The sequence below is a fragment of the Oncorhynchus tshawytscha genome, linkage group LG13, assembly GCF_018296145.1.
Source record: "Oncorhynchus tshawytscha isolate Ot180627B linkage group LG13, Otsh_v2.0, whole genome shotgun sequence".
NCBI lineage: Eukaryota > Metazoa > Chordata > Actinopteri > Salmoniformes > Salmonidae > Oncorhynchus > Oncorhynchus tshawytscha.
In genome coordinates this window covers 65,159,518-65,290,434 of record NC_056441.1, presented here as the reverse complement: position 1 = coordinate 65,290,434, position 130,917 = coordinate 65,159,518, and the positions used below count along the sequence as shown (strand labels likewise).

General features: G+C 41.7%; 8 protein-coding genes across 12 annotated transcripts in view; 5 read left to right on the top strand and 3 right to left on the bottom strand.

Annotated features, from left to right (window-relative positions):
• Nucleotides 1–4,330: 4,330 nt before the first annotated feature.
• LOC112265510 (TLC domain-containing protein 1) lies at nt 4,331–13,459 on the top strand. 2 transcript variants are annotated; one of them, XM_024442871.2, is made up of 6 exons: nt 4,331–4,435; nt 5,682–6,018; nt 8,874–8,956; nt 10,267–10,349; nt 12,428–12,869; nt 12,987–13,459. In XM_024442871.2, the coding sequence occupies exons 2-5, from the start codon at nt 5,813–5,815 to the stop codon at nt 12,827–12,829; spliced, it is 774 nt and encodes a 257-aa protein (XP_024298639.1). In that variant the 5' UTR covers nt 4,331–4,435; nt 5,682–5,812; the 3' UTR covers nt 12,830–12,869; nt 12,987–13,459. The 2 variants fall into 2 exon arrangements, with proteins under 2 accessions (XP_024298639.1, XP_024298638.1); XM_024442870.2 differs by lacking the exon at nt 4,331–4,435 and having other exon boundaries at nt 5,390–6,018.
• A 5,912-nt stretch (nt 13,460–19,371) lies between these two features.
• On the top strand, nt 19,372–30,551 carry LOC112265508 (ras-related protein Rab-34). Of its 4 annotated transcripts, XM_042296188.1 has the most exons (13): nt 19,378–19,733; nt 19,828–19,874; nt 22,781–22,854; nt 24,115–24,218; nt 24,363–24,454; nt 24,597–24,662; nt 24,854–24,955; nt 25,043–25,107; nt 25,238–25,289; nt 25,399–25,480; nt 25,677–25,767; nt 25,932–26,039; nt 26,206–30,551. In XM_042296188.1, exons 4-13 carry the CDS (start codon nt 24,144–24,146, stop codon nt 26,271–26,273), a joined length of 801 nt encoding a protein of 266 aa, XP_042152122.1. In that variant the 5' UTR covers nt 19,378–19,733; nt 19,828–19,874; nt 22,781–22,854; nt 24,115–24,143; the 3' UTR covers nt 26,274–30,551. The 4 variants fall into 4 exon arrangements, with proteins under 4 accessions (XP_042152123.1, XP_024298634.1, XP_024298636.1 ...); XM_042296189.1 differs by lacking the exon at nt 24,854–24,955 and having other exon boundaries at nt 19,372–19,733; XM_024442866.2 differs by lacking the exon at nt 22,781–22,854 and having other exon boundaries at nt 19,377–19,733.
• A 20,648-nt stretch (nt 30,552–51,199) lies between these two features.
• Nucleotides 51,200–55,329, top strand: proca1 (protein interacting with cyclin A1). Its single transcript, XM_024442865.2, has 4 exons — nt 51,200–52,264; nt 52,416–52,548; nt 52,814–52,948; nt 53,168–55,329. Exons 1-4 carry the CDS (start codon nt 51,694–51,696, stop codon nt 55,053–55,055), a joined length of 2,727 nt encoding a protein of 908 aa, XP_024298633.1. The 5' UTR covers nt 51,200–51,693; the 3' UTR covers nt 55,056–55,329.
• Nucleotides 55,330–57,155: 1,826 nt separating this feature from the next.
• On the bottom strand, nt 57,156–90,625 carry LOC112265506 (transcription elongation factor SPT6). Its single transcript, XM_024442864.2, has 37 exons — nt 90,444–90,625; nt 89,772–89,880; nt 89,453–89,632; nt 89,131–89,201; nt 88,764–88,953; nt 88,578–88,662; nt 88,063–88,318; nt 86,908–87,009; nt 86,663–86,776; nt 86,478–86,567; nt 86,238–86,380; nt 85,908–86,050; nt 85,710–85,826; nt 85,321–85,450; nt 84,968–85,118; nt 80,675–80,829; nt 76,145–76,340; nt 75,736–75,878; nt 74,299–74,416; nt 73,932–74,008; nt 73,610–73,745; nt 72,675–72,812; nt 64,318–64,485; nt 63,411–63,538; nt 63,042–63,249; nt 62,722–62,869; nt 62,380–62,522; nt 62,048–62,188; nt 61,679–61,874; nt 61,131–61,369; nt 60,833–60,946; nt 60,502–60,626; nt 59,884–59,996; nt 59,702–59,776; nt 59,027–59,205; nt 58,679–58,893; nt 57,156–58,448 (listed from the first exon to the last, which is right to left on the bottom strand). Exons 2-37 carry the CDS (start codon nt 89,869–89,871, stop codon nt 58,262–58,264), a joined length of 5,214 nt encoding a protein of 1,737 aa, XP_024298632.1. The 5' UTR covers nt 89,872–89,880; nt 90,444–90,625; the 3' UTR covers nt 57,156–58,261.
• A 224-nt stretch (nt 90,626–90,849) lies between these two features.
• LOC112265505 (dehydrogenase/reductase SDR family member 11) lies at nt 90,850–93,730 on the bottom strand. The gene is made up of 7 exons (XM_024442863.1): nt 93,319–93,730; nt 92,513–92,722; nt 92,112–92,206; nt 91,866–91,995; nt 91,468–91,560; nt 91,311–91,376; nt 90,850–91,175 (listed from the first exon to the last, which is right to left on the bottom strand). The coding sequence occupies exons 1-7, from the start codon at nt 93,448–93,450 to the stop codon at nt 91,134–91,136; spliced, it is 768 nt and encodes a 255-aa protein (XP_024298631.1). The 5' UTR covers nt 93,451–93,730; the 3' UTR covers nt 90,850–91,133.
• Nucleotides 93,731–100,087: 6,357 nt separating this feature from the next.
• Nucleotides 100,088–109,784, top strand: LOC112265504 (carbonic anhydrase 4). Its single transcript, XM_024442862.2, has 8 exons — nt 100,088–100,239; nt 100,871–100,915; nt 102,881–103,045; nt 103,311–103,456; nt 103,620–103,712; nt 103,808–103,874; nt 108,682–108,845; nt 109,112–109,784. Exons 1-8 carry the CDS (start codon nt 100,185–100,187, stop codon nt 109,289–109,291), a joined length of 915 nt encoding a protein of 304 aa, XP_024298630.1. The 5' UTR covers nt 100,088–100,184; the 3' UTR covers nt 109,292–109,784.
• Nucleotides 109,785–121,497: 11,713 nt separating this feature from the next.
• si:ch211-105f12.2 (RIMS-binding protein 2-like) lies at nt 121,498–124,045 on the bottom strand. The gene is made up of 5 exons (XM_024442861.2): nt 123,569–124,045; nt 122,939–123,095; nt 122,590–122,693; nt 122,345–122,416; nt 121,498–122,244 (listed from the first exon to the last, which is right to left on the bottom strand). Exons 1-5 carry the CDS (start codon nt 123,803–123,805, stop codon nt 122,179–122,181), a joined length of 636 nt encoding a protein of 211 aa, XP_024298629.1. The 5' UTR covers nt 123,806–124,045; the 3' UTR covers nt 121,498–122,178.
• Nucleotides 124,046–128,443: 4,398 nt separating this feature from the next.
• Nucleotides 128,444–130,917, top strand: part of LOC112265502 (14-3-3 protein gamma-2) — an 8,304-nt gene continuing 5,830 nt past the window's right edge. Inside the window, exon 1 of the mRNA XM_024442860.2 lies at nt 128,444–128,707. Within this exon, the coding sequence (XP_024298628.1) occupies nt 128,621–128,707 (87 nt within the window). The 5' untranslated portion in view covers nt 128,444–128,620. The remainder of the gene's footprint in view (nt 128,708–130,917) is intronic.

Sequence of the window (130,917 nt, the reverse complement as noted above, 5' to 3'; positions counted from 1 at the left end):
CCTGACGCACACACAGAGTAAGACTTTGATGTTTGTAAATGTGTTCCTCCAGGACTGGCCTATCTCAGAGGATGCTAATGTTCTTCCTCCTATCTTGCGCTCTAGTGACATGAGGATGTTGAACATTTGGGAAGAATCAGCATTTTATTAATCTCTCACCAGGCAGCAGGCTTGTACACTGAGCATACAAATCATTAAGAATACCTGCTCTTTCCATGACATAGACAGACCAGGTGAATCCAGGTAAAAGCTATGATCCCTTATCAGTGGTGTAAAGTACTTAAGTACTACTTAAGTCGTTTTTTTGGGTATCTGTACTTTACTATTAATATTTTTGTCAACTTTTATTTCACTACATTCTTTTTAAGACAATTATGCACTTTTTACTCCATACATTTTCCCTGACACCCAAAAGTACTAGTTAGATTTTGAATGCTTAGCAAGACAGGAAAATGGTCTAATTCCCACACTTATCTAGAGAACATTCCTGTTCATCCCTACTGCCTCTGATCTGGCAGACTCACTAAACACATGCTTCATTTGTAAATGATGCAGAGTTGGAGTGTGCCCCTTGCTCTCCGTAAATACATTAAAAAAACTAGAAAATGTTGCCAGCTGCTTTGCTTAATATAAGGAGTTTTTAATGATTTATATTTTTACTTTTGATACTTAAGTACACTTAAGCAATTACATTTACTTTTGATACTGAAGTATATTTAAAACCAAATATTTTTTTACTTTTACTCAAGTAGTATTTTACTGGGTGACTTTCACTTTTATTTGAGTAATTTTCTATTAAGGTATCTTTACTTTTACTCAGTATGACAATTGAGTACTTTTTCCACCACTGTCCCTTATGGATGTCACTTGTTAAATACACTGCAATCAGTGTAGATGAAGGGGGGGGGGGGCAGGTTAAAGAAGGATTTTTAAACCTTCATGCTCAACAGTTTCCTGTGTGTATCAACAAGTGTCCACCACCCAAAGGACATCCATCAATATTGGGAAGGTGTGTGCTGTGCAGTTAGGATAGTCTACATCAGGTGTTCCCAAACTGGGGAATGCGTACCCCCAGGGGTACACGCAATGCCTTTGGGGGTAGACCAAATAAACATGTGATTCACATTTTTTTAAAGTATAAATAACTGCTTTAAAAAATATATATATATATAACAATTTTCGAACAGTCCATTTATATTTTCCAACAGGGCTATAAATTTGGGTGATTTTTTTTAAATTTCCCAGAGTAGCCTCGTTTCAATGTCAAAAATTAAATTAAACCATCTAGTGTTCAGTGAAATAACAACACAATGTCAAATACAGGTAGCCTAGTCAAATAATTAACATCGAATCACATTAACGGTTACTCTCTCGCGGGAATTCCACTAATGGTCCGTATGCAGCCAAACATAGCTGCTGCTCATTCCGTTTGCGTGAAAATTGATAAAATGGTTTAAAAAGTCAGGTCCGTGTTCATAGAGACAGATACCAGCTCTACTACCAGCAGTACTACACCTGCACCTGTCGACGACACAAGTTGTTCTGCTTCCACGAGCACATCCAATGGTAGCATCAGTAATTCTACATTTGCTGTTAGCCCAGCTAGCATGGATACTGGCAGTTGTGAATCTGATGTGGCCGAAGAGCTACTGCCCGCTTACCTGGGAAAGCACCGAACAACAGACAGGGACGTTGCACCATCGAAGAGGACAATGAAATATGATGAGAACTACATTGATTTGGGGTTCACTTATATTGGGAGTAGTGCCTTTCCTCAGCCACGGTGTGTTATATGTGCAAAAGTAATATCTCACAACTCGATGAAACCTTGACTCTTGTGCAGATATTTAGAAACAAAACATACCAATTAGAAAAATAAGCCACAGGAGTTTTTGAGCCAGAATTAAGACGACCTTCGAGTAGTAAGACATGTTTAAAAGCAACAGATACCATTTGTCACGCCTGATACCCCCCCCCCGGTGCTCGAAGGCGCCAGGCTCCACTGCATTTGAGCCAATCAGTTGTGTTGTGACAAGGTAGGGTTGGTATACAGAAGGTAGCCCTATTTGATAAAAAGACCAAAGTCCATATTATGGCAAGAACACCTCAAATAAGCAAAGAGAAACAACAGTGCATCATTACTTTAAGACATGAAGGTCAGTCATTTCAAGAACTTTGAACATTTCTTCAAGTGCTTTCGCAAACTTCTTCCATTTAAGAATGGTGGAGGCCACTGTGTTCTTGGGGACCTTCAATGCTACAGACATTTTTTTGGTACCCTTCCCCAGATCTGTGCCTCGACACAATAATGTCTCGGCGCTCTACAAAACAATTATTTCGACCTCATGGCTTGGTGTTTTCTCTGACAAACACTGTTAACTGTGGGACCTTATATAGACAGGTGTGTGCCTTTCCAAATCATGTCCAATCAATTGAATTTACCACAGGTGGACTCCAATCAATTTGTAGAAACATCTCAAGGATGATCAATGGAAACGGGATGCACCTGAGCTCAATTTCGAGTTTCATAGCACAGGGTCTGAATACTTACGTAAATAAGGTATTTCTAAAAACCTGTTTTCACTGTCATAATGGGGTATTGTGTGTAGATTGAATGAGGATTTGTATTTATTTAATCAATTTTAGAATAATGCTGTAACGTCACATAATGTGGAAAAAGTAAAGGGGTCTGAATACTTTCCGAATGTACTGTATCTACTTTCTGAATGCACTGTATATAATTTATGCAGCAGCATACAAGACATTTTTGGACTCACTTTGTTGTGTTGTGCTGTGCTCACTTGAACAGGAAGGTGGCGCCTCAGTCCTTCGTGGGCAAATTTTGTCATCTAACTTTGTCATCAAAGTCTAGCATTCTCTGGATTTATGGTGCTTTCAAGGCAACTGGGAACTTGAGAAAAAAAAACAATGTTGAATCATGATGTCAGTGATCTCCAGGTAGGAGCTCTAGAAAGAGGCCAGAGTTCCCGACTTGGAATTCTGAGTTTGATGACCGTTCAAAACGTATTTTCCCAGTTGGAGCTCGTTTTTTCCTGAGTTCCCAGTTGTCTTGAACTCACTGAAGTCTGAGATTTCCCAGTTGTTTTGAACATGGCAGAAGTCATGCTGGATTGACAACATGGCCAATGATTTCAACCTTTTCTGGCCCATTGTGTTGAATGTTTATCCTTTTAAGCTTGAAAAAGAGACCCTTAAACCCAGACTTGGACCACACACCAAATCCATTGATTAGCAGGCTAATGATTGCTTTGCAACGCTTGCAGTTAGCCGCTGATTCCTTCCAAACCACTCATAGTTGAATTTGAGATTTCCAAGTTGTTGTGTAATGTTTATGTCCAATGGCCGATGAGCAGCGATACATTTTTTATTTAATTTCCCTTCATATTGAAAAAGCTTAAAGGATTTGCAAGTAGATTGTCAACTTGATTCATGATAATGATTGCTAGCTTGCTAGCTAAGATTTTGAAAGTATGATGAGCATGATCAGTTCAATCAAAGCTACAGTATATATAACGGGATTTGACATCATTTTATCTGTGGCCAATGACCTTGAGCCTTCTTGGATGGGCGCTTCTAATGTAACTCTATGGCAGCCCCCAAGGGGCTTGAATTTTCAAGCTTTACCTATAGATTTTGCAGTGACGTAGTGTCCTCGTGAATGACAGAACACTGACCCAATCACGGCACAACTAGAAAACATTACCAACCCCTACGCTTCGTATTTTCCGCTGGCTGCCCCACCACCACAAACAAGCACTGAGCTAGGTTGAAACACCTGCATTTTGGAGCTGCCTTACTCAAGAAAGCAAAAATAAACCATGATTGTATGCAGCTTTATTAACTTATTTTTTTTAAATTCATTGTTTGCAAACTGATATGTGGCAGATTTATTTCTGTCAATATTCTACCCTAGTTTCAACCCTAGTTTAAGGGACTCATTGTCCCATTCTCTCCACTTAACCCTAGACTTAGTTTTCATGTGTCCATGTTGAACTTTGAATCTCTGGGAATGAGCAACATACCAAAATAACATGGAGACTAGACACAACCACATTTTGGCTTAATTAGGGTGCCAGTGCACTAAGGTCTTGAATACCAAGATTGTAAGGGCTAATGATAACATAATGGGTCTAAGAGAGAATGGCAATGAGCGAATGGCTGTTTTAACTACAATAGCATTATCAATACAAGTGCAACAGGTTAGTTCTTGAACGCACCCCTGTTGCCCTGTCAGCAGCAGGTGTGTGCAATTGTAATTAAGGTTGGGGCTTCCAAGTAGGCCTGCCTTGTGTATACAATCTTGGGATTTTGTACCATTCAGGAATTTCCCCTTGACCTTGTGAAGGTTATTGTATGAAAGGAGGACGAGAGTGGGGGTGTTGTGCTTTAGTTCAAATTCTATGGATCAAGAGCTGTAAGTATGTTTCAGGTTTGAGTGCCCATACCCTTGAACTATTTATCTATCAAATCCCCACATTACACAGGGTCTGCAACAACATCATGCTTTATATCCTGCATATGCATCTTCATAACTTTTATGCATTCCTCCAAATCCCTAATTACATATAGTCTTCATAAAACAACAGGGAATGCCACTGTTGTTTTGAAGGCATGTTGAGACATTGAACTAATAAATTGAACCACTTAGTATTCGCTTTGTACTGTATGTGGGGGCTTGTAATTGACACATGTGTGACATGTTGTACACACAGGGCTGAATGTAAAAGGCATGTGGACATGGGTTCACTGGGAACCGAATAGGCAAAAAGGAGGGACTAACCTGAACTTGTCCAATAACAGATGCAGAATCCCCCCCCCCCCTTACATGTTTTGCTACGGTTTGCCCTAATGAATACACCCCATGTAGTAGTGTTCAGGCCCTGGTATGTTGCCACTGTTCCCCCCTCACTTCCCCAACTGGGCCAGAGAGGCCAGCTGTGGGGAGTGTGTGCTCTGTTTATGGAAAAAGTGTAGGGTGGAGCAAGGGGGAGACAGTGGTTTATGGAGCAGCACTGTTTCTCATTAAGTGAGGGAGTGTTAGTTGGCTGTTAGGCTAAATTAATTAGTTGATTTGCTTTTCCATTTTAGTGAGTTTCAGAGCTGTGGTCTCTGTGGCTACCACCAAACTCAGTCAAAGTTGACAAATGTTTGTGTATCAAACCTCAAATTCACATTTTATACAGCCTGCTCTGAGACGGTGACTATTTATCCAGAGAAACAACAAAGAACATTGTTTCCTAGTAATGATTTAAGTTACAACGTTACACTCTATACCCTAATAATGTTTTTAGCCCTGTCATATAGTTCAACTTTCTTGTTTGTGTTAAGTAAGATGTGGCCCCTCCTTGATTCTCTGGTTTTCTGGAAGCTGGCCACCCACACCACTCCCTCTCCACCACTCCCCCTTCTCTCTAGTCATAGTCAGACACAAGCAGACTGGTTGAGTGGCAACACACTACGAGAGGGGGGAAAGATCTGTAGAATTGAATGAGCTGTTTTAAGGGAGCCCTAGCTAGTCTCCCCCTCTGAGCCCGGGAAGTAGTGGAAAATGTGAGAAACGCTGCGCCTATTCTCCGAGTAGTTCTGAAACGAGCACGAGGGGTAAAGACCGCATCTCTAAAAACGACTTCCTTCAAACCCCTGGAACTGTGACTGTCCAGAGGAGAACACTCCCCTCACACACTCCCCAACTGACCGTGGAGGCGTGAGAAGAGCCGTGGAGAGGAGCAGCTGACGCGAAACAGACGAAGCACAACTAGAAAGAGAGTAAAAAGGAGAGGGGGAGGAGAAGATGGAGGCCTTGCTTCCTGTGTTGCAGCGACACCCTGGAATGTCTGTGTTGGTGTGGGCTCTGATGTTCCGGGTGGCCCACCGACTACTACAGAATCTGCCTGTGCCCAAAGCGGTAGCGGTGGATGACTTCCGCTCCTGGAAGTGGAGGAACCTCTCGGTCTCTATGGTCCACTCCCTCCTGACAGGGACTTGGGCTGTGACCTGGTGAGTCACTCTGCACTGGGACACCATTGTTCATTCACAGTGGATCCACATGATGTGTTATGTAGGGGTGTGTGGAGCTGTAACAGTCACTGACAGGGGAGAGGAGGAGAGTGATGAGCATGTTCAGACGGGAAGATGTGAGGAGACTAAGGAATTCTCAAGTTGGGAGGGAAATGCCACAGTACAGCCTACCCAATGGCCTTCTCAGGAAACAAATACTTATTGAGCTCTGTGACACTAGGCAGCGAGATGTTCATTTTATGCTTGTAGTTTAGAGTAGCTGATTAGGGCAGTAAATGTTCCCCTGTCTAGTTAATAACTATTTTTTTTATTTTTTTATTTCACCTTTATTTAACCAGGTAGGCTAGTTGAGAACAAGTTCTCATTTGCAACTGCGACCTGGCCAAGATAAAGCATAGCAGTGTGAGCAGACAACACAGAGTTACACATGGAATAAACAATTAACAAGTCAATAACACAGTAGAAAACAAAGGGGGGAGTCTATATACAATGTGTGCAAAAGGCATGAGGAGGTAGGCGAATAATTACAATTTTGCAGATTAACACTGGAGTGATAAATAATCAGATGGTCATGTACAGGTAGAGATATTGGTGTGCAAAAGAGCAGAAAAGTAAATAAATAAAAACAGTATGGGGATGAGGTAGGTGAAAATGGGTGGGCTATTTACCAATAGGCTATGTCAGATTATTGCAAATGAGGCAGATATTGAGTCCGCAAAGACAGAGCCTTAATCAGATTGTGGAAGTTTAGAAAGCACATCTGTTTTGACATATGAAAAGTTACAAATTCTTGAATCCACTCAATGCCATGCCAAAGATTTTTTTTTAAATATCCACTCATGAGAATGGTGATGTAGCCCATTTTCGAAGAGAGCAAGTAGGTAAACTGGAAAAACCTGCTGGCTAGATGACTGTTGGAAAAGCTGTTATGTGAGGTGGGGACTTCTGAAGGATTACAAATCGATCCTCCATTTAGTGCCAGATCAGAGCCATAACACATGATGTTACACACACTGTTTTTGTAGTACAAATAGATATACAGTACCAGTCAAAAGTTAGGACACACCTACTCATTCAAGGGTTCTTCTTAATGTTGACTATTTTCTACATTGTAGAATAATAGTGAAGACAAACTATGAAATAACATGTCATGTAGTAAAAAAGTGGTGAACAAATCAAAATATATTTTACATTTGTGATTCTTCAAATTAGCCACCCTTTGCTGATCTAAATAAATCCGACAGTGTCACCAGCAAAGCACCATCACACCACCACCTCCATGCTTCATGGTGGGAACCACACATGCGGCAATCATCTGTTCACCTACTCTGTGTTTCACAAAGACACAGCAGTTGCAACCAAAAATCTCAAATTTGGACTAACCAGACCAAATGACAGATTTCCACTGGTCTAATGTCCATTGCTCGTGTTTCTTGGCCCAAGCAAGTCTCTTATTCTTATTGGTGTCATTTAGTAGTGGTTTCTTTGCAGCAATTCGACCATGAAGGCCTGATTCATGCAGTCTCCTCCGAACAGTTGATGTTGAGATGTCTGTTACTTGAACTCTGTGAAGCATTAATTTGGGCTGCAATCTGAGGTGCAGTTAATTCCAATGAACTTATCCTCTGCAGCAGATGTAACTCTGCGTGTTCGTTTCCTGTGGCGGTCCTCATGAGTGCCAGTTTCATCATAGCGACTGAACTTGAACAAACATTCAAAGTTCTTGATTTTCGGTATTGACTGACCTTCATGTCTTAAAGTAATGATGCATTGTTGTTTCTCTTTGCTTATTTGAGCTGTTCTTGCCATAATATATTGTGTACCACCCCTACCTTGTCACAACACAACTGATTGGCTCAAATGCATTGAGAAGGAAAGAAATTCCACAAATGAACTTAAGAAGGCGCACCTATTAATTGAAATGCATTCCAGGTGACTACCTCATGAAGCTGGTTGAGCAAATGCCAAGAGTGTGCAAAGCTGTCACCAAGGCAAAGGGTGGCCACTTTGAAAAATCTCAAATATAAAATATTGATTTAACACTCTTTTTTTTTGTTTGTTTTTTGGTTACGATTCCATACGTTATTTCATAGTTTTGATGTCTTCGCTATTATTCTACAATGTAGAAAATAGTTTAAAAAAATAAAGGACCCTTGAATGAGTAGGTGTCCAGACTTTTGACTAGTAGTGTGTGTGTGTGTGTGTGTGTGTGTGTGTGTGTGTGTGTGTGTATATATATATATTACACAGTACCTACACTACTTGGATAGCTGACAACACATGCGTACATGGGCAGGCTATGCAATTTAGGCAGGTAATAGATGTTTTATAAAGTTAAAGCAGTTATATTCGACAAGCTGCTGTTCATGTAGTTCACTGATTATTGCCATACGTGTTCACCCTGACCTGCTAGAAATCATCAGGTCATGCATTATCAAGGGAATGTACTGTCTCACCGTAGACTTTGCTATTGACCTTGTGAAGGCACAAAGCATCTTGTAAAGAAGCAGGAGAATCGCTGTTACCAGATCATTATGTTAAGTCTGTGCTTAGTCAGGCTATTCTCTACAGCAGGGTTTACCAAACTTGCTCCTGTGGCCCCCCCCTGGTTGCACGCTTTAGTTTTTTGCCCTAGCACTACACAGCTGATTTTCAAATAATCAAAGCTTGATGATGATTTGGTCATTTGAATCAGCTGTGTAGTGCTAGGGTGAAAACCAAAACGGGCCAACAGGACCACGTTTGGGGAAACCCTGCTCCACATTGAGCCCTGTGTCTGAATGAGAGGAACTCTGACTTCACTGTCCATAACCATGTATCCCTGTCCTCTCCAGTGTGATCATTTCGCCTGAGTTGGCAACCAACATTCACTCCTTCTACACGGCCCCGGCCTACATGCTCATTTGCATCTCATCAGGTCAGTCACTACCCCTTTAAGATGGCTGCTAAAAGACCTGTGTGTGAAAGGGTTAATTAAAGGTAAACTGGGAATTCATTAACATTGACCACAAATGGTGTGGGAGAGTGGGGTTCATTGTGGGGAGTCTGTAAACACTTCAACTTTTTGTTGTAATGGCTTCAGTCTGGCTTGATCCATTTTTATTTTTTTAAGTTAAAAGGCATGGAGTGGATCCTGAGCTTGACAGTTACTTTTCTTTCTAATAATAGCTGGGATATCCTGGGGAAATAAATACTCTCCCACCTTTCAGTGGCAGCCAGATTGAAAGAATGAGCAATGCAGATCCGCCCATCTCACCGGGCTCAAATAAGGGATGGCCACACCTTCGGATTGCTATGGGCACCAAAACGAATCCCCTAAAGACCCAGCAGTCAACAGCCCTGCTGAAAGATGTGATGACGAGATGTGACTAGTGTTGATGATGTTATTTTGTGTGTCTCGCATGCATGTAACTGAAGCTGCAGGTCTGAGGAGAGCCAGCCTGACAGCCGCAAACCTTCCATTCCATTGAGACAGATTGCCATTTATAGAGGTTCACGCAACACTCATTTTTGAAATGCAGTCCAAAGCGGTTTCCCTGTGTTTTCCTTTCAAGTGTAACACATGTCCATGGTGCTGATAATTAGGATGGACTATGCCAGTACGGTCCAATATATTTCTCTCCGCTGATATATGTAGGACAGGGAAGTCCTGACTATCTTGTTTATGGTACTACTGTTATCAACCATTTAGATGGCTTCCTCTGTTGTTTGGACCTTGATAAGTAATCCACAGAAATAGAATCTCCATAGAAATAGAATCTCTGTTCCAATATCCACACTAGCATAGAATTTGAATGAAGCAATGTATTGGGCATGCATTCAAAGGGGTATGCTGGAATGCACGTTGGAACGTGGCCTAAGATTAGATGGCTCTTAGATCAACTCTGTACTGGTATCCCGTGTATATAGCGAAGTTATCATTACTCATTGTGTATTTATTATTACGCGTTTTACTTTTCAAATCACATTTTATTGGTCACATACACACATTTAGCAGATGTTTGTGGGTGTAGCGAAATGCTTGTGTTCCTAGCTCCAACAGTGCAGTAGTGTCTAACAATACACACATCTAAAAGTAAAACAATGGCATTTTTTTCTTGGCATTGTTGAGAAGGGCCCATAAGTAAGCATTTCACTAAGTCTACACCTGTTTGTGATAAATACCATTTTATTTAGAATGCTCAAAAGGCCTCGACTGAGGCATTGCTCTTTACTCTCCTTTGACAGGATACTTTGTACAAGATGCAGGTGACATCATTCTAACTGGACATGCAAGAGGATCCTGGGAGTTCTTAATTCATCATGTTCTGGTAAGATAATTTACCTTTTTGTTTCAGTTTGTACCTGGTAAGAATTTAAATATGGCCTTTTTAAAAATTATATATTTTTGGTTTTGTTTGTTACAGCAGCTACTGCTAGATTGTCTGAAGATTAGATGCAGTATTTTAATTCACTGGTTTTGTTAGCTAAGCAAAAGTGGTTTTGTTAGCTAAGCTAAGTGAAGTGAATTGAAACAATGTGAGCTGTGAAGGAATTTTGCAGATGACATCTTAATATTGTATGGTGCTAAGAGGAATCACACTCCTCCTAGGGGGATTTTACTGTGTCAGTAGTGACATTTTAAAGGTGCCACAGTGCGGGCCTATTCTGTAATCTAAATGAACGCTCCTGTGTGCCTATCCCTGACTGCAGGCGAACAACAACACCACCATTGTGTGGGGGGATGTGTGTTGTGTTGAACACAGGGCATCTTGCCACTGATCTGAGGCACACATTGAGCTGAGCTTCCCTGTGTCTCCGATTAGTCAGTGTACACTATATATACAAATGTATGTGGACACCCCTTCAAATGAGTGGATTCTGCTATGTAAGCCACACATTGCTGACAGGTGTATAAAATCGAGCACACAGCCATGCACTCTCCATAAACAAACATTGACAGTAGAATAGTCTTACTGAAGAGCTCAGTGACTTTCAACGTGGCACCGTACTAGGATGCCACCTTTCCATCAAGTCAGTTCGTCAAATGTCTGCCCTGCTAGAGCTGCCCCAGTCAGCTGTAAGTACTGTTATTGTGAAGTGGAAACGTCTAGGAGCAAAAACGGCTCACAGAACGGGACCGCCAAGTGCTGAAGCTCGTAGCGTGCAAAAATCGTCTGTCCTCGGTTGCAACACTCCCTACTGAGTTCCAAACTACCTCTGTAAGCAACGTCAGCACACAAACTGTTCATCGGGAGCTTCATTAAATGGGATTTCATGGCCTAAGATCACCATGCGCAATGCTAGGCGTTGGCTGGAGTGGTGTAAAGCTCGCCACCATTGGACTCTGGAGCAGTGGAAGCACGTTCTCTGGAGTGATGAATCACGCTTCATCGTCTGGCAGTCCGACAGATAAATCTGGGTTTGGTGGATGCCAGGAGAAGGCTACCTGCCCAAATGCATAGTGCCAACTGTAAAGTTTGGTGGAGGAGGAATAATGGTCTGGGTGGTTTTTCATGGTTCGGGCTTGCCCCTGATTTCCAGTGAAGGGAAACCTTAATGCTACAGCATACAAAGATTTTCAGGGGATGGCAACTCCAGTCCTCAGGGGCCTGATTGTCACACTTTTTTTCTCCATTCCTAGCAAACACAGCTGATTTAATCAAATTGCATTCTAAACTGAAGGTCGTGATTAGGTGATTATTGGAGTCTGGTGTATTAGCTGGGGCAAAACTGTGACCCCAATCAGGCCCCAGAGGACTGGAATTGCCCACCCCTGCCAGATGATTCTGTGCTTCAAACTTTGTGGCAACCGTTTGTGGAAGGCCCTTTCCTGTTTCAGCATGACAATGCTCCCGTGCACATAGCGAGGTCCATACAGAATGGTTTGTCGATCGGTGTGGAAGAACTTGACTGGCCTGCAGAGCCCTGACCTCAACCCCTATCAAACACCTTTGGGATAAATTCGAATGCCGACTGCGAGCCAGGCCTAATCGCCCAACATCAGTACCGGACTTCACTAATGCTCTTGTGACTGAATGGAAGCAAGTCCCTGCAGCAATGTTCCAACATCTAATGGAAAGCCTTCCCAGAAGAGTGTAGGCTGTTATAGCAGCAAATGGATCAACTCCATATTAATGATCATGATTTTGGAATGAGATGTTGGACAAGCAGTTGTCCACATACTTTTGGTCATGTAGTATTTGTCCCAATATTCTGATCACTAGTTGGTTGATTAGTGTTTTTTTGGTGAGCCATTAATCGTACAGTATATTCAATATAAATTGTCAATTTTTCCCCAGTTTTACTATTGCAAAGATTACAGTATCCCAATTGCCTTACAGCAGTAAGGCGGCAGAGTGCCATTGGTATATATTAACTACTTTCTCTCTGTCCTTCCCTTCCTCAGGTGCTCTGGTGCTTCCTGTATTCTCTGTACTCACACCTCTACGTGGCCGGTGCTGTGGTGGCTCTCTTTGTGGAGGTTAACAGTGTCACCCTGCATTTGAGGCTAATGCTGAAGCTAGCATCACAGCAGTCGTCCCCTCTGTACCAAATCAATAAGTTCCTCAACCTCTTCACCTACATCGTCTTCCGCCTCAGCGCACAGTTCTACCTCACATATTACATCGTCCAGAACTACTCCTGGATGGACAAAGGAGGCTACTTCCTGGTTACCATGACTCTCATGAACACCATGATCCTGATCTACTTTTATCGTCTTCTCCGCGCCGACTTCTTCCCCCGGAGCAGGGCTCACATGGAGCAAAATGGCACCCACAACAACGTCAAAAAGTTCCTCACTGAATGACACCGATAGTGACAGGACCGTATACCAGATGTTGTGTTTGGTGTGTTTGTTCGGTTACACATCTCATCGCATTGTGTCAAGCTGTGACTTTATTATTATTATTATATTATTATTATTATTATTATTATTAACAACAAAAAATCTCTCTCTCTCAAAGGCTCGTGTTGTCGTGAGAGGCGGCCAGGAAAGGATGTGGACAGTGGTACATGCCCTATAGTGATTATTATGCCCACTGTGGCTGAAGATCCCTCACTCACACTAACTGGGCAGCATACAGTGAGAGACTGGTCTGTTCACACTAACTGGGAGAATCCTACTAAATTACTTCCAGGATACTATGACACTTTTGCTTCTGATCATAGCTAATACAATTGTTAATAATATAGGAATTTACATGATTCATGTGGATTGCTCTTTTACAGAAAAAAATGCTAACAATCATACATGCATACAGTAGAGAAACAAACTGCCAAGGATAACAGGGACCACCTTGATTGCTGTACATCCCACCCCACAAATTCTGTCAGGTGTGGCTTAGCAACATAGTTTTATTGAAATTTCCACTAATAGGATTTTGTAAATGTACTGTAATACAATCAATATCTGACACTAACAAACTGTCAGACAATACATCTGTTTCACTTTCATTCTTCCCAGTTTGGTCTCAAAAGGTCAACACCAATACATGGGTGACTGGCATTCTTACAACAGCGACTATTCTTTTCATTCATAAATCTAACGTAGTGAAATGCATGTATCCCCTGGAAAGTAGCTGAATGTACAGCCAGGTCAATTTTAATTTATTTATTGAGGTTACAAGAATTGCTTCTCTTCAAGTTATTTATCAAAGTGAACCAAACCGAAACGGACAGGTCCAGAGGATGGGTTAGCCTTGAGTCTTGGTAAGCCATAGTAGTGCCTATACCGCAGTTCCTTCGCAACAATTTTCCCTGGATAGCCCCCATAGTATGTCTATAGATGGTGTTGGGGAAGCTACTCAGCAACAACAACAAAAAAGCTTCTTTTCCCTGTCGACTGCGTTTATTTTCAGGAAACTTAACGTGTAAATATTTGTACGGATATAAGATTCAACAACTGAGACATAAACTGAACAAGTTCCACAGACATGTGACTAACAGAAATGGAATAATGTGTCCCTGAACAAAGGGGGTGTTAAAAGTAACAGTCAGTTTCTGGTGTGGCCACCAGCTGCATTAAGAACTGAAGTGCATCTCCTCATGGACTTTGCCAGATTTGCCAGATCTTGCTGTTTTTTAAAAATATTTTATTTCACATTTTTATTTAACCAGGAAGGCCAGTTAAGAACAAGTTCTCACTTACAACTTCGACCTGGCCAAGATAAGGCAAAGCAGTGCGAACAAAAACAACACAGTTACACATGGGATAAAGAAATGTGCAGTCAATAACGCAATAGAAAAATATACAGTGTGTGCAAATGTAGTCAAATTAGGGAGGTAAAGCAATAAATAGGTCATAGTGGTGAAATAATTACAATTTAGCATGAACACTGGAGTGAGAGATGTGCAGGTAGAAATACTGGAGTGCAAAAGAGCTCAAAATAAAACAATATGGGGATGAGGTAGTTGGGTGTGCTATTTACAGATGAGCTGTGTACAGTGATTGCTAAGCTGCTGAGGTGTTGGCTTTGGGGATGACCAGTGAAATATACCTGCTGGAGTGTGTGCTACAGGTGGGTGTTGCTATGGTGACCAGTGAGCTAAGGCGGGGCTTTACCTAGCAAAGACTTATAGATGACCTGGAGCCAGTGGGTTTGGAAACGAATATGAAGCGAGGGCCAGCCAACGAGAGCATACAGGTCGCAGTGGTGGGTAGTATATGGGGCTTTGGTGACAAAACGGATGGCACTGTGATAGACTGCATCCAATTTGCTGAGTAGAGTGTTGGAGGCTATTTTGTAAATGACCGCTGAAGTCGAGGATTGGTAGGATAGTCAGTTTAACGAGGGTATGTTTGTTTGGCAGCATGAGTGAAGGATGATTCATTGCGAAATATGAAGCCAATTCTAGATTTCATTTTGGATTGGAGATGCTTATTGTTAGTCTGGAAGGAGAGTTTTCAGTCTAACCAGACACATAGGTATTTGTAGTTGTCCACATATTCTAAGTCAGAGGTGTCCAGAGTAGTGATGCTGGACGGGTGGGCAGTTGTGGGCAGCGATCGGTTGAAGAGCATGCATTTAGATTTACTTGCATTTAAGAGCAGTTGGAGGCCATGGAAATAGTTGTATGGCATTGAAGCTCATCTGGAGTTTAGTTAACACAGTGTCCAAAGAAGGGCCAGAAGTATACAGAATGGTGTCATCTGCGTAGAGGTGGATGAGAGAATCATCAGCAGCAAGAGCGACATCATTGATGTATACAGAGAATAGTCGGCCCAAGAATTGAACCCTGTGGCACCCCCATAGAGACTGCCGGAGGTCCGGACAACAGGCTCTCAGAATTCCGTGTGTCAAATCGATCTGAGAAGTAGTTGTGAACCAGGCGAGGCAGTCATTTGAGAAACCAAGGCTGTTGAGTCTGCTGACAAGAATGTGGTGATTGACAGAGTCGAAAGCATTGGCCAGGTCGATGAATACAGCTGCACAGTATTGTCTCTTATCGATGGCTGTTATATCGTTTAGGACCTTGAGCGTGGCTGAGGTGCACCCATGACCCGCTCGGAAACCAGATTGCATAGTGAAGAAGGTACGGTGGGATTCGAAATGGTCGGTGATCTGTTTGTTAACTTGGCTTTCGAAGACCTTAGAAAGGCAGGGTAGGATAGATATAGGTCTGTAGCAGTTTAGGTCTAGAGTGTCTACCCCTTTGAAGAGGGGGATGACCGCGGCAGCTTTCCAACCTTTGGGGATCTCAGATGATGCGAGAGGTTAAACAGGCTAGTAATAGGGGTTGCAACAATTTCAGGGGATATTTTTAGAAAGAGAGGGTCCAGATTGTCTCGCCCTGCTGATTTGTAGGGGTCCAGATTTAGCAGCTCATTCAGAACATCAGCAATCTGAATTTGGGTGAAGGAGAAATGGGAGAGGCTTGGGCAAGTTGCTGTGGGGGGTGCAGGGCTGTTGACCGGGGTAGGGGTAGCCGGGTGGAAAGCATGGCCAGCTGTAGAAAAAAATGCTTATTGAAATTCTCAATTATTGCCTCCCGGGTGGCGCAGTGGTTAAGGGCGCTGTACTGCAGCGCCAGCAGTGCCATCAGAGTCCCTGGGTTCGCGCCCAGGCTCTGTCGTAACCAGCCGCGACCGGGAGGTCCGTGGGGCGACGCACAATTGGCCTAGCGATGCACAATTGGCCTAGCGTCGTCTGGGTTAGGCGCATGCTTATTTAATATGGTGAGGAAAGCACTTTTAAAGAATAACCAGGCATCCTCTACTGACGGAATGAGGTCAATATCCTTCCAGTATACCCGGGCAGGTATCCTTCGACGATAAATGCGATTCCGGCCATCACCCCTGGTGAGACAAAACCGTGACTCGTCAGTGAAGACCAGACAAAACTGGCAAAAAGTGCTCTAGCGACGGTGGGTTTGTGCCCATAGGCAACGTTGTTGCCGGTGATGTCTGGTGAGGACCTGCCTTACAACAGGCCTACAAGCCCTCAGTCCAGCCTCTCTCAGCCTATTGCGGACAGTCTGAGCACTGATTGTGCTTTCCTAGTGTAACTCGGGCAGTTGTTGCCATCCTGTACTTGTCCCGCAGGTGTGATGCATTGTCCTGTGCAGGTGTTGTTACACGTGGTCTGCCACTGCGAGGACGATCAGCTGTCCGTCCTGTAACGCTGTTTTAGGCGTCTCACAGTAAGGACATTGCAATTTATTGCCCTGGCTACATCTGCAGTCCTCATGCCTCCTTGCAGCATGCCTAAGGCACGTTCACGCAGATGAGCAGGGACCCTGGGCATTTTTCTTTTGGTGTTTTTCAGAGTCAGTAGAAAGGCCTCTTTAGTGTCCTAGGTTTTCATAACTGTGACCTTAATTGCCTACTGTCTGTAAGCTGTTAGTGTCTTAACGACCGTTCCACAGGTGCATGTTCATTAATTGTTTATGATTCATTGAACAAGCATGGAAAACCGTGTTTAAACCCTTTACAATGAAGATCTGTGAAGTTATTTGGATTTTTACGAATTATCTTTGAAAGACAGGGTCCTGAAAAAGGGACATTTCTTTTTTTGCTGAGTTTAGTTTACCAAGCGAACTTCTTCCAGTGTGAAGAAATTGGTAAGGTGCACTAAAGCCACCCTTAAACTAACTAAAGTTACTTTTTCAAAGTTAACACAAATTTAATCTAAACTACTTTGTAGAAACATTGTAAATCTGATATGACGTAGACTACAAATTGCAAGAACCAATCACTTTGGGGTTATATGGTAACGATGTGTAATTTAGCTTATTAAACACGTTTCAAGTGTGAATGGCCGTGCTGCTACTCCAGTTTCAACTGTTCTGCCTGCAGCTATGGAACCCTGACCTGTTCACCGGACGTGCTACCTGTCCCAGACCTGCTGTGTCAACTCTCTAGAGACAGCAGGAGCGGTAGAGGTGCTGACCTGTTGCACCCTCGACAACTACTGTGATGATTATTATTATTTGACCATGCTGGTCATTTATGAACATTTGAACATCTTGCTCATGTTCTGTTATAATCTCCACCTGGTAAGCCGTCAGAAGAGGACTGGCCACCCCTCACAGCCTGGTTCCTCTAGGTTTCTTCCTAGGTTTTGGCCTTTTCTATGGAGTTACTCCTAGCCACTGTGCTTCTACACCTGCATTGCTCGCTGTTTGGGGTTTTAGGCTGGGTTCTGTACAGCACTTTGAGATATCAGCTGATGTAAGAAGGGCTATATAAATCAATTTGATTTGAATGAGGCAGGTCTGATGCCAAAAAAGACGGGAAATTATTGCCTACTTCACCCATCTTTTATTTTTTCAAATAAAAGTGGTGTGCAGTTCCAGGAGTTAGCTACACCACTACATGGCAAAAAAAAGTAACAAACTACTGAAAACACTACAAAGATTTGAATTTAGTTCAACTACCACCAAGCTACTGCAAAATATAGTAAAATTACTAGTTGAACTACATACTACATAGATAGTTCACTACTCCCCAACACTGTATAAATGTGACGCTGGACTGAATGATGTGGACAGAAATCTCTGTAGAACAACTGTGTACAATAAACGGTGAGTTTTGAAGAGCTATATGGGCTCTTGCCAAATATACTTTACATTTTGCATTTATTTTTTTGTTAAGTTTTGGTTCCATGAGCTGAAATAAGAGATCCCAGAAATGGTCCATAAGCACAAAAAGCTTACTTCTCTCCAATTTTGTGTGCACATTTGTTTACTTTCCTGTTAGTTGGCATTTCTCCTTTTGCCAAAATATGCCACACGTGTCAGGTGGATGGATTGTCAAGAAGCAGATTAAACAGCATGATCATTACAAAGGTGCACCTTGTGCTGGCAATAAAAGGCCACTAAAATGTGCAGTTTTGTATCACAGTACTGCCACAGATGTCTCAAGTTTTGATGGAGTTTTTCCTAGCCACCGTGCTTCTACGCCTGCATTGCTTTGGCAGTACGTCCAATTGGCATGCTGACTGCAGGAATGTCCCCCAGAGCTATTGCCAGAGGTTTGAATGTCAATTTCGCCTCCAACATATTTTTTGAGAATTTGGCAGTACGTCCAACTGCCTTCACAACCACAAACCATGTGTAACCACGCCAGCCCAGGACCTTCACATCCAGCTTCTTCACTTGCTGGATCATCTGAGAGCAGCCAGACAGCTGATGAAACAGGAGTATTTTTGTCTGTAATAAAGCCCTTTTGTGGGGAAAAACTCATTCTGATTGGCTGGACCTGGCTCCAGCCAAGGTCAGGCCCACCCATGGCTGTGCCCCTGCCCAGTCATGTGAAATCCATAGATTAGGGCCAAATTAATTTCAATTGACTGATTTCCTTATTAACTGTAACTCAGTAAAATCATTGAAATTGTTGCATGTTGCATTTTATATTTTTATTCTGTATAGTAAAAAAATACATATTACTGTAAAAAGTAAAATATACCTTAACATATAATACATTATAAAGCAATTGCTTGACTCGAAGATGACATCTCTGATTTTAATAATTTGATTTGATGTGCCTCATTAAAGCTCTTTAAAAGCCTTTTGTTTGTTGAACGCATCTTCATGATCTGTTGAACAAACAAAGACCCTTAGTTAAGGAAGGAAAACATTGTTAAACTGTTTTGAATTATCGCCCAATTGCGTAAAGATAAAATATTTAATGGATCTATGCCGCCCTCTAGAGCTGTTTTGTGTAAACTAAAGAGATTATTGATGCTGGTGCATATGCAAAACGATTATACCACCTCCAGGAAAGAAGCAACAAAACATTGTGTATTTTGCCAGATGTGGAGTTAAAACCATGCCTAATTGTAATTTTCCATTGGCTACTACTGGTAAGACACCCGACACCATGTATCCATGAGTCAGGAAGTGTCGATGAGCAAAGAAATAGAAAAAGTGGCAAGGCAACATGGGACTGTAGTAAATATCAAAGGACAGAAAACCCAGCGTTCTATCACCGGAATATGACGCCAATGACTATAATGTTGCATTGTAGCCTACAATATTTTGTATAATGAACCATGTTGCAACAAATTTGAAATTAAATGTGTGTTTGGGCTACTTTGTGTCCAATGATATCTGCCGCCAGGGGGAGTCGACTCGCAAAGACTTTATTTCCCAAATTCCAATGGGAACCTGGAGCTGAGTCAGAGGTCCGCCTAAACACCTAAATCATTTGCAGACTACGTTATTTCCCACTCACTTCCGAAGGTCTGGTTTATTTGGTGTGAACGAATACGGTGAGCTTTTTTTGGAAAGATTCGGATTCATTTATGTAAAACCTCAAATCTTGAAACCAAACTAAAAGTCTAAGCTTTTCTTTATTGACTGAAGGTTTAACGTTACGAGTGACGAAAAACGCCATCCTGTCCCGTTCCAAGGTATGTAGCTCCAGTGACATCCCAGCATGGACTCCGTTCGTTAGTAGCTTTTATTTTTCCTTTGTAGACAACTTCGGTTTTTATTCAACCATTTTGGGAGATCATGTTTCAATGTGTCCACATGTTTTGGTTCTTGAAGAGACTAGAGTTGCTTCTTATCATGTGAATTATGATTAAGCATGATTACAATTATAAGAGCAACAATACTTTTTACAATCTATTATCGGTTCAGTATGAATTAGCTATATTATTGTAAACAGTTTACAGTAATTCATTTTCTTTGTGCACAGAACAATAGGATTAAAATAGAGATTAGTGGATCATCTCCAGAACAGACGAGTTACTGGCTACTGACTCATAGGCTAATCAAATCAATGTTTATTTGTCACGTGCGCCGAATACAACAGGTGTAGGTAGACTTTACAGTGAAATGCTTACTTACAGGCTCTAACCCATAGTGCAAAAAAGGTATTAGGTGAACAATAGGTAAGTTAAAAAAAAAAAATAACAGTAGCGAGGCTATATACAGACACCGGTTAGTCAGGCTGATTGAGGTAGTATGTACATGTAGATATGGTTAAAGTGACTATGCATATATAATGAAAAGAGAGTAGCAGTAGCGTAAAATTGTAATCAGTCAATTGTAATCGTGTAGTGGTGCGTCATCCCACAGGTTGCATAGGCTACTCTTGCTCATAATTGTCATGTTAACAAAACCCAGTGGTTAATTTGAGCCGAATCCTGCCGTAGTAACATGAGCCGGAACCTCTCAGTTTTGGACTGTTTCGTTCCGGAACCTAGTTGCCATGATCCGGTAATCTCGTGGCATGAAACGTAATTTTCACTGTTTGCAATGTTTAAATTCGAATAAAGCGATCAGAGTTCATTCGTGTTGCCGCCTCTGTAATTGTCATAGCGTCCTAAAAAACGTAGCCTAATGTGAAAACGTAGGTTTTCACCCCGCGCCTGATATTCTAAGAATTTATTTGGGTTGGGCCATTCCGGGTTTATGATTTGCTCAACATTGTAGCCTAGAGACCAACTCTTTGCAGTTGCTGGGTTGTGAGAGAGGCTACAGGCACTCTGATAGACATGAGCCTGCAACTACCATCTCTCCAGAGTTGTACTTCATCATTTATTTCCTTGTAGAATCATATCTATGGGAAGGAAGGGCGCTGGTGGTGCTGCAGCACACCAGATAAATTGAAATACATTTGCCAACGTTCTAGAATTACTGCCGTATGTTGAGAAATAAATGAAATAATTCAGAATACTACACCAGGAGTAGGTCTATAATTTAGCCAAGAGGATCAATAGCTTTTTTATTTTTTATAGCCTAGCTGTGGATTGTGTGTAGTCCAATCACAAGGCATTGCCTACAGTCGGGAATGAGTGGCAAATCTGTCAGTGAACAGCATGCATTTGCAATATTTAAAATGTCCAGGAATGTCCACCAGAGCTGTTACCAGAGAATTGAATGTTAACTTCTCTACCATAATGTCATTATAGAGAATTTTGCAGTACATCCAACTGGCCTCACAACCGCAGACCGCGTATACTCAGGGCTCCCGAGTGGCGCAGCGGTCTAAGGCACTGCATCTCAGTGCTAGAGGCGTCACTACAGACCCTGGTTCAATTCCAGGATTTATCACAACCGGCCGTGATTGGGAGTCCCATAGGGCGGCGCACAATTGGCCCAGTGTCTTCTGGGTTAGGGTTTGACCGGGATAGGCCATCATTGTAAATAAGAATTTGTTCTTATTAATTGATTTGCCTAGTTAAATAAAGGTAAAATACAATTAAAATAACCACATCAGCCCAGGACCTCCACATCTGGCTTCTCCACCTGCGGGATCGTCTGAGACCAGCCACCCAGACAGCTGAGGAAACGGATTAGTATTTATGTCTGTAATAAATCCTGTTTGTTGGGGAAAACTAATTCTGATAGGCCGGGCCTGGCTCCCAAGTGGATGGACCTATGTCCATCCACGGCTGAACCCCTGCCCAGTCATATAAAATCCATAGATTAGGGCCTAATGATTATATTTCAATTTACTAATTTCCTTATGACCTGTAATTCAGTAAAATCAGTGAAATTGTTGCATGTTGCATTTATATTTCTGTTCAGTATAGAATTGTGGGATAGCGCAGTGTCATGACGTTGGCCTGGGGGTAGGTTTATGACAGTCATAAATACCTCTCCCCCTCTTTTTCCTCGATCTACCCTACTGATGTGACATTTGAAAATCCTTTGGTTAACATAGAGATTCTGGGAACATTAGAAGGTGGGGGGGGAATGAACCATATTCTGGTAATCCGACCAGTTGAACATATGCAATGGTACTTATTAATGAATATGATGTCAGTTCAGTTGTCATCTGAGACATTCTCATCAATGATAGGATGACATAAACTCTACAGTGGAAAGTCTGCATATTGTAGTTATCGGATTCACATGGAATTGTTGTTCAATTTAAATGTTTGAATATAAAATTATTGGTGAAAAGATTAAATGTAATTTTAGCTTCCAAATGAGAGATTTGGGTTTTCATAAGGTTAGGGCCCTGCTCAATCAGTGGCCCGCCCCTGTGAAGAGACAGGGGTTATAAAACTTTTCAAACACACCCTTCTCCCTCCACTATATAAAGCCTTGACGAAAATGTAACCTCCTGTTCCGAGAATGTGAGGAGGACGGTCCGATGACAGAATGGTTCAGAACGAACCCAACCTCAGCGTGAGCTTTTGTTTGCAAATGGTATGAACGTTGAACTCTTATTCACTACAGAAGTGATACCTCTTAGCCGTTGAGTTAGCAACAGCAGCTGCAAACGTGGGCTAGGAAAGAACAGACAGTATCCCGTCTACCACACAACGACATTACTACAACATATCCAATTTACCAGCAGAGATATTCTTCAAAGGACTCTGTTGGGCAACACGGCCTTCCATCTACTACCAACCTACCGAAGCGCAGCTCAGAGTAAGTATTTATTGTATTTTCCTTTCCAAATGGGAGGTAATTTAGAATGCATAAGATACTGTATTTACGATAGAGACATCGCTTCTCCCGTTGTTCCTCAGTTTTCCCGCTCTTTCACTCAAATCCAGCCCCCTTTTCTTTGTGTAACCAGCTGTCATATCTGTTCCGCCCGCTAGGGACGTTTTCCTTTATGACGTAATTTGTAATTAAGGTATGATTCATTCTGTGTATATGTAATTCTGTGTGATTAGTTAGGTATTTAGTAAATAAATAATTAAACCCAATTTTGTATTGCTGATTCAACTTGTTAGCCAGGGTTTGTGAAGATAACCAATAATTTACAACTTTCAGATGAGACTGAAATAAGGTGAAGATTAATATTGACTGCTATTGATGTAAAATATTACTAGGTTTTACTAGGATTACTAGGAGTTTATTCGGAAGATAACTGCTCTATAAATATTATTTCGTGGTGCCCCAACTTTCTAGTTACTTCCATTGACATGATTAGCTCAATCAGGTAATATTAATTACAGAGAGAGGATTTTATAGAATAGCATGTCATATCACTTAATCCGGCATAGCCAAAGACACGAGAACAGGTTGGAAAGCAAATGGCTCCTGCTGAAACAAAATTACTTATCTGTAGGCTAAGAAAATATTTGATCAACTTCTAAATAGGCCTAACAGCAAACAGCATTGTTTTTCCAAACTAAAACGAGAGAGATAGGCTTTTGGCATGAGCGCATCGGCCATCGCCGGTGAGTGAGCTGCGCATTGTTGGGTGAGTCAGTGAAACTGGAAAGCTTTTTTAGGACTATAATTTCCCCCTCATTTTGTACAATATGTGTGTCTCCTCCACACACCTAGGCCTAGTCTATTGGTGGATTCAAGACAAGGTCATGTTTAAGTATCTTACATTCTCAGTTTGTCAGTCTGAAATAGCCTGACATTTCAATCATTTGTGTGGTATTAAAAAAGATTCAGCTCCTGTCACGTAAAATTGCATGAAATGCGTTTATAAAAGGCCACATTTTTTACGGACACAAATCTGCAAACACCTCTGCTCTAGTCTAGACCACTATGCAAATGCGATGATATGCATGCAATGCTTTATTATGAAGATGATTTTCTGGAGCTCCCGAAGTCACCCCGCTCTCGCTTTTTGTTCCGGCACCTCCCGATTGACAAATTAAGTACTGACAAAACCAAAGTCTCTCTCTCTCTCCCCCCTCCACTTATTCATTCTGTACCCTGTAGGTCCCTCTGATGATTGTTATCTTGGCCTAATGTCTGTCCGAGTGCCATCCATGAGTGTGCTGCCTCCAGTTCGAAGGGACCGCGTCATTGCCCAGCTTCCTCAGGTAAGCATCATACAGTACATGCTAGCAGTCAAACAGTCATTTGAATGTGTTACCCTGTCTGGGCTTGCAAACCTAGTTCCTTTGCCCTCTAGGCTGCTTAGGCCACCAATCTCATAAAGCTGTGTTCATTATGTTCTAATCTAGTGTTACAGTAAGAAGGCTGCTGTGCAAACTAAAGATGAGTTCAACTTCAAAGTGAAGACTGCCTGCCAGGAGCAACGCACTGGCACAGTAGGGTGGGTAGGCCACAAAGCCTTTTCATGTTCAAGATATACAGATCGTTCCCTTATGGCATTATGGGGATGAGGGTGGTATGTTGTCTCATTGTGATCTTTGATTGTCTCTCTGTTTGTGGCACCTCCGATTTTAAACCAGCAGGTTTAAAATAGCTAAGGTCATAGTGGTTGGGGACCTGGCCGTGGGAAAAACCTGTCTGATTAATAGGTAAGCAAAGTTTGGATATTCCTGGTGCGTAGTACTTGATTGCAGTATCAGTCAACTGGGCCGTTTTGGTGAATTAATAACCAGATGGAATGCAGTGCATACACCAAACTTGAATACCGTCGGGTGTGTTTTTTTATAGGTTGTTTGCAAGTACAGATTATCGGATTTTCCTAATCATTTACGCTTTTTAGATTTTGCAAGGATGCATTTGACAAGAACTACAAGGCAACCATTGGTGTTGACTTTGAGATGGAGCGGTTTGAAGTGTTGGGGGTGCCTTTCAGTTTACAGTTGTGAGTCTCAATCTACTGGTGTGTTCTACAGTAATAATCCCCAGAGCTAATCTGTTTCCCTTCACTCACCAATATCTCTCTCTACAGATGGGACACTGCGGGGCAGGAGAGGTTCAAGTGTATTGCCTCCACATACTACAGGGGAGCTCAGAGTAAGGAAACTTTCTCTTTGAACAGTTTTTATGTTTCCATATAATTCATTACGACCTAAAACGTATTGCCATGTCCTTAGGGACAGATTTGATGTTTGAGTTTACTAATGAAGTGAATTCTGTTTTCCAGCGATTATTATTGTGTTTGATGTAAATGATGTGGCATCTTTGGGCCATGCAAGGTAAAATACATTAGATTCAACTGACATGAGTATGAATACACATTTCAGCTGCACGTGTGCTCTGTAAATTCCATTTAACATATTTGAATGTCGCTATGTTTATCCACAGGCAGTGGCTTGAAGATGCCCTGAAGGAGAATGATCCTACCAATGTCCAGCTTTTCCTGGTGGGCACAAAGAAAGACCTGAGTGTATGTGTTCACTCTTTTTATGTACAATCTGCAGAGGCACAATTGATCCGTTTTCTCCGCTCATGTCAACTTCCAGAAGTCGAAGTTCAGACTATATACTGGATACTAAAAATTCATGGAATACTGTATATTATTAAAATAATAATATGTTTTGTATATCCATTGTGTTTCCCTCTTCTCTCTGTTATTTTCTCAGTCTCCTGCTCAGTACTCTCAGATTGAACAGGATGCCACCAAATTGGCTGAGGAAATCAAAGCAGAGTATTGGGCCTTGTCATCATTGACTGGTTGGTGGGCTAATACATCAGATCAATGTTGAGGCTGATAGCAATAAGACAGGATGCAGCCTTCTTGTTTGTAAGACAGTATTATAATTTGTGTTAACTAATTGTCTAAACATCTGAAGAAGAAAGGTGACTTCATGTTTTTTCCCCTCCTGTTCATGTTGTAGGGGAAAATGTGAAAGAGTTTTTCTTCCGTGTTGCATCATTGGCATTTGAGGTCAATGTTCTGGCAGAGATAGAGAAGAGTGGATCAAGACACATTGGGGACGTTATCAGTGAGTGCACAGCTGTGCACTGTTAAAATATGGCACCATGCATTATGTGATACGAATAACATCAGTTCTCTTGCCACGTTAACCCTAACTAGGTTACAGACAGACCCTTGTATGAGTAACATAAACACACAAGCCTTTTTTCATGCAAGTTTCTTGTTTGTTTCAGAAATTAACAGTAATTCAAACAGCCTGTATGCAACGTCAAAGAAGAAACAGTCAAACTGTTGTCAATGAAGACAAACACATGACTACTACAGTAAAAAGGTACCAAAGCATCATTTCCTCAGAAGAGAAACTGAGAACCCATGACCACTCCCAGAGACATGGAATTTGCAGTGAGGCAGGACAGAGACTTTTGCCTTCACAGACATTTGATTTTAATTTGTGCTGGCCCGGAAAGAACAGCTTCTTGGTTGGATGTGGATTCCTGTGGTGCTTGGCTCATTTTTGCCTGTCCAGAGTTTCGGATAGAAATTCCTCTGGTTCATTGTACTCCATACTGTACAATTCCAGTTCTTGAGTCCTGACAGAAATTGTGATCGAGGTACTGCTTTAATAGCTATGGAGTATGGACAATAATGGATGTCTTCAAATACCCAATATGGATATTTTTAAGACACTCCGCCATTAGGCCTGTAAGATTTTTTACAGCGTTGTTTTGTTTAGTGTTGTTTCCATGCGACATGTTTTTTGCACAATTTGTAACCATTGCATAGATTAAAACTCATGACTCCTTCCTGGGATGTTACATTATGCTAGCTAAGGAGTATGAATACATAATCCTATTTTTAACAGAACAACTGCATTCATACAGTATGAGAGATGTGTATTATTCAGATGTACCTCATCTACGCTAGATAGATACAATAATATAACTGAGAATTATTGATTTTTAATGATGTGCGATATTTGAATGACTGATCTTATATTATCCCTCTAGTTGAATACCATAATCGGAGTGAAAAGTGCATACATATGTCTAGTTTTCCTTTTAGACAAAGATTATTTAAGTCATTTTTCTCATGTTTAATTGCAGGTGCAAGTTTTAGCTCTATAAAGATACTGTATATCAAAAATTACTACACTTAGCTCAAAATATACATGTAAGCTTCACAATCACTGCTCTGTATCAAATCAAACAACTGTTTACTGGTAATTAGACTTTATAATTATAAAACAAATAATTCAATAATAAAGTTATTATTGAAAGTTCTATATAGGATGAATCACTAATCTGTTATTAAATTAACTGTTTGTCATATTAGCCAGGGCCTTTTAATATAAAACAATTATACATACAGTCGATAGTGAAAGTCGACACACCCCTTGTACAGTCTTCAAACTTTGAAAATATATATGAGGATGCATTGTTTGCATACTGTATGTCTTCACACCCCAGAGTTAATTCTTGATGGAAGCACCTTCGGCAGCTACGAATCATTTTTAATAATTCTATCAACCTTGCACAACTCTTAGGGCAACATACTGTATATCCATTGTTTTTGTAAAAATTGCTCAAGCTCAGTAAATTTGGTTGGGAATCATTGATGGACAGCAATATTCAAACATTGTCTTGTTTTTTTAAAAGCAGATTTAAGACAGGATGGAGACTGGACTATTTAGGAACACTCAACACCTCCTTGGAAAGCCATTCTGATGCATCTTTGGCATTACAATTTGGGTCATTGTTTTTGAATTTAAAAAATATATATATCCCAGGGTTAGGTTTTCAAAAGACTGAGGTGGGATTTCCTATAACTTTTTACCTGGGCTGTGCTCCATACATTTTTATTTTCATCCTATCCCCAGTCCCTGCTGGTGACAAGCATACCCATAATATGATGCTGCCACCACAAACCTGTAGTTTCTTCTTTGGCCTCTCTCATCAAAAAGCTGTTTTCGCACACAGGACTGTCGCTATCGACTGGAGTTAAAAAAAAAAATAATTCACACCATTATCGGTAAAGTCTGGACACTGTTGTGCACAAAAAGCCCAAGAGGCCGGTCGTTTCTGAGATACTGGAACCGGCCCGCCTGGCACCGACAATCATGCTATGCTCAGTCGCCTAGGTTACTCGCTGTGCCCATTCTAACTTTCAATCTAACAGTAACTGAATGCCTGTCTGCCTGCTTTATATAGCAAGCCATGGCCACTTGCCTCACTATCTGTAGGACCACACCATTTTTGTGAACAGGGTGGTGTACCTAATTAACTGGCGTGTATGTTGCCCTAAGAGTTGTACAAAGTTGGTAGAATATTATTCGAAATGATATACAGCTGTAATTTCTTTCAATTTGAATATGTGGATCTATAGGAAAAAAAATCAAATCCATTTTTATATTGAATTTGTTTACACTTTCACTAGGTACTATATATACAATGTGCTTGTATATAAGCCAAAATAATGGAATGCATTCACCACTCCAAGGCAATTCATGATCTTAGTGACTTTTTGGATAAAGCACCATACTAGAGTAACATAGAATTCTTGTCAGCACAGTTAGATTGCCTACCCGCTCGGAACTGCATGACATTGAGCTTGAGCATTTAACTGGCGAAGCTCTTGGAAGGAGTCGAAATATTGTTTGTCAATTTGAATCTGTAGTTCCTCCGGGATGCAGGGAGAGCTTGTATTTCTCCTTGATCCACTTCCCTCCCTCGCTGTTCTCAATTGGCACAGCATCAACACCTGCAAATATGCATTACTTTTACTTGATAATAATTCAGATAGAAAACTTTACAGTATACAGTTGTGATTAAAGTATATATTTTTAGCACTTTTCAGTGATACAACAGATTAAATCAAATCTAGCCTACCTACAATGAGACATTGTCTGGCATGTGACCTACAACAGTCGCTTCCTGCCGCTCCACCAGTTTGATAGCAGCCTTCATGGTTTCTCCGGTCTCTATCCACTGGTCCACTACCAGCACCTGGAGCCCTGCAGCACAGAGAGAGACCAACTAGTGGTTGTGGTTGTTTCTCAAATGGTACCCTATTCCCTACATAGTGCATTACTTGCTCTATGGGCGCTGGTCAAAATAACAGAATAGGGTGCTATTTGGGATGTCCACTGTATTTATATTCAAACTCTTTACTCAATGTGATGCACACTGGCAGTCCTACTGAGTTACAGGACAAAACACATTCAGAGAATCTCCTTGAAGGGGAAATGTTTACTTAAATACAAAGGTGTTCAGTGGCTATACAAACTCTTTGCTACAGACTAGGGTCCTTGGTTCCTGCACCAACACTAGATTATGTCACAGGAAATAAGAGTGGTTGTCAGAGGAAATGAGGCCATGCTTGCATTCATTGAAACAAATACAAACAGTGAGAGCCAAAACAGGCCATACTGCCTCTTAGCTTGTGGGTTCATTGAGCTTATCTATCACACTGTATGTTGTCTTGCTACATTCATGTTAAGGAGTCTGTCTCTTTATCCTTCACCTCTGGATTATACAAACAAGGCAGGACTCTTGAAACCTTAGATGAGTGATGTCCCTTCATTGGCCATAGACTCTGGTGACTTATTCACCAAGGAAAGCAATTGTGTCAGTGTGATGGCCTTAACACATACAGGTGAACCTCCATCATCTACTCTCTGCCTGAGTAGTCCCTGTACTCTTGGCTCTGGATTTGTATGCACATGTGTCCTGCTTTGCGGATAGCCAGAAAGCCCTTTCCAAGGGTTGTGACGATCCTGAAAACCACCAAGACAAAAATGACATCTTAGAAACAGCACAGATAGACTGTTGTTGTATTGATGAGATTGTGAGTTAATTTCACCAATCAATATTTTCTCTCAGAAGACTTATAAACCTGATTGAAGAGATGGCAGCATTCCACGTAGAAAAAGCCATACAGATCCCTTTCACACATAGTATGATTGATTTTGCAAGGCTTTTGTTTTGTGTTGCATGGTGTGATATTTTACTCTTAAAGCGTGTCATTGTGGCAGGACCTAAATGTGAACTACCCCTAAGTATAATTCAGAGTGGTTAGGTTTACTGCCCTTTCAGTGGAGCTTGCTGGATGTGAAATAAAATTAGTATGCAGTAAATCGCATGCAGCCACACTTCAGCAACAACACATGAGCATATTGGTTGAGATTGTATGTTTTCCTGAAACATTATTGACTAGTTGTTTACCGAGGATTCCCATTGCATCTATACCCACGACCAGGTCAATGACCTCATTCTGGAATGGACAGAGAAGGTCCTTCACAAAATCTGACAGTGCCTGGATTAGATACAGAATGAACCAAATTGACCACCCGGACTGCTATTGGTTTCCTTACTGTATCTTTACAGTATATGCACTGGGAAAAATACACATTTTACACACCATGGGAAATGAGCATTAGTTAGTATTCACCGCCTTTGTATTTCTTCATTTTGTTTCTGTTACAAAGTGGGATTGAAATATATTTCATTGTGATTTGTCATTGATCTACACAAAATACTTGATCTTGATCTTTACAAATGAATAATAAAGAAACTAAAATCCACTCACTGGTCAGTTTATTAGGTACACCATCCCTACCTGCTTGGTAGACGGGAAACAATAATAAATCAGACATCGAATATCTCTTTAAGCATGGTGAAGTTAATAAATATGCTTTGGATGATGTATTAAACCACATCAAATATACAGTTGTCCTTCTGAACTGAGCTGCCGGACAGGAAGGACAAATGCTCAAGGGTGTCACCATGAGGCTATTGGTGATTTAAAAACAATTATAGAGTTCAATGGCTGTGATGGGAGAAAAATGAGGATAGATAAACAACATTGAGATCTAAATACAAATATACAGAATAAAACAATTCTAAAACATACATCCTGTATGCAATAAGGCACTAAAGTAATATTGAGGGAAAAAAACATGGCAAAGGAATACACTTTTTGGCCTAAATGCAAAACCTATGTTTGTGGCAAACACAACACATCACTGGGTAACTGCCTCCTTATTTTCAAGCATGGTGGTGACTGCATCATGGTATAGGTATGCTAGAAATGAACAAAGACTGAGCAGGGTAAAAAGAAACAGGATGGTAACTAAAGGTGTATCACTAGTTCCTAGGAATTACTGTAAAGTCTTGATGGGTCCAACCAGGCAAACTTTGGTCCTTTGGTGTTTGGTGCCATTAGGGAAAGGTACCAGCCTTTCCACCTGTCTGTTGGAACAGCCAAAGTGTTCATTCTGCTAGACCCTGATATTGTTATTGCAATATTTCAAATCATTTTAGTAATGTCAAGAAACATTTTAGATCTCAGGATCAAAATTCACATGTAAATTAAACACAGAATTGGAGCAAAAGTTAATAACATTGGTTAAAATGAAAATCGAATCGTTGTTGCAATAATAGGAAGTGTATTCCATTCAAATAGCACAGAAGATGATTCTAAATAGGGCCAAAATATTTGAAAGTTTGCTGTTTAAAATCATAAAACAAAATCTAAATTATGCAATGTTGTATTTCATAGATTTTCAGTTGACTTTCTGATAAATTAAGTTCTAATGCTATGTTTTTACAAGTTAACAATTACAACAAAAAGCTTTAACCATTACAAATTAAATAGACTTAGAATGCTGTGGTGTGGTGGAGTCTGTGAAGATGTACTGCACACAAATAACTGGTGAATCCCAAACGTAGAGAATGATAGAGGCCTCTGATGACCAAAAGTCCATTTTGGCATGGGCAGCACCATTGAGGGCTTCCACCATGCTTCCTCCATTTTAAAGTAATCAAAGTAGTCAACTGGGTGGGGATTCCAATGGGTTTTAGATGCAATGGCGCTGCCGATGCGGTCACAGACACTATAATGGCACAGATATAAAGATGAGTCCTCTATCGCTATGATCCCAAACCAGACCCCTTCCTTTACCAACTCGCTCGGAGAGCCCTACGTTGTCAAGTGTTGCTGTCGAAACTCCGAGGGTGATGCCTCGATCAGACCGACCACGTAATTGTGTTTTGGTACACCTGAAATACATTAATTTCCAATGGAACGCTGCGTTTGCCTTGCACACAGATTATCGATTATATTGACCATATACTCATGTAGCCGCTCTAACAATGGAAATAAATGTCTTCAAAAATCGAAGGCAGTCGGGAGGTGTCAAAATCAGGTGAGACCATTCTAGCCAATGAGAGGGCAGATACAGCGACTTGCGAAGGTATTCACACCCCTTGGCATTTTTACTATTTTGTTGCCTTTACAAACTGGAATTAAAATACATTTTTGGGGGGTTTGTATCATTTGATTTATACAACATGCCTACCACTTTGAAGATGCAAAATATGTTTTATTGTTAAACAAACAAGAAAGAAGACAACAAAATTCCAAGACATTTGAATGTGTGTTGCTTTAGCAGTATGCTTAGGGTCATTGTCCTGCTGGAAGATGAACCTCCGTCCCAGTCTCAAATCTCTGGAAGACTGAAACAGGTTTCCCCTCAATAATTTCTCTGTACTTAGCGCCATCCATCATTCCTTCAATTCTGACCAGTTTCCCAGTCCCTCCTGATGAAAAAATGGATTGTGTTCTCAGGGTAATGAGAGGTGTTGGGTTTGTGCCAGACATAGCGTTTTCCTTGATGGCCATAAAGCTACATTTGTGTCTTATCTGACCAGAGTACCTTCTTCCATATGTTTGGGGAGTCTCCCACATGCCTTTGGGCAAACACCAAACGTGTTTGCTTATTTTTTTCTTTAAGCAATGGCTTTTTTTTGGCCACTCTTCCGTAAAGCCCAGCTCTATGGAGTGTACAGCTTAAAGTGGTCCTCTGGACAGATACTCCAATCTCCGTTGTGGTGCTTTTCAGCTCCTTCAGGGTTATCTTTGGTCACTTTGTTGCCTCTCTGATTAATGCCCTCCTTGCCTGGTCCATGAGTTTTGGTGGGCGGCCCTCTCTTGGCAGGTTTGTTGTGGTGCAATAGTCTTTCCATTTTTGGATTTAATGGTGCTCCATGGAATGTTCAAAGTTTCTGATATATTTTTATAACACAACACTGATCTGTACTTCTCCACAACCTTGTCCCTGACCTGTTTGGAGAGCTCCTTGGTCTTCATGGTGCCGCATGCTTGGTGGTGCACCTTGCATAGTGGTGTTGCAGAATCTGGGGCCTTTCAAAACAGGTGTGTATATATACTGAGATCATGTGACATTTAGATTGCACACAGGTGGACTTTATTTAATTAATTATGTGACTGCTGAAGGTAATTGGTTGCACCCAAGCTTATTTAGGGTTTTCATAGCAAAGCGGGTGAATACATGTGCACTCACCACTTTTCCTTTTTTTAAATTTTGACTATTTTGTGTATGTCCATTACATGAAATCCAAATAAAAATCCATTTAAATTACAGGTTGTAATGCAGCAAAATAGGAAAAATGCCAAGGGGGGTGAATACTTTTCAAGGCACTGTATGCATGTGAACAACAGGCACATATCCGATATAAAGTGTTTTTTCTCAAAGTTGCCGTGATGTCATATCAGTACACTTGTAACAACTTAAGCATTACAAAATCTCTATTCGATCAAATAAGCCACACCTTGCAAATAAGCCATTACATTTTTGTGAACCAAATTCGACACTAATTGAGCAAAGAAAATATCAGGCCACCTACGCGGCCCCCGACGCTTACGAGCACTCGTTCTCCGTGGCCGACGTGAGTAAGTAATCTAAGCGTGTTAACCCTCACAAGATAGCATCTCAAGCCGCGTCCTCAAACCACGTGCAGACTAGCTGGCTGGAGTATTTACGGACACATAGTTGAAGTCGGAAGTTTACATACACCTTAGCCAAATACATTTAAACTCAGTTTTTCACAAAATTCCCTGTTTTAGGTCAGTTAGGAACACCACTTTATTTTAAGAATGTGAAATGTCAGAATAATAGTAGAGAGAATTATTTATTTCAGCTTTTATTTCTTTCATCACATACCCAGTGGGTCAGAAGTTTACATACACTCAATTAGTATTTGGTAGCATTGCCTTTAAATTGTTTAATTTGGGTCAAATGTTTCGGGTAGCCTTCCACAAGCTTCCCACAATAAGTTGGGTGAATTTTGTCCCATTCCTCCTGACAGAGCTGGTGTAACTGAGTCAGGTTTGTAGGCCTCCTTGCTTGCACACACTTTTTCAGTTCTGCCCACAAATTTTCTATAGGATTGAGGTCAGGGCTTTGTGATGGCCACTCCAATACCTAGACTTTGTTGTCCTTTGTTGTCCTTAAGCTTTGGAAGTATGCTTGGGGTCATTGTTGGGGTCACCTCCAAACTTGTCATCAAGCTCGAGACCCTGGGTCTCGACCCCGCCCTGTGCAACTGGGTACTGGACTTCCTGACGGGCCGCCCCCAGGTGGTGAGGGTAGGTAACAACATCTCCACCCCGCTGATCCTCAATACTGGGGCCCCACAAGGGTGCGTTCTGAGCCCTCTCCTGTACTCCCTGTTCACCCACGACTGCGAGGCCATGCACGCCTCCAACTCAATCATCAAGTTTGCGGACGACACTACAGTGGTATGCTTGATTACCAACAACGACGAGACGGCCTACAGGGAGGAGGTGAGGGCCCTCGAGTGTGGTGTCAGGAAAATAACCTCACACTCAACGTCAACAAAACAAAGGAGATGATCGTGGACTTCAGGAAACAGCAGAGGGAGAACCCCCCTATCCACATCGATGGGACAGTAGTGGAGAGGGTAGTAAGGACAAACTGAATTGGTCCACCCACACAGACAGCGTCGTGAAGAAGGCCAGCAGCGCCTCTTCAACCTCAGGAGGCTGAAGATATTCGGCTTGTCACCAAAAGCACTCACAAACTTCTACAGATGCACAATCGAGAGCATCCTGTCGGGCTGTATCACCGCCTGGTACGGCAACTGCTCCGCCCACAACCGTAAGGCTCTCCAGAGGGTAGTGAGGTCAGCACAACGCATCACCGGGGGCAAACTACCTGCCCTCCAGGACACCTACACCACCCGATGTCACAGGAAGGCCATAAAGATCATCAAGGACAACAACCACCCGAGCCAATGCCTGTTCACCCCGCTATCATCCAGAAGGCGAGGTCAGTACAGGTGCATCAAAGCAGGGACCGAGAGACTGAAAAACAGCTTCTATCTCAAGGCCATCAGACTGTTAAACAGCCACCACTAACATTGAGTGGCTGCTGCCAAAACACTGACTCAACTCCAGCCACTTTAATAATAGGAATTGATGGAAATTGATGTAAAATATATCACTAGCCACTTTAAACAATGCTACTTAATATAATGTTTAAATACCCTACATTACTCATCTCACATGTATATACTGTACTCTATATCATCTACTGCATCTTTATGTAATACATGTATCACTAGCCACTTTAAACTATGCCTCTTTGTTTACATACCCTACATTACTCATCTCATATGTATATACTGTACTCGACACCATCTACTGCATCTTGCCTATGCCGTTCTGTACCATCACTCATTCATATCTTTATGTACATATTGTTTATCCCTTTACACTTGTGTGTGTATAAGGTAGTAGTTTTGGAATTGTTAGGTTAGATCACTCGTTGGTTATTACTGCATTGTCGGAACTAGAAGCACTTCTTCCTTGCTGAGCGGCCTATCAGGTTATGTCGATCTAGGACTTGTTTTACTGTGGATATAGATACTTATGTACCTGTTTCCTCCAGCATCTTCACAAGGTCCTTTTCTGTTGTTCTGGGATTGATTTTAACTTTTCGCACCAAAGCACGTTCATCTCTAGGAGACCGAACGCGTCTCCTTCCTGAGCGTAATGACGGCTGTGTGGTCCCATGGTGTTTATACTTGCGTACTATTGTTTGTATAGATGAACGTGGTACCTTCAGGCATTTGGAAATTGCTCCCAAGGATGAACCAGACTTGTGGAGGTCTACAATTATTTTCTGAGGTCTTGGCTGATTTCTTTTGATTTTCCCGTGATGTCAAGCAAGAAGGCACTGAGTTTGAAGGTAGGCCCTGATATACATCCACAGGTACACCTCCAATTGACTCAAATTATGTCAATTAGCGGAAGCTTCTAAAGCCATGAAATCATTTTCTGGAATTTTCCAAGCTGTTTAAAGGCACAGTCAACTTAGTGTATGTTAACTTCTGACCCACTGGAATTGTGATACAGTGAATTATAAGTGAAATAATCTGTCTGTCAACAATTGTTGAAAAAATTACTTGTGTCATGCACAAAGTAGATGTCCTAATCGACTTGCCAAAACTATAGTTTGTTAAAACATCTTAGGGAAAGGCCCCTTTTTTCTCCTTTTCCACCTGAGTGACATGGCCAAAGTAAACTGCCTGTTGCTCAGGATCTTAAACCAGGATATGCATATAATTGGTACCATTCGAAAGAAAACACTTTGTAGTGAAAACAGAAAACAGTTTGTAGAAATGTTAAAATAATGTAGGGGAATATAACACAATAGATATGGTAGGAGAAAATCCCCCCCAAAACCAACCAAATATTTTTTGTTGTTGTTGTTGAGAGACCATCCCCTTAAAAAGGCAAGTAAAAGGTCATTTTGGAAATTTGCTCCCTGGATGCAATTCCTATTGGTTCCACAGGGTGTCAGCAGTCTATGTTCAAGGTTTCAGGCTTGTAACTTCAACAACGAATAAGAAATATCATAGTACAGGGACACATTTTTGGAAATTCGTGTTTGCGCACGCCATGAAGACAGTACGCACCTGCTAAAATCGGTTTCTTATTGAAAATACTTCTTTCCATAAGAAATATTATAGTTTGATTACATTTTAGGGTATCTGAAGAGTAAATAGAAAAGTTTTTTTTTTTTCAATTTAAAGTTTTATTAAGTTTTCTTGTTTTTCAATCAACCAACAAAACACATTCCACATCCACAGATGTGACAGGCTTAAAATGTTTTTAAAAATAATTTAAAAAATAATAGTTAAAAAAAATAATAAATAAAAATATATATATACATACATACACACACACATATCCTACATACATGTACATACACATACACACAAAGAACAATTAAAAAATAAACATATATAAGGTTCTTATTAGCTATTTCTAGCCTTCGCTAAGACGACGAGCAAATTGTTAGTTTTTATATTTTACAGCACCTTACACAACATATATCTTCTAATACACTCTGTCCAATTTGAAATATAGTTGAGTAGTGGAGACCAGAGTCTATCAAACTTGGACTGTCTCTTGTGGAGGTCATAAGTGAGCTTTTCAAGAGAGAGAAAGTCAACAATCTGGTCAATCCACATTTTAAATGTAGGAGAGGTATTAGAGCCCCACAATAGAATGATACATTTCTTAGCAAAGTATGTAATAGTCAGAAGCACATTTTCTCTGTCAGGATCAAGAACAAAGTCCTGCTGGGCATTAAGAAGATAGATACACGGGGTCATATCAAACTGTACATCTAGTATTTTCTGTGCAGCAGTAAGTATAGATTGCCAGAATCTGGCAATCTATACATACAGATCTCTACAGCTCCAAAATACATGCATATAGGTTCCACTTTCAGAGGTACATCTTTTACAGTTAGGAGACATGTCTATTTTCATTCTATGGAGTTTCAAAGGAGTGTAATAAAATTTGTACAAAATGTGTAATTAGATTCTTTCATTTTTACATTAGTAGAGGAGCAGTATACCCTGTTGCAAACCTCTGCCCATAACTTATCACTGATAGTCAGACCTAGGTCCTTTTCCCAGATTATTTTCAAAGGAGTAAAGGAGGAGCCCCCTTTCTCAGAAAGGAGTCTATAGATGTAAGATATTTTGCCTTTAATGGATTGTGCTGTGACAAGAATGGTTTCAACTTCATTCAACTGAGTTCTAAACCTCCTCTTGGAAGGTAAATCAGGAAATTACATGTCTAATTTAAAGATGTTTTTTTTAAATGGGATCTTGGCACATTGAATTCACTGCAGAGCTCTTGAAAGGATTTCAGTGTAGTGGTTTACTGATGAAATAGGTCTGAAAAGGTGCTGATTCGTAGAGTATGCTAAAGATTAAAGTTGGCATCCCTCAAGGCTTTTGGCAAGTCTGGGTTGCCTACTATAGGCAAGTGAGAACATATTTGGGAGGAAATGCCCAGGTATTTCTTACAGTCCCTCCACGCTAGTAGGGTGCTGTAAATCAAAAAGGTTTTGGCTATGTTGCCCACTTCACTAAAGTTATTAATGAATATAATTGAACTTAGGGGTAATGAACCACAGGATTGGGCTTCTATCTGAATCCACGTTGACTCTTGTCTGTTTGTGATCCATGTTAGCATGTTGCGGATTTGGGCAGACCAGTAGTACAATTGAAGGGAGGGAAGGGCAAGACCACCCTTAGATTCAGGTTTCGATAGAGTGGAGAACTTGATCCTAGGTTTTTTATTGTCCCATATACATTTGGTGATGCTTTGGTTAGTTGTTTTGAAAAAGGAAACTGTGAGATAGCATGGGAGCATCTGAAATAAATAGTTCAGTCAAGGGAGGATGTTCATACGGATGACATTAATTATTCCTACTAAGCTAATTGGGAGGGAGATCCAGGTTTGGAGATCATTCTTGATTCGATCCAGGAGTGGAAGATAATTTTCCTTGAAAAGGCTATTCAGATCTGGTGTTATGAAGATCCCAAGGTATTGAAACCCCTGTGTCTTCCATTGGAAAGGACATCGTGTCTTCATAGAGCTGGTGAGTGTGATATTGAAAGGGCAGACAGTGGATTTGTTAAAATGTATCTTATAACCTGAAAACTTGCCATACTGAGCAATTGTGTCTAAAATGGGAGGGATTTCTCAGGGTTGGATATGTAGAGCAAGACATCATCCGCGTAAAGCAAAATCTTGTGCTGCAGGCCGCCTGCAGAAACACCCATAATACTTGGATTGCTCCTTATCAACTCTGCCAGAGGCTCCGCCCCCAACAAGTAGAGCGGGGGGACAGCGAGCCCCCTTGTCTTGTGCCCCGTTCCAGAGGCAATCTGTCAGAGTTCAGTCCGTTAGTAGTCACCATGGCATTTGGATGAGAGTATAGTGATTTTTAAAAAATTGGGCCCATATTGTACTTTTCTAAGACTGAAAACAGAAAGCTCCACTCCATCCTGTCAAACGCCTTCTCAGCATCCAGTGAAGCCAGCAGGACAGGGTTCTTCTGTGCGTTTATTTGATCAATAATATCAAAAAGACGGCGAATGTTATCAGAAGAGTATCTGTCTCTAATAAATCCAGTTTGGTCCGCTTTTATTATTTTGGGAAGAAGAGTGTTTAGTCTTTTGGCGAGCAATTTGGTAATTATTTTGTAGTCGAAATCCAACAAGCTTATGGGCCGGAAGGACGAGCAGGATAGAGGGTCCTTGTCTTTTTTGAGCAACACTGTAATGCGAGCTGTGTGCATTGAGTCTTGGAGAACTCAGTTTTTGCAAAAATCCTCCAGCATTGGCATGAAGATAGGGCTGAGCTGGGGCCAAAAAGCTTTGTAGAACTCTCTGGGGAATCCATCTGGGCCTGGGGACTTATTAGGTGGCATGGAGGTAATTGCCTCCAGGATCTCCTCAGGAGTGAAGGGGGAGTTGAGATCTTCTTGGTAGGTCTCTGATACTTTAGGTAGCGAGATTCCCTCTAGGAAGGAGTGGAGTTCTGCCTCCGTGTGTTTTTTCTTAGAGGTATATAGTTTGCAGTAAAAATCATAAAGTTACATTTATATTTTTTTGTGACCTCGTCCTCTGCTGTTCGGACAGCCATGATTTTACACTCTGAATGCTCTTTTTTTAATGGGTAAGCAAGCAATCTACTAGGCCTATTGCTATACTCATTGTATTTCTGTTTAGTAAAGAAAACTTTTTTTTAATCTCCCGAGTGTATTCCAAATTCAGTTTGGCTTTGGCTGCTTTAAGTTGACTCCAGGAGGTGCTGTCTGGGGATTGTTTATGTACTTTTTCACAGCATTCCAGCTCCCTCTCGAGATCTAGCTTGTGTGCTTCCATTGCTTTTTTCTTAGAGTAAGCATATACAATTAGATGACCTCTTAGTGTGGCTTTAGCAGCGTCCCACATTGTGGCCGGAGAAACAGGAGAATCTTTGTTGCCTTGTGTGTAGTTGTCTATCCATGTAGTTACCAATGTATGGAACGCTTCGTTTGATAAGATGGAGGTGTTGAATTTCCAGCTCTTTGACCTCAGGATGTTTTTGCAGAGGTCAAAGCGGAGGTGGACAAAGGCGTGATCTGAAAGTGCTATGGGTCCGATTGTACACGTTGCTGAATTTATGAAACTCTTTGGGATAAAAATGTAATCTATACGGGAGTAGGTGTTATGGACATTAGAGTAGTATGTATAGTCCATAGATGAGCTGTTAGTCTCTCTCCAGATATCTATCAGTCCCATCTCTTTAGTAAGAGAGTTCAACATCTTTGCAGATCTAGGATTTGTGGTGGGGACTTGTCTAGGGTTGAGTTAAGGGTACAATTAAAATCTCTGGCCACCACGCCAAAGGAAACACAATGCTCATTGAACAGGGTTATCATTTTTTACATGAATGCAGGAGTATCTGTGTTAGGGGCGTATATGTTTAAGATAGTAATTGGTTGACCCAGTTATCAAAATAAATCTCCCCTCCGGATCAGATATGTTTTTGTCAATTATGAATGGAACATTCTTATGGATAAGTATGGCTGTACCTCTACTGTGAAAGATGAGAAATACACCCAAGCTCTGCGGAGTTTGGCATGTTCGGCATCACAGAGGTGTGTCTCTTGTAATAGCACGATATCTGCTTTTTCCTTTTTTAGAGCACATAGTATCTTTTTCCGTTTTATTGCATGACCTAGACCATGGCAGTTCCATGTCAATAGATTTAAGGTACTAGTCATCGAACAGTAATCGAACTTTAGTGCAAGTCATCTCTGGGTAAAAGTGGATAATAGTTACAGCGTTCACATAAAAGGAAAATAATGGTGTACAAAAAATAACAATCTCTGAACACCTCAGCCGAGTTCCCAAACAACTTGACACATCCCGTTGGATCTATTACCCCCCGCTGAGTCTCAATTCTGTGTTCCGGAAAAAACAAAACAGGAACAGTTAGCAACGCACAACGTCTCCCCCTCCCCACCAAAGAAATGCCTCATCCTCTCCGCACCGCATTGAGTAAATGACAACTTAGCCCCCGTCCAGACCACATAAAATCAATAGCGTAGCCTACTTATACCTCCTCCAGGGGACATAGGGAACCACAAGTAATAATAGCAACACATAAAAAGGGAAATAAAAGTAGGCTGAAACGTTAGTAGGCCTAGGTTAGGCTATAGAGCCTATCCCTCTCAGCTAAAGGAAAATAAATATAAATTGGACGGCTATAATGACATTTAGCGGGGCGGTGGGTCTTTGGATATCGGCTATATGTTACCTTCTTTAGTAATAGCATTAATCGCATTAAGTCATTGGTCAGTTTCTCATTGACCAGGATTGCCTTTCAAAAAACGTTTTGCCTCTTCTGGAGTTTTGAAGTGTCGCAGGGATCCTTGGTGAAGAATCCTCAGCTCGTTTGGGGATTTGAATCCCCTGAAGATGCCTTGGTCAATCGAGTATTTCTTCACCTTGTCAAACTCTCGGCGCTTTCGGCGTATTCCAGCTGACAGGTCCTGGTGTAAAGTGAGTTTGACGTTTCCCACTGTGATGGTGTTGATTTTTGCCAGCTGTAGGACTCATTCCTCATCGGTGAATCTCAGGAAACGTATGGTGATTGGGCGCGGTGGTTGTCTGGCTGCTGGTGGGGGCCTCAGTGCTCGGTGTGCTCTCTCGAGTTCTATGGGCCTGTCGGTGGACAGGTGGATCCACTCAGGAAGTTTGTCCTGCATGTAGTGGATCAGTGGCATGTTTCCCTATTCTTTTTCACCCAGATTTAATAGAACACAATTATTCCTTCGCCCCCTGTTTTCTAGGTCCTCTGTTTTCTCTTCCAGATGCTCTATTTTCTTTTTAGCATATGCTATTGTTTCCATGGCTTCTGTCAATAAGTTTTCCATGGATAGGATTCGCCCCTCTGCCTCGTCCAGGCGCCCCGCGTTTATGGTTATCTTGTTGTTGATGTCAGGCAAAGCGTTTTCCAGGATTGTCACCTTGCCCCCTATCGCACTGATCTGAGAGTTAATGGCATCTAATTTAAAGTTGAGTTCTGTACGTTGGGATCTCAACTCAGAAAGGATGTCTTCGACAGAGTGTGGGGTTGGGCCTCGGGGGGAGAACGGGTCCTCTTGCTCCTGGCTAATGGCGCTAGCTTTTTCTGAAGCTAGCTTCTTCTTGGAGGCTTTTTCCGTCGCTAATGCTCGAGTCCGGGATCTCGTTCAAGGGTCACGTGAGCCCCTAGAAAAGTATTTTGACTTGTTGAAACAAAGTTTAGGGGTAGATTTTTGGATTCCTTTCTCTGCATGTTCAACGAGTGGATTACTCAAATTGATGGCGCAGACTAAACTAACTTTTTGGGATATAAAGAAGGATTTTATCTAACAAACATGTTATGACACAACTGACACTACATGTTATAGCTGGGACCCTTTGGATGACAATCAGAGGAAGATTTTCAAAAAGTAAGTGAAAATTTAATCGTTATTTCAATGTATGATACTCGTGCCGGTGGAACAATATTTTGATGTGCTGCACCGTCCTCAAACCATCACATGTCATTTTTTTGCTTTATTAGCTAAATGTTTGATATCCATAATTTGTATGATTATTTATTTGAATTGTGCACCCTCTAGTTTCACCGGAAGTTGTTCCGCTAGCTGGACGCCTATCCGTAATTATCAAGACATTTGTGGAGAGGTTGAAAAACAAGTTTTAATGACTCCAACCTAAGTGTATGTAAACTTCCGACTTCAACTTCCGACTTATTCAATCTTTCCATATCCCAGTCTGTTGGCCCCACTTGCTTCAAGATGTCCACCATTGTTCCTGTACCCAATAAAGCTAAGGTAACTGAACTAAATGACTATCTCCCTGTAGCACTCACTTTTGTCATCATGAAGTGCTTTGAGAGGCCAGGTAAGAACCATGTCATCTCCACCTTACCTGGCACCCTAGACCCAATACAATTTGCATTCTTTGTCACGTTCTATCCTTAGTTCTTTAGTTATGTCTTTGTTTTAGTATGGTCATGGCGTGAGTTGGGTGGGTTGTCTATGTTTGTTTTTCTATGATTTGGTATTTCTGTGTTTGGCCTGGTATGGTTCTCAATCAGAGGCAGCTGTCAATCGTTATCCCTAATTGAGACCCATACTTAGGCAGCCTGTTTTCACCCTTGAGTTGTGGGTGATTATTTTCTGTTCCGTGTTTTTCCAGCACCGTTCGTTTGTGGTTTTATTTATTGTTTCAGTGTTCAATTACTTTATTAAAGAATATGGACACTTAACATGCTGCGCATTGGTCCTCCTCTTCTTCCACCTACGACGAACGTTACAAAGTTTAGCATGTCTTTGTCGTGACGAATCTGTGATCCTGCTGCCAGGAGAACAGTAATCAATAAGACCATCAATTTCAGGACACACTAGTGACTTTAATGATGTAATTCATTTAAATAATAAAACAAAATTAAAATGAACAAATCCCCCTTGTCATTTTACATTTATTTTGGGACATGGCCTATTTTGTTAAATTTGTTAAGCCGTGTGATATATCAGAAATTGTGTAAGAGCATTATTGTCCCCCTAAAATATTTGAAATAAATACAGTTTATATGGGTAGAAGACTTGAAAAATGAAAGGACAGTGCACACTCTAGGAGCTCAGCTGCAATAATTTAATAACCAACGTTTCGACAGACAAGCTGTCTTCATCAGGGTATAATGACAAACACTGCGGGGTGACTAGTTTATATAGTATCAAAGGACACACACAGGTGTCTGTAATCATGGACGGGTGTGGCCTAATATCATTGGTTAATTCTCAGATATAAAAAATAACATACCAAAAACATGAAGGGATAGCATACGATCATAGATACAATTTGGCTACATAGGCCTACAAACATTTACAACAGAAAAATCACAATAATCACAAGAATGACTTCAGATCAAAGTCTACGTTGAGACCGAAGGGAGTACGAGTCTTTAAATTAATTAAAGATCCAGGCAGCCTCTCGTTTTAACAATAAATTGTCGAGGTCACCCCCTCTCCTAGGGAGCGTGACATGTTCGATGTCGATATAATTTAGGGACGAAATCGAGTGATTTGCTTCCAAAAAGTGAGCCGCTACTGGTAAATCGATGCACCTAATGGTGCTACGATGCACCGAGATTCGTACTTTTAATTTGCGCTTTGTTTAACCCACATCATTTTTACCACAAGCACAATTTATAAGATAAATAACTGCCTTAGTGGAGCACCTGATAACACCTTTTGATAGGGATATGTTTCCCTGTTCGGGGGTGTTTAAAGGATCTACATTTATAAGTGCCATTGCATTGAGCACAGCCATTACACTTGTAGTTTACATCCAGTAAGGGGCGCAAATAGACGTTGTACAGGGTGGTAAAATCAGAGTTTACCAATTGATCTCAGAGATTTCTGCCCCGCGAGAATACGATCAAGGGAGCGCCTGAAAACACATTACCGATACTGTCATCGGGGGTTTAGAATGTGCCAATGTTTGAACGATTCCCTTAATTTGTTCAAAGCACTTTGCATAGCGGGTAGTTAGAACGCAAGAATGCTTCTTTTTGCGAAACTGTCCTTGAAAAATATCTCGGTTTGTTTTGAATTTTCTCAATATCAGTATTAATCTGGCCATCTTTGTACCCTCGCTCCTTGAATTTTCTTTGCGTCTCAGCCATGTTTCTGTCGAAATCTGGTTGTTTTTTGCATTTTTTTTTTTTATTCGACAGAATTGGCTGTATGGCAAACTGTTTTTCAAGGGAAGTGGGTGACAACTATCAGCCCTCAACAAACTGTAACGATCAGTAGGTTTCCTGTAAAAAATGAGTGTATAGAACATTATCCTCACAGAAGATCAAGGAAACTGATTTGACGTGTCAGATTGCAAAGTAAATCTCAGATGCTCAGAACAAGAGTTAAGAAAAGTATGGAATGCCTGGATCTGTTTTGCATCACCCCTCCATAAAACAAAAATTTAATCGATATACCTTCACCAAATAATGATGTTAGGCAAGAAAACATTTGAGAGGATTCAACATGGACTGTTTCTCCATGTAACCCACATACACATTAGTATAGTTAGGAGCCATGGGGATCCCATAGCAGTACCCTTTGTCTGAACAAAGAAATAATTTAGAAACATGAAGTAGTTGTGACAATCAGACAATGTTATAATGCATGCACTGGAAAGTAGTTCATTAGGGTCACGTGCAGAAGAAAATGTTCCATAGCTTCAATACCGCCCTCGTGTGGAATATTCTGTATAACGACTCAACATCAAAAGTAACTAACAAGGTATTCTCAGGGAGAGGATCAAGAGATTCAATGATAGAGATCATACTGCTGGTGTCCTTTACAACAATGGGGCGCCCTGGAGATTTTGTAACGTTCTTGTGTAATTTCGGCAAAGTATAAAAAGTAGCCATTTTTGGGGTGTTGAATAGCCAAAAAGTCGTGTTCTTTTTTGGTTATCTGACCAGAACTTAAATAACCATCTAGGACAGTAAAGATAGTGTTCTGAAAATTGTCCCTTAATTTGTTCAAAGCACTTTGCATAGCGCGTAGTTAGAACGCAAGAATGCTTCTTTTTGCGAGACTGTCCTTTTAGAAGAAATTGGTTTCTTGTAAAAAGTGTTGTCAAACAGTTGTCCATGACACTCATTTACTTAAACAGTCCTATCCATGAGCACAACCGACCCACCCTTATCAGCAGGGCGGGTAAGGACTGTCGTATCGGATTGTACAACCGACCCACCCTTATCAGCAGGGCGGGTAAGGACTGACGTATCGGATTGTACAACCGACCCACCCTTATCAGCAGGGCGGGTAAGGACTGACGTATCGGATTGTACAACCGACCCACCCTTATCAGCAGGGCGGGTAAGGACTGACGTATTGGATTGTACAACCGACCCACCCTTATCAGCAGGGCGGGTAAGGACTGACGTATCGGATTGTACAATCGACCCACCCTTATCAGCAGGGCGGGTAAGGACTGACGTATCGGATTGTACAACCGACCCACCCTTATCAGCAGGGCGGGTAAGGACTGACGTATCGGATTGTACAACCGACCCACCCTTATCAGCAGGGCGGGTAAGGACTGACGTATTGGATTGTACAACCGACCCACCCTTATCAGCAGGGCGGGTAAGGACTGACGTATCGGATTGTACAACCGACCCACCCTTATCAGTAGGGCGGGTAAGGACTGACGTATCGGATTGTACAACCGACCCACCCTTATCAGTAGGGCGGGTAAGGACTGACGTATCGGATTGTAAATCAAGCAAAGCTTGTTTTTCCTCCTTAGGTCAATTATGGACAGATATGTACTCCTCTTTGTTCTTAAGGACATGAACGATCTCTTTTTCAACGAGTCTGCAATATGTCTCAATAGAGTGATTGCGATTTAATGGAGATACAAAATAACTCTTTACTTCTAAAAGGATTCGGAATATGTGCAGGTCAGCAACCTACGTGTTCAGTAGAAATATCACGATTCTGGGAGCTAAAGTATTCCCTTAAACGGATGTTTCTAAAATAAAACTTAAACATGTCTACCTTAACATCGAAATCGTTTTACTGAGTTCTAGGCACAAAAGATGACCCTCTATTAAGCAAGGAGATATGGGCAGGTCTCAATATCTTGCTTGATAAATTGAAGACACTCAGTCCCGTGGGGTCTGGGACCGTGTGAACGGTTCCCTCTGCCTTTTGGTAGTCGTTTCTTCTTACCCTGTCGGGTGCGGCATCTCGTCGGTGCGCATGTCCGCGGCTACCTCCCCGCTTCCGTCCGCCCAGTCTCTCGTTGGATAAAAAAAAAACTGGCACTGGAAGCAGATGAGGCGCTGGTTGTAGGTCAGTCGGGGTGGATAGAATGTAAGCGGCTTCCCTCCTGCGTCTGTCATGGAGAGGAGGACCTCTTTTATCAGGGTTTCTCCAGGAGTAGACTTTGTCCTCGGCCTCGTCTTTTTTGTTTTGGTTGAATTTCTTTATTTTAAGTTCCTTTATTTCTTTAGACAACTTGTCCTGGGGCGCTTGGTTAGTTTATAAGTTAATTGAATATGCCAGTCCATTTCAATAAAATATTTTTTCAACTGGTCAACAAATAATGTCATTAAATCAATCGAGCATTTGTTCAGGATGGCACACCAGCGCTCACAGAAATAATCTGCGCTGTCCCATTGATGGTTCTTTTTGCCACCTGAGTCCGGGTGGAATAATGCCTTGACGCACATAATCACTAAGACTGACTATATGTAGATGCATTCTCCCCTGGCTCATAGATAAATGTAACAGTTCTTTCGAGAGATCATAATTACCCCCGGAATCCGATACAATTATCTTATCACGTTCGCTTTGGCTATATTCAAAGTAATCTTGTTTGGGTCTTTGACCAGTGTCAGGAAAAAAAATATCATTCGGCATCGTTTAATTAAGAGCTTTTTTTGTCGGTAGGGTGCTGTGTACTAGGTAACAGATTAATCTAGAGGCGAAAGAAACACACACCAATTTACCGAGGTGGTGGCTAGCGGGGTAGAACACTTGAAACATTAAAGGAGAGCCACACACTTTAGGAGTTTAGATGCAATAATTTAATAACCTAATAACCAACGTTTCGACAGACAAGACAAACACTGCTGTGGTGACTAGTTTATATAGTGTCAAAGGACACATACAGGTGTCTGTGTAACAGTATAACTTTAGACCATCCCCTCGCCCATACCCGGGCGCGAACGTTACCCATCGCTCCACAAAAGCCGCAGCCCTTGCAGAGCAAGGGGAACTACTACTTCAAGGTCTCAGAGCAAGTGGCGTCACCGATTGAAACGCTATTTAGCACGCACCACCGCTAACTAAGCTAGCCGTTTCACATCCGTTACATCTGTAATCACAACCGGGGATTAGCCTGATAGCATTGGTTAATTCTCAGATATAAAATAACATACCAAAAACATGAATGGATAGCATACGATCATTGAGTCACTGACGTGAGGGTTGGCACCCCCATCCCCCCTTGGGTTGTGCGTGGGGGAGATCTTTGTGGGCTATACTCAGCCTTGTCTCAGGATGGTAAGTTGGTGGTTGAAGATATTCCTCTAGTGGTGTGGGGGCTGTGCTTTGGCAAAGTGGGTGGGGTTGTATCCTGCCTGTTTGGCCCTGTCGGGGTATCCTCGGATGGGGCCACAGTGTCTCCCGACCCCTCCTGTCTCAGCCTCCAGTATTTATGCTGCAGTAGTTTGTGTCGGGGGCTAGGGTCAGTCTGTTCTATATGGAGTATTTCTCCTGTCTTATCCAGTGTCCTGTGTGAATTTAAGTATGCTCTCTCTAATTCTCTCTTTTTCTATCTTTCTGTCTTTCTTTTGTTATTTCTCTCTCTCTGAGGACCTGAACCCTAGGACCATGCCTCAGGACTACCTGGCCTGAGGACTCCTTGCTGTCCCCAGTCCACCTGGTCGTGCTGCTGCTCCAGTTTCAACTGTTCTGCCTGTTCTGCCTGTTCACCGGACGTGCTACCTGTCTCAGACCTGCTGTTTTCAACTCTCTAGAGACACTGAATGATCCGCTATGAAAAGCCAACTGACATTTACTCCTGAGGTGCTGACCTGTTACACCCTCGACAACCACTGTGATTATTATTATTTGACCCTACTGGTCATCTATTGGGCGGCAGGGTAGCCTAGTGGTTAGAGTGTTGGTCTAGTAACCGGAAGGTTGCAAGTTCAAATCCCCGAGCTGACAAGGTCGTTCTGCCCCTGAACAGGCAGTTAACCCACTGTTCCTAGGCTGTTATTGAAAATAAGAATTTGTTCTTAACTGACTTGCCTAGTTAAATAAAGTTAAAATAAAAAATAAATACAATATTAACATTTGAACATCTTGGCCATGTTCTGTAATAATCTCCACCCGGTACAGAGGACTGGCCACCCCTCATAGCCTGGTTTCTTCCTAGGTTCTGGCCTTTCTAGGGAGTTTGTCCTAGCCACCGTGCTTCTACACCTGTATTGCCTGTGACATCAGCTGATGTAAATAAATACATTTCATTGATACATTTGATTGATAGATACAATTTGGCTACATGGGCCTACATTTACAATAGCAAAATTACGAGAATGGCTTCAGATCAAAGTCTACGTTGAGACCAGGCAGCCTCTCGTTCTCTTAGGGAGGGTGACATGTTCGATGCCGATATAACGTAGGGACAAAATCGAGTGGTTTGCTTCCAAAAAGTGGGCCGCTACTGGGTAAATTTGTTTTATACAAATTGTCTGTATAAATAGCCTTTATAACATATGTAAACAGGCCAGAAAGGTCTAAAAAATATATTGGAATGCTTTGAGTGCTATTATAATCAAATCTAATTAATTTATACCGTATGATAAAATATCACCTACTTGTTGCACTTACAACTCGTCTAAATCCTATCAACTGATTTGAGCCAGTATATGGCTGTGGATTGACTGCATTTTTAAAAATGGAATGTTGGCATATTGGCAGTTAATTTGAAAAATGTATGGAATCATACCTCTAAAACTGGCTAGCTAGCTAACAAACATACAGTGCAGATCAATTCTTCAAATTCAGGATTTTACACAATATTTTACCACAGTACTGGCAAACCATGGTTGACAAACTCCCTGACCAAATTGGCGGACCATTATACCATCATAAGAAGGTTCATGTCCATTTTAGTCATTCCTACGCCTGCTCAGTTGTTTGCCTACTCTGTGATGCCATAGTAAGAACAGAGAAATCGACAGAACCTTCCATTTAATACAATTATATTTAATAGAAGGATCTGGAGATCTGGAAAAATCAATTATTGTTGTCAGCTAATTGTTCAATCGTGTCTCATTTGTTTGTGCATAACAGTGTGAGCGTTTTGTAATTCAATGTGTGCATATTAGTGTGAATAATTAAATTTTATACATATATTTTTGTCACTTTCTATTAAAACGATTATTCTGATAATACCAACTGTAACTATTTGCCTATTAAAAGGGTTTATAAAGGCTGTGTTATATAGACTATGGAAGGGTCCCAAGGCTATCCAAACGGATTACCAGCATATAGGCAGATTTTTATCAATGTCAAAATCTAGAGCACAGAATTATTATTGTTTTCCACCCACTTAATCCTTGTATTAATGAGCATTCAATTAACCCAGGGGCTTTTCCAAGTTTTAGTCGAATGTTGCCTCGGGTGATTTTGCATAATTTCTCTCCGCCTTCTAACAATCCGATTCAAGTGTATTTGCGGAGAATACAAAATACCTACGCCTCTCCTGAAAGCTCATTGTAAGTCCTGCCTTGTGACAAAACAGTGGCCTGATTAGAACTCACCGCCGATTTTTGTCTGGCTGGTGACTAGTCAATTGGGTTAAATATTTAATAGTCCATAAAACCTAAAAATGTTGCCAAAGCAGTATATGGATGGCAATATTTAAAATGCATAGTCCGTTTTTGTCAAATGAGTTCCATGATATTGCTAGCTACTTTAACAGATTAATTACCTGCCCGTGCCCCCATGCAGTGCCAGTCCAAGTAAATTACCCCATTCGACACCAGGGGAGCATTTACGCTTGGCTTGGGTACAGTAGTGCACCCTCTGACATGACCTCAACCTCAACTCTCCATCCTCCATCGGTAGTAGGTTTCAAACTCTGAAAGAACATTAATTAAACCCAGTTTGCTCAGACATGCTGCTGAGAGAGAGCGGATTGCGTGCGTGCTTTGCAAACCTTTCCATTCTAGACAAAGAAAGACGTTTGTTCCAACATTCTAATTTAGGTCACCACCAATGCCTTTTGTGGAATCTAAAAGATGTCCAATCTATTGGGTTGGAAGAATCACGCCATCCTTGTTACCATGGGAAGCGCGAGAAGAACCTCCTCCTTGCTTGCAGCGTCACCAAAGCTAAATCTCGATTTTTGGTGAAAAGGGGGACGGGGAGGTAACTTGCGGTCAACCCACGGCAGAGTAGCCTAGGCTGCCAGCAGTAGTACGCGCCATCCTATTAACCATATCGGGTCTGCTGTCTTTGATTATTCGCCTATAAATAAATAGAATGCGTGTAAAAGACAAAAACGCACACAAACGTTCCTTGTTGTCAATATACTTTCTTGCAGTTAATGTCTCATTTGGATTTAACTAAATTCAGGCACAGGTAGGCTGATTATTTTCATGTTGAACTGCTAGTAATTGTAGAATAGTCGTGTTTTTATGTTTAAGCAACAGTTTGCGCACATTCTGAAATTACCCTGGATTTACAATATCAATGGATTCTGTTGAAATAATGGAAAGTGTGTAATCGGCCACTGAAGGGGTTAATTTTATGTGTCAGACCCCTCCCATTATTGTCAGTCATCGTATTAATAATCGCACCACTAGAAGTGTCGCTATAAAGCCGGTTTTGGCGAGAACACCGGAAAGGTAGTGGTGCTGTCTCAGTGCGCGTGGTGCTGAAAGTGCCATCTGAAGTAATGTGGTCGGTATTTTTTTTCTTTCTGTCTTATCTGGACAGAAACTTTGTCAAGGGAGAATTCCCCAATTATTCCCTAGATGCAGAGAAACAGAGCAAAGATGTGTTGTTCATGCTCAACAGCACATTCTGTGCCAAAATGTCAGGCATTGGGGGAAATTATCTTTACCAAGTGTCAGACGGAATTGAGGAAGTGCGCTCTGTGCATGACACGTCGGGTAAACTGGTGGACTGCTCAGTAACCATCAACCAGACGCAGGTAAAGTCATTCATGCATGTGTGCAGATTGGGACTGAAGCACCAGATAACCAACCCAGAATATATGGAGTTGAGTTTTGCAGACATGACCGAAGCCAAATACAACTGTCAAGCGTTCCAGAGGACATCAAAGTGCACGACGGTCACCGCGGAGAGGATAGCCGCACCAACAGCACAGACACCGAAGAAGACGAGAGAGAATTCTGTCCACGAGGATAACAAGCAGGACATACGAAGATCCAAGCGAGGATTCACTTATCCTGGAACCCTGTGGTGTGGAGCTGGCAACATGGCTGATAATTACGACCATTTGGGTAGGTTGTGAACTTGCGTAAAGTTTGATGTTATTCTGTATTTTAGATGCATGATGAACTATTATGACCACATTTAGTCATTCAACTGTTTCCCTGATTTCGGTGCATGTTGGTTTGTTGTTATTTTTTAATATACATTCGCCGTTTGCAGGAGAGTTCGCGGCGACTGACAGTTGTTGCCGCGTTCATGACCACTGCCCCTACGTCATCCATGCGTTTTCCTCAAAATACGGCTACACCAATTTCAAGTGGCATCCCCTTAGTCACTGTGACTGCGATAATGCGTGAGTTGCCTACATTATAGTTGAAACGCCTTTTTTTGTTTAAAAAATAGAATGTTAGGAGCAAAATGCAATGCCTTTGATCCATCCGTTTAAATAATCTATAAAGAATAAATAAATAAACTACTTCATACACTTGAGTAATTATGTTAGACAGTCAGAGGCTCAAACCAATTATATGATGTACTACTACTGTCTGTCAAACCATCCAGACAGGCTACAGTAACCAGGAGGGGCTAATTTTCTCTTTGTCACACTATCTGTGCAGGTTGAAGGAGTGTCTGAGGAAAGTCAATGACACCTCCTCCAGGGTGGTTGGCCAAGCTTTCTTCAATGTCATTGAGGTGCCCTGTTTCCAGTTCATATATGAAGAGCAATGTGTGGAGCGCCACTGGTATGGCGTGTAAGTACAGTATTTACTGTAATAATGCACATGTTGTGGCAGGTGCAGCAAAATGCTTATGTTACTAGCATCGACAGTGAACTAGAATGTCTTGCAAATACAATACAAATAATTTTAAAAAATCGAACAAGAATTAACAATCCAAGCATTTTTAGTGGCTTTATAATACACTACAGGGAGCACATTTTAAACCTCTCTCCATCTCTCTTATCCACACAGGTGTAAAAAATATGACAAGCTCCTGGTTGCAGTGCCTAGAGAGTCCATCCCGTATGATTTCGGAGGTATTGACATTATTGACGTGCTGACCGTGGCTCCTCAGAAAGAGACAAGGGAAACAGGCACAGAGCAGGACAATCCTGAAGGCACAACACAGTCCACTGTTTCTGGCTCCCAGACCACTGGCCCTGAGGAACCCTCCCTCAGGAACATGGTCACAGTCGCTGAGGACTTCATCAAATTTCTGGCCACCGTCTCCACCTCTCAGGGTTCGGCTACAGACACCACCAAAGGAGAGACACAGACCTCAGAGAAGAAGAAGAGGAAGAACACTGCAGGGAAAAATAAGAAAAATAACAAGAAAAGGAAAGGGAAAGGAAAAGGGAGAAAGAGGAAGCAGAAAATCGACTCAGTCTCAAAAGGAGCAGAGGAGTCCTACCAAGTTAGTCCTACCAAAGCAGAGGAAGTTGTCAATAAGAGTAACTTTGTAAATGAGCCTGAGAATAATGACCAGTTGAACAGAAATGTCAACTGTTTCAGTGATGGTGAAAAAGATTGTGGAGGGAAAGAGGAGCTTTCTAATGATGTCATGAGAGATGAACCACATGTAGATGAAGAAAGTGCTGCAGATGCCTCTGACACCTCAGCCACTGCTGTCAAGATGGAGCAGACAATGCTGGAAACTCCGGCTCTGAAGGATCACACAGAAACAGCGTCTCTTTCTGCAACCACCAGCACACCCATTGTGACCACACAGAAAACCAAAAGGCAGAGGTCAAGAAAGGGGGAAGGGAGGAAAAAACAGAGCAACATAACGCCAACTGTCACCCCTAAAGGAGTTGCACGCCATACTGCCATTAAACAGGACCTCCCAACAACCACAACTGAGAGCTCTGGCACCCCGAACATCCCTACCAGCACTGCCATAATCTCTGCAGATCAGCCTGCGCAACTAAAGTTAGAGAACAACAGTGAAAAGGGACATGTTACGGTTACTGCCGGCACCCCCATTGTGACTTTTATCAAAAGCAAAAGGCACAGGTCAAAGGAGAGAGAGAAAACAAATAAATGGAGCAAAATCCCTCCCACTCTTCCCATGGTGGGGGATACTTTCCGAAACCCCACTGAAAAGGATCTTGAAGTGATCACTACTGAGAGCACAAGTGCTCCAGCCGTCACCACCATCACTACTGTTCGCGTTGCAGGGCAGCCAGTGTCACACAGACCCGAAAGTCACAATGAGAAGGGATCCAATACCACTACGACTGTAGGCTCAACTTTGAGTGAGACCAAAAGGCACAGGCTGAAAGAGAGAGAGGGAAGAAAGATGAGGAGAAAAGTCATATCAACTCTTTTGGCTGAGGGCACATCTCTTCAGAATCCCACTGAAGATGCCCTTCAACCAGTCACTACTGACAGCACTGTTGTACTGAACATCCCCACAACCACCACTGTAGTCGCTGCAGAGCAGGCTGAGATGCTAACGCCACAGAGCATAGAGAGTCATAGTGAAAAGGGACTCCTCACCAGAACAGCCAGCGATCCCGTTATGACTGGGAGAAGACAAGGATCAAAAGAGAGGGAGGGTAGAAAGAAAAGTAAAAAAGTGACCATACCCACTGTTGTCAAGGATGAGGTTCTTATCCATAATGGCAATGAAACTCAACTTGAAGAAATAATAACAGGTACAAGTCTGACACCCTCAGCGTCAGAAATCGCATTCAAAGTTGACGAAGTACGAGAATTCAATCTACAGGGTCCTGAGAACTACAGAGAACAGGCCCTCAGAGAACAGACCAGCACACACACTATAAGTCCAATAAAATCCACTGTCCAGAAAACGGAAGAGAGAATAGGTAGAAAGAAAAGGAGAAAACCACCACAATGAGACTCATACTAACAATGTTGCTAGTATAGAATGAAAGAGTGAAATGTCCTAGATGACTAGTCTGGCTCTTGACTATCAGTAAAACCTGCTATGCAGACTCAGACGTATGTGTAGTATGTGTTAGTCGTCATCTTGTGTATGTTTTGTAAAATCAACATTTGTGCCACTATTCAACAGGAATTGAAACAAGTGAATGAAGAATCAGGATAATGTTTTGTATTATAGTATGTGCATTTAAACACCAATGATTAATAAAATATTGGAAAGAAGCATATATTGAGTGCAATGAATTCTAAAAGTGATGATTTCATTAAAAACACATTCATTTTTGTGTGCATGTAGGCATGTACTGTACTCCCAAGACACAGCAGGGAATATTTAATACGAAAGAAATGAGGGAATTCCAAGTTCAGGGAGTTCTCCATTTCATCTGCTTACTCGTAAATGGCTTACTTTTACTTTTCTGCAAACAATTCTTGCAATATTGTATACACAGACAGGCTCCAAGCCAAGAAAGCTGAGCCTTCTTCCAGGTTTAAATACTATTTCCTTTGTTCTGTGTGGGACTTTGGACCTCTAGTCTTTTCCAATGCGATATAAGGCATTGTGATGAAAAGGGTCACATTCCTAAAAAAGGATTACGTGCTCACTATGAACTCTATTCTCCTATGAACTCTATTCTCTCCCCTAAATGAGGGCTGTAAGACCCTGTAACACTGAGGCTCAAATCCCTATGCTGATTCTTACACACTACATAAATTGACAGAATATGTTACAGACTGAAAACATCAGCTAGGATAATAAAATCAGCAAAAAAAGAAATGTCCCCTTTTCAGGAACCTGTCAAAGAAAATTGGTAAAAATCCAAACAACTTTACAGATCTTCATTGTAAAGGGTTTAAACACTGTTTTCCATGCTTGTTCAATGAACCGTAAACAATTAATGAACATGCACCTGTGGAACAGTCGTTAAGACACTAAAAGCTTACAGACGGTAGGCAATTAAGGTCACAGTTATGAAAATTTAGGACACTAAAGAGGCCTTTCTACTGACTCTGAAAAACACCAAAAGAAAAATGCCCAGGGTCCCTGCTCATCTGCGTGAACGTGCCTTAGGCATGCTGCAAGGAGGCATGAGGACTGCAGATGTGGCCAGGGCAATAAATTGCAATGTCCGTACTGTGAGATGCCTAAGACAGCGCTTCAGGGAGACAGGACGGACAGCTAATCATCCTTGTAGTGGCAGACCATGTGTAACAACACCTGCACAGGATCGGTATATCTGAACATCATACCTGCGGGACAGGTACAGGATGGCAACAACAACTGCCCGAGTTACACCAGGAACGCACAATCCCTCCATCAGTGTTCAGACTGTCCGCAATAGGCTGAGAGAGGCTGGACTGAGGGCTTGTAGGCCTGTTGTAAGGCGGGTCCTCACCAGACATCACCGGCAACAACATCGCCTATGGGCACAAACCCACCGTCGCTGGACTAGACAGGACTGGCAAAAAGTGTTCTTCACTGATGAGTCGTGGTTTTGTCTCACCAGGGTGATGGTTGGATTCTCATTTATTGTCGAAAGAATGAGCGCTACAAGAGGCCCCCCTTTTTGTTCAGGGACACATTATTCCATTTCTGTTAGTCACATGTCTGTGGAACTTGTTCAGTTTATGTCTCAGTTGTTGAATCTTATGTTCATACAAATATTTATACATGTTAAGTTTGCTGAAGATAAACGCAGTTGAGAGTAAGAGGACGTTTCTTTTTTTGCTGAGTTTAGTAAAACAGTTGGACACTTCAGTAAGCAGTGACTGGTATTCAAAGCTTAAGCTACTGATGGTGTTCCAGACTGGGACTAGACCCAAGCATTCAGACCAGCTCAGTTTGGGGGGGGGGGAACAGAGTGTTTAAGCAGTACTGGCAACGTAGTAGGCTAGTTTGAGTATAATAATTTCTCACTTCATACCACAGTATATTACATCAGCTGCATTGTCAGTGTTTTTCAATGGTCTTTTGAATGGAATCATATTGTATTTTGTATGGTCTGACTACTTGAGAGGAACAATTGTTCGCAGTTGGCAAAGAAACAAGAGAGTCTTCAGTATTTTACATTTTTATGAAGGAAAGGCATTCAACAATGCTAACATGCAGCTTTAATTAGTACTGCAGGCTGGCACTGATAGATCTCTTCTTTGTTATGGACTCATTTTGTTTGTGGATTACATGAGAACATGATGAATACTAAAAATAACTGACACTGTTCTTACATGAGTTGAATTAAATTACAGGAAGTGAATTTTATAGTTTTAAAATACATTCATATGGGTTAAATACATTGACAGAGGATAACATTTAAGTGTACTGTATATTACGGGACAGCAGCTGTAATGTGAATATGCTGATGTAGCACAATATGCACAGACCACAACATGTTTCAGTTGGCAATGCATTTAAAAATACAAAGTAAAAAAAATAATACAGTTAGTAGAAGTGCTTGAGGTCCTATACCTATTCTGTTCAACACTTCCAAGTAATACTGTCAATGTTCTTCATTGTGTTACCCTCAGAGTAGACATGAAGCCTGTATAGCTAATGTAGGCTAAAACCTATACCTAGTCAGCTCTCAGGCAATACACCAAGCAGCAACTGGCTATGAATCCAGAAACTTACAAGTCATTAAAATGGCCTAAGACTCATGTGACAAAGATAAAATGGTATAGATATAATATACATGGTACTACAAATGGCCTTTTCAAACCCCTACTGAGAGATAGTTAATATTTATATAGCATATGTTACAGTAACCTCGGGTGTGATTCAGAAAGAAATAGTTTTCATTGGTTTTTGTTGCATCACATGCATTTGAAGTTAATATGCTTAAAACCTGGTTTAAACAAGGCATGCAGTTTTCATTGTTTCCAATACATTTCAATAAAATTGCAAGCGAGAAACAGTGCTACCAAAGAAGTGATAGTCAATGTTTCCAACCATCTTCTTTAGGTGAATTTGAAACAAACCACTGTTATCAAATACATTATCCACGTGCAATTCAGTCATCCATGTTGGTCACCATCATCTTATCCTTCAATGTGAACATCTGAAGCAGTGAAGTGTATGCAGTAATATATAATGAGTCCAGTTCATATACAGTACAGTAGGGGTGAGTAACAGTGGGATCGGGAGAAGGAAAGTCTCCTCTGGACCTAGCGATCCATCTCATCCAGCAGCGGTGTGGCGTCTCCAGCGAGGGACATGGGCGTGCTCTCGATCATGGGGCTGGGAGAAGGTCGTGGGGTCATTCTGGGCCTCGTCTTCTTGCGCTCTGCCTCTTTCTCCTGGAGCCACTGCTCGGCCATCTTTCCCCAGTCCACTGCTGTGTGGGAAGTTGCCCTGAGGGTTGGGAGCAGGGAGAAAAGATAACTCACTATTTACTTACTCACTCACAATGTAGCAGTTGTATGCTTCCTGAACAATTAGAGGTAAGTTATCTGCCGTTGGAAACTTCTGTAAGTACGCAGCTACATACATGGACCATAATCTCTCCATTTGAATGACCCAAATTTAAATGGTTTCTCTATTGGATTATTCTGTCTAAGAGCTAGTTTTGAGAGGTGACTTACTTTGGTGTTGGTGTCCTGTGGTGGCGGGAGGAGGATGTTGATGATGGTGTGGAGGAGGAAGGGCGGTGTCCATGTCCGTGTGAGGACTGGGGAGTGCTGCTGGGGTACTGGGGAGTTGTGATAGTCTGCTGCTGGCTGGGGGTGGGGGTGGTGTATGAATAGCTGGGCGTCAGAAGGGGAGTAGCAATCGGCTGCTGAGCTGGTGTGGCAAACACCTGGGACAGAAAAAATAAAGTTGAAGGGCTAATGTTGAACAGAAATATGAAAAACAGATAGAGATGAAAGTGCAAAGTTTTTGTGATTGTGACATTCAGATATACAGAAAGTGTCTGTGTATTCCAAACGTACATGATAGGCGCTGCTGCTCCCCCCTCCGCCGCTGCTGCCACCAGTATAGCCGTACTGGCTGGATGCCCATCCGGCTGGTGTGGTGTTGGGGTTCTGGCCCTGGCCCGTTACTGCGGCAATGGCACTGAACATCTGAGAGGTCATGTTCTGAGGGAGGGCGTTCACTGCACGAGTCAGATCTGAGTGACAGATGCACAGGGCATACATAATACATACAACTTTATATATTAGGAGAAGAATAAACAGAGAAACTGTTTCTTAAAAGTCCTTAAAATGCTGACGATTTCAACCTTAGGATGCATGAAATGTTAAAAACCAATTGAGGTAACATACAGTATATCATAGCCATAGAAATCCTGGGGAGTGAGTATACGTACACAATAACTGACATAGGGCCGAAACAATACCAGTACCACGATACTCGTTAATATCGTGGCAAGGAAACAAAGCACAAAGCAGATTTAACTTCTTTAGGAAAACAGCCCTAATGCTGGAAACAAACATAATTATGTTGTCATCCAGAGTCACATGTATTTATTTTTACCAAGCTATAGCACACAATATTCTACATACAGCAGGTTTTTAAATAACCAAAGAGTTTTGTCTGCTTCGTGTTTTCCTTTTTGTCATGGAAAAAATATGGCGATACTGGTATTGTCCCAGCCCTAAACTGACCTGCAATGTTAATATTGGCTGGCGTGGCATTGACAGAGGCTGGGGTTCGTGTTCTACTGCTGCTGGGAGTAATCCCTGTAGGAGAAATACAAAATATCAGATAACAGAAGTGAATCTGTCATTAGAGCACGATTACCCTGGACTGTAGGTTTCACTGTGTGGCATTCTGTGTATGCTCTGACCTGCCACTGGCTCCTGGAAATGGTCTTTGAACCAGCGGAAGAGTCCATTGACTGTGGGAAAAATCTGGCCTCTGTATCTGAACCCCTCAGGCGTGACAGTCACAAACTCAACCCTGCATGCCAGAGAAAAGTCATGCCATTCTGATTATGACAATATAACAATGACAGTACATTGTGACATTACAACACCACAGTATAGTACTTTATGAACACCACAGTATAGTACTTCACTGAACAGTGATAATTACTGTGGATACATGTGACAAACCCTCCTGCGCGAGAAGTAAATAAGGGTTAATGTTTATGTCCTTTCACATCTCTAAACAAGCACCAATAATCACTCTTTCTCTTGGCAGGCAACAGCGGCAGAGACAAACAGGCGCTTTATGCTTCCCCTACTGTACTGACACACATTCTGTGTTTGGGTTTTGGGGGTGAGGCAGTTCCATTTCCAACACGAGAGCCTTTTTCTTGAGGGTGTCAATTGCACATGAAAGAAAATGAAGCCAAGTGCATCTCCAGCATTTCTATATCTATGCAACTTCATGCATTGTATGAATGGGTGTTTATTTGGATGACAAAGGCAGCGGCTAGTGTGGTTGGCAGTCCTGAGGTAACCTTGGTTTTCCGCGGGGCTGGTAACCAAGCAGAAACTTCCCTGGCAGCTCTCTACAGGCAGACACATAGTAGGGGATGAATGTAGGCTTTTCCTTCTTGCTTTTCACCAAGACCTCCTCCATTTTCTGCAATTCAAAAAACAGGGATGGCAGCTGATGATCAATCGAAGAGAATTGAAAAGGTTTCTATCCCATCTGTCTCTTTGAAACTCTTATTCTCTCTCTCTCAAACCCACACACACACACACTGGCAGATAGGCTGATACACACATAAATACACATTCATACACAATGATACTGTGAATTGAAAGAAAGTATATCCTTGTTCCTACCTTTCGGTCTCCACCATTGCATTCTTGAAAATACTTGTGACCAAGTAGATCGCGAGCAAACGCAGCCATTGGTTGAACGTATCTGGCTGTAATTTCATCCAGATCTTCAAATTCCTGAGAAAAAGGTCAAACAACCTAGTGAAACACATTGGTTTCATGCCAAATGGCGCCCTATTCCCTAAATAGTGCACTACTTCTGTAGATTATATAGGGAAAGGGTGCCATTTTGGACGCACATAATTATATTCATACAGGCATATACTGCTTCAAAATGAAGAAGCCTGTGAATGGAGCTGACCTCAGTGTTGATCCACAGGGTATGTCCCAGGCTGAAGGCATTCTCCTTGCCCTCCTCTCGTACGTCAATGTGCTGGTAGATGCCATCAGCAACCTTCCAAGTAACAGTCAGGTGGTTCTCTCCCTTACTGCTGGGCCTGATGATTACATCTCCCTGGTCCATGGACTCCATCATCTTCTCTGCCTGCTTGAAGTTGATGTTATGGAACGATGGGTGGGCTATCACCCTCTTGATGTAGGCTACAGGGAGTGGAAAGATGTATTTTAGCGTTTGGTATTATATTATTAGGCCTGGTTTCCCAGACACAGATGTAGCCTAGTCCTCGACTAAAAAACACTTTAAATTGAACATTTTCAATGACCATGCTTCTTTTTCCAGGACTAGGCTTAATCTGTGTCCCGGAAACTAGCCCAAAATCTACTCTTACTACCATTACCAAAATCAACCAATAATAAAAGATGAATCAAGAATGTAATTATATCCATTTATCAATTCCAGCTATGTTCTCCATCTAGAGTTGTACAGTAAGATCTCAGACAGGTTCACACTTGTTCTCTGCTGTTTCTTCTTGGCCTCCTCCTCCTGCTTCACATCCTCTGTCTCAGTGTCAAAGTCGTAGTAGGTGTCCTTGGGAAGCTTCCACTCATTGTTCTTATCCGACAGGTCTGACGTCCGACAGGTCAGATCCACACTGAGCTTCTCAATGTCAATCTTCATGATCCTGCAGTGCACTGTCATGCCCACCTACAGCAGGTTCAAGTTAAAGTGTTATGACTTTTATAAAGTGCTATATGACTTATAAAGTGTTGTTACTTTTATAAAGTGTTATGACTTTTATAAAGTGTTATATGACTTTGGTAATTGACTGGTAGTTATACTGAAATCGAGAGATATTTTGGGGGAAACTACAGTGATACCTTAACCCTTTCTTCAGGGTGCTTGACCACTTTGTCACTGAGGAACTTGGTAGGGATAAAGCCGGTGACTCCGTTGTCCATGCGACAGCGGACCCCAATAGCTTGGCCAGGGCAGGAGCCACTGTCAAAATGATTCCACACCTGCCAAAGAAAACAGAGGCTATGTCAGACTTTGTTGATCAAAAAGACAGCTGTGGTCAATAAAACTATAGCAACAAATAACAATAATCTAGGAACTTAAAACCCGATAGCCCACCACTCTTCAGATGGGCTGTCACTCACAGTGTGCAAGTATAGATTGCAGCAGAATATAGAGCATATCAGATTCTCACCTCGCTGAGCTCAGGGAAGTTATCCTGCTGACAGAAAGGACACTGCCACAGACCTGTCTCATCATTCCTTATGGCCTGGTCATAACTCTCCCCCTGGGGGCGCCGGTGAGCAATGCCTGTCACCACACTGGTGATCAGTTTACCTAGAGAGCCACGAAGACAGACAGACCGAGACCATGAAAACAGTGTTGAGATACCAATAAGGGAGTTATACATATTTTCTACTATGTCCACATTGGGGCTGTGACTCCCTGCACCAAAAAAGGTTGGTAGTGTGCGTGTTAACCCATAATTTTAAAAGAGATATCAATAAGGCCCTGGTTGAGAAGAAACATTACGTACCGATGTAAAAGGTCTCTGGTGTCTCCTTGGTGAGCAGGTTGAAGATCTCCTCTGTGTTAGGTCCTCTGTAGGTGGACCTCAGGTCTTTGTACCTGCAGCTCAGCTCAGCACGGATGTCATACAGGGTGATGCCCTTGTTACCATAGCCCTGTGGACACAGAGAGTCTCAAACAGTGAGCACTACAATGTCCTCAGATCAGGAAGAGGATGCAAGCTCTTCATAACCACCCAGAGTAGGACAACGGATGTGTTCCAAATGGCACCCTATTCCCTATATAGTGCACTACTTCTGGGATGCAGCCTACATCTCCCACACTGACCTGTCTTTCCAGCTCCTCAGCAAAGGCATCCAAGTCTAGGTCTTTGAGCCGCTCCGGATTTTCCAGGATCTCCTCCAGTGCTCCGGCTGGGTTGGCGTCCTCCGCTGACTCATCGTACTCCAGGGCATCCACGGCCATCTTCCTTGCCCACTCGTAGGTCTCTGGGTGCACCCGCGACCCATCCAGAACCTCAATATAGGAGTCAGTACTGCAGGTAGGGAAAGACACTATGTAGTGAATTGGCTGTGTGATGATGTAGTAGTGAATGTTACTATTATGAGTTAAATTTCAAATCAAAATATGTTTTTTAGTCTCAGGAATTTTCTGCAGTATTGCATGAATGACCATGCCCAATGTTCTGAGACCGACCTGTCTCCAAGTGAAGCTGTGTCAATCTTGATGAAACCAGCACAGTTGATGAAGACCTTGGGGCCCATGTGACACATGGTGACCAGCTGAGTGCGGTTTTCCAGACGAGTGTTATTTTGCTTCAGGATCTGGAAACAGAGATGTATAAGTATACATGCAAAAGTATCTATTCAGATGTCAGTACAGTAGAGCAGTGGTTCCCAAACTGTGGGTTGCGCAGGGTCCAGCTTTAAACTTACTCTTGAAAGTTGTAATAGTAGAATGCCAAAGGTGCAATTTCGAGTAGTGCATCATCAGAATTCTCTTGTCATGTCAGTCATTGCATACCTTCGAGAGCTATTTAAAACTTGTCAGAAATGTCCAGATCAACTTGCCCATGTCAGATAAAGTTTTCTAACTAGGTTTTTTTGCCTATAGATTTTGTGGTAATATTAGAGTCAATCAAATATCACATGAATACTCATTAGACATGTATAGAATTGCGAGAAAATTTGCTTTAAAACCGCAAAATCTTCTCTGGACCCCATGACAAAATGTGTAGAATTGCAGAAAATGAACTTTAAACCTGCAAAATGTTCTCTCCACCAACAAGAGGGGTGTGAACAGTTTGTGTCATGAACAGTGCTTGCGCCCATAGAAATAGATGTGACGCGAGTGCAAGTGGGGAAGTGGGATTTTCCACAATGCTGGAAGGGGGGCCTGAGTGAAAAAGTTGAGGAACCTATGCAGTAGAGTACTGAGAAACTATAATAATAAAAACAAATAGGTACATACTGCTACTGTATATTAATCAATTATATCTGGTAACACTTGGTATATTGTTGCTTTTATATCTGTGTAGTAACACTGTAATTACATTGTATTAACATGTTGGCAATCTAGATGCCTTATGTGATCTATATCTTACCCTGAGCAGGTGGGATCCCTTCCTGGGCCCCAGGCCACAGACGTACTGCACCAGGCTCTGGGTGTAAGGGTGGGCCATGGCCCGGTTCACATCCACACCCACTTCATTCACCCGGTTGATGAACTCACAGTACAGAGCATTCAGCAGGTCCTCCTTCACTACATGCTCCTGTGTGGCAAGAAAACAGAGAACAGTTAGACTCACTCTTTACAGACACATTGATTCACAGATTTGATTCAAACCAGACTATGATTATCATGTACAGTCAACTAGACTTGCTACTGCATTAGGGTGATTCCACTTCAGCATGGCCCAAAAATATTTATGTTATCACAGATTGTTCTGGGAATTCTCACAAAAACGTAATCGGGAGGAAGGATGTTTAACATGCTTTTTACATTTGTATCACAACATTGTTTTAGAACCATTTTAGGCCTTTTTAAAACCTAAACCTGCCTGCTGTAAGACCCTATGATCCGTGAACCGTACATGTTACAGACAACATCTTGGTGTTTGGAACAATATACTCTTTAAACACATTACATTTTGAGAATGTGCTCTCCATTTTATACATTGACATTATAGGTTATTAACCAATCACAGCTAGGGCTGTTATGGTGACCTGAGTCATGACTGCAGTCAAATTCCACGTGACCATTTAGTCATTGTAACTAGGCCTCTCCAAGCTCTTATGCTGCTGATGGTCATTAGTAGCCTACCAAACACAGCACTCTGTTGTCCATCTAATGACTCTGGCATCAATGCAAATGTAATCGAAAATGTAATCTATAGGCTATTCAATTGCGTGAGAAAACAGAGTTTTGATGGCTTCTATTAAAAAGAGGTTCCCATCAGCTTTCTATAGGCTAGGCTTACTATACTACTAACCTAATATTAAGAAAATTGCTTTGTTTTACAACAGGTGTATAGCCTACCTGGCTGGAATGAAAATGAACCATGGCAAAAGCGTCCTCCATTTGCTATTTAAGTGCATAGATTACAACAATTTCCCCCCCCCCCTGTCTCTGTTCTGATACAGGTGCATGACAATGGTCCATTCTAAATCAAAACTAATTTCACACATTCAGTATATTAATTAGCATACGTAAAGACAAGATTAAATTATGAATAGTCTGATGGGTGATATTATCACTTGTGATTTATATATAATTTAAACATTTTATTTCACCTTTATTTAACCAGGTAGGCTAGTTGAGAACAAGTTCTCATTTACAACTGCGACCTGGCCAAGATAAAGCAAAGCAGTGCGACACAAACAACAACAGAGTTACACATGTAATAAACAAACATACAGTCAATAACACAATAGGAAAGAAAGTATATATACAGTGTGTGCAAAAGAGGTAAGATAAGGGAGGTAAGGCAATAAATAGGCCATAGTGGCGAAATAATTACAATTTAGCAATTAAACACTGGAGTGAGAGATGTGCAGATGATGATGTGCAAATAGAGATACTGGGGTGCAAAAGAGCAAAAAAAAGTTAGTAGTTGGATGGGCTATTTACAGATGGGCTATGCACAGGTGCAGTGATTTGTGAGCTGCTCTGACAGCTGGTGCTTAAAGTTAGGGAGGGAGATATGAGTCTCCAGCTTCAGTGATTTTTGCAATTAGTTCCAGTCATTGGCAGCAAAGAACTGTAAGGAAAGGCAGCCAAAGGAGGAATTGGCATTGGGGGTGACCAGTGAAATATACCTGCTGGAGCGCGTGCTACGGGTGGGTGCTGCTATGGTGACCAGTGAGCTGAGATAAGGTGGGGCTTTACCGAGCAAAAAGATGGGGCTTTACCTAGCAAAAATGACCTGGAGCCAGTGGGTTTGGCGACAAATATGAAGCGAGGGCCAGCCAACGAGAGCATTCAGGTTGAAGTGGTGAGTAGTATATGGGGCTTTGGTGACAAAATGGATGGCACTGTGATAGACTGCATCCAATTTGCTGAGTAGAGTATTGGAGGGTATTTTGTAAATGACAACGCCGAAGTCAAGGATCGGTAGGATAGTCAGTGTTCAGAGGGTATGTTTGTTTAGCAGCATGAGTGAAGGATGCTTTGGTGCGAAATAGGAAGCCGATTCTAGATTTAATTTTGGATTGGAGATGCTTAATGTGAGTCTGGAAGGAGAGTTTACAGTCTAACCATCCACCTATTTGTAGATGTCCCCATATTCTAAGTCAGAACCGTCCAGAGTACTGATGCTGGACGGGCGGGCAGGTGCTGGTAGCGATCGGTTAAAGAGCATGCATTTAGTTTTACTTGCATCTAAGAACAGTTGGAGGCCACGGAAGGAGAGTACGGCATTGAAGCTTGTCTGGAGGTTAGTTAACACAGTGTCCAAAGAAGGGCCAGAAGTATACAGAATGGTGTCGTCTGCGTAGAGGTGGACCAGAGAATCACCAGCAGCAAGAGCGACATCATTGATGTATACAGAGAAAAGAGTCGGCACGAGAATTGAACCCTGTGGCACCCCCATAGAGACTGCCAGAGATCCGGACAACAGGCCCTCTGATTTGACACACTGAACTCTGTCTGAGAAGTAGTTGGTGAACCAGGCGAGGCAGTCATTTGAGAAACTAAGGTTGTTGAGTTTGCCTATAAGAATGTGGTGATTGACAGAGTTGAAAGCCTTGGCCAGGTCTATGAATACAGCTGCACAGTATTGTCTCTTATCGATGGAGGTTATGATATCATTTAGGACATTGAGCGTGGCTGAGGTGCACCCATGACCAGCTCTGAAACCAGATTGCATAGCGGAGGTACGGTGGGACTCGAAATGGTCTGTGATCTGTTTGTTAACTTGGCTTTCGAAGACCTTAGAAAGGCAGGATAGGTCTGTAGCAGTTTGGTTCTAGAGTGTCTCCCCCTTTGAAGAGGGGGATGACCGGGGCAGCTTTCCAATCTTTGGGGATCTCAGACGATACGAAAGAGAGGTTGAATAGGCTAGTAATAGGGATTGCAACAATTTTGTCTGATAATTTTAGAGAGGGTCCAGATTGTCTAGCCCGGCTGATTTGTAGGGGTCCAGATTTTGCAGCTCTTTCAGAACATCAGCTATCCTGATTTGGGTGAAGGAGAAATGGGGTAGGTTTGGGCAAGTTGCTGTGGGGGGTGCAGGGCTGTTGACCAGGGTAGGGGTGGCCAGGTGGAAAGCATGGCCAGCCGTAGAAAAATGCTTATTGAAATTCTCAATTATCGTGGATTTATTTATGTTTCCTAGCCTCAGTGCAGTGGGCGGCTGGGAGGAGGTGCTCTTATTCTCCATGGACTTTACAGTGTCCCAGACCTTTTTGGAAATTTCTCTTTGAAAAAGCTAGCCTTTGCTTTTCTAACTGCCTGTGTATATTGGTTCCTAACTTCCCTGAAAAGTTGCATATTGCGGGGGCTATTCGATGCTAATGCAGTACGCCACAGGATGTTTTTGTGCTGGTCAAGTGCAGTCAGGTCTGGAGTGAACCACGGGGTATATCTGTTCCTGGTTCTACATTTTTTTAATGGAGCATGCTTATTTAAGATTGTGAAGGAAGCACTTTTAAAGAATAACCAGGCATCTTCAACTGACGGAATGAGGTCAATATCCTTTCAGGATACCCGGGCCAGGTCGATTAGAAAGGCCTGCTCGCTGAAGTGTTTTAGGGAGCGTTTGACAGTGATGAAGGGTGACCCCTTAGAGGGTTGTTTGACTGCAGACCCATTACGGATGCAAGCAACGAGGCAGTGATAGCTGAGATCCTGGTTGAAGACAGCAGAGGTGTAATTTGGAGGGCAGGTTGGTTAGGATGATATCTATGAGGGTTCCTGTGTTTACGGATTTGGGGTTGTACCTGGTAGGTTCATTGATAATTTGTGTGAGATTGAGGGCATCAAGCTTAGATTGTAGGATGGCCGGGGTGTTAAGCATGTCCCAGTTTAGGTCACCTAACAGCACAAACTCAATCAATTCACATATGGTGTCCAGGGCACAGCTGGGGGTAGAAGGTGGTCTATAGCAAGCAGTAACGGTGAGAGACTTGTTTCTGGAAAGGTGGATTTGTAAAACTAGAAGCTCAAATTGTTTGGGCACAGACCTGGATAGTAAGACAGAACTCTGCAGGCTCTCTCTGCAGTAGATTGCAACTCCGCCCCCTTTGGCAGTTCTATCTTGTCGGAAAATGTTATAGTTAGGGATGGAAATTTCAGGGTTTTTGGTGGCCTTCCTAAGCCAGGATTCAGACACAGCTAGGTTGGCAGAATGTGCTAAAGTAGTGAATAAAACAAACTTAGGGAGGAAGCTTCTAATGTTACCATGCATGAAACCAAGGCTTTTACGGTTACAGAAGTCAACAAATGAGAGCGCCTGGGGAATGGGAGTGGAGCTAGGCACTGCAGGGCCTGGATTAACCTCTACATCACCAGAGGAACAGAGGAAAAGTAGGATAAGGGTACGGCTAAAGGCTATAAGAACTGGTCGTCTAGTACGTTTCGGAACAGAGAGTAAAATGAGCATGTTTCTGGGCGCGGAAGAATAGATTCAAGGCATAATGTACAGACAACGTGGAGGTAAACCTAGGCATTGAGTGATGATGAGAGAGGTATTGTCTCTAGAGACATCACCTAAACCAGGTGAGGTCACCGCATGTGTGGGAGGTGGGACAAGAGGGTTAGCTGAGGCATATTGAGCAGGGCTGGAGGCTCTACGGTGAAATAAGACAATAATCACTGACCAAAACAGCAATGGACAAGGCATATTGACATTAGGGAGAGGCATGCGTAGACGAGTGATCACAGGGTCCAGTGAGGAGCTGGGCGGGCTGGAGACACGGCGATTTAGACAGCTAGCGGGCCGGGGCTAGCAGGCTAGCAGAAGGGCCTTAGAGGGACGTTGCGACCGAAGAAGTCTGTTTTAGCCCCCTCATGCAGTTACATCGGCAGACCAGTTGTGATGGATCAGCAGGGGTTGCTTCAGGATAGAGACGTTAGCCAGGAGAAGCCAATCGGATAGCAGCTAGCTAGCTGCAATGATCCAGGTGAAGAGGTTCAGAGCTTGCGGTATGAATCCGGAGATATGGAGAAAAAGAAGTCCGATAAGCTCTGGGTTGAAACGCGCTGTGCAGACTGGCAGGAGTTGTCCGGGCTAAAGGTTAGCTGATGACCGCTAGCAGTGGCTAGCTGACTACTAGCTAGTAGCTAGCTTCTGTTGGGGGTTCCGGTTCTAAAGTAAAGAAACTAGCAGATCTATACCACATTGGGTGAGGCGGGTTGAAAAATCAAAAAAATATATGCGAAGAAAGAATATATAAAAAGATATATATATAAAGATATATACACGGGACACGACAAGATGAAGACAAAGACGCCTGACTGCTACGCCACTTGTGAATGATATATTATCACTTGTGAATGATGTATTATCACTTGTGAATGATGCCCAGCGTGTGCAGTAAAGGCAAGAAACAGCACATGCCTTTTTTCTGTGTGACCTTTTCAAATCATAGTCGCACACCTCATGTAGTCTAGCCCATAAGCCTATATGTTTTGATAAGGTATGTATAACAATTTAAGTGACCAAATTACTTCTTAAAATTAAGCACATTAATCCACTTTACAACTGGTGTAGAGCCTTACTGGTATACAAAGTTGGTGTGTGAGTTTCAAGTTTAGGGAAGATAAGTTTCACCATAAATATGCACCTTTATTAGACATTAGACATTAAGACATTAACATACAATTCTCTGCCAACAGCTCTGGTGGACATTCCTGCAGTCAGCAGGACAACTGCACGCTCCCTCAAAACTGTGGCATTTTAGAGTTACCTTTTATTGTCCCCCAGCACAAGGTACACATGTGTAATGATCATGCTGTTTAATCAGCTTCTTGATATGCCACATTTTCCAGGTTGATGGATTATCTTGGCAAAGGAGAAATGCTCACTAATAGGGATGTAAACAAATTTGGGCATTAAATTTGAGAGAAATAAGCTTTTTGTGCATATGGAACATTTCCAGGATATTTTACTTCAGTTTATGAAACATGGGACCAACACTTTACATGGTGCGTTGATATTTTTGTTCAGTGTAATTTGGGTTCTATCGCATCCCACAACTGTCCCAGAGTATGTTTGGAATATTTATTTCTCACACAGAAGGACAAGTTGACCAATAGAATAGGTCAACTTTTGTACTATGGGTGATAGTAGATTGACATAGGCTAGTGCTTTCGCTGTTCGTTAGGCAAATCATCTTGCTGGCTGACAAAAACTAAATGTGGACAGTTCTTCTAACATCTTCAATATGCACCTCGGAATTCGATAAGAGGGACAAGCGTGCAGTTACGTCCCCGATGTGTCCGTCTTCACTTGTAGCCTACTTCGGAGCTGAGATGCCTGTGAGAAGGACCCGATCACGTGACGGGCAATGGCTAATAACAATTGAGATATCTGAGAGAGTCATGTAAGTGAGAGGTGCTTTGGACCACGGCTGCCAAGAGAAGGGAATTATAATTATTATATTCAGCCCAAGGGCAACGGCCTTTTGGCCGCAAAAGGCATGGATTTTTTAGGGGGCATTACGGCCACACAAGGGAGATGCCGCCAATAAATTCAAGGCACGGTGAGAATATTATCAAGAACTTGTCAAATTATGAATGAGAGACTGATGAATTGTGTGCAGCCTGCACAAGAAACAAAGCAGAGCTCATGCCTTCCATGCAACTTTTTTCAAATCATCATTAGTCACATCATGCAGCCTTAGAATGTATAAAAAAATCTAAACATACAATGTTTCTATAACAACTATAGTTGTTAAATTAAGCATTTAGGAATACCTATTTCCTTGTTAAGCGCTCAATACAGAGTAGCTGCACGTGCATACTCCCTCGGAAATCATTTGGAGAAAATATCCTTTGTATTTCATTCTGCTAAATTCAAATGTATTCTTCATACTATAAAATAATATAAAATAATGCCATGGAATTCTAAGCCAATCTTGTATTACTATATGGCTAGTGTGGCTACATTACTACATTACTAGTGTGGCCCACAGCCATATGGCATAGCTAGATCAGGGCATAACATACGGACATTTCAGAGTATGCTATTCTGTTCTTCTGAAATAGACAACATTTTCTTTATAACATGTTTCTTAAGACCTGTTTAAAATAAACAATGGATTTATTGTGATTGTGAGGGCTATATTAAATGGATTTATTAGACTTTATTTTTTTAAATGTAGACGTTTCAAAAGGTCTGCATCAGTGGCTTGTAGGCTATGCGTGGAAACCAGGAGATGCTAAACGTGTTTATGTTAATTACCGTGAGACTGGCAGTTAGGAGTATGATGGCACCAATGTGTTGTCTGTATCATGTACGGTTCACGGATCATTGGGTCTTACAGGGGGCATGTATGGGTCAAAAAGTCCTAAAATGGGCACTTTCATCATGATTTTACAAAAAAATGTAATAAGCACATCAAACATTCTTCCTCCCAATGAAGTTTCTATGTGAGAATTTTGAGAACAATCTAACCCCCCCCAAAAAATTTTTTTTGGGAGCCATGCAGGCATGGAATCGTCCATTTAGTTGGGGTTTGTAAAGGATCTCTGTAAGTTCTGTGTGATTTCATCAAAGCCACCATTAGGTGATGATTATCTCCCAAGCATGCCTGACCTAATGGAAACAGGAGTTGCGTCCTGAATGGCACTCTATTCACTGTATTGTGCACTACTTTTAACCTGTCCAGGACTGGGGCCCCATTCCGCTAGCGGAACCCCTCACCAACAGCCAATGAAATTGCAGGGCACCAAATACAAATCAACAGAAATATCAAAAATCTAATTTCTCAAACATACAAGTATTAGGCACCATTTTTAAGATAACATTCATATTAATCCAGCCACAGTGTTTGATTTAAAAAATGCTTTACAGTGAAAGCTCCACAAACGATTATGTTAGGTCACCACCAACTCACAGAAAAACCCAGCCATTTTTCCAGCCAAAGAGAGGAGTCACAAAAAGCACAAATAGAGATAAAATTAATCACTAACCTTTGATGATCTTCATCAGATGACACTCATAGGACTTCATGTTACACAATACATATATGTTTTGTTTGATAAAGTGCATTATTATATATTTCATTGTCTGTAGAAAAGCCTGCCATATGAGTTCTGTTATACTCACAGACATGATTCAAACAGTTTTAGAAACTTCAGAGTGTTTTCTATCCAATATTAATAACAATATGCATATATTAGTATATGGGACTAAGTAGGAGGCAGTTCACTCTGGGCAAGCTATTCATCCAAAAGTGAAAATGCTGCCCCCTATCCCAAACAAGTTAATCAAAGTCCTATTTGGAACTCAGTCTGTACCTGCAAAGGGTGTAACTTGAGGCAGAGGATGTCTTCGTCACTGCTGCACACCTGAGCATACTCCACCAGGGGGTCCTGGATCTTCCTGGCCACAGACACAGCCTGTCTCAGGAGAGGGGGGTAGTCCCGGAAATCTGCCTGTGGATTGGAGAAATAGAAAAATAAAGTACCAGTCAAAAGTTAGGACACATCTACTCATTCAAGGGTTTTTCTTTATTTTACTATTTTATACATTGTAGAATAATAGTGAAGACATCAAAACTATGAAATAACACAACTAAACAAATCAAAATATATGTTATATTTGAGATTCTTCAAAGTAGCCACCCTTCGCCTTGATAACAGCTTCGCACACTCTTGGCATTCTTTCAATCAGCTTCACCTGGAATGCTTTTCCAACAGTCTTGAAGGAGTTTCCACATAAGCTGAGCACTTGTTGGCTGCTTTTCTCATCCAAAACCATCTCAATTGGGTTGAGGTCGGGTGATTGTGGAGGCCAGGTCATCTGATGCAGCACTCCATCACACTCCTTCTTGGTCAAATAGCCCTTACACAGCCTGGAGGTGAATAATCTTTTTTGGTTACAACATGATTCCACATGTGTTATGTCATTGTTGCGATGTCTTCACTATTATTCTATAATATAGAAAATAGTAAAAAGAAAGAAGAACCCTTGAATGAGTAGGTGTGTCCAAACTTATGACTGGTACTGTATGTAGAGTTAAGAGAAAAATCAATTTAACTGTCACTCACTCCACAATATTACAGTCATTGGCAATACATATTACATATTTAAAAACCACATTGTGGACCACTCAGAGAGAGTTTCTGGAGGTACAGTATGTAGAAATCCTCCAATGTAGACAAAATTGAGATGAGGAAATGTCTTGTGAGAATAAAGAAAACATGTTTGGGAAATGAGGGCAGGACTTGACCTCTGACTTCTTGCTGTTCATGTAGAGCATGGCCAGTTCATTATCAACCAGTTCCACCCCGATGGTGGGGAAGGAGGACTCCTGCTCCAGCTCACTGGCAGTGCGTTTAATGTCCTCAATCACCATCTGGGCGTCCCTGCACAGGGAGTGGAGGGGGAACATTACAAACGTTCAGGAAGTGCGTCCCAAATGGCACCCAAGTAGTGCACTATATAGGAAATAGGGTGCTGTTTGGGATGCAACCTCAGTCATGTTAGTAAGCTTCTTCAAACAGCAGTCTAAGAAGGCCACAGGTGAAAGAAACCAGGAGAGGGTTGCAAACCTGTTCTCCCCAGCTATAGCGATGATGTGAGGCTTCTTGCTGTTCAGAAACTTCTTCAGGGTTTCAATATCGTGGATCTAAAGGTATGGTAGGACAAATATTACAACATTTACTACAAATATGGTCAACAATGGATGGTATGGTTATCTGAGCTTCTTCAAAACTCTTGCTCTGTGTCCCAAATGGACCCTATTCCCTACAGAGTGCACTACTTCTTTCCGGAGCCCTATGGTACGAAAAAAAAGTATGAAAATGTATGCACTCACTACACTAATTGTAAGTCCCTCTGGACAAGAGCGTCTGCTAAATGACTAACATGTAAATAGGTGCCATTTAGGACTCACACTTGGTTTGGTTTTATATATACCTTTTTCTCCCTTTCATCCTCCCTCCATGCGTTCCTCCTCTTCAGGAAGTAAGGAAGCCTGAGGAAATCCCCCACCTCTCCGTCACCATTCACCAGGGCACAGAACACTGGGGTGTCTCTGTAGACAGACAGAGGTTTGCAGTGAATAATAACTATGTCACAAACATAGAGTTCCTATTAAATTTCTTGAGGGGTTATGTCATAAACCCTCAATGTTCCAGAATGGGGTGAAAATGGTAGCCATATTGGCCAGGGAGAAATCCAAACCAGTCTAATTCGAATGAATGGCAGTCGAGGCATACTTTGGAAAACAAAAGTAAGGCATGTGATTTTTAAAAATTGTGTAATAGAATTATTGTCAACCCAAAATATTTTCATATAATCATAAATACCGTTTTATACACATTTTCTGTATAAATAGCCTCTAAAATATATGCAAACAGACTGTAATTGTCAAACATTTTGTTTTCTTGGAAAGCTTTGAGTGCTATTATACTATATGATACAATATCAGTTCTTGTTGCATTTACAACTTGACTAAGTTCTATCATCAACTGATTTAGCCAGTGTATGGCTGTGGATTGACTGCATTGATGCAGTAAAGAGGTCAATGGAACTCAACCAAAATAATGGAAATACCATGGAAACGCGTGGGGTGAAAGATGCCATCGGGAAAAGATCCTGAATCTCCTCATTGCCCTCCAGCAAAATTAGACTACATTTAGGCTATTGTTTATATGTGTCATGGTCACCAATCAACTGCATTACAGTTAAAAAGACTGACTAACACCACTTCTCTGTGCAAGCTATGCGCCAGGTAGCCTAGTGGTTAGAGAGCTGGACTAGTAACCGAAAGGTTGCAAGATTGAATCCCCGAGCTGACAAGGTAAAAATCTGTCATTTGGCCCCTGAACAAGGCAGTTAACCCACTGTTCCTAGGCCGTCATTGAAAATAAGAATTTGTTCTTAACTAACTTGCCTAGTTAAATAAAGAATGTAAAAAATGCTACCAGATTATACAAAGGGAGTTAGCATAGCAGTTACTCAATACTTCTAAACCTGAGAAGGAACTACATCTAAATGTTATGCAGTGAAAACAGCCAAATATATCCAAATTGGACTTTAGTAACCATATTGTGGGCCAGACTTGACAAATATCCATTTTGATTGATCAGATTTGTGGAATGTGCGCCAATCCGGTGTCCTTCTATCCCCCACGGTCTGCGTTCCATCGACCTCTTACCACATCTATTGATTGAATGGAATTTTGGCATATTGGCAGTTTATTTGAGACAGTTAGAGAGACTTCCCTATATGGTGCACTACTTTTGCCCAGAGGCACATAGGGTCTAGTCAAAAGTTGTGCCCTACATAGGGACTAGGGTGAAATTTGGGACACAAACAAAGTGAAGTCAGAGACAGTGCGCAGTACTCTACCTGCTGGATGAGAAGGCCACTCCCAGCACGCGGATCCCTTTGCCGTGGGCCTCAGACATGAGCTCCTCATCCTCCTCCTCCACTTGTTGGTCAGGCCGATAGGGCGCCACCTTCAGCCAGTTATACAGCTTCCTGCTGCAGGCCTGAGGGGCGGGCAACCACTATCACAACACTGTAGCAGGCTCAACATACATCAATGCTCTGAGCCGCCTGCTTTGGAAAGTCAATACCAGAATAAGAAAATAAGTCATCAATACCACAGTAGCAATGACGTCACATCAAAGTAATGAAAAGAAGAAGTTTAAATGTTGAGGTAATGTCTTCACAATATATCAGAATAGATGTTGCTGCAGAAGATGTATCTTTGGGTGTGTGTGCGTGTGAGGGGGGAAGCGGGGGGGAGGAGTACCTTAATGATGTTCTCCTTTGCTTCTGCAATAAGTTTGTTCTTCAGCTCTTTCGCCATCTGCGGGTAAAGGAACTGTTTGAGGGATCGTTCAATGGCCAGAGTGCGCTGTCTGTTCCACTCCTGAACCTGGTGGCTGAACTCATCTCTGTAGTAAAACTGCTTTATCTCTTCATAGTACGCCTGGTCACCTCCGTACCTGCTCAACAAACATAGTGATATCATCGATACTTGACTGATTCAGGACAGTATACATGTAAAAAGAACACATTTTGGAATATGTTATTACATGGTATTAATATGTTATTACATGTTATTAATGGTTATTTCATGATATTAATGTTATTACACAAGCTCAGAACCTGCGTTGCAAATGTTACCCTACATCAGTGGTTCCCAAACTTTTTGTAGTCCCGTACCCCTTCAAACATTCAACCTCCAGCTGTGTAACCCCTCTAGCACCAGGGTCAGCACACTCTCAAATGTTGTTTTTTGCCATCATTGTAAGCCTGCCACACACACACTATACAATACATTTATTAAACATAAGAATGAGTGTGAGTTTTTGTCACAATCCGGTTCGTGGGGGAGTGACAAAGAGCTCTTATAGGACCAGGGTACAAATAAAAATAATCAATAATTTGCTCTTTATTTAGCCATCTTACATATAAAACCTTATTTGTTCATCAAAAATGGCAAATAACTCACCACAGATTAATGAGAAGGGTGTGCTTGAAAGGATGCACATAACTCTGCAATGTTGGGTTGTATTGAAGAGAGTCTCAGTCTTAAAGCATTTTCCACACACGGTCTGTATTTAGTTTTCATGCTAGTGAGGGCCGAGAATCCACTCTCACATAGGTATGTGGTTGCAAAGGGCATCAGTGTCTTAACAGCGCTTTTTGCCAAGGCAGGATACTCTGAATGCAGCCCTATCCATAAATCTGGCAGTGGCTTCAAATTAAATTACATTTCCACAGAACCGCTTGCAATTTCGATGAGGTTCTCTTGTTCAGATATCGGTAAGTGGACTGGAGGCAGGGAATGAAAGGGATAATGAATCCAGTTGTGTTCAGATATCGGTAAGTGGTAAGTCGGTAAGTTGTTCAGATATCGGTAAGTGGACTGGAGGCAGGGAATGAAAGGGATAATGAATCCAGTTGTGTGGTCCATTTCGGGAAAGTACCTTCGTAATTGCGCACCCAACTCACTCATGTGCTTCGCTATATCACATTTGACATTGTCCGTAAGCTTGAGTTAATTTGCACACAAAAAAAACATGATGATGGAAAGACCTCTGCATTGTCCTTGTTAATGCAGACAGAGAAGAGCTCCAACTTCTTAATAATAGCCTCAAGGCTTCTACACCTGCATTGCTTGCTGTTTGGGGTTTTAGGCTGGGTTTCTGTACAGCACTTTGAGATATCAGCTGATGTACGAAGGGCTATATAAATAAATTTGATTTGATTTGATTTGAATTCTGTCCCGCACATTGAATATACACTGCTCAAAAAAATAAAAGGGAACACTTAAACAACACAATGTAACTCCAAGTCAATCACACTTCTGTGAAATCAAACTGTCCACTTAAGAAGCAACACTGATTGACAATAAATTTCACATGCTGTTGTGCAAATGGAATAGACAACTGGTGGAAATTATAGGCAATTAGCAAGACACCCCCAATAAAGGAGTGGTTCTGCGGGTGGGGACCACAGACCACTTCTCAGTTCCTATGCTTCCTGGCTGATGTTTTGGTCACTTTTGAATGCTGGCGGTGCTTTCACTCTAGTGATAGCATGAGACGGAGTCTACAACCCACACAAGTGGCTCAGGTAGTGCAGCTCATCCAGGATGGCACATCAATGCGAGCTGTGGCAAGAAGGTTTGCTGTGTCTGTCAGCGTAGTGTCCAGAGCATGGAGACGCTACCAGGAGACAGGCCAGTACATCAGGAGATGTGGAGGAGGCCGTAGGAGGGCAACAACCCAGCAGCAGGACTGCTACCTCCTCCTTTGTGCAAGGAGGAGCAGGAGGAGCAGTGCCAGAGCCTTGTAAAATGACCTCCAGCAGGCCACAAATGTGCATGTGTCTGCTCAAACGGTCAGAAACAGACTCCATGAGGGTGGTATTAGGGCCCGACGTCCACAGGTGGCCGTTGTGCTTACAGTCCAACACCGTGCAGGACGTTTTTCATTTGCCAGAGAACACCAAGATTGGCAAATTCGTCACTGGCGCCCTGTGCTCTTCACAGATGAATGCTGGTTCACACTGAGCACATGTGACAGACGTGACAGTCTGGAGACACCGCGGAGAATGTTCTGCTGCCTGCAACATCCTCCAGCATGACCGGTTTGGCGGTGGGTCAGTCGTGGTGTGGGGTGGCATTTCTTTGGGGGGGCCACACAGCCCTCCATGTGCTCGCCAGAGGTAGCCTGACTGCCATTAGGTACCGAGATGAGAACCTCAGACCCCTTGTCAGACCATATGTTGGTGCGGTTGGCCCTGGGTTCCTCCTAATGCAATACAATACTAGACCTCATGTGGCTGGAGTGTGTCAGCAGTTCCTGTAAGAGGAAGGCATTGATGCTATGGACTGGCCCGTCCGTTCCCCAGACCTGAATCCAATTGAGCACATCTGGGACATCATGTCTCGCTCCATCTACCAACGCCACGTTGCACCACAGACTGTCCAGGAGTTGGCAGATGCTTTAGTCCAGATCTGGGAGGAGATCCCTCAGGAGACCATCCGCCACCTCATCAGGAGCATGCCCAGGCGTTGTAGGGAGGTCATACAGGCACGTGGAGGTCACACACACTACTGAGCCTCATTTTGACTTGTTTTAAGGACATTACATCAAAGTTGGATCAGCCTGTAGTGTGGTTTTCCACTTTAATTTTGAGTGTGACTCCAAATCCAGTCCTCCATGGGTTGATACATTTGATTTCCATTGATCATTTTTGTGTGATTTTGTTGTCCGCACATTCAACTATGTAAAGAAAAAAGTATTTAATAAGAATATTTCATTCGTTCAGATCTAGGATATGTTATTTTAGTGTTCCCTTAATTTTTTTGAGCAGTGTAGTTGCGGAGAGTCCCTGTAATTCTAGATTCAGATCATTCAGGCGAGAAAAAACATAACCCAGATAGGCCACTCGTGTGAGAAACTCGTCATCATGCAAGAGGTCAGACAAGTGAAAATTAGTAAAGAAAACTTTAAGCTTGTCTCTTGTCAATATTTTGCCCCTTGATAACCAGCGCACTTCTGTATGTTGTAAAAGCGTTATTTGGTCACTGCCATTTTCATTGCATAATGCAGAAAATACATGAGCGTTCAGGGGCCTTGCTTTAACAAAGTTAAGCATTTTCACTGTCGTGTTCAAAACGTCTTTCAAGATGTCAGGCATTCCCTTGGCAGCAAGAGCCTCTCGGTGGATGATGCAGTGTACCCAAGTGGCGTCGGGAGCAACTGCTTGCACATGTGTTACCACTCCACTATGTCTCTCTGTCATGGCTTTTGCGCAATCAGTACAGATACCAACACATCTTGACCACCAATGTCTATTTGATGTCACAAAGCTGTCTAGTAGTTTTAAAATATCCTCTCCTGTTGTCCTGGTTTCCAGTGGTTTACAGAAGAGGATGTCTTCCTTAATTGACGCCTCATAAATGTAACAGACATATACCAGGAGCTATACCAGGAGCTATACCAGGAGCTGTGCCAGGCCCGCCACGTCTGTTGACTCATCCAGCTATAACGCATAGAATTCACTGGCTTGTATACGAATCAGTAATTGTTTCAAAACAACTCCTGCCATGTCACTGCTGTGAAACAGTGTTGTTTGATGTATAGTCTGTATTGTCTATATAATTTTTGGGGGCCTTTTCCCCAAGCATTGTCCCAGCCATATCTGCGGCAGCAGGAAGAATTAAGTCCTCCACAATAGTAGGGGCTTGTCTGTCCTAGCCACTCGGTAGCTCACCATATAAGACGCTTCTAGCCCCTTCTTATTAATGGTATCTGTTGCTTTTATACATGTTTTACTAATCGAAAGCCGTCTTAATTCTCGCTCAAAAAATTCCTGTGGTTTATTTTTCAAATTGGCATGTTTAGTTTCTAAATTTCTGTGCAAGAGCAAAGGTTTCCCGTGATAGAGTAATGGTTAATGTGATTGGATGTTAATTATTTGACTAGGCTACCTGTATTTGACATTGTGTTGTTATTTCGAAGAAACACTAGATGGTTTATTTTTTATTTTTGGCAGTGAAACGAGGCTACTCAGGCGAGAAAAAAACATCACCCAAATGTATAGCCCTGTTGGAAAATCTAAATGGACTGTTTGAAAATGTGAATCACATTTTTATTTGGCTTACCCCCGATGGCATTGCACGTATCCCTGGGAATACCGCCCTACATAAATACACTAAATTTGACCAGAGCGTAGTGCAATATTTAGTGAATATGGTGCCATTTGGGATGCTGACAATGTTATTAATATGTTATTACACAACGTTATAATAAAAAGCCCTCACCCCTTCACTCCAATCAGGTCAATACAGATGTTTATGGTGAGCAGGCCCTCTTCCTCTGCCTGGAACATCTTGAGGAACTGGTCTCCATTCAGCTCCTTTACAGGCTTGTTTTTCAGATACTTAAAGGAGTAACCATAATGGGCCTCATCCACATCCTATCGGAGAGATTAGACCACATACATGTCTGGTAGAATACTTCAAACTAGATCACGACATATTAATATATGCACTAACTGTAAGTCACTAAATGACTAAATGTAAAAATATGAGTCAATGAAACGAACATGTTAGATGTATTTTTTCTATACAGTATGTACTGTGCCATCAGAAAGTATTCATACCCCTTGACTTATTACACATTTTGATGTCTTACAGCCTGAATTCAAAATGTATTAAACTGATTATGTTTTCCCCTCACCCATCTACACACAATACCCCATAATGACAGTGAAAACATTTTTTTTTTTTTTGCAGATATATAAAAAATGAAATACAGAAATATCGCATTCACTTAAGTATTCACACCGATGAGTCAATACTTTGCAGAAGCACCTTTGGCGGTGATTACAGATTTGAGCCTTCTTGGGTATGTCTGTATCAGCCTTGCACATCTGTATTTGGGGATTTTATCCCATTCTTCCTTGGAGATTTACTAAAGCTCTGTTAAGTTAGATGGGGAATGGCAGTGAACAGCAGTCTTCAACTCTTTCCACAGATTTTCAATGTGATTCAAGTCTGGGCTTTGGCTGGGTTTCACATTCTTGTTCTGAAGCCATTCGAGCGTTGCTTTGGCTGTATGCTTGGGGTCATTGTACTACGTTTCAAAAGTTTGGGGTCACTTCGAAATGTCCTTGTTTTTGAAAGAAAAGCACATTTTTTGTCCATTAAAATAACACCAAATTGATCAGAAATACAGTGTAGACATTGTTCATGTTGTAAATGACTATTGGAGCTGGAAGCGGCTGATTTTTAATGGAATATCCACATAGGCATACAGACGCCCATTATCAGCATGTCACACCCTGATCTGTTTCACCTGTCCTCGTTATTGTCTCCTGGGCGCTCTCCAAGGGTGCTCTCCTGGGCTACGGCAGTTTGGTAACAACAATCTGTCATTTGGAGGAATTCATGACAGAGGTGAGAAGTTTTTGAGTCTCCTGTATCCGGGAGAAAGGTGGCCAGCAAACTGCTTGACTTACGTCAACTCCCGTAGTGTGGCAGACTACGCGGTGGACTTTTGCACATTGGCCGCCGAGAGTACCTGAATTCCGGAGTCTCTTTTCAATACTTTTCTGCACGGATTATCTGAGGAGATTAAGGATGAGCTAGCTGCTCGGGAACTGCCGGTGGACCTTGACTTCCTTATCACTTTAACCATTAAAATTGACGGACGCTTAAGGGAAAGCAAGAGTGAGAGGAGGTCTGGTCTCGGGCACACTCGTGCACCCGATATGGTGCGTTCACCTCCTATGGAATCCGGGGAGTTTCTGAAGGCAGCTCTTCCGAGAGGAGTCAAAGCCACCCGAGCTCTCTCGTGAATCTATGACGGGTGAGTTGGATACTCCTGAGCCTATGCAGTTGCGAAGAACTAGGCTATCAGTTTGGGAGCGCTCACGGAGGATGAACAGTAACTGTTGTCTTTACTGTGGAGGGGCAGGACATTTCATACCTACCTGCCCTATTAGGTAACCCTTGTCTTTAGTGGGTACCAGTACTATGGTGAGTCAGACTTTGAGTTCCCTAACTCCCATCACCTGCACACCCCTTTTTGCTCTTGTGCTGTGGGGAGACCAATCTAAGTCTCTCCGAGTGCTCATTGACCACAGTGAGACAATACAGTTCCTCCTCATGACATCTCCCCATGTTCCGGTTGTGTTGGGATTTTCCTGGCTCCAAAAAAGCACAATCCTGTGATTGACTGGACCACAAGCTCCATCCTGAGTTGGAGCCCATTTTGCCATTCCCACTGCCTTCAAGCAGCACAGAACTTCCTCATGTCACCTTCCTCAGGATGTTAACAAGACTGTGGATGTCTCTGCTATCCCCACAGAATACCATGAACTCCTAGAAGTTTTCAGTAAGGCACGTGCTACTTCCCTTCCCTCGCACCGTCCTTATGATTGTGCCATTGATCTTCTCCCAAGCACTACACCACCTCGGGGTCGTTTGTATTCTCTGTCTGGACCAGAGACCAAAGCTATGGAGGAGTACATAGGAGTCTCTGGCCACTGGAGCCGTCCGTCCATCTGCATCTCCTGCCGGTGCAGGGTTTTTCTGTGGAGAAGGACAATACCCTGCGTCCGTGCATTGACTACCGGGGACTTAATGACATCACTGTCAAGAATCGTTACCCCCTTCCTCTCCTCGGCATTTGAACCTTTCCAGGGGGCCACCATATTTTCCAAGTTGGACCTTTGAAATGCCTACCACCTGGTTCAGATACGTGAGGGGGATGAGTGGAAGACAGCCTTCAACACAGCCAGTGGACATTATGAGTACCAGGTCATGCCATTTGGACTCACCAACGCCCTTGCTGTTTTCCAGGCTTTGGTCAATGATGTGCTTCGGGACATGCTAAACCGGTTTGTGTTCGTGTACCTTGACGACATCCTGTTTTTTTCATGTTCTTCATGTCAGACAGGTCCTTCAGCACCTCTTATGCAAATGTATAAAAATTGTTAAACTGAAATACCTTATTTACATAAGTATTCAGACCCTTTGCTATGAGACTCGAAATTGAGCTCAGGTGCATCCTGTTTCTATTGATCATCCTTAAGATGTTTCAACAACTTGATTGGAGTCCACTTATGGCAAATTAAATTGATTGGACATGATTTGGAAAGAAACACACCTGTCTAAATAAGGTCCCACAGCTGACAGTGCATGTCAGAGCAAAAACCAAGCCATTTGGTCGAAGGAATTGTCCGTAGAGCTGCGAGATAGGATTGTGTCAAGGCACAGATCTGGGGAAGGGTACTAAAACATGTCTGCAACATTGAAGGTCCCCAAGAACACAGTGGCCTCCATCATTCTTAAATGAAAGAAGTTTGGAACCACCAACACTCTTCCTAGAGCTGGCCGCCGAGCCAAACCGAGCAATTGGGGGAGAAGGACCTTGGTCAGGGAGGTGACCAAGAATCCGATGGTCACTCTGACAGAGCTCCTGAGTTCCTCTGTGGAGATGGTGATCCTGCTGGAAGGTTCTCCCATCTCTGCAGCACTCTACCAATCAGGCCTTTATGATAGTGGCCAGACGGAAGCCACTCCTCAGTAAAAGGCACGACAGCCCGCTTGGAGTTTGCCAAAATTCATCTAAAGGACTCTCAGACCATGAGAAGCAAGATTATCTGGTCTGATGAAACCAAGATTGAACTCTTTGGCCTAAATGCCAAGCGTCACGTCTGGAAGAAACATGGCACCATGACTACGATGAAGCATGGTGGTGGCAGCATCATGCTGTGGGGATGTTTTTCAGCGGCTCAGGATCGAGGAAAAGATTAACAAAGAGATCCTTGATGAAAACCTGCTCCAGAGCGCTCAGGACCTCAGACTGGGGTGAAGGTTCACCTTCCAACAGGACAACAACCTTAAGGACACAGCCAAGACAATGCAGGAGTGGCTTCAGGACAAGTCTCTGAATGTCTTTTAGCGCCCCAGCCAGAGCCCAGACTTGAACCTGATCAAACAGTGCACTGTAGACAGGTGAGTATCTTTCTAAATCATGTCCAAACAATTGAATTGGCCATAGGTAGACTCCAAACAAGTTGTAGTGACATCTCAAGGATGTTTCAGACTGTAACAAAACAAAATGTGGAAAAAGTCAAGGGGTGTGAATAGGGAAAGGAGATACCTAGTCAGTTGCACAACTGAATCCATTCAACCAAAATGTGTCTTCCGCATTTAACCCAACCACTCTGAGTCAGAGGAACAGTTGTTGTGGGAGTTAACTGCCTTGCTAAAGGGCAGAACAGCAGATTTTCCACCTTGCCGGTTCAGGGATTCAAATAAGCAACCTTGTGGTTACAGTCCCAACACTCTAACCGCTAGGCTACCTGACGCCTCTGAAGGTATTGAATATACCATGAAAGACCTAAATAAACCACTAATACAACCAACAAATAAGTGGAGGTAATTGCAGAATAGGGTTGGAAAATTCAAGTAACTTTCACAAATTCCCAGGAATTCCTGGTAGAAGGATAAAGGATTTCTTCCAACTAGGATTTCTGGAAAATCTGGGAATTTTCCGAATGTTTCCGTGATTTTTCAACCCTATTGCAAATAGATGGTGTATACCTTCTTTCCCTTCTTGGTGGGTTTGATGTTGATCTTGGCTCTTTCCTGGAACGTCTGTCGGAGCACATGTCTGACTAGAGGCTCCCGGGCGATCTGCATGGCGACCATGTAGCGAGTCCCCTCCAGTACTGCCTCCGCTGTGCTGAACTGGCTGCACAGGCAGAGAGAACATACTATTAGTAGTATTGTGGAAGGTATAGGTTTGCATCTCAAATGGTGTGACTTGAGATGCAGCCATGTACAAGTTTGCATATTCACCTCTCAACACCAACTCTGTTACTGCTAAAATGGTTGGGTTATCTTAATATTAAAGTGTATTCTGTATACAGTGCAATAATGAGTTGCCGGTTAACCTGCAGATGTAGTCCTTAGCCAGCTCCATGGGCTCAGCAGGAAACTGCTCCGTCTCGTGACGCTGGTAACTGTCACGTAGGTTTTCTCCAAACTGCTCTGGAGTCAGACCAAACTTCTTGGCCAGGCCATCTGACGAGAGAACCCTTTAAATGGTGGACTCAAAAACCGTTGCAAATACAATTGGCTCGTGATACAGGAAGTGCACTTCGATTAGCAAACTCTGGTAAAGTACACTTGTCACAGTTTTCCAGTCACAGATTATTTCGCAAGTTTTTGTATTATCACAAGCTAACTGTATAGACCTGAAGATGTACTGTATAGCACACAAATCTGTCTGTAATAGGTGCTGATAGTGACGCCTACTGGACACACATGATAAAGCACTCACCCAGTCCTGCACACTGGCAGATGCTGTACATATCCCTGCGAGATGCAAGCTTCAGGTCCGGCCCCTTTGACTGCTCCTCTTCTTCCTCTTCCTCCTCCTCTACTTCCTGCTCATTACCTGCGAACAGAATACATGATAATTACTCTGGTGAGGGTAAAGGTGCTTTCCCCATCTTACAATATGTAATCTAAATCGTACCATCTTCATCCACTTTGATCTTCTTCATCTTTTTCTTGCTGGACCTGGCTGCATTCTGCATCTTTGGAATATCTCGGCCATAGTACAGCAGGAAATGGTTGTAGACGTCGCCCAGTTCATCACTAGACTGGACATCCTTCAACCTTGTCAAAAAACATAATCAGGTATGCCTTCAGATACAACAAAGATAATAAAGGTGTCATAACATGACTAGCATACTGTCAAGGGGTGTACTTGTACATCAAGTTGCCTCACTACAGAAACAGGAGATGGGCTGTTCTGGCTCAGACAAGGCTTATTTACAAACATGTTTGACATGATAAGCCTTACCTCTCTAAATCTGAAGTGTCTAGTGGTCGAATGCCATCAGCCAGTGGCTTATCTGGGTCAGCTGAGATCTGTTCAAACTGGTATCCCTGCATCTTCTGGAACAGGCGTCTTAGGTTCTGTTTGCGGGTTTTCAGCTGGGTCCACTGAGGAGGAAAGGAAGTCCCACATTAAACAGTAATTAAGCAGAGAGAATAAATGAAGGGTTAAAGTTAACCAAAATCCAATGCTACAGTATATTACCTTCTCATCCCACTGCCAAACCTTCCACAGATCATTGATATTGAGTTCAGGCTCCACATACTCTTTCCTGTAGAATGCTATAAACGGAACCTAGAGGTGAAACAATGAAGACAGTTGTATTAACTGTGAAAAATGATATGGAAGAACTCAACTTTACCGACAGTGCTAGAAGGACTGTGTAGTACCTCAAAGTGTTGGTTTCTCATGAAATTCAAAGCCTCTTTAATCTTCTGGATGGTGCTGGGGCCTTTTCTGCTGAAAGTAGTGGTTGGACCTCTGTCCAAATAGTCTGCGTTCTCCTGAAAATACAGATTAGATTACTGTGGATTAGATTTTTAAACACAAGCATTTTAAAAACAGACCTAGACTGTAGCATCAGCTTTAACTAATTGTCTTATGATACCTAGCTAAAATATCCTCACTCCAGTACCTGCATGGAGATGGTGAGAGTAGAGAAGGCATTCCTATAGATCCACTCAGCCTCCTGTTCCAGCTCATCATCCTCTGCTGGCTTCACACGAGTGGAGCGTAACTAAAAACAACAAGACCACACACATAGAAAGGGGTATGGGCTATAGTAGTGGTATTCAAAGTCAGTGGTATTCAAAGTCAGTGGTATTCAAAGTCGGGGTCGCAGGGGAACTACAGTGAAAGAATTAAGAGTATATATTATTATTTGCCAGCAGCATACCACCCTGCATACCACTGCTGGCTTGCTTCTGAAGCTAAGCAAGGTTGGTCATGGTCAGTTCCTGGATGGGAGACCAGATGCTGCTGGAAGTGGTGTTGGAGGGCCAGTAGGAGGCACTCTTTCCTCTGGTCTAAAAAATATCCTAATGCCCCAGGGCAGTGATTGGGGACACTGCCCTGTGTAGGGTGCCGTCTTTCGGATGGGACGTTAAACGGGTGTCGTAACTCTCTGAGGTCATTAAAGATCCCATGGCACTTATCGTAAGAGTAGGGGTGATAACCCCGGTGTCCTGGCTAAATTCCCAATCTGGCCCTCAAACCATTACAGTCACCTAATAATCCCCAGTTTACAATTGGCTCATTAATCCCCCTCCTCTCCCCTGTAACTATTCCCCAGGTTGTTGCCGCAAATGAGAACATGTTCTCAGTCAACTTACCTGGTAAAATAACAGATAAATAAAATTGTATGGGACAATATGCAAAAGTTTTTGAGAAAGATAATTATCATTTATTTATTTTATTTAGTAAATGTATTTATTAGTTTCTTTTCATTTTGATAAGAGATGCAAATGTAATGAATTGAAGGTGATTTGTTTATGTAAAAATCCAAATGTACCGATTTTAAGGTTGTGTCATTTTTGGGGTGGGTTCATGCAAAATTATTGTGAAAAAAATGTGGTCCCCAGAAATTCTGGCTGAAGAAATGAAAAAGTTTGAATACCACAAGGCTACAGCGTCAAGCCCATAACTGTTATAGGTGAGTTTCAGGTGCTCATGTGTCCCAATGACTATGACTGTGACTGTGCACCCTATTCCCTATATAGTGCACTACTTTTGACCAGAGCCCATAGGGTTCGAGTGCCATTTGGGACGCACCCTATAGAAGTATACACACCTGGAACCTCTCTGGCATGTCAGTGGAGCGGATCTCGTTGTCCTGGTCCGTCATGTGACTGCTCTCCAGCTCGCTAGGCTCATAGATCTCAAAGATACTGCGTCGACCCACCCTCTTCTTGGCCTGCTTCTTGGGCCGGTCCCATGACTCTTCATCTGCATCCTCCTCCTCCTCCTCTGCATCTTCATAGGCTTCAGTGTCAAACTCGGCAAAGTCAAAGTCCCCTCCGAATATCTCTTGGGCCTCCTGAAGGGCTCTGTAAAAAGGCAGTGGTGCTCAGTATTAAATACTGCATGTGAGTACAGATAAACATGCCAGCGTCCCAAATGGCACTCTATTATAGTGCCCTACTTTTGACCAGGGCCCATAGGGGAATAGGGTGCCATTTGGGAAACATCTACCATATCAAATTCCATTGCACAAATATGACTTCTTACTTTCGGGTAAGCTTTCAGGTGGAGAGGCTACTGCAAATTGGGATCTAAGTGATTCAATTAAATGTCAGAATCACTTACGCATCTGTATATCCTGGCAGCTTCTTCCTCCACTTGGGTTTTTTCAAGGGCTGTCCGTCATCATCCACAATAAAGTCATCGATATCTGAGGAAATAAAACAAAAACACTATGACTCAAATATTTTCAAATGGCTAACTCAAAACAACTCGACTGTTTATAGATGAAGAAACTAAAATGTTTCATACCAGACTCTTCATCATCCTCCTCCTCATCCTCCCCGGGATGCAAAGGCACATCCAATGCCTCACCCTCATCCGCTCCCGTCCCCATGAAGATCTCATCCGCTATCATGTCCTTCTCATGGGCCTCCCTGACATCTTCATCTCCCTCCTCATCCTCATCATCCGACATGTCTCGCAAACGACGGAACTTTTGCTGTTTATGATGATAAGGAAGGAGTAGAGATATCAGGAAAACATTTTAGTCAATCTACTTTTACATAGTATTTTTAGAGTGGGACCATGGGACAAGACACGAGACCTCCGCTGTGTGTTATACAGTGTCCATGATGACAATTCATTTTGCTTGTCATAATGGCATCAGAATATTTACCCTTTTCACTTTTACTCCCAAATTCTCCTCAATGAGATCAATATCATCATCATCCAAGCGGTCGTCAAAGCCTGTAGACAGAAATCCCAAGATACTCAAACACCAAAGGTGATTATTATTGGTATGCATGATTCTGCTGCACACTGTTTGGTGTCACAAATCATGACTGCTTGAATCTGAATGGGCAAAATAGAATCAAAGGTTTTACGACATTATAGTTTATTCAATGACTGAAGACATAGCCTACAATATGGCTAGGAAGCAATCACAGTGCAGCCCAGACATTAATAAATACAGGACCAATTTATGAATGAACACTTACTTCTCTTCCTCTTACGGTGTCCAATTTCCTCCCCAGAGTCACTATCACCTTCTTTATCTTTATTCCCTTCTTCCTCATCCTCTTCCTCCCCTTCCCCTTCCTCCACACCATCATCAATCAGACCACAGAGGTTTCCATCTGCATCCTGATCCTCTGTATTCTCCTCTTCCTCCTCCTCATCTAAGTAAGTCACAAATCAAGAAATTGTACATTGTTAACATCGATCTTATTTAGGGTAGTTGTGATGATGTCCCTATGTCAAGGGACATCTTTGAAATAAAATCTAAATGGTTCACATGCTGTACAATGAAAAGATTACCATCATTTGCTGCAGCATGCTTCAGTGCCTTTTTCTCTGTGTCCTCTGGACACCCAAATTCCTCCTCAGACTCCTCTGCTTCCCTCTCGATGAAATCCATGTTTAGTGGCTGTTGAAGAGATAATAAACATGATTTTCATTAGCTGGTTATGTGTCAAAGAACAGTTTTTGGAAATAATGTTATGGGACAGAATTATTCCATCATTTAAAAGCGTTAACCAATTTATTACACCATATTTGACACTTTAAGTGTTTAAGTATGGCTATGTCATAAGAAAACCTTATTGTAAACAATGAAATATTAGGCTACAATAAGCTATGATGATAAGACGCTGCTGTTTGCCATGGCTGGCTGGTAGAGATGCAGTAGAACATTATTATACCCAGGGGGCGAAGACATTGCTAGATATCACAAGGTTTAGCTAGTTAGCTACGATACAAATGTATATGACTTTGCAAATAAGCAAAGGTAACCGTAGCTATCCAACGGATATCAGGCTGGAGCTGCAGGTAGCATTCTTCTTAGCTACAACAACATAGCCAACGTTAGCTAGCTTGCATAACAACAATGGAATGAGATGGCTACCAAGCTAGCCTCATCTACTGTAGCTAGCATACAGCTGTATTGCCACAAACAGCTGGCTGACTCCCATCGCCCATAACGGTACATACCTATGTGACAGGAGGCAGGACCGGCTCCTTTTTAAGTTGACTGATTAGCAATGCGTGATATGGAAAATAGATTCATTTCTTAACGACATAAACGTATTAGCTATCTAGGCGCAAGCAAATTTCCAAGACTGGAATGCAGAAAAATCCCTCAAACTCTAAATGAAGGCGAAGCACGTCACAGATGAACACAGCTCTCTTTGGATTGCAGAGTGCAATCCTTGCATTATACTTTTCAATGTTTTCGTGTATTCTTTTTCTAGTGTTATGCTATGTAACATAATACATGCTGTTTTTGCATTACTTTTCAATGTCTTCTTTTTGTAATATTTGTATGTAACATAGAAAATGTTATTCAGTTTAATTGGACCTTGTGTTTACTATATTGTATCAACACCAGCACACAAAATTCACTTGAGATAACTTTATTTTAGAAAACACATGAATTAAAAAAATTATCAAAATACTGATGGAAAATTGCAATAGTGTTGTTACACAATGTCAGTATTATCAGGTTGTATCAGATTGTAAAGGGGCTGCAGTGTAGCCTACAATAATTTTCATGGTAAATAATAATTTTCGGATCAGACCCAAAATCACAATTCAAAAACTCCACAATCCTACAGCTTTAAGCCAACGTTAAATCTTCTTTGAGATGAACAAGGTGCATCAGATTCCTCCTGCAGGACTGCTCTATGACACTTGCTCCACAGGTCGCATTTGAACATCTCCAATCTAGATATGTAAAGACAGGAGTATGGTAGTTATTATTTTGTCAGATTATGGAAAACTTTTCCCCATTCATTCAAACATTGATGGAAGTGAACAGAGTGTGCAAAGAATACTGAGACAGACAAGTCTCCTACTTACGTGAACATGTGGCGGTGTGCCTAAGACATACGTTACAGCACTGGCAATGTCGACTGCTTCCAAACACTGTAGGAAGGCAGTAGAATTATAACGTACACATTCAAAAACAATCATATAGCCTATATGCACAGATATCATTAGTATTGTTATTATTCACCTTCATACTGTTGTAGGTAGCAGCAGCCTTCTCTGGATGGAGGCTGTGAAGTCGGAAAGCAAATTCTGTTTCCACTATACCAGGAGATATACACTGTTCAGAGGAAAACAGAAACACAGGGTTAGTGACAGTTTTACATTAGATGGCTCTAACGATTACATTGTGCATTAGCTAGATAGATTTGTAAACATCAATGTGGTCTATCATGAGGACACACTGGCCTGATATTGTGGAGTATAATAGAACACCATCGTTTTCAGCAGTGTACTGTTGGTGTATAGTACTCACAATATGACAAATTAGCACAATTCAGTGCTGGGTGGCTATGGACGACTGATCAGCTCATTGACAATAGTCTTCTTATTAGAATGATTTCATTCTAAGAATTAATAACTTACCGTGGCTCGAATGTGGGTTTTAGCCTCTCGCAGCTCTTGCCGCAACCCTTCGGTCAGGGCAGTCACAGCATACTTGGTAGCACTATAGAAGTGTGTATCAGCACTGAAAACTACACGATGTCCACTCATACTAGAATAGAAGAAGATACACTATGGTTTGTTCTACCAGTGGATTGTCCAAAGAAAAGCATTCACTGCAACCTGAGTCCAATTGCATATCTGGAGGTAGAGAGAGTTGTACATTACCTGTTTATGTTGATGATATGTCCATCATCCACCTTCCTCTCCTTCATAGACTGGTATGCCTCTCGTGTGCAGATAGACAATGCAATGACGTTCAGCTGTAAAATACATCCGTTGAATATCAATGTGATATTAAATATTGGACTGAAGAAAGTGTGACGGCCATCACTTGTTTTTTGTTGATAAATAAGGTCAGTAACAACACAGAGATTGAAGCATACATCAATAACAAATGTTATTAAATGATGGAGAGCATGACACAGGATAGCGAAAATCATGCCTTGCTTTTTGACTGTAAGTCGCTCTGGATAAGAGTGCCTGCTAAATGACAAAAAAATCTAAATAAAAGATAAATATGGACAGCATTTGACATAAACACAGAGATCATTGACAGTGACACCTACATCAATCATTGTCCTCCAGCCATCGGTTTTGCCATTCAACAGTGACTCTGAATGGGCCAGGCCAGCATTGTTGATGCACACATCCACTCCCTGATGGAGAGTCTTGATGGCAGAGAACATGGAAAGGATCTCCTCTTCATTTGAAAGGTCACACTTGTAGGGAACAAGGGTTCCACAGTGCCCAGCGCTCTGACACTCTGCTGCCAGTTTCTAAAATCAAAAGGTAAGATTACTTCATGCACTATGTTCCATAAGTTAAAACACCATGGTGAAGCCATATGAAAGTAATAACCAAATGTGCTTCATTTGACACATAATATTTTCTATAATATCATATACTACTGTGAGTACTGTGGCACACATCATAAACGTAATATAACAGTTTGCAAAGAATACTTCACAATTGGTATAGATCAGGTGCCATGAGACTGTAGTAATCTATAATAAACCTAAAACGTGTGATGCAAACCTTGTGACAGAATGCAGGTGACATGTAAATGATTTATTTGTTGGCCCATATAGGCTAAATATGAAATAGTGCAGTAAGTGTTTATTTTGAATTTGTGAAATTGTTTGATGTTATATGAAAGTATAGGGGTTTATGTTTCTAGAACCGTAGCCCAATTGATAATCTATTCAGTATTTGGCTGTTTAGTTTTCCAGAGCCAATTCGCCCACAACATGTAAGGTCATTGGAGTAAGGTTAGCTCCTTTAGTCCAATATTGGGCTAAGATAGTAGTGCCTAGTCAGCACAGTTCAAAAAGTAGCAACAACAAAAAGGCTACAACACATACATGGCCCCCACCTCTATTTTCTCGACGTTCCTGGCACAGCCGACAACCTTCATGCCGTGCTGGACAAGAGCCTTGCAAATCGCCGCTCCGATTCCAACAGAAGCCCCGGTAACAAGCGCCACTCTACCTTTCCAGCGATCCATAGTCTATCAACACAACTGGATACTGTATTTCCTAAAGTTGTTCAATTGTATACTGTTCTCAAATCGTTCAGAATTTCGCAGAGTATCAGCTACGTTGTATCCACTGATAGGTGCACAAACTCCCTAACTCGTGCCCAATGAAACTCAGGCCAACCCCCTTGTCCCTCCGCACATGATTGAATATTCATAGGATGACTGATTGCAGTTCGAGCCCTTTCCTTTCTTATTTTTATTTGATTTAAACAGGCAAGTAATTTAAGAACAAATTCTTATTTACAATGACAATTAGTCCTTGGATTCGAACCAGGGACTACAGTGACGCCTCTTACACAGAGATGCAGCCTTAGACCGCTGCGCCACTCGGGAGTCCTAAAGCCCTACTCGAGTGAAATGTAGTGTAGTTAGCCGGATACTCTCTCTGTCTGCCAATAAAAACATGCGTGTTAACTTCAAATACATTTCAGCAGGGGCACAACTTTGGTTTTAGAAGTGGGGGAACATAATATTATAATAATTATTTTATCTGGTCAGATAAACACTCCAAACAGCCTACCCAGCTGCTCGGTCTCTGCAGGGTCCAAAAGTACACCCTAGCCTCGTTTTGTATCACATTCCAAGTATACAACTGAGGGGGACAAAAATGCAATTTCAGAATGTGGGGGATATCTCCCAATCCCTAGTGAATGTTAGGTCCCTGCTTCAGGGAACACAGAACCTGGTGGTTTCACAATTTGTGATAGGCCTATATGTATATGCCTTTGCAACAAATTGCTGGTAACTACAGTGCATTCGGCAAGTATTCAGACCCCTTGACTTTTTACACATTTTGTTAGTTACAGCCTTATTCTAAAATGGATTAAATAGTTTTTTCTCTCATCAAACAATACCACAAAAAAAGGTTCTTAGAAATGGTTGCAAATGTATTGAAAAACTAAACTGAAATATCGCAATTACATAAGGATTCAGACCCTTTACTTAGTACTTTGTTGAAGCACCTTTGGCAACGATTACAGCCTCAAGACTTCTTGGGTATGACGCTCCAATCTTGACACCCCTGTATTTGAGGAGTTTCTCCCATTCTTCTCTGCCGATCCTCTCAAGCTCTGTCAGGTTGGATGGAGAGTATCGCTGCAGAGCTATTTTCAGGTCTCTCCAGAGATGTTAGATTGGGTTCAAGTCCGGGCTCTGGCTGGGACACTGAGGACATTCAGAGACTTGTCCCTAAGCCACTCCTGCGTTGTCTTCGCTGTGTGCTTAGAGTCATCGTCCTGTTGGAAGGTGAACCTTAGACCCAGTCTGATGCCCTGAGCACTCTGAAGCAGGTTTTCATCAAGGATCCTCTGTACTTTGCTCCATTCATCTTTCCCTCAATCCTGACTAGTCTCACAGTCCCTGCTGCTGAAAAATCTCCACAGCATAATGCTACCACCACCATACTTCACCATAAGGATGGTGCCTGATTCCGCCAGACGTGACACCTGGCATTCAGGCCAAAGAGTTCAATCTTGTTTTCATCAGACCAGAGTCCTTTAGGTGCATCTGGGATAGTCTAAGTGGGCTGTCATGTGTCTTTTACTGAGGAGTGGCTTCCATCTGGCCACTATCATAAAGGCCTGATTGGTGGAGTGCTGCAGAGATGGTTGTCCTTCTGGAAGGTTCTCCCATCTTCTCAGAGGAACTCAGGAGCTCTGTCAGAGTGACCATCGGGTTCATGGTCACCTCCCTGACCAAGGCCATTCTCCCCCAATTGCTCAGTTTGGTTTGGCGGCCAGCTCAAGGAAGAGTCTTGGTGGTTCCAAACTTCTTCTGTTTAAGAATGATGGATGCCACTGTGTTCTTGGGGACCTTCAATGCTGCAGACATGTTCTGGTACCCTTCGCCAGATCTGTGCCTTGACACAATCCTGTCTCGGAGCTCTATGGATTCCCTTGACCTCATGGCTTGGTTTTTGCTCTGACATGCACTGTCAACTGTGGGACCTTATATAGACAGGTGTGTTCCTTTCCAAAGCATGTCCAATCAATTCAATTTAGCACAGGTGGACTCCAATCAAGTTGTATAAACATCTCAAGGATGATCAATAGAAACAGGATGCACCCAAGCTCATTTTCGAGTCTCATAGCAAAGGGTCTGAATACTTATGTAAATGTGATATTTCCTTTATATATATATTTTTTTTTATATATTTTTTTTTTTTTATCTACAAACCTGTTTTCACGTTGCATTATGGGTATTGTGTGTAGATTGATGAGCGGTCTGAATACTTTCCGAATGCACTGTAGTTTACATGTTGTCAACAATCGAAGCCAAGTCCATCTATTTTGGCTCGTAGTTGCGTATGCTTCAGTTTTGTTGCTAAATAACCAACCCCTCTCTAGGAGAACCCTGGTTGATTCACAGGTAGAACGCTTTTGGTTCCAAATATAACTGTTTTGGGTTCCATGTAGAACCCTTTCCACAGAGTGTTCTACATGGAACCCAAAATGGTTCTGCCTGGAACCAAAAGGGGATTTTACCTTTAACCAAAAAAAGGTTATCCTACGGGACAGCTGAAGAACCCTTTTTTCTAAGAGTGTATAACAATAAGCTCCAACATGGATTTGTAAATGATGTCATGTGAGGAGTATTCGAGAAGCGTTGAAATTACACATTGACTCCTGGGGGTTCTGGAGTGGTCTGACATCCAGGGCTGGTTTCAGACATAACCCACCTAGAAAAATGTTGTTGAAAAGACGACTATGCCTGACGTCTAATCTACGTTCGGTTTTGGTTGAAAGTGTTGTTGAAAATACTTGTTTTTTATGTCATTTAAAAGACGACAATACAAAGATGTCAGTCTAAGTTCGGTTTTGGTTAAAAGTGAAAGTTGAAGAGACGTCTTATCAGGTCGTTGCTTCAACGATTTAAACGTAATTCAAATTACTTGCATACACACAGACACAGTATAAAAAATGTGTCTATGAACAATTTTATTAACAATCATACATTCCTCCAGTATCTACATACAGTATTCATTTACAACATTCAAGCGCTAATTGTCTTTATTCCATTCCTGAAGAAGCATGACTGAAATCATCTACTCATATTTCAAACATCCAGCTTGACAAAAGCACAAAAAAAATATTGTTCCATGCCTCACCATTAAGTAAATTATTGCCAATACATATTAACAAGGGGGTTTCCATTCGGTTTTGATATTTCATATTTACATTTCATGTAACATTTAGTAATCATCATTATTTATGTAACCAACTTAGAATGTATTTGTACATGTATATTGTCTACAGACAGGTTAAATAAAGATTTTAAGCCTTGAGACTATGTAGACATGGATTGTGTGTGCACGACATACTGTAAGTGGTTGCTTAGGGCCCCCTGGCTGTCTATCTGCCCAATTGCAAAATAGTATAATTGCAACGTTCTCTCCGCCCCATGGAAAAATGTGTAGAATTGCAGAAAACATACTTTTAAACTGCAACATTTTCTCTGTGTCACGACTTCCGCCGAAGTTGGCTCCCCTGCCTGTTCGGGCGGTGCTCGGCGGTCGTCGTCACCGTCCTACTAGCCACTACCGATCCCTTTTTCGTTTGTCTGTTGGTTTTGTCTTATTAGTTTCACCTGTGTGTATTTTAGTTTAATTAGCGTCCTTATATATAGTAGGTTGTCCTGCCCTTGTTTTGTGCGGGATTGTTTTTGTTACTCTGTTGTATGGTGGTTTTCGTGTGGTTATTCTCCAGACTATTTTGGTCCTGTGTTTGGGCTGGTCAATTGTATGCTCCCTGTGTGTTGGTGTGACCGTTTTTGTGCGCCGGAGAATAAATTGACAATCACCTGAACCCTGCTCTCTGCGCCTGATTCCACCCACCACTCCTAGTAAATCGTGACAAATGTTTTGCCGCGAGGTGAGTGCCCCAACCAAATCTTGCTTAGGGCCCCCAAAAGGCTATAGCCGGCTCTGTTGACATCTATCGGGTGACTCTATGTCTGCCTCAAAGACCAGTAACCATCTAGCACATAACATTCTGAGAACCATATGTTTCTTAGAGCTTGTGAGTGTGTGGTTGTCCTATGGCTATTTTGCATACAACCTTACCAACACATTCTGGGAATGGTGCAGGATAGTTGCTTGGCTTTGAAACATTCTCAGTATGTTTAACCTTTTACTGCAGTGTGCTAAATCAGAGTCACACAGAGTGTTTCTTGGTAGTCTTAAACAAATATTCTTTGAAACAAAAGTATACCCCTCACACACATGGTTATGGGCTTAAAAACAAGAAGACACCGGTACCATGTCAGATATAGAGTTGAAATGTATTCAATTTTGAGTTTGCATCCCAATATTACACTTTATATACTGTACATCACAGAAGATGGAAATATAACAAAACAATTTCAGATAGAAACACCAGATTTTCTCTGGGGAAAAATTAAATACTGTTAATCAATTATGAAATCATGAAAAACCATGACAAATTCCACCCACGAGGCCACTAGAGGGTGCTTTGGTAATTGGAGAGTAAGAGTAAGGAACTTGACAAAAAAAGTACTTTCTTAGTATTTCATTACTTAAGAATGTTTCCTAAAAGCTCAAACATGGTTATATTTCAGTTGAATTTTGTTCTAGGAACTTTCTCAATTGTTTGACACTGGGAATATTCTCAAATAGTTCAGGGAATATTAAGAGTGTCAAGGTTGTGCGCTACTGGTGTAGAAGTCAGGTGCAGGAGAGCAGAGAGTTGTGATCAGGAGCACACTTTATTTGGCAGAAGCAACAAAAGACGGACACAACTGCGTCAAACAAACCTCCAGCCAAAGGCAAAAGTTAAAAGCGCAACAAAGTCACAAGGATGAAAAATGATTAACAATTGAACACACCACGGGTTGAACATGGTACCCGGAGAAAAAGAGCCTGGCGTGTCACACAAAACACGTAACAAAAACAATTCCACACAAAGACATGGGGGAACAGAGGGGATATATATATATATATAGTGTGATTAGGGAATGTAAACCAGGTGTGCGAGGAAACAAGACAAAACACATGGAACAATGAAAAGTGGAGCGTCGATGGCTAGAAGGCGGTGACATCAACCTCCGAACGCCACCCGAACAAGGAGAGTGTCACGTTCTGACCTTAGTTCTTTTATTATGTCTTTGTTTCAGTATGGTCAGGGAGTGAGTTGGGTGGGTTGTCTATGTTCGTTTTTCTATAATTTGGGATTTCTGTGTTCGGCCTAGTATGGTTCTCAATCAGAGGCAGCTGTCAATCATTGTCCCTGATTGAGAATCATACCTAGGTAGCCTGGTTTCACTCAAAGTAGCCTGTGTGGCACAGACACTAACATGGTGTTTATTTTCCGTGTTAGTGTCTGTGCCACACGGGACTGTTTTGGTTTGATTTACGTCACGTTTATTGTTTTGTTCAGTGTTCGTTATTCATTAAAAAATCATGAACACTTACCACGCTGCGTTTTGGTCCTCCGATCCTTCATACTACTCCTCTTCGTCAGAGAGGAGCCGACTAAGTCGTGACAAAGAGCAATGTTTGTCTTTGGGAATTTTGCTACTTCCGCATAACATTTCCAGGTTTCTTCATAGTTCTATTTAAAGTCATGTTCTGAAATTGTTCCTAGGACGTTAAGAAAACCACAAGAAATTACATTAGTAATGTTCAGAGAACAGTCTAAGAATGTTATTTAAAAACATATACATTCCGTTCTCAGCATCAACAAAACTCTCTATCCTCTATCTTGTTAAGCGTGTTCAGGTTTGTTGGCCATGCCCACTAATTGGCTACACCTGATCTTAACGAGTGCTGGTTTCCTTTGAAACGGGGTCTGTTTGAATAGACTAAAATAAAAAGATTTGTATGCGGGAAAAAAACATGGTATGCCAGCTCCATCCTGATGGTGAAGTGGACTAATTACATGGATAGAGAACAGAAGACTATAGGTTTGAATCTCACTGATGCCGTGTCACAAAAAAATAAATGTGTTTGCATTATTAATGCCGAAGGAAATACATTTCCATGTGTCTTATCTGTGCTTAAAGTTTTTCTTTAAAGTTAACAAAAAATAATCTAGCAATGTTTAAAGTCTTACTGAAACATTCAGTGAAAGTTAAGGAAGTTCTTGAAAACCCCCTAAATAACCTATAATATCCATTTTCAGAGCCTTAATAAAACCACCCAGAGTAAAACATTCTCAGAACCTCCCTGCAACCAAAAGTAAACGTTCCCAGAACAGGCAGTGTTCACTTCTATTCTATCAGTCAGGTAACTTATGGCTTTGTTCCCAGAACCAACAGGAAACCAAAAATGTACGTGTTCCCACAACTTCCAAGGAAACAAACGTAGTACTGTTTATTTATTGTGTGAGAGTACACCACATCTCAAATCATAAAATTATATGCCAACTATCTAATCAGAGTAATTCTGAGGAAATAGCCTACAAGGAGTATCTGACTAATGTATTCAATAGTTTTGACTCATATCTGTCTATAAATCACTCTTGACTGGAGTATATGACATTTATTAACGAATTCCCGACAATGTATAGATAACAAATGATAAGGGAACAGCCCTATGTAAATACATTTTATCAACAGGTATGGATACAACCTAGTGGGAGGAGTTGCCTTTTCTATTGGAACTTTTATGAACTAGGTGCTCTGCTTATTGACATTATTTGGAACATAACTTAATCCGTTTGACCCAACCAAAAACACGAATCACAATGAATTTACTTATTTCATTTTTCTTTGTCACCATTGTGAAGATTCAAGGGGCAGGTGAGTGTGTTCATTTATTTATTAAACCCTGGTAACTAACATGGGTTAAAACTTGATCTATGTGTTCTTGCATGGGGTATACAATGTTTAGGAAGCTACTCTGAAAATGTAGTTAGCTAAGTTATAAAGCTAAATATATTACAAACTACAGTAAACGCTTGGCACTTTGGAATTCCACAACAAATATCATAGAAATTCATTAATAAATAGTAATTTTGGCTGAAATGTAATAAAACAAAGAACTGATGTAACTCACAGTAGCAGATCAATCAGAAGGCAAAATGTTCAGTGTGTATGAAATATAAATGTTCAATTATAGAGACTTGATCAGCCCAACTGCCTGCTTATTGTAAGGAAATATCCCATGTTTTTGTCAAAGCTTACCCCACTATGTGGTGATGAAACTACTGAATTAGATACATGATTTTGAAATTCAACTACCACTGTCTCAGAGAATGAAATGTTCTGAATATACATTTCTATCACATGTGGCAAGTTAACCTTTCTAATGCTATCTGCCAAAAGCCAATAACATTGGGTGTTCCTTTATAACTGTCTGTATCTGATTGACAAAGGTTAACCTTCACAGTGAACTTTGCCACACATCTTTGTCCTTAAATCCCTTCTCTAGATTGGTGCTACCAGTCCCAGGTTACATGCGGTGGCAACTGCACAGGTAAAACATATACAGTACATATGTGACAGTATAGATTGCCTCTGTGTTGTATTTTAATTAGCGAACAGGTGTCCAGAGGATCAGGGATGGTCTAATGATGCTTTGTTTTCTGATAAAGAAACAAACATCCATCAATTAAATGTTGTGCTGCCCTTATGCACCAACTCGTCTGTAAAGTATAAATTAACAACAGGGGACATGAATAGCCATGCTAGCCCAATGACGACATGTTCAGAGAACTATAATAACGCAAATCAAATAAATTCAAATCAAATGTTATTGGTCACATACACATGGTTATCAGATGTTAATGCGAGTGTAGCGAAATGCTTGTGCTTCTAGTTCCAACAGTGCAGTAATATATAACAAGTAATAAAAAAATAATACACACATCTAAAGGGATGGAATAAGAATATGCACATATAAATATATGGATGAGCGATGACCAAGCGGCATAGGCAAGATGCAATAGATGGTATAAAATACAGTGTATACATATGAGATGAGTATGTAAGATATGTAAATATTATTAAAGTGTCATTATTGAAATTACCAGTGATCCATTTATTAAAGTGGCCAATGATTTTGAGTCTGTATGTAGGCAGCAGCCTCTCTGTGTTAGTGATGGTTAAACAGTCTGATGGCCTTGAGATAAAAGCTGTTTTTCAGTCTCTCGGTCCCAGCTTTGATGCACCTGTACTGACCTCACCTTGTGCATGGTAGCGGGATGAACAGGCAGTGGCTCGGGTGGTTGTTGTCCTTGATGATTTTTTTGACCTTCCTTCGACATTGGGTGCTATAGATTTCCTGGAGGGCAGGTAGTTTGCCCCCAGTGATGCGTTGTGCAGACCGCACCACCCTCTGGAGAGCGTTACCATTGTGGGCAGTGCAGTTGCCATACCAGGCGGTGATACAGCCAGACAGGATGCTCTCATTTGTGCATCCGTAAAAGTTTGAGGGTTTTAGGTGACATGGAAGTTAGAGTAGCAGTGATCCAGTGAATTGCCCGCACGAGTGCTACAATCAATACGCTGGTAGAATTTAGGTAGACTTGTTCTCAAATTTGCTTTGTTAAAATCCCCACATACAATAAATGCAGCCTCAGGATATATGGTTTCCAGTTTGCATAGAGTCCAGTGAAGTTCCTTGAGGGCTGTCGTGGTATCGGCTTGAGGGGGATATACACGGCTGTGACAATCATCAACGAGAATTCTCTTGGGAGATAATATTGTCGCCACTTGATTGTAAGGAATTCTAGGTCAGGTGAACAAATGGACTTGAGTTCCTGTATGTTGTTACGATTACACATGAGTCGTTAATCATGAAGCATACACCCCCGCTAACTAGCTAGCATGTACAGCATTCACAAATCAACAGATATAAATCACTATATACTGGTAGAAGACCATAATATTACAATGTCAGTGACTATATACACTCATTATCTGTGTTTTAACATAATGGATTGACAAGGATTTTCATGGGACAATTTTACTTGAACCTCTTCCACATACAGTAGAAATGGAAGAGGTAAGGGAGGGCAGGGAATGTTTATGAGGGAGAATACAGAAGAAGAAGGAAGTGTGAGACATTAAAAAGGGAACTTACAACAACAAAACAACACTAATATCAGGCATGGGAACTACTACAATTTTGTGTAATTATAAAACATGAAATTCATCACTTGTTGCACATATATTTGCTAAAATACCCATGGGAATCAAAGTTCTTTAAACATTTTTATTTAACTAGGCAAGTCAGTTAAGAACAAATTCTCATTTTCAATGACAGCCTAGGAACAGTGGGTTAACTGCCTTGTTCAGGGGCAAAACAGATTTTTACCTTGTCAGCGTGGGGATTTGATTTTGCAACCTTCCAGTTACTAGTCCAACACTCTAACCACTAGGCTATCTGCCACCCCAAATCAAACATAACTACTGTTCTGCCTCAATATTCGCTGAGAAGGACCTGATGGTTGGGCAACGGTTGCTGGGACATGTGACGGAAGAGCCCAGTCTCCAATTAACATTGTGACGAGAAGAACCCTACCAGACGGACGCCTTACACCATTCACATTCACTGGGTACCAAGAGGCCTTCCACGGATTCATCACAAACAATGGTCACACTGGTAAGTTGCTATATAGATGCTGCATTACATTTACAGTACAATGTCCCCTACTAATGATACAGTATATCAGCATGGTGTATTGTAGTTGTATTGAACATGAAAAGCAAGGCCTATTCACCCTTTTAATGCTTTGATATTTCACAGATTTGATATAAACTCAAAGCTCCATAACATAGACTGAACAATACAATAGTACAGGACATGCAAGGTCCATGGACTCCACATATCTGCTCTTACATGGACTAAAGCTTTCATATCTCTGCAGTTCAAGTGGACCTGCCTGCCACAGCGAAGGTTCAGGGTGGAGATTTGGCGGTGCCATACAAGGCCGTACAGCTCCACCTGCACTGGGGCAAGGATGGAGGCCCTGGATCAGAGCACACTATTGATGGAGAAAGATATCCCATGGAGGTTTGATGACCAAAAGAAAGGAAACATTCACAATACATTTTCATGCTCTGGATTTGTGTTTATTGTTTTTACTGACATTTGGGTACAGCATGTGTACAGTAATTACACAGCTATCACATTTACATACACTAGGAGTGTTCACATTTTATTTATTTGTCCTCAGCTGCATATTGTTAATATAAAAGAGGAATACAACTCTTTGGCTGAAGCTCTGAAAGACACTGCAGGGGTTGGAGTTCTTGGATTCTTTTATGAGGTATTAACTATGAGATTATCCATGAGATGTACAACTAATATTTTTATTTGGGTTGTTAGGACATTTGATTGATGATACTTATCTTATATTTTCAGGAATCAAGAAGCTCCAACAAAAAATATGACGCAATTGTAAATGCTCTGAACACTATCAAACATCCCAGTAAGTCATATAATCCCATAAACAACAGCCATTGTTATGTATTTTATGGGATGGAACCAGGTAGATAATACTCCAGGATCAGGATCATACAGGGATAGGCCTATGGGAAAGTGCCCATAGTTTCCAGTCACATTGGCATAAGTGCCAAGAGTCTAAAGTACAACTTGCATTTTTCAAAGATTTCAAAAGTTTAATTGCCTCATGTACAAGATACAGCAGGTGTAAAATAGTACAGTTAAATATGTAACTTCTTTAGGATTGGTCGGTCCCCTGCGGGACGGTTGAGCTAACATAGGCTAATGCGATTAGCATGAGGTTGTAAGTAACAAGAAAATGTCCTAGGACATAGCCATATCTGATATTGACAGGAAGCTTAAATTCTTGTTAATCTAACTGCACTGTCCAATTTACAGTTGCTATTACAGTGAAATAATTCCATGCTATTGTTTGAGGAGAGTGCAGTTTTGAACATGAACATTTATTAATAAACAAATTAGGCACATTTGGGCATTCTTGATACAAAAGTTGGAACAGAAATACAATGGTTCATTGGATCAGTCTGAAACGTTGCACATACATTGATGCCGTTTAGTGGCCAAAATCTAAATTGCACCTGGACTGGAATAATACATTATGGCTTTTCTAATTTCAAAAATGATTGTACCAAAAAATACAAAAGAACAGTTGGTTTTTTCTTTGTATTATCTTTTACCAGATCTATTGTGTTATATTCTCCTACATTCCTTTCACATTTCCACAAACTTCAAAGTGTTTACTTTCAAGTGGTACCAATAATATGCATATCCTTGCTTCAGGGCCTGAGCTACAGACAGTTCGTTTTGGGTATGTCATTTTAGGCAAAAATTGAAAAGGGGCCAATCCTTAAGAGTTAACTTGCAAGCTCTTTCCCAACAATGCAATAACGGTAATATACAGTTCCTTCAGAAAGTGACTCGGGTCGGGTGTGGCTGGGCTGGGCTGTGGAGGACGCACTGCTCTCAACCTTCACCTCTCCCGAGTCCGTACAGGAGTTTCAGCGATGAGACAAGACTAACAATCAATTGGTTACCACGAAAATGGGCAAAAATGTTGTTGTCAAAGTGAAATTGTGTTTTTAGAAATGTGTACAAATTCATTAAAAATGAAAAGATTAAATATCTTGAGTCAACAACTATTCAACCCCTTTGTTAAGGCAAGCCTAAATAAATTCAGGAGTAAAAATTATCTTAACAAGTCACATAATAAGTTGCATGGACTCACTCTGTGTGCAATAATAGTGTTTACATTTTTTTATGACTACATCATCTCTGTAGTAATTTTCTTATGACTACATCAAATCAAATTTGATTTGTCACATACACATGGTTAGCAGATGTTAATGCAAGTGTAGTGAAATGCTTGTGCTTCTAGTTCCGAACATGCAGTAATATCTAACAAGTAATCTAACCTAACAATTTCACAACAACTACCTTATACACACAAGTGTAAAGGAATGAATAAGAATATGTACATAAAAATATATGAATGAGTGATGGCCAAACGGCATAGGGAAGATGCAGTAGATGGTATAGAGTACAGTATATACATATGAGATGAGTAATGTAGGGTATGTCAACATTATATAAAGTGACATTGTTTAAAGTGGCTGGTGATACCTCATACATACAGATAATTGTAAGGTCTCTCAGTCCAGCAGTGAATTACAAACACAGATTCAACTCTATTGGTAGATGGGTAAAAAAAGCATACATTGACTATCCCTTTGAGCATGGTGAAGTTTTTAATTACACTTTGAATGGGGTATCCATACACCCAGTCACTACAAAGATACACCCATCCTTCCTAACTCATTTGCCGGAGAGGAAGGAAATCTCTCAGGTGACTTTAAAAATGTTACAGCATTTAATGTATCAACACAATTATAGATAGTCCACAATACTAACCTAATTGACAGAGTGAATTGAAAGAAGCCTGTACAGAATAAAAAATATTCCAAAACATGCATCCAGTTTGCAACAGAGGCACTACAGTAATACTGGAAACATTTTGGCAAAGCAATTTGCTTTTTGCCCTGAATACAAAGTGTTATGTTTGGGGAAAATCCAACACAACACATTACTGTGTACCCCTCTTCATATTTTCAAGCATAGTGATGGCTGCATCATGTTATGCGTATGCTTTAAATCGTTAAGGACTAGGGAGTTTTTCAGGATAAGAAAGAAATGGAATGGAACTAAGCACAGGCAAAATCCTTGAGGAAAATCTGGTTCAGTCTGTTTTCCACCAGATTAATTCATCTTTCAGCATGACAATAACCTTAAACACAATGCCAAATCTACACTGGAGTTTCTTACCAAGAAGACAGTGAATGTTCCTGAGTGGCCGAGTTACAGTTTTGACTTAAATCTACTTGAAAATCTATGGCAAGACCTGAAAATGTTGCAAAATCCATTTGTGGAAAGCTCTTAGAGGCTTACCCAGAAAGACACAGATGTAATCGCTGCCAAAGGTACTTCTACTAAGTATTGGCTCAGGGGTGTGAATACTTATCTAAATAAGATATTTATGTATTTAATTTTCAATAAATGTACAAACATTTCAAAAAACATGTTTTCACTGTCATTATAGGGTAATGGGTGTCGATGCGTAAAAAAAAAATAGATAATTGTATCCGTAACACATGAAAATGTGGAATAAGTCAAGAGGTATGAATAGTTTCTGAATGCACTATAGATGAGAAGAAACACACGTGAAATACGAGAAAAAAAAAATTGAAACATGAGAATGCAGTTATATACAGGTCAGTGCCAGTACCATTAATACAATGTGCAGGGGTACTGGAGTGATTGGGATAGGTATGAACATGAAAATGGGGTAAAAGTGACTAGTAGCAGGATAAATTGCAATCTTAATAATAATCATAATAATCAATAAAGCAGCAGTGAACGGTAATAGTAATCACTATGGCAGCTTTGTGGTGTGTGCATTGTGATGTGTGTGTGAGTGTACAGAAAGGATTTTAATTTGAGCCAGCCTACTACAGTAGGAAAATAATCCTGCAGCAACAGGAAATGTGAATTATATGGATTATAATTCATAGACAATTTTGTAGGGGTTGATACATTTTTTGTAAGGGGAAATCAAGTCTGAAATGTCAAAGTGGAAATGTGAGAGTTTCCTTTTGCGAATGTGGAGACCAATTTCTAACATGTATGGACCACTGATGTATAAAATAACCAAGACCTTAATCACGCAGCTGACCAATTTCCGCAATATTTTAGTTCTGGGTTTAACAAGTTTAACCAAGAACAAGTGACTGGCTGCAATCACACTTTGGTTTTGGTATAAAAGTCAGTGCCTAGAAACTCATGTTAGCATTTTTATACTAAAAACATTATTTTACCTAGCATAACACTATTACAACAGGGTGACTGTTTTGGAATAAAAATGTAAGTATATTCTCTTAAACATCCACTGTATTGTGTGCTTATTGTTAAATCATTGATATGTGCTAGTGGTCATTTTGAGACCTTAAGGAGCATGTTCATCTCTTTGTGAGAAATGATACCGGTCACTCAAAACCAGGGGTTGCAACCGGTTCAGAGAACAGAAATAAAAACCGAAAAATAAAAAATGTTAAGAGAAACGGAAATAGAACCAGGAACGAAAGGGATCTCTAGTGTTACAGAACAGAACTGTTATTTTCAAATCTTGAGAACGAGTTAATAACATTCTTTTTAGTTCCAAAAATATTCCTAATGTCTAGTATGTAATTCTGTATAATTAGAATGTTAGTATAGCCTAAACATGTTCAAATTCACGTCATGATGCTCAGCGTTTCAAGCCAAGCAGCATGTCGCTCTCTCCCGACCCGTGAAATTTCAGTCGGATCTTGCGCCTGCACTTATCTGACCAATCAAACATGTAAACAACTCTTATCTCTTGGGCTCCCGAGTGGCGCAGTGGTCTAAGAAACTGCATCTCAGTGTAAGAGGTGTCACTACAGTCCCTGGTTTGAATCCAGGCTGAATCACATCTGGCCGTGATTGAGAGACCCATAGGTTGTCTGTGTTTGGCTGGTATAGGCCATCATTGTAAATAATAATTAGTTCTTAACTGATTTGCCTAGTTAAATAAAAATACCTGTTCCACAGCAAGCTGCTCAGGTGGCACTAATTGGAGGAGTAATTTAACGAGCTAAATGTAATTTCACAAATGATTTCACAGTTTAAGAAATGAACATAAAGGAACTATATCAACTGTTACTTTTTGGGGGTTCAAACCACTTTAGGACAGAACACTGGAACAAAACACATAGGGGTTCTGCTCGGAACAGAATCATTGAAAAAGTATTTCGGTTCCAGCCCCTGATCAAAACATTTATAAAGTATTTATTAAGTATAAATATCCCAGACTTTAGATGAGTCCACGCAAAAATACTTAACTAGTGACTAGTAAATGGTTTATAAGGACCTACTGCATATTAAACATCTTACAAATGATCTTATGAATCATTATTAAATAGGTTACTAACTTTTACAAATGTGGGTGTAAATGATGAATAAAATATTTAATAATCCATTATAAATGCTTTAATACGTGGAGTTATTATAAAGTGCTCCCCAAGTGCAAATGGTCAAATTAAGATCCTACATCTGTATGTGTATGGCGTCAGTAGTGAGTGTGTGAGCGTGGGTGCATGAGTGCGTGTACATGTGGGTATGTGTGAATGAGAAGAGTGTCAGTGTAGGTGTGTGTGCCTGAGTGGTAGAGTGGTTTCCATTGTATTTATTGTGTCCAACTTTAGGCTCAAACACTACCCTTAGTGAAGTGTCCCTGGACATGCTCATCCCCTCTCGGAGTAATATGATCAGCTACTTCCGCTACAATGGCTCTCTCACCACACCCGCCTGTGTAGAATCTGTCGTCTGGACAATGTTCGAAAATACCATTCCTCTCAGCAGGCAACAGGTGCTTTACGGATTCACCTTTGACATTATACTGTACCTCACCTATGTCACCTTAATACTTGACATTATACCTGTACAATCATACAATTACCTGCTGTCAGGAAATTAACTGTAAAACTGCAAATGGTTAACTCTGCCCCATAACAATTTGTGTAGAATTGCAAGAAATTTGCCGTTTCCCCCCAAAACAATCTCAGACCTTTTGGGGGCCATTCGAAACTGTGGTACGCCACTGGTCTAACATGTTTTCATCTTTGTGTCTTACAGCTTGCTGCATTTTCTCAGCTTCAGTTTGCTGATGGAAAGCCTATGGTGGGAACCTATCGCCCAGTCCAGCTATTGAATGGTCGCCAGGTGTATCGCTCTGGAAGTCAAGTTGTCTTAGTCAGCTCTCTGCTACTCATCACCTCTGTGATATCAGCCTTTGGACTCCCACTGCCCAACTAAATACCAGGATCTTTGGATTTGGGTATCAGTGAATTAGAGAGTGCCTGATATTGCCAAAATCTCAAATGCTTATATTTCGCTTTGCTATGCAGATGTTCTCTTTCAAGTTTACTTTACTTGCCAAATTATAGTTGATACAGTTTATTCAAGGGGGTTTTGTGTTTAAGGACACAGCATAAATAATGCACCAAGACATTTAATATTTTTATTGTTATGTATAAAATAATACTTGAGAGGGCCTTGATCCAAGCATTGTTTTGACCCTCTTATTACCTTCTTCATATCATTATTGTTAATATTTAGTTAACCTCGTAAACTTCCTATTGTTATTGAACGGTCAATGTCATTATGTGACCTGTGCTTTCCACAGAACCAGCAACACAACTGGTGAGAATCAGTATCAAAGCACTGGAACTCTGATCTATATTGTCCGGTTACAAACCACATCCATGTATTTTTTATATAAATAAAATCAAATTGTATTGGTCACATACATATGATTAGCAGATGTTATTGTGGGTGTAGCGAAATGCTTGTGCTGCTAGCTCTGACAGTGCAGTAATATCTAAAAAGTCGTATCTAACAAATTACACAACATATACCCAATACACACAAATCTAAGTAGGAATTAAGACTATATACTGTACATATAGACGAGGGATGTCAGAGCGGAATGGACTGTAGAATAGTATAGAGATGAGTAATGCAAAATACAGTATGTAAACATTATCAAGTGAAAGAGATACTGTAGAATAGTATAGAATACAGCATATCCATAAGAGAAGAATAATGGCAGATATGTAAATATTATTAAAGTGACTAGTGCTCCATTATTAAAGTGGCCAGTGATTTCTAGTCTATGCCTATAGGCAGCAGCCTCTAATGTGCTAGTGATGGCTGTTTAACAGTCAGATGGCCTTGGGGTGGCAGGGAGCCTAGTGGTTAGAGCATTGGACTAGCAACCGGAAGGTTGCAAGATTGAATCCCTGAGCTGACAAGCTAAAAATTTGCCGTTCTGCTCCTGAACAAGGCAATTAACCCACTGTTCCTAGGCCTTCATTGAAAATAAGAATTTGTTCTTAACTGACTTGCCTAGTTAAATGAAGGTAAAATAAAAATAGAAGCTGTTTTTCAGTCTCTCGGTCCCAGCTATAAGGTGTACCAATTCAGTTAAAGCTATAAAGCTAACAACATATAGTTTTTTCTTCACTTTATTCACACTAACTAAGAACAGTGGCGCAGCGGTCTAAGTCACTGCATCTCAGTGCAAGATGTGTCACTACAGTCCCTAGTTTGAATCCAGGCTGTATCACATCCGGCTCTGATTGGGAGTCCCATAGGGCGGCGCCCAATTGGCCCAGCGTTGTCCGAGTTTGGCCGTTGTAAATAAAGTATTTGTTTTTAACTGGCTTGTAAATAAGAATTTGTTTTTAACTGGCTTGCCTATTTAAAGAAAGGCAAATAAAAATAAAAAGAATAAGAAAAAAAGGCTATTTTGATTTATTCTTATGTAATTTCTTCAACAGTCCACCAAGTGGCAGTAATGGGTATCAGAGCACACCTACCATTCCTCTCTGCATCCTTTTTGACCACCACACTGCACAAAGCAATGCAAGATGTACAACTCCCACTTTCTTATTTCCACCCAAAAGCAGTTGTCGTCGCCCCCCCACACACTTCACGGATTATTGATACAATAGAAATGGCTGCAATGGCAGATTCAGCGGTTTCTATAAGGGGTCTGTTGTCGGGCGTTTCTCTTGTGGTCATATAACCATGTGTTTTAACTGAATATATAACTTCCACTCTGTAGACTTTAGACTTCCCATAGCCAGGTCAGGTTAGTCAGGACACCCCACACCTAACAATGTCACACTAGTCTAATCAGGGATAATTCAATCAATCCCTAGTCAACAACCTGTGGATAATAGCCACTGATTCCATTTAGGGCACTTCTTGTTTAGATACAGGTAGGCTACACTATCCATTTCACCTTAAGTAATCCCATGTTAAAAAGAAATAGCACTGCAGTGAGTTGAACCAGGGGAATAATCTACCACCTACTCAATCATGTTTAGCTATTGCTGTAGGCAGTGGTGATTTTAGCATGTAAATATTGGTGGGGCAAAAAAAAAAAATGGGATGCATGCCAGCAAAGCCACTACACAACACAACATTAAACAATACATTAATTTCACTATAACGGGGACAAACGGTGCCCACAAACTGTCAGCGCCTACATAAAGCTGTCCCAACAGCAGTCCTAATACATTACCACTGTTACACCTGGCTATCAGCGCAGCCTTGTCTGGCAGCGAAACAGTTCATTCAGCCTAATTTACTGCCTTTTAAAAAAACATATCTGATATGGCTGACTTGCTTAAACAAATGTGGTTTCTAATGACAATTGAGATGTACAAACTATGTCATAAGGGGACAACAAGCGGATAAGAAGCTAAATTTGTAATTTAGATTAAGACGTTAATGAGCGAGCTAGGACGAACATAGTCAATATAACTATTTGTTTTGCGCTCTTGATATGTACAGAATTGAGAACATCGGCTGTTCTTATGGTGTTCTCACAGTACACCAAGTCAGGATAAATAAAGGGGGCATATAAGCAGACATTGAAAGCTCTTAAAATTACTGTTGTGCCTCGTTTCTTACAAAAGCTTTCTAGAACATGCAAACTGCTTTTTATACTGTTCAACATGCCTTGTGTCAATTGAAGCTTATCCTCAATACTGACAAAACTAAACTAATGGTGTTTTCCATTGCAAGAAATAGACCTCTGAACCTTTCACCTATTACTACTACCTGTCAGGGCAAGGAGATTGAGGTTGTAACTTCATATAAATATCTTGGAATTTTAATTGATGACGTCCTCTGTTTTAAATAAGGCCTATTTTCTTTTGAAGCCAGAAGGCGGCTAGTATCAGCTACATTTATGCCTTTACTAGACTATGGGGATATTTTATTTACGAATGCTTCCGCTTGTAACAACCGTTGTTGGTGGAAGAAGGTGAGGACCAAGGTGCAGCGCGGTATGTGTCCATATTTATTAGAATGAACACGGAAATAACAAAAATAACAAAGAGAAACGACCGACAACAGTTCTGGCTGGTGCAGACACACAACAGAAAACAGGCTCCCTAAATATGGTTCTCATTCAGGGACAACGAATGACAGCTGCCTCTGATTGAGAACCATACCAGACCAAACACAGAAATAGCAAATCATAGAAAAACTAACATAGACAACTCACCCAACTCACGCCCTGACCATACTAAAACAAAGACATAACAAAAGAACTAAGGTCAGAACGTGACAGTACCCCCCTCCCCCCCAAAAAGGTGCGGACTCCGGCCGCAAAACCTGAACCTATAGGGGAGGGTCTGGGTGGGTGTCTGTCCGCGGTGGCAGCTCTGGCGCGGGACGTGGACCCCACTCCACCAAAGTCATTGTCCGCCTCCGTGGCCCCTTTCGAGCGGCGACCCTCGCCGCCGACTTCGGACTGCGGACTCTAGCAATGGGTCCCGAATGGACAGGAGATTCCGGGCAGCACCAGACAGGCGGGAGACTCCGGCAGCTCCTTGCTGATGGATGGCTCTGGCGGCTCCTGGCTGACGGACGGCTCTGGCGGCTCCTGGCTGACGGACGGCTCTGGCGGCTCCTGGCTGACGGAAGACTCTGGCGGCTCCTGGCTGACGGAAGACTCTGGCGGCTCCTGGCTGACGGAAGACTCTGGCGGCTCCTGGCTGACGGACGGCTCTGGCTGCTCCTGACTGACGAGCGGCTATGGCGGCTCCTGACTGACGGGCGACTCTGGCAGCACCGGACAGACAGGCGACTCGGGCAGCTCCGGACAGACGGGCGACTCGGGCAGCTCCAGACAGACGGGCGACTCCGGACAGCTCCAGACAGACGGGCGACTCTGGCAGCTCAGGACAGATGGGAGACTGGCAGCTCAGGACAGACGGGAGACTCTGGCAGCGCTGAACAGGCGGGAGCACCTGTACGGAGGAGACGGAGAGACAGCCTGTTGCGGGGGGCTGCCACCGGAGGGCTGGTGCGTGGAGGCGGCACCAGATAGACCGGACTGTGGAGGCGCACTGCAGGTCTCGAGCACTGAGCCTGCCCAACCCTACCTGCCTGAATGCTCCCCGTAGCCAGGCCAGTGCGGCGAGGTGGAATAGCCCGCACTGGGCTGTGCTGGCGAACCGGGGACACCATGCTTAGGGCTGGAGCCATGTACCCGGGCCCGAGGAGACGCACTGGAGACCAGATGCGCTGAGCCGGCTTCATGGCACCTGGCTCGATGCCCAACCTAGCCCGGGCCGATACGAGGCGCTGCTATGTACCGCACCGGGCTATGCCTGCTCACCGGGGACACCGTGCGCCTCACGGCATAACACGGTGCCTGCCCGGTCCACCTCTCTCCACGGTAAGCACGGGGAGTTGGCTCAGGTCTCCTACCTGACTTAGCCACACTCCCCGTGTGCCTCCCCCAATACATTTTTGGGGCTGCCTCTCGGGCTTCCTTGACCGCCGTGCCAACTCCATTCTCCGGTATCCCTCCTCACACATTGTTCCAGAGAATCCCAGGCGGGCTCCGGCACTCTCCCTGGGTCGACCGACCACCACTCTATTTCGTCCCATGTTGTAACCTCCTCCAGATAGCGCTGCTCCTTACCACGCTGCTTGGTCCTTTGGTGGTGGGTGATTCTGTAACGGCCGTTGTTGGTGGAAGAAGGTGAGGACCAAGGTGCAGCGTGGTATGTGTCCATATTTATTAGAATGAACACGGAAATAACAAAAATAACAAAGAGAAACGACCGACAACAGTTCTGGCTGGTGTAGACACACAACAGAAAACAGGCTTCCTAAATATGGTTCTCATTCAGGGACAATGATTGACAGCTGCCTCTGATTGAGAATCATACCAGGCCAAACACAGAAATAGCAAATCATAGAAAACCTAACATAGACAACCCACCCAACTCACGCCTTGACCATACCTAAACAAAGACATAACAAAAGAACTAAGGTCAGAACGTGACACTGACAGTGACAGTGTTTGAGATCAATTGACACTCTTTACCATGGCACTTTGAGATTTATTTTAAACTGCAAAACCCTTACGCACCACTGCACTTTGTATACCAGGGTTGGTTGGCCTTCTCTAGTCACTCGTAGGCTCAGTCACTGGTATACTTTTATTTACAAAGCCAATTTGGGTTTACTACCTTTTTATTTGTGCATTTTTATTGTTCAGAAATGTGGTGGGTACTCTCTTCGTTTGCTGGACTTTATCCTGTTAAGTGTTCCAAATGTCCCAACTGAATTTGGTAAAAGGGCTTTTATGTACTCTGCGCCATCGTCTTGGAACACCTTACAAAATACTTTTAAACTGGAAGAACTTGTCCCGATTGGTGTTTTTAAATCACTGATGAAGGATTTTGAGGCTGATTCCCTGACCTGTCAATGTTTTTAATTTGCTGTTTTATACTCCTGTGAATTCAATGGTTTTTACTAGATTACTTGTAGTTTTTCATGTTGTCTGTAATTTTTTTGTAATGACTTGGTGCTGCCTATCTTGGCCAGGGCGCTCTTGAAAAAGAGATTTTAATCTCAATGAGCCCTTCCTGGTTAAATAAAATAAAGGTTAAATACAATTTTAAAAATTAAAAATATTCAATGATTACATTTCTCTAAAACAGGTTATAGGCTGTTATGTGCACCACCAAGTCAGAACAGTAGGTGGAATTAAGAGGGGTAAATAGATTTAAACAATTAGGGGGAGGCACATGGGCTACAAACATCTCACTACACAACAAACACTAGTATTACTTTCTTAGCTACAGTATAAATATCTCCCAGGCATATTACATCATTTATGCAGCAGCATAAAATACATTTTTGGACTTACCTTGTTGTGCTGTGCTCACTCGAACAACACTCGTCATCAAAGTCTGGAATTCTCTGGATTTATGGTGCTTTCAAAACAACTGGGAACTTAGAAAAAAACAAGGTTGAATCATGTTGATGTCATTGATCTTCAGGTCGTAGCTCTAGAAAGAGGCCGGATTTACAATTCCGAGTTGGATGACTGTTCAAAGCTTTTTTTCCCAGTCGGAGCTCGTTTATTCCCGAGTTCACAGTTGTCTTGAACTCAGTGAAGTCAAGTTCTCGCAGTTCCAAGTTAACAGTTGTTTTGAGTGTGGCATAAATCTTCATTGACAGCATGTCACGGATGTCGTTGGAAGGAGTGTACATTTTGTGTACATTTTCTTTTATTATTGTAAATGTCGCCAACAAAACAAGAAACAAAATAAACAACCGTGAAGCTTACGAGGGCTAAGTGCCACTAACACAAGTCAACTACCCACACTGAAAGGAGGGAAAAGGGGCTACCTAAGTATGATTCCCAATCAGAGACAATGATAGACAGCTGTCCCTGATTGAGAACCATATACACAGGCAGTTAGGAAAGCTAAGGCTAGCTTTTTCAAACAGAAATTTGCATCCTGTAGTACTAACTCAAAAAAGTTCTGGGACACTGTAAAGTCCATGGACAATAAGAGCATCTCCTCCCAGCTGCCCACTGCTCTGAGGCTAGGAAACACTGTCACCACCAATAAATCCACTATAATTGAGAATTTCAATAAGCATTACTCTACGGCTGGCCATGCTTTCCACCTGGCTACCCCTACCCCGGTCAACTGCCCGGCACCCTCCACAGCAACCCGCCAAAGCCCCCACCATTTCTCCTTTACCCAAATCCAGATAGCTGATGTTCTGAAAGAGCTTCAAAATCTGGACCCCTACACGCTCAAGGTCCTAAACGACATCATAACCGCCATCGATAAGAGACATTACTGTGCAGCCGTATTCATCGACCTGGCCAAGGCTTTCGACTCTGTCAATCACCACATTCTTATTGGCAGACTTGACAGCCTTGGTTTCTCAAATGATTGCCTCGCCTGGTTCATCAACTACTTCTCTGATAGAGTTCAGTGTGTCAAATCGGAAGGCCTGTTGTCCGGATCTCTGGCAGTCTCTATGGGGGTGCCACAGGGTTCAATTCTCGGGCCGACTCTCTTCTCTGTATACATAAATGATGTTGCTCTTGCTGCTGGTGATTCTCTGGTACAGCTCTACGCAGACGACACCATTCTGTATACTTCTGGCCCCTCTTTGGACACTGTGTTAACTAACATCCAGACGAGCTTCAATGCCATACAACTATCTACAACTACAAATACCTAGGTATCTGGTTAGACTGTAAACTCTCCTTCCAGACTCACATTAAGCATCTCAAATCCAAAATTAAAACTAGAATTGGCTTCCTATATCGCAACAAAGCATCCTTCACTCATGCTGCCAAACATACCCTCGTAAAACTGACCACCCTGATCCTCAACTTCGGTGATGTCATCTATAAAATAGCCTCCGACACTCTACTCAACGCAATGCAGTCTATCACAGTGCCATCCGTTTTGTCACCAAAGCCCCATACACAACCCACCATTACGGCCTGTACGCTCTCGTTGGTTGGCCCTCGCTTCATACTCGTCGCCAAACCCACTGGCTACAGGTTATGTAGAAGTCTCTGCTAGGTAAAGCCCCACCTTATCTCAGCTCATTTGTCACCATAGCAGCACCCACTCGTAGCATGCGCTCCAGCAGGTATATCTCACTGGTCACCCCCAAAGCCAATTCCTCCTTTGGTCGTATTCCCTTCCAGTTCTCTGCTGCCAATTACTGGAACGAACTGCAAAAATCTCTGAAGTTGGAGACTCATATCTCCCTCACTAGCTGCACCAGCTGTCAGAGCATCTCACAGATCACTGCACCTGTACATAGCCCATCTGTAAACAGCCCATCTATCTACCTACCTCATCCCCATACAGTATTTATTTATTTATCTTGCTCCTTTGCACTCCTTTGCACCGTTGCTGGAGGCTCTGGACTGAAGGACGTCGCTGGAGGCCGTCGCTGGAGGCTCCGGACTGGAGGCCGTCGTTGAAGGCTTCATACCATGACTCCTCACTGGAGGCTTCATGCCATGGATCATTACTGGAGGCTTCTTGCCATGGATCATCACTGGAGGCTTCTTGCCATGGATCATCACTGGAGGCTTCGTTCTGGGCGCAGGCACAGGACTCACCAGGCTGGGGAGACACACAGGAGGCCTGGTCCTTGAAGCAGGCACAGGACTCACCGGGCTGGAGAGACACACAGGAGGCCTGGTGCGTGGGGCGGGCATCGGATACACTGGGCCGTGAAGGCGCACTGGCGGTCTCGAGCGCAGAGCTGGCACAACCCGTTCTGGCTGGATGCCCACTTCCACCCGGAAAATGCGGGACGCTGGCACAGAGCACACTGCCCTGTGAATGCTCACTCGAGACACCGTGCGCATCACCCCATAACACGGTGCCTGACCAGTCACATGCTCCCCACGGTAAGCACGGGGAGTTGGCTCAGGTCTAAACTCTGACTCCGCCAATCTCCCTGTGTTCCCCCCCCAAAGATTTTTGGGGGCTGCCTCTCGTGCCTGCTTCACTGACTTGCCTCCTTATATCGCCGCCGCTCTGCCTTAGCTGCCTCCATCTCCTCCCTCGGACGGCAATACTCCCCGGCTTGCGTCCAGGGTCCCATTCCATCCAGGATCTCCTCCCATGTCCAGGAGTCCTCTTTACCACGCTGCTTGGTCCTTTGGTGGTGTGTAGTTCCGTCACGGACGTCGTTGGAAGGAGACCAAGGTGCAGCGTGGTTAGCATACATTTTCTTTTATTATTGTAAATGTCGCCAACAAAACAAGAATCGAAATAAACAACCGTGAAGCTTACAAGGGCTAAGTGCCACTGACACAAGTCAACTACTCACACTGAAAGGAGGGAATTGATTCCCAATCAGAGACAACAATAGACAGCTGTCCCTGATTGAGAACCATACCCGGCCAACACATAGAAACACAAATCATAGAAATAAAGAACATAGAATGCCCACCCAAATCACACCCTGACCAAACCAAAAAGAGACATAAAAAAGGCTCCTTATGGTCAAGGCGTTACACAGCATGCCCAATGTTGAATGTTTATCATTTTAAACTTGGAAAAGAGCCCCTTATTCCCAGATTTGGGACAACACAGCCACTCCACTGAATAGCAGGCTAGTGATTGCTTTGCAATGCTTTCAGTTAGCCATTGTCACTGATTCCTTCCAAACCACTCATTGTTGAATTTGCGATTTCAAACTTGTTGTGTAATGTGTATGTCCAAAGGCAAATTCACACTTTTATCTATAATTTCTCTTCATAATTTCTCTTCATATGACAGGCATTTAAAAGGATTTTCCAGTAGATTGTCAACTTGATTCATGATGAAAGTATGGTGTTGACATGATCAGTCCAAACAAAGCTACTGTACATATAATGTTATTTGACGTCATTTTATCTGTGGCCAATGACCTTAAACCTTCTTGGATGGGCACTTCTAATGTAACTCTATGGCAGCACCCAAGGAGCTCGAATTTTCTAGCTCTACCCTTAGACTTGGTGGTGATGTAGTGTCCCCATGAGTGACAGAACACTGAACCAATCACGGCGCAAAGCTCCATATTTTCTGCTGGCTTGCCCCACCACCACCACCACCACCACCACCACCACCACAGAAAGCACTGAGCTAGGTTCAAGAAAACTCAAGAAAACAAAAAAAAGAGACCATGTTTGTATGCGGCTTTATTAACTCAATGATATTTTTTTTTTTACATTGTTTGCAAACTGATATGTGACATGTATTATGTATTATGTATGCAAAACACGTATTTATTTCTTTTTGCTAAAAATGTGGAGCTCAAAACAGGTGGGGCTCTGCCCTACCTGCCCTGAATGACGGGTCGCCAGTGGCTATAGGACTTCTTCAAGGAGGCTAAAGCTGCACGTAACACCCTGGACAAGAGCTACCCAAGGACCATATTCTTACCATCTGTCTATAATACCTATATTATTTCATGGTAGTTGCATAGGCAGGTACAGTGTAATTATGGTGTAGGGAGGTTGAAATATTAGTAGTGAAATCATTAAATGTGAGAGAAATGATAGGTCTTCAAGTATCTTTAACTAAATAAAGAGAAGGTAGAGTGTAGGCGTGGAACGCATCGCTGTTTGTTGTAAACATTTCACAAAAATATCTTGCACAGTTTGCACACCCAGTTTCCACCCATCACCACTTCCTCCTCTCTCGCCTGACTTGACTCTGAGGTTTAGGTTGTCTTGACAACAGAGGACATATCTCTTTTAAAAGTCATTTCACAAGTTTCAGTTGTGCCTATTACATATAGCCCATTATCTGCTGCTGTAAACTGGGGTAGAGTTATGTGTTAGTGTTCTTCTATGTTGGCAGAATGCATTAGAAGACTCCCTACTGTAAGTCATTCTGGATAAGAGAATCTGCTACAGTAAATGACTCAAATGTAAAATGGAAGACAAAAGAATAAGCAGTAGCGTAACCTATCCCATCAAATATTTTAAAGCAATGAAAAGCTGATATCTGCACCTCCTCTTTTTTTAAAAACAGGTTATGGATCAATTAATTAAACCATGTCTGAGATACACCCTCATAAGACATACGTGTTCTTTTTACTCTTACACTCCTTTAATAGTGGATATATTCTATTAAAAGCCTAAACATTTTTGGGTGTGAATCCCATCAAAGGTTCAGCACATCCTGAGCTTTTGATCTCTTCTCTAGGTTATAGTCAACATGGACAGCACGTCAATATGTCAAATCAATTTGAAAGCGATCAATAGAATATGCATAAATTTCACAATAACTAAGTAGCACATTTTTGAATTAGGCGGTAGGTAGCCTAGTGGTTAGACTGTTGGGCCAGTAACAGAAAGGTTGCTGGATTGAATCCCTGAGCAGACAAGGTAAAACATCTGGTGTTCTGCCCCTGAACAAGGCACTGTTCCCCATAATTGTAAATAAGAATTTGTTCTTAACTGACTTGCCTGTTTAAAAAAAAAAAAGTTATGTTCTGCTTTCCCTTAAAAGAGGGGACCTCTGACTGTGTCCCAAATGGCACCCTATTCCTCATATAGTGCACTACTTTTTTCCAGAACTCGATGGGCCCTGGTCAAAAGTAGTGCACTGTAAAGGAAAAAGATTGCCATTTGGGGTACACATTCTGTCATCAGTGAAGATGTCTGTCTATGTGGGCTGTATGGGTGTAGGTTGGTTGGTGTATCTCAGAGACAGAAGGAGAGATCGCTGTAGAGGGACTGTTAGACCTCTTCCTGTGGTTTACACCACGTGACTACGAAGCTTAATAAGAACACCACTGTTAGTTCACACTTCTGTTTCTGCTGGGATAGAGGAGAGAAAGATGGTAAGACCGTGTGATATACTGACTGAGATATATTCATTGAATTTAATTTTGTATAAAACATATGAGAGGTTTACTGTATGGTGGCAGTAATATATTGTAACATTTTATTGTTTCTACTGTTTGAGACGATTTTAGTACACTTTTATAAATTATGAGATCATTTTGTTACACATCCGCAATGTATTACAAAAAAAACATCACGTTTTTGTGACGATTTAGTTAGTTCTTGTTTTGAATTTGCTCTACGGATTGGACTGAGGAGGGGTTCTGAGCAGAACCAAACACGAAGCTGCCACAGCAACGAGAAGATACTGATGTACAGTGCAGTCATCCATAAAGTAGAGAGTACTACTAAACTCCTCTGCACAGTGTAGTGTTTCCTACTTTATGGATGACTGTACTGTTGGCTACGGAGGAAAATACTACAAGGACTCCATTGACATCAATGAACGATTCTGAAAAGCTTGGAGACCATGGTCTATTTTTAAGTTGTATTACATTTTTGAACTAGAAATGCAGTCCTATAAATAAATGTTAAGTTCCCATTAACTATTCAGTCATGTTTCTCAAATAAAAGTAGATTTGATTGCAATATTGTACTAATGAAAATAAATGAATTGTTTTTCTTGCTTTCCATGGTTTATAGTCATTCTACTATTGTAGATATTTGTATAACAATCACAGTGCAGTTTATAGTAAAAGTGGTTGTACAGTTACAATTGTTTCAGTGTTCAGCATCTGGTTTTGATGAAGATCCTGCGTTGGAAATAATTCTAAACCCACTAACATGAGGAACAAGTGTACGAAACAGATTTTCAGAAAATGAACAGTTTAATAGTACTGCTAAATTCTGCATAGATATCTTCATTCAACGTGCTCAATGTTCCCATCAGAATCTCAGTTGGTATTTACCAACATTTTTTTTAAAAGCAATTGTGCATACTACTAAGGAAGAAAATAATATCTCTAACAGGACATATTTCTCACGGCCTTCACTATAAAATGTGCATGGATATTTCCTAAACCGAAAGATGTAGTAAGGCAAATATAGGCATAACTACAACATACATCCCCATCAGCAAAGTGAGAATAAAAATCATATTTTTAAGGCTACAATACCCTAGCTGTTGACAAAGCATTATGTAATACGATAACCATGATGTCATTATTTTGGCCAATCTTACTGCACCTTAAAATGTCCAACAAAAGGTTTATAGTTCATAGGATTTATTTGGACAGAGCAAAATCTGTCTACTGCCTTACTGTGCGTGATAGCCTGCACACGGTTCATAAAAACCCTATTCCATGATCATTACAAATCCTCGAGGAGATTTCTGTGGTCACATGTACTTATGCAGAAGAAAAAACATGACAAAATCTTGATCTTTGACACAGTAATATCCATTCAGATATCCTTGAAAAAGTTTCTTTGTTCATTGTATCTGATTCTGATTCTTGGCATAATCTCATGTATCGGATGCTCCTTGTTAATCCTATTCCCATGGTAGTGGTTCCAGGTAGTTGGATGGCACCAGACCTCTCAGCCCATGAAGGTCCCCCTGGATGGAGATTAGACATTAGCAAAGCATCTAGATATAGAACCAATGGAAAACAAGGTTTCATTTCCCCAAAGACTACTTAATGCAGTCCAGCACTCACATAATAGAATCCATCTTCATCCATATCACCAAACACATATATTATGTCCCCTGCACGGAAGGCGAGCTCAGCCTACAATAAAATGATTGGGGGGGAAAAGTTACTGTTCATTTGGTGTTGCTGTAATATGCACAGTAAGGCACTATAACTGGGATTACCTCGGAATTGGCGTTCACTAAATTCAAAAGACCAAATTAAGAAAGTTAAAGTGGATTTGGACACCCATGTGGAGGTTCCACACTCACGTCGCTGTCCATGTTGGGGGAACTTTCCCAAGGGTCATACTCAAAGATGGCCACCATCCTGCGGACGACCAAGTCATCTAGCACGCTGGACTCCTCACTGGGATCTGATGGGAAACAGAGAAGTCAAGAGTTGAAGGATTAGATCATAGGACTGCATCCCAAATGGCACCAGGGCCCTGGTCAAAAGTAGTACACTACAGTATATAGGGAATAGGGTGCCTTTGGGACACACACCAGATCTCAATTGTCATCATTAAGAAATCTCAGATTATTTTTAATATAAATTATTTCAGAGAGAGTGAGAGAGAAAGAGAGTGTGAGCGAGAGTGAGAAAAAAAGAAAGAGATACCTGTGTGGTCGACAGGCAGGAAACCCTGCTGCATGAGCTGATGCTTGAGGTAGTCATCGTCCACTGGGATCTCAGATACCATGTTACTAGGCACGACACCAGACAGACCACCAGACTCCCCGTGGTAGAAACCATCATCGTCTTTATCTCCAAACACCTGGCAGAGACAGAGACAAAGTCAGCCATTTTGTTTCCATGGGATTTGTTTGGTAATGATACAGATCTACTGTGCATGTGTAAAAGAAAGGAACATGAGTGGAAAGTTATCGGTTCAACATCAACAAGTTGCAAACAATGACAGGAAATGAGGAAACCACAACTTTTGCACATCATGTAGGCCTACGCATCAACAGAGAACAAACAGGAAACACCAGCATCTAGAAAATCCAATATACTGTATAACTGTTTATAATCTGCCTACCTCATATTAACCCAGCCATGTTCAAACTTGGTTTTATCATATCTACCCCTTTAAAATGGGAGGTTACTCTTTACATAAGGTATATTAAACAGGAGTATTTAAAAAGGAGTTTATAAATTGTTTATAAACTGTCAATCATTGGTTGTTATAAGCACTTATTACACAATGGTTGATAGTCTACAGTACAGATAAACTACTCAGTACATTACCTTGATGATCTGTCCTGGCACAAAAGGGAGCTCCTCCGCAGCGGTCTCAGGGTTTGGGGACATCGCAGCAGGGTTGTATGGGAAAAGAGCCACAAAGAGTCGGACGGGGGGTTCCTGAGACACCTGGCTGGACACCTGGCTGGCGGTCTCCAGCTCCCATTGCCTAATATCCTCTGGTGTAGCAATTCTCAGTCCATCAGGGTAAAGAAACACATCCACTCCTAGCATCCCATCCATCAGCTCTTATGTGAGTGAGAGCAACCCTGATGACAGTTAAGGGCCAGAATGTGTTGGTTTTAACAATAAAGAAGCATTTTTTTATCAACTTCCACTGTCCTCCAAGAGTTTCTAAAGTCCCTCTTCACTTCAATGAGAGCAACCCCTCTCAGCTCTACACTGGGCAGACAGATGGCTGCTGGAGACAACAGCGCTCTCCTTACCCTCACCCTTTATGAAGCTAAGCTGCCTGAGGCTGTAATCCTCTTTGAGGAAAGTGGATAACATTCTCGTCCCAACCCTCTCTACCTGTGGGACACAGTCTGTCTGTAGAAGTGTAGTAGCAAGAGAAGAATGCCCAGCTTTGCATGCGCTAAAGATGTGCATTGTTGAGGGAAGTTTAAATGAAAGATGATAGTGTATAGCACTACTAGGGTTTGGCTGGTGTAGGCCGTCATTGGAAATAAGAATTTGTTCTTAACTGACTTGCTTGACTAGTTAAATAAATAAAAAAAAATAAAAAAAGAGAACATGCAGATATCATTTTTTCAGTCAGCTACAAATGGGTGGTCAATGAGATACTATAAAGTGAACATATGCGGGTCTGGCTCCACGACGGGGGAAAAGGGGGCTTAGCCCTCTCAGTTGAAACTTGTGCCCCCTCAGTTTTAGTTTTATGTCCCTATATAAAAACAGCAAAAAAATTCTAATGATGAGTGACAGGTTGCTGCAAAATCTGTATCTCTGCTGTGCTGTGTCAGCACAATGGACAGAGCGCATTGCAGTGTGTGTAGGAGGGCTATGGAAAAACACTGGGGTTCTGCAGAATCCTATGGGTTTTCATAAAAAGTGGGAAAAAACGCTTCTCATCCATGATAGGCTAAGTGAATAACATGATACGCTTCCATCTGTAATATTCTATTTTGATTTATAAGGCCGGGGTCAAGTTCACCATTGAAGCTGCTTCACACAACTCTGCCTAGCTCTAAAAAGCATTTGTGTTATAAGCCTTAGCCTATTAGTTAGCTCGCACCAGCTAATCTGCCTCTGCCATGATGGATATCAGAAACTGGCTTCGCCAAAGTACCCAAACAAATCCAAAATGAGAAGGAGAGCGAAGAGCAGCAGCAGAATTCAATATAATTCCAATGCAAGAACATATCGGTATGTTTCATCATAGAAATAAGGATTTTCTTGGTAGCGTATTGGTTTTCTTGGTTGTAAATGGAACTGTAAGTATTGGAAATGTATTTATGGTAGCCTGACATTCCTTAATTGATTACGCAGGTTGAATTTGATCAACAGAAGTGTATTGTTCCATATCAGAAGGTGTTGCTGTACTCATGAGCAGCATGGTTTTCCATGTTCCAGTTGTTTGGCAAGACAGCTGTGCATGGCTGCATCTCACTGTAGTAGGCTGTAGGCTGTATGTTTTGGTTATTTGGATCTCCATTTGCCTTTTTACATTTTTTTTAATTTTTAATTTTTACCTTTATTTAACCAGGCAAGTCAGTTAAGAACAAATTCTTATTTTCAGTTAACTAGGCCTACTTGGTACTTCTGTTTTGTTCTGTTCACATTCATTTGTTGGCATTTGCATTAGTGTTGGTATTCTAAGCCAAACTGCTATTCAGTATTTTCGTTAGCATGCATGAATAACTAGGCTACTACTTTCAGCATTTGCATTATTTTGGTAAGACAGCTGTGTGTACAGGTGCATTCACATAGGCTGTTTGTAATAGGTGAATTGCAGCCTATATCCATTACCAAAAAGGCCTCGCTTTAGTGTACAGGGCGCTCTCCATTGTGCTGATACAGCGCAGCAGCGATTTTGCGCCAACCTGTCACTTCAAAAGCACTCAATTAATGGTCTCGAAGTCTCTGCCTTTGAACTTTGTGTTTATTGAGGTATAGCATGATATACGCAGAATTCAATATAATTCCAAAGCAATAACCCCGACAGCTGGTTCCAATTCCCGCAAATATCCAGCAACTTTGCACAGCCATTGAAGAGGAGTGGGACAACATTCCACAGGCCACAATCAACAGCCTGATCAACTCTATGCGAAAGAGATGTCTTGCGCTGCATGAGGCAAATGGTGGTCATACCATATACTGACTGGTTTTCTGATCCACACCCCTACTTTTTTAAATTAAGGTATCTGTGACCAACAGATGCATATCTGTATTCCCAGTCATCGAATTTATTTAAATTGACTGATGTCCTTATATGAATTGTAACTCAATAAAATTGTTGAAATTGTTGCATGTTACATTTATATTTTTGTTGAGTGTATTTGATTAAGAATTTTAGGACCCCTTTAGATATAAAAATATATAGACAAAAATGGTTTGATGAAACATTGAATTTGACATTACTGCTATTAGCCCATAGAAACACATTGAATATCACATTCATACAAGGAAAAACAGTTAGTCCCTCCAAAACAATTTAAAGGAAGTTTGTTTTGAAGTGTCTATCCTATATCTGAGAGATACAAGAATGATCAGGATTTTTTTTTTTAAATTACACATATTTAATTGCTTTTTTAGGGGCTAAACTACTTCCATATATACTTCCAATCATACATGGCACCGGGCTATCTTTAGGCGAGTCTTGTGGGCATCCTAGAGCAAAACAACCGACATGTACGTATTCATGAGAGACTCACCTTTCCATAGAGGGGTCATAGACGCAGTCCATGCAAAAAAACAGATATCTCGAGCTTAAATAGACAGATTTTTATGGGGATTTTTTTATTATGCTGATTTGATTTCTGCAGGGGCACAGGAATTGACTCAAGACGGTTTTAAGGTTATATTGAGACTCAACTCAACTTCCTTCTCTGAACTTAGGTCAGCAACAGATTATGTCTCTCACCACTGCCTTGACAAATGGAAGGGGTTGAAACTAAGGTGAAGAGTGTGGAAACAGTGATTGAGTGAGAGGAGAGGAGAGGAGAGGAGAGGAGAGGAGAGGAGAGGAGAGGAGAGGAGGAGAAGGAAAGGAAAGGAAAGGAAAGGAAAGGAAAGGAAAGGAAAGGAAAGGAAAGGAAAGGAAAGGAAAGGAAAGGAAAGGAAAGGAAAGGAAAGGAAAGGAAAGGAAAGGAAAGGAAAGAAAGGGGGGAGAGAGGGGAGAGAGGGGAGTGAGTGTGAAAGGGAGAGAGAGAAGGAGAGGTGGCAGTATTCTATCTCCATAAGAAAGAGAGACAGAAATAAATAAATAAAGAAGAGTGAGAGAGTGAGAGAAATACATAAATAAATAAGAGAGAGTGAGAGAAGAAAGAAAGAAAGAATAGAGAGTGAGAGAAAGAAAGAAAGAAAGAAAGAAAGAAAGAAAGAAAGAAAGAAAGAAAGAAAGAAAGAAAGAAAGAAAGAAAGAAAGAAAGAAAGAAAGAAAGAAGAGAGAGTGCGTGAAAGAAAGAGTGAGAGAAAGGCAGGCAGAGAGAAGAAAGAAGGGAATCGTTGGTGCCTTTGCAGCCGTCCTACATTGAAGGGCTGAGAGACAGAAAATAATCATCTGACGTTTGTGATACCTTAATCAGCTTGGAACATCTTTACTAATTAGCTGATCTGTCCCTCCAACTGGAGCCAGGTGTGAACCAACAGTGTCCTGATTCTGCAGAATGCATGTTCACCATTGTCCCCAATACAACAATACATGTAGGACTCCTATCCAGCTAATATTGAGACTTTGTGACTGACAAAAGCATACTACCTGCACCTATAGTACTCTGAAACTATGTCAAAAAATGTCAAATACATGACGTTTAGGGGTGAATCCTAAACTTCCACGTAGGTAGAATTTTCACTGCATTAACATCAATAGGAAGTTGGGATTCACCCCTTACTGATTCGCAAATGCAAGGAGTTAGCACTGGCCGTGATGATTCATCCATCCTTTGCACTGAGTCATGACTTTGTACCATGCTGTACCAGCAGAGGGTGTTCTGACTGCCTCATTGTATTGGTGCTGCTGGACTTAAGGTACAGCAAGCAGAAGGTCCCTTCTCCATCACTCCATCTCCCTGCAGAAATGTGCTTTAAATGCACTGACATTGTGTGCGATATAGTGCACTACTTGGTCAACAGTAGTGCACTACATAGGGAATAGGGTTGCATTTGGGACTTTCCACACCCATTGATTATGAATAAGGAGGATACCTGATAATTCCAGTTGGGTTGCAACAATAGTATCTGATTTTCTCAGAAGAAACAGGTAGCACAATCAAGTTGTGACACTAGTAATGCCAAATAGTTGTATGAAGCTTATCTTCCCAGGAGAGGTCACCCTTTGCATTGGTAACAGTGAGTGGTTTGTTCAGTGACAGGTGTTAGATAGAGGTAGTGGTAGGTTTAGGGTTAGGCTGGGGTGTGGAGTTGAAGCTAGGGTTAGGGTTATGACTAGGGTTATTATGGTTATGCTTGAGCCAGGGTGTGGGCATGAAGTTAAGGATAAGGTTATGGCTGGTTATTGGTTAGGGTAAGGGTTAGGTTTAGAATCACTAAGGAGTCCTATTGGACTAAATTTCCCTCATTGATTGCCTAGTGGGAATGAAACAGGAAATCTGATTCGCTCTCATCCCAGATATGCAGTACCTCTGGATTCCCATGTAAGGACTGTTACATCAGTAGCAAGACACCCACCTTTCTGAGTGATGACGCAGCCGGGGGAAAGTGTGAGGAACGAGAAAGGGTGTCCCGTCGGCACTAGCACAGACTGCACAGAACAGCTGCAGCCTAAGTTCGCACAGAATTTCACGGCATTGCAAGTAGTAGACATATCATTTTATCCCAAAACCTATAGAATAACGTTCACACTAACCAAATATTAAAATGGTTGATCGCGAGCAGCTGGTGCAGAAAGCCAGGCTGGCTGAACAGGCTGAAAGATATGATGACATGGCAGCTGCCATGAAATCGGTAAGTCTCCAAAACCATTGCATGTGAATAGCCTACGAATAAGGACTGATGATTTGGTGTTCAATGAAACATTGAATTCTCTATAATGTAATTATAATGAATATGAATTATCTCTATTTAGATATTTTATTCCATTCCTAGAGATGTGATGTGTATAAAAATGTAACATTTTGATATTAGATTATGTAAAGGTTTTGCCAGCAATCCTAGACATCACTACACTGCATTGAAATACTAGCCTACACCATTCAGAATATCAAGTCTGTTTCATAGGGCGCAATCACTGTTTAATTATAACGAATAGAATAGCCTACATGTGGAGCTCAAACATTCAAGAAACATTCAAGAAAGGCAATCAATGTATGCTATTGAACGCTCCTTGGGCGGTGCTTGGGCGGTGCCAGTTTCGTGTCTTTAAAAGAAATGCAGTGGAGTAATATTACCACGAAATGTATTCAGAGGCACCAAATAACATTGATTTCTCTGTCAAACGTGTTCCTCGCGTTATAAAATTACATGTGATAAATGTGTCCTATGCCACTGGGTACAGACATCTATTCCACGTTGGTTCAACGTAATTTCATTGAAATTACGTAGAAACAACGTTGATTTAATGTATGCCCAGTGGGACTTAATTCCCCATGTGATTTGTTAAATTCAGATCAGTTAGAATTGGTCTTTAGGATTGTGCCATGTGAGGTTGCTCGAATATTGATCTCCCTGTAATATCTAGATTTAATTATATAATTGCCTAGTAATAATAGTTTAAAAAAAATATATTTTTGAGTTAAATCTGTCGTCTATTGAATATATATATGTGTCTGTTAATAGAGGCTACAGATGTTCTCTGAATAAATGGTTATTCAGTTTCCAGCTCTTTTCACAAAACAAATGTAGGAGGCAGCATAATTTTCTCTAGAATGTTCTGTATTTTGTCGTATTGCAGTGAGTCAATGATCAGATTGGATATTGGTCCTTTTGTTATCAGTAGTTGAGCTACATTAAGTTACTTGATCACATTATCATTCTGCATTGCACCTGTATGTCGCATTGTGTGTTACTGTCAACGTGTGCAGTTGCCTCTCTAGGCATACTGCATGTCTGGATATGGATAGGGTGAAGCTGTGTGTTCTTTAAAGCAATTTAATGAAATGTACATTATTGTTTGGTTTATTGATACAGGTCTCACACTGTGTGAAAAATGCATTGTCATTAGGCCCTAAACCTAAATGCCCAGTCTCCTCCTGACATCTTAACCATTATTATTATTACCTAGTAACACTTTCTGTCTCATCGGCTGCGTAATTTAGATCTATTTCTCCTGCAGATTTCTGGTTGCACGCAATGGCATTTTAGTGATGTGTGCATGTGGGATTCCTTTCCCTTTAAGCAATCTGCTGGGTCAGTCCATGCAGTCAGAACTGGGCCTTTTTGCAGTGTAGGGGTGTGTACTCGTTCCCTTCTCCAATGGGAAATCCCTTGCCACTGCAGCCAGGGTTCACTTGATGGCAGGAAAAAGCAATGAGAGGTATAATTTTATGTTCTGATTTCACCTTGACCAGTACAGTACAGTACAGTACAATATTATTCTGCATACATGTTTGCAGAAGTTAATGCATCAATGCAGTAAGATGCAATTATAAGCAGTGTTGCTTTGTCAGTGAATGCGTTGAATGGCATTTGTTTTATTTTATTATGTAATGTATTTACAGTAGCATAATGTGTTCAGGATAGTCGTAACAGATTTTTACCCAGCCCGTCAATAATTGTTTGGGCTGGCAATTAGTTATTCAGATCAGTATGGTAGGCTGCCTCTCTTTATTTATATTGACTGACATCAGCATTTTGGTACAATGATGATTCACCTACAAGTAATGCATATGATGGGCTTTTCCAACATCACTTGTAGTCTTTTGCACTCTCTGGCCTTTATGTTTCTTACATATCCATCAAGATGGACTAACAATCAGATAGTAATTGAACATTTGCTTAGTAATACCATGGCATTTGAGCTGTCAATTGTGTGTTCTTGCATTTAAAGCTGGAAAGGAAAAATGCCTGCTAAGAAGCATTCTGTCATCCATGTACACGATGTCTGTGACGTCACCTATCAGCCGCATTCTTTTTGCTCCTCTATCAGGCTGGGAGGGGAATGTCACATCAGCTCATCAGAAAAGAGAAATATTAGCTTCTCAATGAGAGCACTTTGC

What these genes read in the sequence shown, in the direction of transcription:
- LOC112265510 (XM_024442871.2), top strand. Translation starts at nt 5,813, where the DNA reads ATGGAGGCCTTGCTTCCTGTGTTGCAGCGACACCCTGGAATGTCTGTG. An exon ending in GGGACTTGGGCTGTGACCTG is followed by an intron (nt 6,019 to 8,873) that starts GTGAGTCACTCT and finishes TGTCCTCTCCAG; the next exon opens with TGTGATCATTTCGCCTGAGT. An exon ending in GCTCATTTGCATCTCATCAG is followed by an intron (nt 8,957 to 10,266) that starts GTCAGTCACTAC and finishes CTCCTTTGACAG; the next exon opens with GATACTTTGTACAAGATGCA.
- LOC112265508 (XM_024442866.2), top strand. Translation starts at nt 24,144, where the DNA reads ATGTCTGTCCGAGTGCCATCCATGAGTGTGCTGCCTCCAGTTCGAAGG. An exon ending in CAACGCACTGGCACAGTAGG is followed by an intron (nt 24,455 to 24,596) that starts GTGGGTAGGCCA and finishes TTAAACCAGCAG; the next exon opens with GTTTAAAATAGCTAAGGTCA. An exon ending in GCATCTTTGGGCCATGCAAG is followed by an intron (nt 25,290 to 25,398) that starts GTAAAATACATT and finishes GTTTATCCACAG; the next exon opens with GCAGTGGCTTGAAGATGCCC.
- proca1 (XM_024442865.2), top strand. Translation starts at nt 51,694, where the DNA reads ATGTGGTCGGTATTTTTTTTCTTTCTGTCTTATCTGGACAGAAACTTT. An exon ending in TGATAATTACGACCATTTGG is followed by an intron (nt 52,265 to 52,415) that starts GTAGGTTGTGAA and finishes CGCCGTTTGCAG; the next exon opens with GAGAGTTCGCGGCGACTGAC. An exon ending in GAGCGCCACTGGTATGGCGT is followed by an intron (nt 52,949 to 53,167) that starts GTAAGTACAGTA and finishes TTATCCACACAG; the next exon opens with GTGTAAAAAATATGACAAGC.
- LOC112265506 (XM_024442864.2), bottom strand. Translation starts at nt 89,871, where the DNA reads ATGGATTTCATCGAGAGGGAAGCAGAGGAGTCTGAGGAGGAATTTGGG. An exon ending in GACACTTCAGATTTAGAGAG is followed by an intron (nt 86,051 to 86,237) that starts GTAAGGCTTATC and finishes TTTTTTGACAAG; the next exon opens with GTTGAAGGATGTCCAGTCTA. An exon ending in AGCCAATATTAACATTGCAG is followed by an intron (nt 59,206 to 59,701) that starts GTCAGTTTAGGG and finishes TCTGTCACTCAG; the next exon opens with ATCTGACTCGTGCAGTGAAC.
- LOC112265505 (XM_024442863.1), bottom strand. Translation starts at nt 93,450, where the DNA reads ATGGATCGCTGGAAAGGTAGAGTGGCGCTTGTTACCGGGGCTTCTGTT. An exon ending in AAACCCACATTCGAGCCACG is followed by an intron (nt 91,561 to 91,865) that starts GTAAGTTATTAA and finishes TCCTCTGAACAG; the next exon opens with TGTATATCTCCTGGTATAGT. An exon ending in GCACACCGCCACATGTTCAC is followed by an intron (nt 91,176 to 91,310) that starts GTAAGTAGGAGA and finishes TTACATATCTAG; the next exon opens with ATTGGAGATGTTCAAATGCG.
- LOC112265504 (XM_024442862.2), top strand. Translation starts at nt 100,185, where the DNA reads ATGAATTTACTTATTTCATTTTTCTTTGTCACCATTGTGAAGATTCAA. An exon ending in TGTGAAGATTCAAGGGGCAG is followed by an intron (nt 100,240 to 100,870) that starts GTGAGTGTGTTC and finishes TCCCTTCTCTAG; the next exon opens with ATTGGTGCTACCAGTCCCAG. An exon ending in GAGAAAGATATCCCATGGAG is followed by an intron (nt 103,457 to 103,619) that starts GTTTGATGACCA and finishes ATTTGTCCTCAG; the next exon opens with CTGCATATTGTTAATATAAA.
- si:ch211-105f12.2 (XM_024442861.2), bottom strand. Translation starts at nt 123,805, where the DNA reads ATGGATGGGATGCTAGGAGTGGATGTGTTTCTTTACCCTGATGGACTG. An exon ending in TGCCAGGACAGATCATCAAG is followed by an intron (nt 123,096 to 123,568) that starts GTAATGTACTGA and finishes TGTCTCTGCCAG; the next exon opens with GTGTTTGGAGATAAAGACGA. An exon ending in CCCCCAACATGGACAGCGAC is followed by an intron (nt 122,417 to 122,589) that starts GTGAGTGTGGAA and finishes ATTTTATTGTAG; the next exon opens with GCTGAGCTCGCCTTCCGTGC.